The sequence below is a fragment of the Mesoplodon mirus genome (genome assembly GCF_964341445.2).
Source record: "Mesoplodon mirus genome assembly, chromosome: 9".
Lineage (NCBI taxonomy): Eukaryota > Metazoa > Chordata > Mammalia > Artiodactyla > Ziphiidae > Mesoplodon > Mesoplodon mirus.
In genome coordinates, this window is record NC_138985.1 from 66,458,460 (window position 1) to 66,594,699 (window position 136,240).

A 136,240-nucleotide genomic window follows, 5' to 3' on the forward strand; every position below is an offset into this window, starting at 1 on the left:
GAGGGAGAGAGAGAGAGAGAGTTTTAGGTAAATGAGTAAGTTGTGGAGAAAATTAAGAAATTTGGACCAGAACAATTCAGGAGGATATGCTGTGCCACAAAACAAACAAGCACCAAAAAAACAAAACAAAACAAAACAAAAAACCAAACGATTCAGGGCTAAGACACCCCCTGTCAAGTGGCTGATACCACTTGACAGTTTAAGGGAGGTTGTTGAACTTGGGTACAGGCAACTCCTCTTTCATTTGTTCTTCTCTAGTCTAGGTTTAGAAACAACAACAACAAATATACCTATGTTGAATATTGCCTGCTCGCTCTATCTCTATTTTTATATTTTTAGACATATGTCTTTAACAGCAAGTAGCCCAACATTTTGTTGTTCAAACAAGATGGCAGAAACATTCCATCTGCCATACTGGGAGATTGTTTCAAAGATTCAGTAATCCTGATGGCCTCAATATCAAAGACTTGACTGCGTGTGTGGCTAGTAAGCCAAAAGTAGAAAAATCTAAACAATATCCAGCCTGAAACTAATCATATTGAATAAATGGGAAGGAACAATATAAAATCAGGAATTTAGAATTCAGTGCACTGGCCTCAGGTGCTAAGCCACTCTGGTTTTTATTTAGGAAATAAGAGTATTGATATTATGTGCTCTGTGTCAAATCAATCCACCTCTGGGTGCCTTATCTCTCTGACTCATAAAATTAGAGTTCGGGTAGATGGATTTCTATCCATTCTGGTCACCTAAGCACAAGAAGTCCTAAGACAGAACTTCCGTGTGGTCTCAGAAATGCAGGAAAAAGTAGATTATCTTCAGCAGAGGGTCACCAAAGCTAGCCATCTAGTGAGTAGCTCATCTGATAGGGGCATGATGTTCTTGTGTGTGTTGAAAAAGCCATAGCATTTCCGAGAGAGGTATTTTACAGTCCCAACCAATGTTAAGAAAGATGCTGTTCACGCACCGTTTTCAAAATTTTAAAACAGAAGATTGCCTGTCATTCAAAATAGTAAATTAAAGACTCAGACTCCTAGAGCTTCTACTGCAAGGATGATTATTCTTCAGGAAGAAACACAAACAGCAGTGACCGTTTTTTCCACAGACGTGCTCAGCCATCAGAAAAGCTTAATAAGTCCCTATTTAGTATGCATGTATGCAGTGATTATATGAACTTTGACCTCTGAAGAGCTGTAGCAATTAGCTTCAGGGTCCAGCATCTTCTCCCACCATTCCCCATTGGCTTCCTTCGGTCTTCCTTTCATCTCAGCAGTTCGTATGCTCGGAGGGCATAAAATTTTAAAGTTGACTTTCCACCTGAGGTATTTGCTTCTGCACAAGTCACTTCCCCCTCCACTCCCCCCATCTGATGTCTAAACAGCCATCTCAGATGGATATTGGGGCTCTGATTGTCGATATTACTCAAACGCAAATGGATTTCAATTCAATCTTGCCCTGTTCTTTCGCAAAGAAGATGCACTGTAATGGCCCAAAGAGCTTCATTTCATAGTTCGTGGCATCTGAAATAAATCGGATCTCTTCTGTCAGGCTAATTGAATGTTTCTTAAATATTCAGTGTAATTTATTTTAAGTCAAATGAAACCTAGTGGCTTGGCAGAAAGCTAGAGGAGACAGGAGAAGGGCAGCTGGAAAGTCCCTCTCCACCCCCCCCCCAAAAAAAAGCCAGGAAGGGAGAGGAAAGTGTTTTAAGTTTCTAGTAAACACTGTTTAGCAAAAGAATAATAAGCAGGTTAACCCTTTCCCAAAGAGGGATGGAACTATAATTGTTGCCTTTAGCAGAGAGCTCAGATAAACCACTGGGACTCATTCTAAAGTGACCCATCACTGCATTCATCTCTTCTTGAACTTTCAGTGAACCTGAGATTAAACAGGGGTGAGCAGCTAAGCAGTTTGTTGTTAGCAGGCTTTTCAACAACCCTTTCAGACTGAGTAAATATTGATCGGTTTGAATCTGATTGCCCCAGAGGAAAACACCAGGGTATCTGAATAGCCTCCAAAAGTAAACTTTCAAAGGTGAAGCCGAGAGCAGACTTCAGAGTCACAGCACAATTTCAACTCAGCCTCAGTTGGGGACACCCTGAATTTCTGGAGTACTTTGAATGAAGGTGAGAGAAGTGAGGAAAAAGCATTGGAAAACTGGAATTTTATATTGTGATTATCCCAAGTCCCTAATTGAGACTCTTGATCCTTTTTAAATTTATCAATAAAATGTTATTTTCTGTTTTCCGTCTTCTGTCGTTTCAGTTACCATGGCTGTCATTTTTCAAGGAGCTAACTGTGCTCCTCAGAGACCAAAACAGAAAAAGAGAGACCTTGAAATAGGATGTGTTAAGCGCCTTTGATTTAATCGATTGGGACAACTAAAACGATACAAATGTTTTCCTTGTTGAAAGGTATATTAATGTTTCCTAAATGCATTGCTTGTTAATTGATTTATTCCACGACCTAGAGAAGGCTTGGGATGTTTAGCCATAATTCATCATTCTCCTCTCTCTCAGCTACGTTAAAACCATCACCTAGAAGATTGGAATCTCCGGGATTCCAGCGGGTTGGCCCTGCTTTTAGATATTGAAATCTCGGCAGTGGCATGCAAATGACACTTTAACACATTAAAGTATTTGGAAACCAGCCATCTGTTTCACTGTGTGGCTTTACACTAATAAACAAAAGATACTGTATACGGCCAGGCGGGAAATGAAAGAAAGAGTTGGCTGACTTTGAAGTTCTCCTCCATCCACTTGAGTCTTTTAGAAGCAACCCCAGAACCCAGGAGCTGAAGGGAGGGCACCGGGTGCCCTTGATATGGCCGCAGCAACTGCGCCTGCAGAGTCCAGGCTCACTCTCTTTGACAGGGAACTACAGGAAATCTCAAGGATGCTCTAGGAGGCCTGCAAATTACAAGTTTTTGTAGGATTTCTCACTACCCACCCACCCTGAACCCCAGCCCATCCTTTGTAAAACACCCTTTGGAGCGGAAGTCATGTCTGTATTTGTTTGTGATGCTGTAAAATTTCTGCTCTACTCTTGGGGTTAAATTGAAGCCTCCAAAAATGTGTGAAAGTAAAGGGAACGTGGTAACAGGTCTAGGAGAAGAGTCACTTTGAACTTTTTGATTTGCTGGCTTCTTCTGTTTGAGACCAGCAGACACATGCATTGGTCAGAAGCAACTTGAATATTGACAGACTTCAGGGAGGCTTCCGCAAGTTCACCTGGAAGAACCTATTGAGCCCAGAGAAAATTAAAATGTTTTTCTGGGTTATGTGGCATGGAAATTGAGCGGTAGACCCATTACAGCCATGGTGGCTGTGAAATCAAAGCTGAATCTGATGGGAATGAGATCTGTAACCCAGAAGGAACTGGGAGTAGGGGTTTAAAAAGTGGAAGGAAGGAGTGGATATTAACAGGAGGAACTGGAGGAGGGATGCAAGGGTTTACTCAGTACAGACCACACTCAATTTAAAGAGTGGAATATTTTGGCACACTGTCCAACAATCCAGAAAGAAGGAAGAGGGGTGGGGTGGGGGCCCCCATCCTCAAACAGCTTTATACTGGAGCTAATTAAATGTGAATCTCTTAGCTCTTGGTTCATTGATGTGAGGAAAGACTGACTGAAGAGTTTCAGCTTTTGAAGGGGATTCTGTTTATATATATGTCAACATTGAGTTGGAGGTGAAAAGGTTAGCACTTGACCCAGGAAGTATCCATGTTTGTTTCAAAAAATAGATCTGCTTCATAAATTTCTTCACCATTCATTTTTTTCCATAATGAACTTTGATTATAATAAAGCAGCCGCTGCTATTTTAAAGAAAATCAGCCTATTACATAGACAACGTTAGGTGCAATTACACTCATAGGGGAAGCTTCAGCTACATAATGAAAAGCCTTTCCTTTTTTTTTTTTCAAGAAAAGCCCCACCTCTTTGAAAATACACACCACACTTCTCTCCTTCCCCATGTGAAAGGAGCCACCTTTGTAGGAACCAGCAAATTGTGGCCAAGCCAAATACACAGATGCGTAAGCATATCTGAAACCTGAATATATTTATTACAGACATCTTAAGACCCGTAAATTCTGCTCTGGATCACATCACTCCGGGATCTCTGAGCTGTTCATGATTGTACAGGAAATGGGGAATATCACAAAGGATAACTGATAGAACTCAGTGTGGTACTTCAGGGACATCAAAACATTGTGCGACATGCAAAAGACTATTCACGAATCACACAAAATATACATTCATTGTGCCATCCATCACATTAACAATTGAGCTGAAAATATATCATATCCAGCTAAGATAACTGTGGAAGGAAGAAGCTGGTTTGAATAATACATTTAGATCCTGAATAATCCAGCACAAATTTTAAATAGAGTGTGTCCAGAGAAACAAGAAAGGAGTGGGGATGGGGAGAGACTTAGCACAGGAAGCAAGGTTTCTGACCCTTGTATTCTGCAGGCCTTCTTAACTCACTGAAAGAACAAATTGAGGCTACCATCTGAGGCATCTGATTGATTTTAAATGAGAGCTTTTAATTCTTTAACCTATAATCACATATAAAGTTATACCAGCTTTAAGAGTTTGCCCACTGTGTTTTAGTCACTTAATCAAAACATTTCTAGAAAATCTGTATAAAGATAAATCTTTCAGGACAAAGCATTTACAACCAGCAAACTCACACACATGAAACTGAATTAAATTAAGGGATGAATTAATTGTGTAAACACTCTCATAGTGTATCTGTTCTTCATGAGCTCCTGGACCCTCTTCTCTCTCTCTAGCCTACTTTAAGGGCAAAGTAGGGGAGAACTGTAAATATACAGATAGATAAAAGATGAGAGGCCTTGCTCTGACATGTTTCGGCTGGCAGAGGAAACTATTTTCCAAAGGGCATCTGAAAGGAACAGTAGGTTCTGTCGAAATCTCCTAAAAGTAGGGGTGTTAGGTGCCATCAGAAAATTGATGCTGGCACTCAATCTGCGCTATGGAGCTGACACCCCCCCCCCATCAAGTTTCTAATCCAGAATTCTCTGGAAACACATTATCCTGGCCAGGAGTTCCCCAGATAGGATCAGAAAGGAAGAGAAAGATTGTAAATGGAAAGGAAGATAAGCTAAGAATGTGCTTTGGGTAAGAAGTCCCAGCCGGAGGAGTAGCCTGGGCTGCAGAGTGGGGCCGGGGCGGCCTCAGTGGGAGGTAGGTAGAGTGTCTGAGGTAGAAGACCCCGGGGAAGGAACGCAGGGTGAGGAGCTGGACTTCTCTGAGGATTCCTCGGCCTTCTCCTCGCTTCCCGTCGGAGTGGCTGGAGAGATGGGCAAGAGGCCCTCCTTCTCTCGTTTCTTCTGCTTCATTCGGCGGTTCTGGAACCAGATCTTCACCTGGGTCTCATTGAGCTGCAGGGATGCGGCAATCTCCACCCTGCGGGCGCGTGTCAAGTACTTGTTGAAGTGAAACTCCTTCTCCAGCTCCGTGAGCTGTTTAGTAGTGAAGTTGGTACGCACTGCATTGGGTTGACCCACGTAGCCATACTCTCCGACTTTCCCTGGGGGCAAGGTGGGAAGCGATGAGAGGAAAAGGTAAAAATTTTTATAATCGATATGAGATTCCGTACACGCTTCAGAGCAACCTTCGGGTAAAGAGGAATCAAGAATTTCTGAACATAAACCGGGCTTGGGAGGGTGAGTGATGAGGTGTAAAATGTTAATCTGAAATCAACCATTAGCATGGTCAGACCGTGATTAATGGAGCCTGGAGATATTAACAGGACACCCCTCACACACACACACACACCTACCCACTTCCCACTTCCTACTTCCAAAACCTCTAAAACCAACAGCCCCTTTGGAAATACAGCAGTCTCAGACGCTCCTTTGCCCCAACGCACCTGGGTAAACCTCCCCACACCCTACAACACAGGTGGGAAGCAAGAACTTTAAAAAAAAAACAACAACAAAAACATGATTAATTTTCCTTAGAAACTAAGCATACCAGCTCCTTCCAAAATCATCAAGGAGCTTTCATGAAATGGCAAGACTGACCTGTTTTGGGAGGGTTTCTTTTGACTTTCATCCAGTCAAAGGTCTGTGCTGGAGAAGATGTCTCTGATGCAGGGGAGCGACAGGCTTCTTGGTGGCTGGCGTGGAGAGGGGACAAGGAGTTATTATACGTGGCCAGGGCCAGGCTCTGGTGCTCTTGTCCATATGAGTGGTGAATGTACTGAGGCGAGCCCACCGCGCCCCCGGCATAACCCTGGTGGTGGTGGTGATGCTGGACCATGGGAGATGAGAGATTTCCAGAGTAAACAGCGGGAGCGCACGAGGGGTACCCACCACTTACTTCTGCTTCCTGATTTAACGCGTAGGGGCTGTAAGGCGCGCCGAAGTTCTGCGCGCCGTAGCTTGGACCACAACTCGAGTGGGAGTAGGATACCCCCAGGTTCCCAGGAGTCTGGTAGGTGGCCGGCTGGGGGTGGTGATGGTGGTGGTGGTGGGGCGGGCTGATCTGCACCCCCCTGCCCACTAGGAAGCGGTCGTCGCCGCCACAGCTGTTGGCACTGACCGCGCACGACTGGAAAGTTGTAATTCCATGGTCGGAGGGGTAGGCTCGCGCTGAGCAGGTCCCCGAGTCGCCACCGCTGAGGATGGGGTATTCCAGGAAGGAGCTCATTCTTGCATTGTCCATCTGTCACTGAGTGACCGGGTCCTGCGAAGCCCTGGGTGACCGTGCCAACTTTCTCACTTCCTCCATGGGGCCGGAGAAGAAAAATGATATGAATGTACAGTGCGCAAGAGGGGGGGCGGGAGGGCGGAGGGCGCTAGGGGAGGGGCACGTGACTATATCAGCCAATGGCGGAGCTTGCTGCGAAAGTTTGCTGGCTCCTGCGGTGATGGATCACCATTTCAGTGGCATTTAAATCCCCGGCGCTCCTCAGTCTAGGTGACGCGCAGTCGCCCCCCCAGGCAGCCCGGGCGGCAGCAGCAGCTGCGGCAGCTGCCGGGGCAGATTCGGAGCGCTGGGGCGAAGGGGAGCAGAGGCTGCTTTCTGCGCGCGCTGACTCCGATCGCCCCCCCCCTCCGGGAAGTGGGGGCTGGAAGGCATCCCCCGTCACCGCCCCCTCCCCACCGCGCACAGAAAGATGAATTGGCAAGAGGTGAGAAGCGAGGAGGGCTCCTCGATCTCTCGGGTCGGGAATCAGTGGGCGGGAGCTCGCTGGGCCGCCACTAGCACACTGGCGGAGCCCGGAACGCAAGGAATTGGAGGGGTTGCTCCCCGGGCGCTTTCCCTTCAGTCCCTTCTGCGGTGCCTCGAGGAGTGCCAAGAACGGTGGCGTAGGACGAGGCTGGGCCACCAGCTCTCTAAGCTCGGGATGGAGAGGGAAGTACGCAGAGAGCTGGCTGGGAGGAACCCGAGTGGGCGTGGAGGGGACGAGGGCAAAAAAGGAAACTTCCCTTCTCCAAGGAGGGTCTTGAAGCCTCCTTTCCTCCCACCCCCCTTCCTCCTCCCCCCCTTCCTCCTCCCCCTCCCTCCCCCCCCGTCGGCTATTAGCGTGGCAACGTGGAGCTTTTGTATGTAATTCGACGCCTGGGAGTGGGTGAGCCTTGGGAGCTAGCCTTGCTGGCCAAGGCCAGGGGTGGCCCAGCTCTTCGCCCTCCCTCTCTCCTCGCTCTCCGCCCCTTTCTCCTCCCCACTCAGCTTGCTCTGGGAGCCCTACGGGATCCGTAGCAACTCCGCCGGTAGATTTTGAGGGGTAGGAGGCGGGGGAGAGAGATGACGCTAGCGGACGTGGCAAGCCTGGGGGCCGGGCCCTGTGCTGCAGGCCATCTGCCGGCTCCCTAGGACCCAGGAGCCTGCGTGCTCCGACCGCGGCCTCAAAGGGCGAGACCACGGCTCCCGCAAAGTACGATGGACTCTCCCCCCCAACCCCCCGCAACGTTTCTCGTTTTCTGAAGGGAGATGTTAGGAGTGGAAGAGCTTCCTTTATCCACTCCCCCCATTCTACTGCACAGCTGAAGTGGGGGTGGGGGGCTGGCAGGTGGGAGGGGCGGGGGACAGATGGCTGATGGGGGACGGGACATTTCCTCCTTCCCCAACAACTGACTGCCTAGTTCCTTGTGTGAACCTTCAAGTCTTTCCCTAGAGAGACACGTGCAAATCTGAGCGTCATCCCAGGACAGGGGTCCTGTTCTCCATCACCCTCGTCCTACCCCGATGCCGACAGGGTCGTTAATTGCTGTTTACTATTAGGTTTCGTGTGAACCCTTAGCTTGTAGAGAGAAAAGGCCAAACAGAGGCCAAGAACTGATGCATTCTTGGGTAAAAGAAATCCAGACATCATCCAGAAGCTTTGCAGCCAATGCTGTATAGCTTTATTCTGACCACGTTCACCACATCGGTATCCAACAGATCAAATTTATCTGAGGATTGTATGTGGATTTGGGGTTCCCACTCCTCTTTAGCTTTCCCTCCCCAGTTAAAAGAAGGAAGTTTTTCTTGAGGCAGGCACATTTCAAATGTGTTAGTCAGCCTTTCAAGTTTCTGTGTTCTGTTCTTCACGTATAGAAGTTCTCTCCTAACCTGTCTCCCCAAGAGGGAAAACTGGCAGACATTTGACTGTAGATTCCCTCAGTAGCAAAGGAACATTTTTTTCCTAAACATTTCCTTTTGAAAGGGTATTTTCCTGTGACCCATCCCCAATCATGGTTAAGAGGGAACCAGGAAAGGTCACTCCTGCCCCAGTTTCAGCACCTGGGGAACCTCATCCGGGAGAAGGGAAAAGGCAAGGAGGCCCTCCTGGAGGTGGCTTCCTTGGGAGCGCCAGGCCTCCAGCCAGGGGGGGGAGAGAAGGGGCTCCTGTGCGGGAGAAGGCAGGACCTTAGGGGGTCTGGCCTGGTATTGAGGACGATCTGCTCTCACAGCCGAAGCTCGTCGGTACGTTCTTCCCCTTGCCTCATTCCTGTCCCTTTGTTGGCCTCCTCGGCTCGGGTCTGCAAGACCCCCTCGGCAGCAGGGCTCGCGCCACAAAGCCACCCCAGTCTGCAACCGCTCTCCTTCCTCTGCTAGTAGTTCTCCGCCTCTGGGCTCCTCTCCCTCCACCTCTCTTCCTCCCTCCGGGCCTTTTTCCCAGCCATCGTGGGTGGGGTGTTTTTCTTGGGATCACAAGCTTGCGCTAGCACACAGGGCCGCTGCACACGGGCCGCGTCCGACCCGCCTCCGCGCACCGCTCCGGGCTGGCCGGGCTCTCGAGGTCGAGCCGACTCCGCCCCGGCTGGTCGCCCAGAGCGCCGCTCTCCCGGTGCGGCTCACAAAGGCAGCCTCCTCTGGCCACGATCCCGCAGGCTTCCGTAGCTTGGTTCCTTCACCACCACGAAATCCTAGGGCTCATTTCGCCGGGTGGGAGACCCTAGGTCCTCGGGGCAAGTAGGCCAGCGCCCCACGACGCGAGCTAAAGTCTCTTTAAACGCCCGGGGAGAGTGCGTGAAAGGCGAGCTCGGTCACTATTTAAATGATCGCTTACAAGCGGCTTGTTGAGCTCAAAGCGCCTCTTTCAGGGCTCTTCTAGTAGTAGAAAGGGAAGGAGCGAGGAGGAGACAAAACGCCGCCGAGGCCCCGAGCTGTTCATGGCATCCGCGGCTCAGCCAAGCTGTTGTTTTAAAAGAGCAATAAAAATGAATTATGACTAAACGCCTTCTAACTTAATGCTTTCGGACGGGGATTCCCGGCAAATACGTAAGAGGATTTTTATTTGTGCATGTGTTCCTGCAATTGATCTCTTTGATGACATTCTCATTCATAGAAAGCGTTTGATTTATGAGCGTAGGATGAATCGCAAACAGCAGCGGCTAAACCCTGGCCTCGGCCGGGCTGCCTGCTCCGCTCCGCGCCTGGGGCAGGAGACCTGCCCGGGTCCCCACTCTCCTCCGCCGCTGCCGGGATTTAGGGGGCAAAAGGGTGGGGGAAGGTAGGCAGCAAACCCGGGGAGAAGGATCGCGATTTCCTCATTAACTTCCAAGCCTTTGCTATTAAGAGCCGGGTTCTTAAATCAACCCACCCCCCACACATGTTGCTTACTCGCTGCCCTTTCTCACGGTAAGTAAGTAGCCATCGGAACAGAGCTCAGTAAGGGAAAAATAAACATGGGGAGACATAAGAAGGGAGAAAAAAACAGAACAACCCAGTAACATCCCTAGTTCACATTTTATTGATATTTCATTTAAAGTGCTTTTTCTCTTTCTCTCTCTAGAAACTGGGTTAATTTATAACCTGGGTGGGGGTAGAAACACTCCACTTTAAATCTCATCTTGCTAACCTGACTTCAAAGCTTTAATGATCCATTATTTGCCATGTAAACAGATTTAAGAATGAAATATTGATTTTTCTGACCCTGAAAAAAAAGAAAAGAATCCTAGAATGACTGAACCAGAGGATTGCAAAAAAAAAAAAAAAAAAAAAAAAAAACCCACCCTTTCTGAAGTGCATTTTCCAGCTAGTAACCATTGTTTTGTTTTATTTTTGTTTTTCTGTTTTAGGTCTGTTTGCTTGGACCCATCAACAGCTGGGAGACTAATCAACCACACTGAAAATGTTTGGGGATTTGTGGGGGAGGGGTTTGGAATGTAAATGTTTGAAACAAATGTGTATAAATAAATGAATTCTTGATAACTTAGTTATTGACCTGGAGACTGGTAGCTTGTTAAAGAAACTCCATGTTCCTCCTTCCTGGAGTTGGAGGTTTCTGTAGGCACTTTATTTCTCCACTTTCAAAAGCTTGGGCTTGGCCCAACTCTGAGGCTGCCCAATCCTGTTTCTATTACCAATTTAAATCTATGGCTTGAACCTCTACATTGAAAAACCTAATCCATTCCCTTAAAAAACAAAAAACCACACTTCTCAGAAGCCCTAACCATTTTCTGCCTTTCTTTTTTTGTTGCTGTCTATTGAATACTTTGAACATGCCCATTTAATAAATATATTAAAATTGAAAAAGAAAATGGATTGTGACCAGAATTTTATTTACCAAGTTAGACTAAAAGAGGAAAAAGAAACTGTTATGAGCCTTGAGAAAGAGGGGGAGGAAAAAAATAAGAAAGCTACTTATAGCAAAGGAGAATTTATTCTACCAAAAATACGCATGACAATGCATCCTAGTGTAATACAAAAATAAAAAGAAAGTGAAGATACAATTATATGATCACTTTCTTGCAGGCCTCATATATTGCTTTCAGGAAATCACATAGAGGGTTGTTGGATTAGATTTTAAACAACTAAAACTCCAAAATAATCTGAAAAAGATGGCTCTGTAACTGGGTTAAGGGAATCACTAAACAGAAAAATCTTCAACATTTAAAGGAGGGAGAGGGTAAGTCAAGAAGAAAATAAAAATTAGCTCTCAGAATAAAGGAAGGCAAAACCACCCGGTCAAAGGGGTTTTTGTTTTGTGATGCTTTGTTTTGCTTTAATGTTTTTAGTAATTCAGATGCTGCAAGTCGATTGTGGTGAGTGTGTCTGTAAAAAAGTCAAAGCTGTCAGCTGAAATATCTACAGGACTGTCGAGGGAACCCGGCAAACTGGGCGAGACTGCGTCTGAAAGCTGCAGGCAGGAATCTGTGGAAAAAACGTTAAAGTCCTGCAAAGAGGGGACCTCGAGGGCCTCGGGACTGTCATTGTTTAGGCCAGAGCCACAGTTCTGGCCCATTGTTGACAAGCAGTTAGGAACAGTGGGTGACTGGTGCTGAAAATGTTTCAGATTTTTTTCATTGCTGGTTAAAGGCGACACTGGGAAACTTTGGGAGTCACCATTGTGTCCATTGGGAGCCTGCTGCTGAGAGAGGGCATTTTGCTGAAAAGTGTAACCTTCCCTCTCCAGAAGGGCCCCGGAGACGCTGAGGGCTTGCTCAAAGAGCGACTTCTCTTCCTCGTCCTCCTCCACTTTCTCAGAGTCTTCGAGGCTTTTAAATTTTCCTTCGCTGTTTTGGTTCTCCTTGCACTGGGTCTGCCTCTTGTGCTTCATCCTCCGGTTCTGAAACCACACTTTCACTTGTCTCTCAGTCAAATCCAGCAGCGCTGCAATTTCCACCCTTCGGGGTCTGCAAAGGTACTTGTTGAAATGAAATTCTTTTTCCAGCTCTAAAAGCTGCGTGTTGGTGTAAGCAGTTCTCAGGCGCCGGGAGCCCCCGCCGCTGCCATCGGCGATTTCCAGGGATTCTGCGGAAAGGGAAACCAACAAGAGACACACGCACAGTTGGAGGTGGAGGGGTCCGAGCGGGGTTATTCCACTGGAGAATAAATATAGCAGAAAAGATCAACTGCAACAAAATGGCCGCCCCTAGATGCAGTAAAGCTATTGTGCTGCCTTTCCTGGGAGCCCAGCCCGGGGAGACCCCATCTCTTCCACCTCCATCAAATTCTTGCCTGTAGCTCCCCCCAACCTCTCCATCCGGGAGCAAACTTTATATTAGCCACACCACAATTTATAATTAATGCATCAGCTGCTTAGCTGAGCAAGAGCGATCTATCACTCTTCATTACTGTCAAAAAGCCAAACTCTAGGACAACTAGACAAGAGGAGGTCAGTTCCAACTCAAATAAATCATCCCACATTACACAAGTTAGGGAAAGTTCCCCCACCCCCTTCTTAAAATATATATATATATATATATATATATATATATATATATATATATATATAGTCATTGCGGAACGCAGGATCCCTTTTCTCAACATCAAACCCACTCCTGAGCCCACAGGGGAAGGGAAAGCAGCCAAGCATCTCTCTCTCTCTCCCCCTTCTCTCCCAGCCCACGCTCCCCTCCCCCCATAACCGCTCTCGGGGCAGCCCAGAAGGGGAAGAGGGTCCGGGGACCTGGGGCCAAGTCTTTGGACTGACCTTTGTGGCTGAGGCAGGCAGGGCCGGTGGCGGCAGCGGCCGAGGCGGGAGGCAGCGCGGTTTTCTTGGCCGCCTTCTTCTCCTTCATCCAGGGGTACTCGGGCGGCTGCAGGGCGCCGGCGGGCACTGGGCTGCCGCGGCTGCCCGCGGGGCTCGGCTTGGGGCGGCCGCCAGCGCCGTGGAGAGGGTGACTGCCCGGGTTCAGGCTGGGAATGGTCTGCTCAAAAGGAGGAGGAATCAGTGTCGAGTGTGAAAGCGTCGAGGTCTTGATTGATGAACTTTGAAATGTATCAGCGACAGGGGGAAAAGATGTCAGGCACTCAGCGAGCGACGGCTGGCTATTGATAAAACCAATCTCTCGCTCAAATTCGTAATTCATGGCCTTCTCCTTGGAGCCCCCTCGGAGAAAAAGTTCCCTCTTCTGGAGGGGCTTTGGGGGGGCAAGGCCCAGGAAAAAGGCGAGCGCGGAGGGAAAAAAAAATCTATCATAGAAGATCGCTGCTGGGGTGTTTTTTTTCTAATTCACTGATTACAGCCGTATGGGGACCGCGCTACTATTAAACTATTGAATTCATGGAGACAAGGTTGAAATTGGACCGAATTGGCTGTCACATGATTGCTTCTGCCCAATGACAATTTGGGCTTTAATCAAAAGAAGCCACTGTCTGTTTGATTGATCCAAAAAAGTCGGGAAGGAACGCCTCATTGGGGGCCAGCGAGGCTTTATTTACACTTTTTTCAGGGCAAAAATACCTATATGTGGGTGTGGGTTAGGGATGCCTGGGAGTGCGTGGGGGCGAGGGTGCCTGCCTGCCTCCTGATCAGCACGGATCTGGTGTGTGCGCCTGGCAGTGTGTGTGAGTGTGTGAGTGCGTGCGAGTGGTGAGCCCTGCAGCCGGTCCCGGCGGCGGCTGCCCTCTGCCTCCCCCGCACACTCCGCGCATTGTTTGGGACTGTCGGGAAGACGCCTCGCACCTCACAAATCATTTAAGCACCTCAGTCTGACGCCTGCAGTCATTAACAAAGTAATCCATTAATCTTAAAGTTTTGACACCCGAGGGCCCCGCATCCCAACCACATAAGTTCTGCTGAGGCAGGAGGAAGAAGCAGAGGGAGAGGGGAGATGAGACAGAGAGAGGAAAGGGCGGGGGCGGGGTGGGGGACAGAAAGAGAGAGAAGGATTCTTTTGGGGGGTTCCTCCCTTTTATTTCCCTTTTCCTCCTCCGCCATAAACCAGTTCCTGGACCTCAGAACTGGTGTGTCTCTGTTTTCCTTCCCGTCTGTCTGTCTTTCCCTCTTTTCCTCTTTTTTCCCCTCTTCTCCCCTCTCCTCCTCCCTGTCTCTCCTCTGTCCACCTCTCCTCCCCCCACTTCCCTCAGGCCCTCGCCCCCCTCCCAAAGCCCAGCTCGGAGTCCGCGCCCACGGACCCCGGACCCCGGCCCATTGTTAGCCGGCTTTTCCACGACAACTATGCATCTGGCTCCAGCGGGAAGCGGAAAACGGGAGGCGGCTCTCCAGGCTTCCCGACCCTCCTGCGCCATCAACTTCTCAGGAGTGGCTCGAGAAAGATAGATGCATGTGCCAAGCGAGACAACAACCCCAGATCCATGTGTCCAAATCCCTGTAGCCAGGGCGGCGGCCAGCCAAAGAAATGCCGCCCCGAGCAGGCGCGTGCGGCTCCTGGCATTCTGGGTTTCATACCCGTAGGGCTCGGGTGCGGTAAGTATTTCTGATTTCTAGGAAGTCTGTTGGAAGTTAGCAGCACGGAAGGAGAAGGCGCTTGCTTGTTCTCTCTTGTTTTCTTTTTCTTTTCCTCCCCTTCTTCTCATCCTTGTCGCTCTGGTGGGGGCTTCTTGGTTCAGATGCAGTGAGTGCTCCCTGGCAGCCTGAACTGTCTCCTGCACTGTCCCGCTTCTTGGCCACCAGGGATGTTTGCACTCGGGTTCTGTTGTGAGAAACAGCACCGCGGGTGACAGAGGGCAACCCAAGGAGGAATTATAAAGGTTCTGTTTCTCTCTTCACTTTATTTTTTCCAACTTGGAGACTTGAGACTGAGCGAATCTTGGACTGTGCTGGAGGGTTCAAAAGATAACACCTTTAGATACCAAACAATAACTTTGAAAAAATCCACCAAGCCAGAAAAAGGGAAGGAGGCTGAGAGAGAAATCTGAAGGTATCTCTTTTCCCCCAAACCCTGAGGATGATGATTCGCTTTTGCTTCCTTTGAAATGGACCAAGTGATCAGACTCCCCCTGGCCGGCAGGCATCGGTGGCAGGAAAATAAATCATTCTGATGGCCAGGGAGAGAAAGATTGTCGGAGGAGAAAAATCTACGTAGAAAACAAGAAAGGCTGACCAAGCCACAAGGATAGGACTCCATCTCTGAGGCTGGCATCAAAGGGGGCTTGGGTTGGAAATTAGATATAAAGTGGACTTCGTCATTGACTAGCCCAGAGCATTGCCTTACAGATAGAGATGCTATTTTGGAAAATGTGGGGTTTTTTCAGTTTTCTTGCTTTTATTCCAAACAAAGCTCTGAAGGAAGTCTGAGTGCGATCAATCTTGCTCACCAAAAGCCTTGACAGCTTCTGGCCCTTAAGAACACATTTCAGCTTCGAGCTCTTTCCAAGATCAAATGTGGCCGAGTAAAGAGGAGAGCAGGAAACGCAAGTAAACAAGGAAAACTAGTCGTTTTAAAGATTTTTTTTTTTTTTTGGCAGCAGAAAGAGTTATAAGGCTGCTTTCAGGAAAGGTGCTTTGTGGACTCTGGGATGGTGGCTTTTGGCATTTGCTTTTACCAGAAAATATTGAGGGGTTAAGGGGAGGGGGAACGTGGAGAGGAAGCAGCGCTGCCCCCATATCGTTGAGGCTTTGTCAGGGGCTGCGTGGGTGAGAGCTTTCTGCTCGCCTCAGCGGCCTTAATTCAAATACCATCTGGAAGAAAACCCTTTTTTTGGACCATTCAACACTGAAATCTTCCCCAGACCTATTACTTTAACTCAGGAGATATTTTAATAAGGATTTCTTTTTAATATCTAGGAAACTGGGGTTGAGAATGATATTTTTTCTTTGATAGTCAAAATGAATGACTTGACTGGCAAGATACGGGAAATCATATTGGAATCTCCTTTTTAAAATCTCTGCCCTGAGGGAAGAAGGACTCCTCCAAACCAGTTCTCCCTCAGCTAAAGAGTAGATTTTAGAGGTTTTAGAAACGGATTCAAACAGTGGGATCTCTGAAAGATTTCCCTCTCTGGATGGGTAGCTTTCGCTCTCTCTCTCTCTCTCCCCCCGCTCCGCCACTGTTTCGTATTCTCCCAGGTAATTTTACACACTTCTCTAAAATTATTCCTTAAAAGAAGACTCCCTTGTCTCAGCCTACTGTGTTCAGGTCTGAACAACCAAAAGGGTGGAAGCTCCAGTCCTCACAAAGACTGGTTTTCCAGCCTCTACATTTCTGAGGTGCGCCATATGTCAGCAGGGAGGTTGGGGGGTGGGGGATGGTAGGGAGCAAATCTACTTCTTCCACGGCCCAAACTCTTTAAAAAGAAAAAAATACATAGCAGGAGCCCCAGGACAGATTTGGGGGAAGCACCTCTAGCAGTGAGAGAAACACCCAGGTCTCTACAGCTGCCTGGCTTTGCATCTGCCCAGTCTTTTTCTTTCTTTTTTTTTTTTTAAACTTCAGGAGTTTCTCTAAAAGCAGCTCCTTCACGCCCAGTAGGTACCCCCAAAATGGCTCCACTGCCTGTTTTTAAAGCTCATCTTCAGGAGCTTCTCAGGGGAAAGATAGAGGCCATGATGATGTATATTTTGGATTGCAAACAAAATGGCGACATTTCCCATCCCTGCCTCTGATACAATCCAGGGAGATGGGGGATTTATTTCTCACATCAGATGCTCCTGATCCCCAGACACAGGTGGTTCCTCACTTCCAGCTTTGAGAGGGGGGCTGCTGATGGGGATGTAGTTCTGAGGTTTGCACTTTCAGATTTTGATTTCTTCTCCGAGCAATTCTTTAATCTGAAGATGAAAATATTTCCCTTTCCTGTGCCTGCCTTTGCCTCTGCCAGCCAGTCAGTAGGCAGCTCTACCTTAAATCCAGCAGTAGGAATGTAATGTTTAGCTCCTGTAGCATCAAATAAAAGAAGTACTTGTAAAACTGCATTTTTATTAGAAAGATACCAATCTCCTTTCTCTCTCCCCCTCCCCCTGGGGCCATAAAAGGAAAGCAGGGAGGGAAGAAGGAGAGGAAATAAATCCAGAGTATGCCAAATCCTATTTTCCGGGAAGAAGCCAATGCTGGGACTCAAGCAGTCCATGGAAGGACTCGGGGAGGCTCCTTGGAGCTCAGCCCTTCTTTTGCTGGAGACCTGGGTGAGCCTCAGTCTCTTCCGAGCCGCCCCGCTCCCAGTGGCGATTTTAGGAGTGATTCTTTCCTCCGGGCGCGATAAGGGACAGCGAAGCATCCGCGGAGAGGCCAGTTGCTCCTAGAAAGTGCTCGGCATCCTCCGCGCGGCCGGCGATTCCCCGGGTTAAGACGTTGGCTGGTCCGCTTTGACCGGAGGAAGATAGTGGAGCAGAAGACAGCCCTACCTTATCCCCCGGCGGGGCTGCCCGGGCACCTGTGCGCCCCGCGCCGCGCCTCAGCCAGGCTGCCTTTGTTCCTCCCGCACTCAGCACTCCGCAGCCCCTGCGCCCGCGGCCGGCCTCGGTGGCAGCTGGGAACCGGGCAGCCCAGCGGGCAGGCAGCTCAGCGTTTCCAGAACTGCCGCCGCGAGAAGCTCCGACTGCCTTCCCGAGGATTCGCCGCGCTCCCGGGCGAGCCGCCTGGCCAGGCCTCAAGCCCTGCTCCGCCAGTTCGCCTCTGCCTGGACTCCACGCAGACCCTTATCTTCGGCCAAAGAATCCCTTCTGAACACGGATATTATTCAGAATAGAAACTTTATTTTATTTTTTTGTTTTGTTTCTCAGAATGTGAGCAGCAAGGAATGTAGAACTCTCAAAACAAACCTAGCGTTTTTCGCGTTTACAGATTTTTTTTTTCAGTTTCGCTTAATGTTACAAACCTAAATCACTGTTTTCAGAAGCTGGATCCTCTCTGGTATTATTGCATCGTTACTGTTTTTATAAAGGAATTCTATTTCCCTTTCGAATAAAATTTTTTTCTATGTACGCCAATACACCATTGAACAAAAGGCCAAGAAACCTTCTGAACAATCAGGGTACAGAATTTCTTTAATATAAATACGAACGGATGGGGATAAATAATATTTAAAACTTATTCAATGCTTGCAAAAAAAATATAAATAAATCTGACTGTTCACCAGCATACACACACGGAAAGACGTACACTTAGTCATCCTTGCACAGGGAGCCCCTGTTTCAAAGCGCCTTTGATTTTTTTCTCGCTCTTTACAAGAAGTGCAATTAAAAAAAATACTAAAAACTAAAAAAAAAAAAGTAATCGCTTCCCCTCGGGAGCCATAATGTACGAACAAATTCACATCAAAGAACTTGGCTAGAAAATTTGTTCATATACCCTGTTTCTGATCAAAGAGTAGAGAAGGTAAAGGTGCAGGGCCAGCGGCCGAGCAAGGGGCGGGAGGAGATAAATATCGCTACTGATACTGACAGCCATTCCAGCAACCAAGATTGCTACGTCACATAAACTATAAAAACGTGTTACCAAAGAAAACAAAACGGGGGGTGGGGAGAATGGGGGGCGGAGGAGAGAGAAAAGGGAGGGGCGGGAAAAACCTTAAACAAACAAAACAAAAAAAGCAAACGAAGAAAGGTAGGTAGCGGGGGTGGGGTGGGGACTCTCCTGGCGCGCAGCCCCGAGCCCACCATCACAGATGGGTGAGCTTGGGGGCTTCCTGAATTCTTCCCTGAGAACGATGGTGGGCGGTAAGGTCCGTGTAGGTGGGGTGCGGCTCCCCTGGCCCGGGCCCATGATGGTGGCCACTGCCCAGCGGCCCAGCGCCCCCGTAGTCCATGGCAGCCGAGGCGGCGTGGGGGAGGTGAGTTAGGCCAAAGAGGGGCGGGCCAGAGTTGCTCATGGGCTCCACATAGCTGCCCCCAACGAAGACGGGGCTTCCCTGTAAGTGTGGAGTCCCATAGCTGCCGTTGCCCTGCAGGCCATGCGCGTGCGGATCATAGTTGGGTGTGCCCCCCGCGCTCGCCCCGGTCGCGGTGTAGCGCTTCTGCGGGGGCGGCGGGGGCGCGCAGCTGGGCAGGGGTGCGGGATAGGAGGCGGGGGGCAGCCCGTAGGCGCCCTGGGGGGGCTTGGAAAAAGGCGGGGGCGACTGGGGCTCGTACGGGACGCTGTTAACCAGCGAATGCATAGAGTTAAGATAACCGCCAGCGCCGGGCGGCACGGGACTGCGACTTGGGGACTGGCCCCCTGATGATGTCAGCATGCCTTTGCCCTTCTGATCCTTCTTGTACTTCATGCGGCGATTCTGGAACCAGATCTTGATCTGGCGCTCCGTGAGGTTCAGCAGGTTGGCCATCTCCACGCGGCGCGGCCGGCACAGGTAGCGGTTGAAGTGAAATTCCTTCTCTAGCTCCACCAGCTGAGCGCTCGTGTAGGCCGTGCGCGCCCTCTTGGACGACGCCTGCCCAGGTGGGCTCTTGTCACCTGCGCAGCTCTCCCCTGCGAGATCAGAGGAGAGAGGAAGAGTGGCATCAGGGGCTGCCCGCAGCCCCTCCCAGCCCCTGACCCAGCCAGGCCCCTCCTTCCTCCAGGCCTCAAAGATCCCTCCGTTTGTCAGGGCCCAGAAAGGGGAAGAAGGAACTACGGATTGTCCTCTGTCCTGGTGGGGAAACAGCGCCTGTAGCCCGTCACTGAGTAAAGCTGCAAATCATAGGCCTCTCCAAGCGGGGGGGAAGGAACGGAAAAGCAGAACCCCCTGTTTGCCTTCCTGGTCTGTATTTCCCTTCTGGAGCTATTCACTTTCTGACTCATTTACTGATCCTTCAGCCCTATCTGACTACAAACTCCGTGTGGGCAGGTGTCACCATGTTCATTCCCTTCACAGTAACTGGAATGTGGGGCACCTAATATACACTCAATAAACCTTTCCCTCCATCACTATCTGACTGAAGGATTGGACAGTTGCCTCAACTGGCCACTTATTTGATCTGTCCAGTATAAACGAGTGGAGTAGAAGCTCCAATCTGGAAGGCCTTCTCTGCCCGAAAGAAGAGACCCCATTGAAAAGAGATCCCATTTCTGCTGGGGAGGCCCAGCCCCCTGATGCTGGATGCTATTAATTAGGGTTCTCCATGTCATCAAGCAGCCTGCCCCAGCTTTGCCCACTAATCTTGACCATCCTTTCCTCCCTGGCCCCCCAAATCCTGGCTCTGGATGGTCCCAGATGCTCAGGTTCTGGACAGAGCACTAGCAACTGGAGAAGGCAGCGGCAAAGGAAACCAAGAGGCTGGGAAGCCCAAGACCCAGCGCCTGTCCTCTATTGGAATCTGGTTCCAGGAGGCCCATGTGGTTCCCATTAGCATCCCCTCCCCCAGGAAATCCCTGGCTGCCTTCATTGTACTAAGTCTGAGTAGGGCCTTCCCAGAGATAAGGCAGCCACTCCATCTACTGGAGCAAAAATTAAAAATAGGCTCTGATTATAGGCAGAGCATTGATTCTGACTTGGAGGGCTGCTTTTATTCTGCCACATTTCATTGTGGGGTGGGAGCCACTGTTTCATTAGAAGTGAGGAGCTGTGCTAAAAAGAGACAATGCTGCTCAGGTTTGCTCTGCCCAAAGGTCCTAACGCCCCAGGGAGGGACTCCAAAGTCACTAGGCCCCACTTGCCAATAAGAGAGGTCCGGAAAGACTCCCATCAGGTCTCTCTCTGGGGTTTCCTGCGCAGAGTCCAATCACTTCCCTAGTTGCAAAGCCCCTGGAAACCTTTGAGGGCTGGGGGGAGGAGGAGTGGTGAATTCTGGAGATATTCCAGCGCTCCCAAACCTTGCTGGCTGTGGCTGGAAGTGGCCTGGGGGGCTGGGAGCCAGGTCAGAGTACCCTCTTCCGGAAGGCGGCCCTTTACCTGAGCTGGAGCCGCTGGTTTTCTGCTTTGTGTTTTGCCGAGACTCTTTCATCCAGGGGAAGATTTGTTTGGCCACGGTGGGCGAGTTGAGTAGGGGGCTCTTGGCTGCGCTGGCGGGGGTGGGGTTGCTGCTGCCATTCTGAGGGGGGGAGACTGACGAGGGGGGCGGGGGCGCGGCAGGGGCAGGCGCAGGGGGTTGCGGCGGGGGTTGCGGCTGCGGTGGGGCAGGGGGCGCGGCCTGGGGCGGCGGCGGGGCCAGGGGCGGCTCGCCCAGGCCCGGGGGCTGGCTGGGCGGACCGCTCAGGGTGCGCAGACACGCCTCGCTCAGCTCGTGCGCCTTGGGGTGGCCCCCAGCATTTGCGGGCGACTGGAGCGAACAGGCGGGTCTGTGGTACTCGCCGTCGGCGCCCAGTGCTGCGGACGCCGGGTACGGCTGCTGACTGGCATTATAACCGAACCCATTGGCTGCCTGGTAAGGGTAGCCACCGTAGATCGCCGAGCTGTCGTAGTAGGTCGCTTTTTGCATCGCGTTGTTTCACGATCTTGATCGCACACTCTGACAGGGGCTTGACACCCGTGAGGGCGCACATTGGCACGCCCCCGCGGTCACGTGACGCTCCGCCGCCAATGGCCGCCCAGCGCAGACCTGGGGGGCGAGAATCGCAGCGCCGTGAGGGCTCCGCGCAAATCCATCTTACTCTCAATAGCTAAGTGACATGAAAGCCATAAAAGAAAAAGTGGTCAGCAATATTTAGCAGCACGATTTGGCCCCGGGCGCAGAGAGCCGCGCTATAAAAAGCCGCTGGAATTTACTGGCAGCTACAAATATTTGCTTAACTTGCATCTGGAGTTGGGGTGTTTTCCGGGGAGAGGGGAGGAGAGTGAGAGGTCCGGAAGCCGGGTCTGGGGAGCTGGAATCCAAAAGGAGAAAGGCCTGATGGGCTAGAAAGGAACAGGCTCTGGATCCCTTCTTTTCCAGGGAAGAAGAAAATTAGGGTGTCCCTTCCTCTCCACAACTTGGATTCCTCCCCTCTGGAGATCATAGGGAAGGGGCAAGGGGGCAAAGGGGAGCTTGGGTCACCAACTTTTTCTCCAATCCTCTCTTTAGGACTAATATTTGCCAAAAGAACCATGATGCAGGGTGACTTCCCGTCCAGGCCCTTCTTGGACCTTCCAGCACCCAAGAGAGGTATGCACAATTTTTTTTCAGGCAATAGCCCTACTGGACCCTTGTCGATTTCAGAAGCTGAGCCTGTTAGACAGTTAATCTACCCTTGTGCAGGGATATGACCCACCTCCTCCAAATGAGACCCTGGTGGTCAAGGAGGGGAGAGAAAACTTTGGATGGAACATTCTGCGCGGGGATGGACCAACAACGACACCCTCTCCAGGAAGTCAAACTCAAATCTTGGACAGTTCTTTACTCCTTCCCTCTCCCTATTTCTCAGGCAGGTCCCAGCAGGCCACTCCCACCTCTTTGCCCCTGTTACAGAAGGTCTCCAGACCCTTCTGCCTTGGACTTTCTGAGGTCCTGTTATTCAGGGCAACTATCAAATTCTACCTGTTAAAACATGATGGATTAGAGAAAAAAAAACCCCATCAGGAACCTGAAAAACCAGCGTCATCTCCATGACCACGGCTTGAACTCTCCTTCCAACTTAACGATAATAGGTTCTGTCTTAGAAACTGCTATGTAATGTGATGTATGGGGGTCACTTGGCTCCGGACGAGGGATGCAAGCACAAAAGCCATAAAATCCTGCCAGAGTCCCCTGATCTTTGTGTGCTGTTGTTGTTGATATTTGTTACTTGGCCTATTTACCTGCTTCAGAAACACCAAGTAAAGGACAAACCTGGAAATCTAAAAAGCAATTGAAAGCCTTCTCAACCCTTTTTATTTAGAAAGCATATTGTATAAGAGAAATCTATGTTTTATTTTTGTTTTCGCCTTTGCATGGTCAACCTCCGGTTCTCACTCAGCTCAGAAAACTTTCACATGAGTTCAGATAGTCGCTCCGCACACACAATCAGAATGTTAGTCTCTCTGACCATTTAAGAAAATTACAATGACAAATTCATTGTAATTGAATTTGAAAAGGGCTTACACTTCATGCCTCAACTATGTGTATTTGAGTCCTGAAGTTATTCAAGATTCCAGGAATAGCAGACACTTTGTTAACTAGAAAAAAACTAATGTAATAAGCATATAGCAGTGGATGATTATAATTTTGTTTTTAATAATGGACTCCTTTGGATTTCATTATTAAACCAACAATCTGACCAACATCTGGAAAACAGGCACAATTAATTTTCCAGAACCTCAATTAAAAATTACAGCAGCCCTTATCCGGAGTTATTGTATGTGATCTTGAGCCCTGGAGTATTGTTTCTCTTTTGGAAATAGATAGGAAGCTACAGATACCATGATCAAAAAGTAAATAAAGGATAAAATAAAATTTAAAACAGAATAGCAATTTAATGTCTCCGTTTCCTGTTCTTTCACTGAAAATAACTCCAATTACATTTGGCAGTGTTAATGTCTGCCATTATAAATTTTTAAGATACTGGGCTTGTGTAAAATAAAACGTCAGGTTAAGAAAATTACTCCAGACACTTGAACAGCAAGATATTAGATAAAACAAAATTAAGTTGATTTTGAACATGCAATATTTCAAGTGACTTGCTAATTCATTATCGCAGGCTACGGCCTGCGGCTTACGGTCTTTTCGTCAAGTTATGCATTGTCTTATAAAATAATAAAAACTACCGTTGAAACTCTAAGAGCGAACAACAACCTCCATAAACTTAAAATGTGAATTCACCCACCAAAGTCTTTCCTATTGTTTGAGGCCAACGGATAACCACCTTGGGGCCCACATAATCCACCACCCCACCCCACCCCAGCCCCCAAAGTTTGCAACCTAGTAAAGAAGTTGGAGATTTGCCAGCCAGGAAACTTTGCTTTGCATCCCCTGGCAAGGGCTGGGGATGGGGAGGAGATTCCATTGAAAAGATCCGTTTCTGGACAGTAACCCCCAGGTGCAAGAACTGAAAGCGTTGAGGAGGCTAAACTGACTGCAGGAAGCAAGCCCTATTGTCTCTCTGGAAGATCTGCCCAAATTCAACCTCCTTCCTTCAGACCCTGCTCCCTTTTTCCACTCCCGCCACTTCCTCGGCCTGCCCTCACCCCGAGTTTAAGCGGGAACAGCGGGTAAGAGCTCCCGCGTCCCCTCGCCCACTGCTTCCCCTCCTCCCCAACCCCGAAAAGTTGAGGCTGGGCTAGCGAGAGGGAAGAGGTGGGGGCGGGGATGGGAGAGCAGCCTGAACTCGAAGTGTAAGGGTATCAGTCACTGCCGGGAAGGAAGCTCCGGCTTGTGAACTCTTCTTGAACCGAGATTTAAGTCTGCAGCCATAAATCACCGAGACGTAAACTCCACCATTCAGCGCCGAGAGCGGCCGGTTGTGGCCCCGCTTACCTTAACTTCTGATGAGCGCCGTGAGCGCAGGCTCGGGCTCCGGCCCCCGGCCCGGCTCGGCTCGGTAGCCCGGCCGGGTCCCCTCGGCGCGGGCTGGGCACCGACCCTCAGCATCAGACGAGACGGCGGGCGGGAGGGAGACCCCGAGGCCCGGACGCCGCGGTGCAGAGCGTAGCCGCCTAGCTGCTCCGGCACGGCTCGCCCAGGGCGGACTGGGGCGGCTCGGACCCCCCCTCCCACCCACCCCACCCACCCACCCTCCCTCCCCTCCCCCACACCCCCGCCCCCTGCCCTTCCCGAGGGCAGCAGCCGCGGCCCGGAGATAAGCGCTAGCGCGGCGCAGGGCTCTGCCTGGGCTAGTGGCACCGACGTGGGTATGTTTCTTATGAATATTACACGCGGAGCAGCGTCTGGTCGGCGGGTGCGGTGGGGGGCGCTGGGGGCGGGCGGCAGGGGAGGCCGAGGCGGCTAGGGGGGAACGTGGGCCGGCGTGGGGGATGGGGCTGAGGCGAGGGGAGGGATGGGAGCGAGCGGGGGAGCTCGGCGGCGGCGGGAGGAGGGCAGCCTCCCCCCAACCCTCACCGCCCTCCCACTCCCCGCTCCTAGGCGTCACTGAAGTCCAGGAAAATTATGCTAATGAGGACAAACGGCTCTCACAAAGGGGCTCTCTTGCCGGGCTCTATTTCTTAGGAATCCGTTTAGGAAACCACCTTACCCTGTGCCCTGGACATTTCCAGTTGCGGGGCGAAGGGAAGAAGGAACCAGGAGACGAGTTCCCCAGACTTTGGGCAGTTTACCTCACCTCACCTGCCACCCCCAATCCAAGAACCTCAAAGCCAATCTCTGGGGAGCTGGGATAGGGCCTCCTTTCTCGGGAGACCGCCCCAAGAGCCAACTGGGGTGTCTTTGGTTATATTTTTTAAGTAGAAACCCTTGAAATCCTGGCGGCTGGGAGGGAAGTAGCCTGGGGGAGATGCAGGTTGTCCAGGCAGTGAAATGGGACACTCTGGGCTCAGGTACACACAAAGGTGCTAGAATCCTGGGTCTCCAGCTCTTCTGTGCCCATTTCACAGTTCAAACACGCAGCTCACTCTCAGGCAAAGAAAGATAAAGTTCTGACCCCCCGCAGGAACGGACACCTATATTTTCTCCCCTAATTAGTGGTAGATAGGGACGCTGAGCAGAGGAAAGGCCCGATGCGCCTGGTAACATTGCCAAAACTTTAAAGAGAATGGATGGTCTTTCTCCTCCTTAACGCCTCCCTCAACTCCCCAGATTCAGAAGTGAACTCTGCAAGGATATGTGTGTGGCAAAAAGAGAGAAATGGAGCTTTCGTGCAATTCCAAGGTGTCAGCGGCCGGTCCTTCTCAAAGGAAGGTGTTAAAAATATAAGTAGTATGTTTAAACTGTCAGGGAGCCAAAGTGTCACCTTAGAGCAAAAACAAAGCCAAGGGAAAAGGGAGAAATCAAAAAGCACTCCGGGCCAGGGTGGCCTCATGCATACCAATGGTTTTTGTCATTTATGGCTGGGCAAGATTTATGACTCGGCGCCCCAAAGCTGTAAACAGAGCACAAAACAGCAAACACTTGCTCCTTATGGCATATTGCTCCAGCGCGACTTGAAAGGGGTAGCCAGGCAGCGTAGGAGGCGAGAGCCGGCCGCAAAAATCCGCTGGGCGGCATTTTCTCTTCAAACCGGCCGGGTTGGATGTGGCATTTGAAGAAAGAAGGCGTGGGTCAATAATCAACCCGCACTTTCTCCTCCAAACTGCTGACGCGACTCGCCGCTTTCTCAGCTAAGCCAGCTGCAGGGAAGGCCAGCTCTTCGTGAGAACCTGACGGGGGAGGGGATGGCCCAGGGCGCCGAGGTGAGGGATGGGGCACCCCGGGCGCATACCTTTCCGCCGGCGCCAGGGCTGTGCCGGCAAAACGCGGGGACTGGACCCGCCGAGCTGCCGGAGCCCTGGGAAAGCCGGGGCGGGAGCTCGGTCCACCCGCCCCCGACTAGGTGGCCTCTGGGCGGCGGGCTGAGGCGGGCCGAAGTAGGGCTTGGACCTCAGGACTAGGGTCTGGCGGCCTGGCACGCAGACTGCCCGGGTCCAGGCCTCTCTGCTGACATCCAACGGACTGGCTTTTGGAGCTAGGCACGCGAGGTGATTAAAAATAATAATGTATAATAGCTGAAGGATTTTTGTTTGTTACTGCTTTTTAAAAGAAAAATATCGCCAGTCGATTTCCACCGCCGCTGCCGCCGCGCCCTTTCTAGGTAAATCCCGCAGCCATGCACCCGGCTCTGCCAAAACCGCTGAGGTTTTCTTTGGGGAGAGGACCCCCTGGCTGCCCCAATACCCCTAAGTCCCATGCCCCCGCCCCCCATCCCTCGCCCATGTGGACTAGAAGAAAACATTTTCTCAGCACTAGAAGAGTCTCTGGAACAGCGGAGATGCGCTGGTGCCTTTCTACCCTTCACAGGGGCCTCCTTGTGAACTTATCTGCGAGGGCCTGTGGGTGGCTCCACGGCTGGCTATGCAGCCAGGGAGGAAGGTGAGGAATAACTGTTGCCAAGAAGAAGCATAGAAATCCCAGATTGGGGAGGAAAATCAATGAGGAAATAAGCTTGCCTGTGAGGGTGAAGTTGGCATCTTGAGGGTAAAAGGGGACTAGCCTTTTAAAAAAAAGTATAGCTGTTGTTTAGCTATGATGGAGTGGCTTTAGCTCTTTCCGTGGAGGAAAAACCAACCGGTTCTCTATAAACGCCACTACTGCCTTCTCTCTGTGCGCACTTTTATACAGAATCAGCTCAAGAGTCCATCCTTAGATACTTATTCCGCGTGCTGGCACTGAAGCAACAATAAAAAGATGCCTTTAACAAACCTCTTCTATTCCCTCTCTCATTCTTTCTAGCGAAACTATATTATTTATGAGTCTTTAACTGGGTCAAAAATGTACAAGAACTGGGTCATAAATCATATGAAATGCTGACAAGTAATTGAACAGCAATTAAAGCTTACATTTTATTTCCAAGGGGTGTTTTAGAGCACTTGAAATGGCCTCAGTTAAACACGGTTAGCGCCTGGGCCAGTAGCGGGGGAGGGCTGAAGCAGCCCTTCCGTCTGGGGAAGTAAATCCCACTCAAGTAGGGGAAACCTGATTTGATTTTTTTTCCAGTGCAGAACGAAATAAGATTTTTTTTTCAAGTCAGGAGACAAATACGATTCCCGACTCCTTGTAGGCATCTGTTTTCTCTGCTCCAAGAGCTTCAAGAGCAAAGGAAAGCGAAGTTTCCATCACCTTTTTAGGGAGTTTCCATCTTTTCCGGGAGTGCTGGGTCCCTAAAGCCCAGTTAGCTCAAGCTTTCCCAGTAATTTGGAAGCACACTGTTTAACTCTCTGCCCCCATTCTGGCTACAGCACTGTTTCTGGGGCTCTGAAACCGTTGAGATGTCTGCCTCTGCTTTCTGCAGACTCTGCCTTCAGACTTCCCTCCAGCCCAGGGCACACCGGCCAGTCCTCCAGCCCTCCTAGCTGGCTGAGGGCGTACAAGAGGGCGCCCAAGCCTTGTGCATTATGAAGCCCAAACGCAGCTCCAGCTCCCTGCTTTCTCTGTCTCCTGAATGTTAGAATAACAGAGCTTCTGGGCATTCAGCACGCTTGCCCCCACCCCAAGCCTCTCCGAGATTTGAGCTGTGCTTCTCCACCCCTACTCGGGCAGAGGGTGCTCAGGGAAACAATGGCTAGTTCTCAGGGTCTGGCTCCTTCAGTCTGGCAAGTGGGAAAGCGCTTCCTGCAACCCAGCACTGAACAAAGTGGCCCGAAGCATCATCAATAAAATGGCAGCGCATCTGGACGCTCATTGATTTCCCTCTCCCAGCTGCTCTGGCTGTCCAGGTCAGCCCTCACCCTCCATCCTGGCCGGCAAACACAGCTAAATGGGGCGCGATCCCCCTTCTCCTTCACTCAGCCCCCACCCCCCTCCAGGCAGTCATGTCCAGCGAGCACAGCGTGGGCCACCTTGGCCCGAGCTGGCGCTTTGGGACCCTCCCTCTGCCTGGGGCTCAGCTTCTGGGACTCAAGCCCCGCTGCAGTGGACAAAGCCACTGGAGCGTCGGAGGCCACCAGGCCCACCTAGTAGCCCCCGAGTGCCCCTTCCTTTACACCTCCCCCCCAATACTTTCCAAGGAATTAAATTCAATCTGAGGCGCTACTGGGGATCTTTCAAATGCTTTCGGTTCTAAGGGAGAAACAAAGGAAGAGAGAGGCTGAGGGTCCTGTCCCTGAACCAGGGTCTCCTCACCTGACCTTTGTCTCTCACAGCCATAACTCACTCTAGATATGAACAATCAACGGAAATACCTTAAAATAAATTCCATCCTCCTGGTGTGGCCTGGAGTCCCATCGCTAGCTCGCCCAGAACTGCTCCATGAGCGCTGAAAACTGCAACCCGCTAGGAGAGCGCTTTCCGGAGAAGGGGCAGGAGAAGGAGGAGGTGGGTGCGAGGGGGTGGGGGGAAAAGCTCTCGCTCTGTAGAGAATCTAGAAAACGTAATCACAGGCAAAGCCCGCCCGGGTCTCCGCTCCAAATGCCACAATAATGTGCTGTATTACGTGCTCACGTGGTCATACGTCAACTTAAATCCTTCTATTTGAAATAGGGAATCACTGAAGGAACTAGGTTTCCAAGCAGAACATTTAGCTTTTGGGGAGGTGAAGCGGGGGACCTTGACCAGCAATGGGGAAGGGAAGCACTGTCTAGGGCAGTAGGACAGGACGCTGGGGGCATCTCCTCCCACCCCAACACATGCCACACAAAGCCACTTATCTCCACTTATATTTCTTTACACACGATCCAGACACAAGGGAACAGCAGTTCCGTCTCCATTCTTATAGTCCACGGAACTTTCCTTACAGTCTTCCACTCACACATAAACTGAACCCAGAACACCCAAGCACTCTAGTCTCCCTTGGCCCACTGGCCAGTATGTCAAAAGCCCTGTTTCCAGAAGAAAACCCAATAAGGACTGGGCTAGCCAGTGGACTCCCTAATGGCCTGCCATTGTATGGAGTTTGCTAACACCCACACCATACACCACAGCCACTGGAGAAACCCAAAAGGCCCATAATTACCTGACAAAAGGCTGAAGCACCTCCTTCAAGTCCAGTCGGTTTTTTTCGACGTGAACCCCCTAGAAGAGAGATGCTTGGCTCTAGAGTGGTGGGTCAGGGTTTGCTAAATCTGAAGGGACCAAGCGCCCTGGCCAAATCTGTACTTACGCATTTCCTTAGTGCATAACTCAGTGATACATGAAATTATAAGCTTCTGATGATGAAAAATGTAAGGAGAAATGATCTAATTGTCTCTGCAAGAGAGGAAAGAAAAAAGAACCAACCTTTGCTGGCATCCTTTGAATTAACCTACAAGACAATCTAGGACCCTCTCTGCAGACAAGTCTGCCCACCCTCCCCCAAGACAACTCTGTGTCCACCATCAGAAACTCAACTGGACCAACTCAGCTCAGGAAGAACCTGGCATTACCCCTCCCCATCCCACTCCAACTCCTACCTCTGCTTGGTGACACCATCCACTGACTTTAACACTTCACCCTCTCAGGAGCCATCTAAAAAGTTCCTCTTTCCAGGTCTTAGTTTCTGAACTAGGGGCGTGCTCTGAGGTGGTAAGATCCTCAGGCCATATTCTTTTGTTCCTCGAGAGTAGGTCTTCAGCTGGCTAGGCCTCTCTTAAGTGTGAGGACTCACTTGTAGCAGCTGCAGGAAGCTGTGCGTGATTCCTTCCCTCCTCTCCTCCCCCATAGAGGAACAGAAGAGGCCTGGTGAGACTGTAAGGCCCTCAGCAAAGGGGCCTGGTCATGGGGATGTCCAAATCACAAGGGCAATAAAAGAGGAGGAGACCGAATCCCTTGGAAGTAAGCCCTGGCCTAAGCTAGAGGTAGTGTTCCAATAAGGTTCTGTCTGTGGGATAGCTGGGAGAGAACCTCTTTGTGAACTCTCCCAGCTCTGAACGAAGCCACAAGCTAGAAAGTGAGAACCCAAAGTGAAAACCTGCTTCTCTCAGGTTTTGGGGGGAGAGGACAGGACCAAAGGCTGGTTTCAAAAAGCACTGTCCAGTTCCCCGAGGACCCAGACAACTAATACACTGTCCTCTGCTCCCCTTACCCCTCCACCCACACAATTTCACCCTGAGCTCTCCAGATAGCCTGGCAAACCCCCTTGCCTGCTCCCAACCAAAGTTTCTGCACAGGCTTCGACTCAAAGATGAGAAGGGGCCCCCTTCAGAACTCTCAGAGCAATCTGGAGCAAACCAAAACTCCCGAGGTCATAAATCAATGGGAGAAGTCTTTGGTACTGCTTCAGAGAAATGCCTTAACGCCAGCAAGGCCCAGCAGCATCTCAGCTCCAGCCAGGAGCCACTATACTGCTATTAACAGCCCAGTTAATGCTCCAACTGCTGTTTAACAATTAACATTAACGACTTGGGGTGGGATGGGGTGATTGGGTGGGATGTGAAGGGAAAAATCTGAGCAGGTCAAAGGAAATTTAACTTCTGAGGTGAAAACAGCTTCGCTATGAGAGACCTTGGTCTGGGCAAGCCCCCGGGGAACCAGCAGCTGAGAGTCCTCCTTCACCACTCTGAAACCCACTTTCCTGGAGCAAGGCTGTGGGTCTTTTATGGTTCAGTTCCAGAGAACAAGAATAGAGATGCTCAAGTATCTAAGCCCAGGTTGGGAAACCCAGCTGCCAATCCCCCCTCTACTGACTCCCCCACCCAACCTGGCCAGGGCTGGGGACACATACCCTGGATCCATGCACCAGAGCCAAAATAGCCATGAAGTTGTCTTGGAAGGAGCAGGTGACCAAGGATACAGAGCTTTAGTCAATATTTGCAAGGCTGTTGGCAGATTAGCTATATCTGTATTCAAACACTGCAATCTGATTTCTCTGTCAAAAATACACTTAACATTTTTCTCCCTTTACTTAACTCTAGTGGTTTTTCTACTCAGCGTCAGGTAGGGCCTTCTTTGCTCACTGTGTGTGTGTGTGTGTGTGTGTGTGTGTGAGAGAGAGAGAGAGAGAAAGAGAGAGAGAGAGAGAGAAAGAGAGAGAGAGTGAGAGAGAGTAGATTATAGATCATTATTTAACACGAGATATTTCCTGTGGGTGCAACTACAGTACAAATGAGCTCCAAGTTCTCTGGACACACATGGATGTGTATATCATTTTATACACATGGCCGCAGACTTCTGCAACTATTTACACATGCAGTGGTTCTGTTGTGTGCAGAGATGCAAATCATAAGTACACACTGAGTTGCAAATTCCTGAAATGCTCCATCTATACTTGGTATAAACAGACATACAGTAGCTGAGAACGTAACCAGCTTTACAATTACTCTGTTTACTTCCTATCTGATAAAGTAATAATTGTATCTGGAAGACCATATCAGTCTTAAAGCAACACTGAATAGCATGTTTCGATTAATTAACAACCTGATATCTATTGTAGGAGCAGATTTCAGGGAAGACTGAGGCCTAGGGAATAGAAGATAAAAATCTCAGAAAACTTTTTAAAATAAGTAATTCCTGAAAGCACAAAGCAAATCCATTCTTTCAACCCAAGCTTTTGAAAGCTATTCCAGCACCCCTCCCCCAAATAGGCACGAAATTTATGGATCTTTTACAAGGTAATAAACCACAGTAATTACCTCCCTGCATCCCAAACTAAGAGAACAAATTAAGCCAGAACTTGAAAAGAATTTTAAAGGGTTTTCCCTTGTTCCAAATAGGAAAAGAAAACGCCGAGACATACAAAACTCGTGCTTTTCCTATAGGAGGATCAGCGGATCAGCCCGGTTAAAGAAACCGAGAAGCCCAGCTGCCTGCGACGATCTACACATTTGAAATACAGCAACTTCCTTCGTGCCAAGGAAAGGCAAAACGATAGGAGAAACTGCAAGGCGGCGACACAAGTTTCCTCCACGCAGAGCTGGGACTGACCACAACTGCCGAGCTCACAGTCTCCGCAGGCGCCGCAAACAGTCCACAAGGAGAGCAGCCCACGCAACGGCCGCCGCGCCAGTGGCCTCTACTTGCTTTTGCCCTGCCGTTCCGTGTAGCGGTTTGGTCTGTCTGGGGCATGCCGGAGGGGACAAACACAGCCTTCTGAGCGCCCTGCCCCACACACAGACACACATCTTTGGTCTATGCAACCGCCCGTCCGCACGAAGCCGGCTTTGGGGCAGAGCTTTGTCCGCTGAAGCCCCGCATTGGCTGGGCGTGCAGCTGAGGGGAACCAGACCCCAAACTCCTCTGAAGTTAAATATTGACCAGCACCTCTTTCAAAGGGCAAGGGGTTGCAGCTGCCAGGGAAAGTAAACTCCTGCCCAAAGGCCCGGTGCGAAGCCACCGGGGCAGTGAAGAGTTTTGACGCAGCGCTTACCTCGAAAGATGTCGAAGACTGAACTCGAGAGTGTCTCCAGCTCCGGGCGCTCAGGGAACCGCCGTTTCCGGTGTCTGGGCGCTCTGCGGACAAACAAACAGCAGAGGGTGAACAGCGGCTGCGGAGGAAGGGAGTTGGAAGGCCGGAGGCCGAGGCGCAGGCGGCGCGGGCACCAGGGTGGCCCCCGGGGTGACGCGGACACTGAGGAGTCGCCAGGGCACTCGTCCATGCAGCGCACTCATTGCTTGAAAGGTTCCGGTCTACAAATAGCCTGAAGATGATGATTTATTTTTGTAAAATAAATACATACTCCATCTCCGCACCCACACTCTTTTTTTTTTCTTTTTATGGGGGTGGGAGGGGAAGCGGGAAGAAAATGGACCAGACGGAGGAAGACAAGAAGGTGGAAGAGGCTTTCTGTTGGTGTCCGCTCTGCTGCGAGAGCTCCTCTCGCACCTCAACTTGGGGATGTGAATGCACGCTTTATTTTCTTTTCCTAACAAAGGGAAGCCTTGTCTGGGAGCATTCAATCACGGACTCTCCTGAAACCTCACTAATAGTGTTCATTTCTGTTTGGCGCGAAATCAGATTCCAGCTCAGCCCATGGGCTGGGGCAGTCTTGTGAGGTTTTGTCTTCTGGTTCATTAAAGCCCTGGGGCATCCTTTCTCGGTCCCAGTGGGCTGGTGGGACCACCACAGTGCCCAGTCCCTCAGAGGAGGCCAGTTATGGTTGCTGGAAGTGGGGGAAACGGGGAAGGATGCGGGCATCAGACAATAACCGATCCGGGGGCCCTACCCAGCCTCCCTATGCACAGCAGCCACGAGCCGCTCCAGGCCCTAATTCCGCGGCCGCCTCATTCCTTAAGATATTTGCAACCCTCTCTTGCTCTCTAACTAGCAAATGGTCAGCCAACTTTCGGGGGAGGGGGGAAGACACTGAGGCGGGACAAAGAATCCTCCTGGGCGCTGGGTTCAGGCTTGGAGAAGTTCTTTGCTGGGCTGGGACTCTGAGGGCCGGTTGCTTCCACAGCTCTCTCCCTGCCCCACTATCCCTTCCCCCAGGCCTGGGTGGCCTCCCCACTCTCCAGCCTGCCTAAATCAGCCCCAGTGGCTGTCCCGCGTCCATGCAATCCTGCTGATAGTGCCAAGAGAGGCTACCAAATAGCCGGCAGGTCCCCTGACCCTCAGGCTTCAGGGCCCTCTAGCACACTGAACAAGTGGCCGCACACCAGCAGCTAGCTGCCCTCTGCCACCACCTCGACCTGCAGGCCCCATTGTCCATCAGGCACTTGGGACTCAGAGTCCATGCTGGGTCCTTTCTCTTGTTCAAACTTGCCCTCTATGTCCCCAAAGGGAGTGCCCCCTGGCCTTGGGGATCCTGGCCTGACCCTGAGCAAGGTGGGGCTTAGCTACCCTGCACATTACCACTCAACTTAGCCCCAGAAGGACCTGCTGCACCACCATCCACCACAACACACATCCCCACCCCTTCACGCTTAGGAGTATTGTCATTATTATGGTGATTATTGCTGTTGCTATTTCCTTATCCCCAAGTCAAATATTCATGGCTGCTGATCCACCATAAATCGTTCAGACTAATGAGTCTCAAAGAGATGCTGCCCAGGTCTCTCCCTCTGCAATGGCCGCCGCCACCGCGGCCTCTCTCTCCGCGTTTTTGGCGCTCGCCCGGCACGGGTGATTTATGAACACCGGGAAAATTGGACAAAGCCGCGCGTCCGTTCTGTGGTATCTCTGCAGCCTTCCCCAGTGTGAATCAGAACATTACCAACTGCCTGCGCATCCGTCCCACTTCATCACCAAAGCCAAGATGTGACCGCAGACATCCCGAGCCCGAACTCACGTTTGCCCGGACGCGGCGCACTCCACAGACTCGCAGAACCCCTGCAGGAAAAGCCCAAGACCCAGCGTGGGCTCGCCAGCTCCGGTCCTGGCCGCTGACGGCCTCTCTCCACCACTCCTGAAGGAGTTAAAACGCCTTTGGATACAAATCTGAGTATGTGTGCTTTTAAAAATCAAATAGGAAGTTGGGGGACTCACTTCTGAGAGATTCATTCCTAGTGAGGCCCTGACGACTCCGATCCATTCCTGACGATCCGCATTAATTATTTAATGAGTCACGTGACCACAAAGATTACAATTTCAGTATCTCCCTCGAACAGGCGCTACACCTTTATCTGCTGCAACCAGGGTCCTTGTTTGACTTTTTTAGTTCCCAGGCCTGCGAAACGCAGATGCCCTTGCCCGGCTCCCAGGCAAGCCACCGCCATGTAAATCCCAGGGCCAGCCATGGTAGAATTAGTCATTCCAGGACTAGGAGAATTGTGGACAGTCAGATGCCCTGATGTCGGTCCCCTCCTGAGCCCAGAGGTCAGCCCACCTGTCTCAGCGCACTGGCTAAAGCAGTTTGGTTACGTGATTTCCCCAGCTGCTTTGGTGGCTCATCAGGCAAGAAACCACCCTTCTTCCCTGGACTCTGGACACCTGTGGCCCTCTGTTTCAAGTGTAAGCTCAGATGCATATGTCCATTCCAGGCTTCTGCAGAGAAAAGATGTCTGTACACCTACCCCTACCCAAGGTGAGACCAAAGACTCTGTTCAAACTATACACTCATTAACATAAAGAATGTGAAAGGGAAGCATTCAGCTGCCTCAGTTTCCTCATTGGTAAACTGAGAAGACTGAACCAAAACGGCCTCCAGATCTCTTTTGCCTTGGACATCCTTTCAATCAGGGGATCTCTTTTAGCCCCAGGAATCAATCCCAGAGAGGGTGGGACTGGCCTGAAAGCAGGGGTGGGGGAGAGGGGGCCCCCATGAGTTTGGGGCCTTGAGAGGAAGAGATGCCAGAGTTCCAAGACTGAAGTTTCAGACTAGAATGTTTCACAACAGCGCCAGCAGCCTCCCTGATGCTATCAAGGAGTTAGAACACACTCTCTTCCTCCTCCTTCCCAGCCCCTACTCTTTGAGAGAGGAAGCAGTTATTCTTGGGCCAGTGTATAATATAGACAAGGGGCAACGGGAGCAGCTGTTGGGAAAGGTGAGCCTGTGTTCTTCAATACCAGCCCGCAGCTAGGGACGCAGAGACCAAGAGAGTACAAAGAACAGCCTATTGCCTGCACAGAACCAACTTATTTACACAGAAGTCCCAGGTTTCTGTTTGCTACAGTGATTCTTGGGGGTTTTTCTTTCTTTCCATTCCAAAGAGCCGTGGATATGTTTCTATGCTGAAAGGGCTGTAGAAGAGGCAGTGGCGAGAAAAGCAGCACAGATTGGAAGCTCAGGGAAGCAGGGGGACAGAGGAGAGATGGTGATACCCATCCCATGAGGAGGAGGCTGAGAAGCGGGGGGAATGTGGGCACCCTGGGACAGGTGAATATAAAGTCAGAGATGCTGTGTGGAGGGCCCACTCTCCATATATCTAGGTAATCTTCCCAGGAGGTCCATCCTGGGTATTAAGTACTCTACTATGCCTGTCACAGTTGAATTCCTGCTGTAATAAAACACCGGGTATATCGTAGATTTCAGCAAACCTAGGAAAGAGAGCCTGAAAAGTGCCATCTCTCTTCATGGGGGAGAGTGTTAAGTACTTAATTCAAACTGTGACCATTAAAGTGTCTCCTATCCGATTAGGTTGATTTCAGATGTTGACAAAACTTTTATCTCCGGAGTCATGCACAGTGTGGCTCTGTGCCTAAAGCAGATGAGTGTGTGTTAGAGGGAAGGAGGGGAAAAGAGAGAAAGAAGAGGGGAGCATGCATAAGGGTCATTTTTGTAGGAGGCTTATAGAGGTTACGCAAAATACTGTCTTTAAAGGCCAAGGGTTTGAGGGGCCAGTAGGGTCCGCTTTAAAAAAAAAATTAATGAGATAGAAAATTTGTCCTCTGGGTGAACTCTTATGGTTGCCCTAGCAAGGGGCAGACAATGAACGATTTTGAAGCACAAAGTGGGATTTTCTAAGCTGTTATAACAAACTCCCTTAAAGACCAAACCTGAAGCAGGCAAAACACTTGAAGAAATGACATAATCATTTGGATCATTGTGGATAATTTTGGCTTTGTAAAACTTACCAATACCTTAATAATCAAGACAGCTTGGGCAAAAACTGCCATTTTGTTCTGGAATATTAGAAAAACAATCTCGATCCTCTCTCTTTTTTTCCTGGGTAGATTTAGAGTAAGTGAAAGAAAGTTACCCCTTCCACCCCTATACAAGTGCCCCCAGTATGAAGCTAATGAATACCCCGGTACCCCTCCTTCCCCACCAAGGAGAAATATAAGAATTTACCTTAAATGATGATAATCTGCCATTCGAGGTTTTGCAGCTCGACACTCAATTTCCACCAAGAGTCTAGGCATTTTTTGAGCAGACAGCCAAGATGCTGAGTCTTTGCCCAAGACCACATTATTTTCAAGAAGATCCCTCGCTTCTCCACAGACTTTTCCCAGAGAATGCCTTTCAGAATTGCTGTTGAATTACAAAGAAGTATTTATTGTATGAGGTGATTAATGATTCCTGGGGAAATTGCTATTTTCAGCGTGATTTAATTTCGTTTTACAAGTGAGTGTAGTAGGGGGAGGGTTAATAAGTTTTAGCAGCAGTTGCAGGGCCTCCAGAAATCCCTGGCACCCGTTGGCACCTTATAAAATGCACTTTATGCCGGGTTTGGCCTGACTTGGGAAGGAGTGTATTTGTTTGCCCCTGAATTTTCTTGGGGAGAGGAGGTGGCCCCTCAGAGACTGGTGTCCACTTTCCTCTCAGATCTGGTTTGCTCCCAGGTAGAGAACTATCACCCTTGCCTGTTATCACACACAGAGCAGCAGCCGAGGCGAAAGGGGTAAGAGCACTGACTACTGGCTAAGGGTGGTTAGCCTCTGATGGGAAAATGTGTTTAAAAATCCTCTGATACTGCAGAGGTAGGTGGGTTCCCCTCTCCCATCTCTGCTAAAATTGTTACATGAACTAAAAACTACACTCATTCAAAGCCAGGTGGCAGTTCTAATATTCTGGAGCCAGTGGCTGTTGGTTTTCTGAATCTTGTTGCAGAGTACTCCCTTCAGTGACAACCAAGTCTAAATCCTCTTTACTAATTTGTAAATCAGTAAACAAATACTAGGGCTATGAAGACTGAGAATGCGGGTTTGATTTCAACCTTTTGAATCTAGATCTCTAGGTTGGGCAGAAAGATCCAGGAGCATTTGAGGAAGGTGACCCTAGTTCAGAGACTGGCTTTCTTCCAGCACTTAATACTCCCAGGTCTACCTTGCTTAAGGTGTCATTATGCTTTTTCTTTCCTCAGAAGAAACTCTGGAGGGTGTACTGGGGAAATTCAGTTTATTTTGAAAGCTCCTGCTTCCAAAAAAGAAAAGAAAAGAAAAGAAAAGAAACAAACAAACACAAACCCCAAGCTGTAGTTAGTGAAGAAGAGAACCTTATAAACAGCCAAGAAACAAAAAGCAATCTCAACTCTTTGCACAAACTAGTTTTTATCTCCAGGGAAACAGACAGATTAAGCGTGAAGGTGCAATAAATACCAAAGAGACCACTTCTTTCCAAGTGTGCTCAGAGTTCAGCATGTAGAACAGCTGCAGAAACTCCTGGGCCCACAGCACCGCGCAGTTTCACCTTTCATTGCAGAGAAGGACACGTTTCTATGCCTTACAGAGACTTGAAGCCTGAAAGCCTGGCCAAGTTTGGGAAGAGGAGCCCTCTCAGAGCTCAAGAGCCTTCCTGCTCTTTGGAACTTTTCCCACAGTGGGTCAAACTTGACAAGAGTTCAGCTCAAGTTGAACAAATTATGTGAGCAGTCAGTCCAAGTGAATGCACCTCAAGCCATCTACAGGAATTTTACATGCAAGGTCAACCATTTCAATTGAGAGAATTTTTTTTTAATTAACAGTAGGAAACACACAAATATGTCTCAGAACTTTGTTTTTTAAACGGAGTTTATTCTTAGCACATGTCTTTCTATAGAGCCACGCCACAATTTGTAGAGTTGCACATGGGTTTAAATGCACTCCCCCTCCCCCAAGATTGTGCCTCAGAATAAGACAACAATATCTCCACAACAATATTTTAAATAAATGAAAGGAAAGGAAACTAACATGTGTCACATCTACCATCAAGGTCTGTACATTTTGAGAAATAAATAATCTTGTGAGGTCCACAATGTCTACTCATTTATTCAGTTCGGTACCAGCTTGTATGAGCTGCCCTAATGAGGGAAGGGGAAATAAGGAAGATAGGAAAAGGGTCCGATTTCTTCTGCTTGCAACAAATATACATGTACATGTCCCCAGTCAGCACGGGTTGTGCGACTGACTTTAGCCATCCCAAAAGTATTTGATGCCAAGTGGTTCTTCTCAGGTACCCAAACCTGGCAGCCTTGTTCAGGCCAGCAGTTTGTCCCACCAGTCAGCATCTTGGCCATTGTCCTCTCTTGGGCGGCAACCAGCTCACACTCTTACCCGGAAAATGTCTTCTTTTTATTATCCTTTTCACCTTTTATTATCCTTTTCACCAAGCTGAGTTTTGTTTTGGGGTCTGTTGTAGTCCAGATGGGGAGGGGTGGATGGGAAAGGGGCAGAAGAGGGGAGAAAAGCATGTGAGGGCAAGAACTGGTCTAGAGCTCTGGAAGATTATATGGAGGAGGGAATGGGTGTGGAGGCACCCTGGTGGGGGTGAGGATGGGGGTGCGGGTGTGGGCTCTGAGTTTGTGGTTTCCCCGGTGGGCCTGCTGAGGCCGAGGCCGAGTTGGAGGATCGCATCTTAGTGTTGGGCAGTTTGTGATCTTTCTTCCACTTCATCCTTCGGTTTTGAAACCAGATCTTGACCTGGCGCTCGGACAAGCAGAGCGTGTGGGCAATCTCGATGCGGCGACGCCGGGTCAGGTAGCGGTTAAAGTGGAACTCCTTCTCCAGCTCCAAGACCTGCTGCCGGGTGTAGGCGGTTCGGGAGCGCTTGGGCTCCCCTCCGTTATAACTGGGGTTGACTGAAAGCCCATAACCCCGAAGGAGAAAGCCAAGGAGGAGGGAGTGGAAGAGAGGGAAAAGAGGAGGAGAGAGAAGGTGGGGTGGGGGAAGAGCAATTGGACATCATCATTATATAATAACCTGACACCAAGTTCACGCAAGATACATAAAACGGCAAAGAAAATGTTTCACAGGCTATTGACAACGGGAAACACCCGAGAGCCATAAAGAATAGTGCTGGGCATTGGGGCTGAAGAAAAGCTTCAAAGACACATGGCCTGAAGCCTCTGCCAGGGCAATTAAATTTATGGGGGCTATAATTACTGCCCTAACAGTTTGGCGTCTCGTAAATCTCCCGATAAAGGGACCCCGGGTACAAAAGGATTCTCACGTTGGGATCAGGCGGCTGGCTGGTGCGCACACACCCACATCCCACTGTAGCTAGAGCCAGCTGGGGGCTCCCCTCCCGAGGCCCCCTACCCCTCGGCCTCTCCCCACGACCCCCGCCCCGACCCTGGAACCCGGGCTCGGTCCCAGCCCACCCTCCCGCGCCTCCCCAGCGGCGCCACGTACCGGCGCTGATATGGATCTTCTTCATCCAGGGGTACACCACGGGCTCCTTGCCCTTCAGGCCCAGCGGGCTCTTGTCGCCCAGGAGCAGCGGGCACGCGGGGGCGCTGCCCCCTGCCGGGACGCCCGGGGTGGCGGGAGCCGCCTCGCAGCGCCGCGGGGGCGCGGAGGCAGCCGCACGATGCTGCGGGGAAGGCGGCGGCGGGGGCTGCCGCCCGGGCGGCATGACATGGCTCGCGTGCAAGCCGTGCGCGGGACCCTTGGCGTGCGCCGGGGTCTGCTCGGGCTGCGGCGGCCGCCCGGGGCTGGCGCCGCCGCGGTAGCCATAAGGGTAGGCGGTGTCGTTGGCACCGTGCGCGGGGTAGAGCGCGGCTGCGGGATAGGAGGCCTCGCGGGCGGCCCGCGGCGCGTAGTAGGAGGCTGGGGGCTCTCGGCTGCCGCCCGCGTGGGGGAGCTGGGGCTGCTGCTGCGGCAGGTGCTGGGCCGCGGGCACTGGGGGCTGCTGGTAGCCCGGGCCCCCGCCAGGGCCGCCGTCTCTGCCGCCTGGGCCGCTGTGCTGCGCGTACTCCTCGAAGGGAGGGAACTTGGGCTCGATGTAGTTGGAGTTTATCAAAAACGAGCTCATGGTCATTAATTTGTGAAGTGCAAAAATACTAATTTTTCTCGCGTTGTCGTTTTTCTGGGCTCGCCGAGGCCCCTCCCCCTCCTGCCTCGCTTCCCATCCCCCCTTTACTCCGCTCCCTTCCCCTCCCCCGCTGTCAAGCGCCCACCCCTCCCCCTCCCCCCGCCGCCGACGCCACCAAAGTTCGCGCAGCTCCTCCCCCGCGGCTCGCCCGCGCGCGCGCGTCCCCGGTCTCGGCCCCGCGCGCGCCCCGCCCAGTACCGCCACGTGACCCGCCCCCGCCAATGTGCGCGCCGCGCGCGCGGACCCGGATCAGGAAGCGCGCGGGCGGGTGATGGATGCTGCTGTCCGGCTCCAGGAGGCGGGAGGGAACTGGAGCTTTGGGCGTCCAACCCCCAACTTTGAGTTCCGCTGGGAATTCAGGGCCCGCAGTCTTCTGGTCCTCTCGGATGCCCAGACCGAGCCCTCTGCGTGCCCTACTCTGGCCTAGGCCTCGGGGCAGACAGGCGGCCGCGGCCGAGCGCTGACCTCGGGGCCCAGCCTAGCCTGGCCTGGCGTCTCAAGGGTTCGAGGCCGCCTGGGGGAGGGAATGGCGTCGGGACCAAGGGGGTATTCCGGTTTTTATCCTGGCTGGGGAATAAAACGAATGAGGCTAACAGACCGGTTTTCTCACCAGCTGATTCCCTTCCGCACATCATGCTCGCCGCGTCCGCGCCCAACGTCCCCAGTTTGAGAAGCCAGGCAGGAGCCGAAAAGGGTGGGTGGGTGAGCAGCTGAGAGAAATCGGCCCCTGGATGTAAAGCAAGGCTATTCCAATACAACCGGATGAGCACTTTTCCTTTTTTCTTTCTTTTAGAAGCAGAAGATATTTGGTTTTTTACCTAAAAAAAGGCAAACAGAACCTTCCTAATAGCATCTCATTTGATGGAGGTGTTGATTCAGAATGAAACATGCTCGAATGTAATAGGTGCGATTGTAAGAAAGTGGCCCAAGGGTGGGGATGGATAAGAGCGATGATGCCGCCACAAAATCGAGCGTTGAGACCAACAACTTCCTACTTCAGAAAAATCCCCAAACAAAAACAAGCTAAGGATAGCATAGGCACTGTGCCGACGGGTCTTTTCCCGCTAAGAATTTTGTTTTGTCTTTTAGCTGTTGCTTTTCCAGGCTCTATCTGAGGCTAAAGTTATATTTAAGGACGGTCTATAATTTCTGGATTGCTGAAAATTAGCATATTAATGATGTCAGTAGCTCTGGAAAGTGGGGAGAGAGGACTGTTGTCTGCCATTTGGTAATTGAAATTTGATGGGTAAACTAATTATGCCATTATTAACAAATAACTTATTAATTCCACCTAATGTTGATCTTTGAAGTAAATACTGATGCCTTACTCGTTGTGTGTACTTTCCCTTTCCTTTTCTGAGTGACAGACACACCTAGATCCTCTACTTTTCAGCCTAGATTAAAGCAGTGCGTTTAACTAGCATAGTCACCATTCTAAAAACACTTTCATATTGGCATGTAAAACAAGGATTTTTCAGCTGGTGCACTTTAGTTGATTTTTCAAAGAGCAATATAAACTGCCTTCTCACAACTGAGTCTGAAACGCAGGCAAGGAAAGTCATAGCCTAAGCCTGGAGACACTTCAAAAGGAATGTGAATTCTATCTTCATTTATATCGGTTACTCATATGAGTTACTAAATGCTGGAATATATCCATTTGATGGATAGTCATTTAATGCTTAGCCACATAAAGCCCATTATATGGGACTAATCTTTAAACTAATTTAGGAAAAGAGGTTAAAAAAGGGATCATGTTAGCTTTCTAACTGCAATCACCCTGAAGTGGTACAAAGAGGCTTTCCACATTGGATGTGTGTCTGTGAAGAGTGCTGTCCATTGACATGGCACACCCTGAAAAATTTTAAAAATGAAATCTAAGCCACAGATGGAAATCAACGCTGAGTGTAAATCTTTAGACATCCTCTCTAGACTCTCTAGCCTGTGATATAGCTGCCTAAACCAATATCTCTCTACAGCAAGAAAAAATAATATATACATATGTGTACTATATAACATGAATAATATGTACATACATAAAGTAATTAGCAAAACTGGGCTCTCTAAGCTTCTGGGAAGAAAAAACATGACAAGGAAATTTTGCCTCCCTCCTCGTGTCATCAGACTAAGGTCTTAACCATGTCTGTTCAATATTATTTACAGACACTAAAACACAAAATTCATGTTGTTTAGCCTCAGAACCTTCTACCAAGTTTCTATTTTAAAGTATTAACGAGGCTCGGGCACTGTTTTGTATATGGTTAACCTAAACGAGTTAACTGAGCCTGTGTTTCATGTGGTTCTATTACTTTAGGAAGATGGGCTTACACAGAATCCCCCCAAGGCCTGTAACTTGTCTTTGTGGTTCGTATCATAAACACAAACGAAGCCAGGACCACCAAGTGTTATCTCACACACAGACATTTTGACATTTTACTGCAAGATTTATGGCTGTAATAAACAATCTCAGTACCTTTTCTGATCCTTCCACAATCTCTCTTTGCAAGCCATAGCATCATTCCATTGAATCAAATAATCTTTTGAAAAACAAAACAAAGAAAACTCTTGCCTTCATAAGCGATCCAAGACACCAAAGTAAAGCCAGGAAGAAACTAACTCAATTAATAAATAAACTGAGGTTTACCAGCAGCGTCTTGCCCGAAAAAAGATGGGATGCCCTGAAATCGAGCAGAGAGGGAGTGTGCTAATCTTCGCACGCCAACTGGCTCCAGTCCCAAGCAGGGTGAAAGCGTTATCCTTTTCTTGGGAAACTGGTAAGCACATTTGCTCATTTCCACGTGCAGGGATAACATATATTCCCAACAAAAGCTTTCTTAAAGTCCCATTAAGTGAAATAACTTTTCATCGTGTCCTCGAGTCCCAGATGGAGAAGGAGAGTGAAGGGAGTCCAAGGGAGAGGGAAGGCGAAAGGGGGGCAGTGTTTTGCAGCCTAGTTTGAATCTGATTTGAATCATTTTGAATATATTTGGAACAGCCTTCCCTCTTGAATGCAGCCCTGTCCCAAGTTTCAAAGTGACCGAACAGTGACACCGTGTGCATTTTGTTTCTTATTAATCTTACACATTGACAGTCTTTGTTAAATCACAAGGCGCGCCCTTCACCAGCCGACATTTTCATATTTGTTAGACGCGCTGACCTGAAGTTCACCTCGGCCTTGGACTTTGCGCTTCTAAAAGGTCTATACAGTGTCTTTTAGAGAGCGGGTGCTTTGCCCAGGTCACTCCTTCTCAGGGAAAACCAAGGCGGGGCGGGGGGAGCAAAGGAAATGTAAACGTTATGGAATGTATTGACTGTATTTGTCCTTTGTTCTCTAGAGTGAGTCCCCCAGACTGACTGTTCGCTGTCTGAAGCACGTCTCTGGAGGGCACAGGAGAAGGACTGAATTTCAAAATGCCTGATGGTGGCATCTGAGGGCTTCCCCCACCTACAGTTGGCATAGGATTTTAGAGAAGCAATACTGTATCAGCCATTTGACCAATTAATTGTTTGGGGGTAATTTCCTTATAGTAGTTTATACTAATGAACACAACCCAGGCATAAGGCATACGAAATTCATATCCGGATTAGACATGAATTTTAACCAGGATTGTGTGAGAGGCCTAAAGATTAAAATCCTCCAAATAAAGAAAGTAAGCACTCTAAAAGCAATAACTTCTGCAGGTACCTTTTCTTTGAGTTGAAAAACTAGCTAAGAGGTGTCTGTGATTATTGAAGCTGACATGTTCCTAAGGTGTGGCGCGTTTTTAACCAATAACACAATAACAGGGTTTTCTCAAAGAGACACATAACTGTCTTGGTGACTAATGGGGGTTTTTTCCGTTTTCTTCATTTCACTGGCCCAGATGTGGTGAAGTGTTCGCTGCTGTAACAGCAGTCACCACGGTTGTTCCTTTTCCTCTGTTCTCATCTGGCACACCCCCATTTGGCTTCAAGTTCTTGGCCAGAGTGAAAACTTTACACATTGCACAGTGAGAGCACCCTGACTACTTCCACAAAGGCAGTGTTCGGGAAATATTTGCATTTACCCCTGAACATACCTGGCACCAGCAAATCTAATCAAGCAGACTATAGTGGGATGATCTTAAATGTCCCTGCAAGGGTCTACATTTTGAGTAGTTGAATTAGCTTATCTCTAAAATTAAAAGAAAAACCTAGAAAAAATGTCATCTTTCTCTTCTCTGTTTCCCTACACGAATTACGTGAAGATCAATACACAGAAAAGGAAAATATGTCCCGCAGAAAATAGATGCTAACGGCACCAACACTTAACGTTAATATAGGTGCATGAAAAATAAAATATTGTTTAGCTCTCCATTTGCAGCGCACACACAAGGCATGGTTCCAGTAGGCTTCCCTCACACACTATTCCCTTTCTTTTCTACTCTCCCGCCCTCCCTCCTTAGCTTGCTTCCCTTCTCCTTGGCTTTCATTCCAAATGTATTTTTAAAGAGTATTTTCTGGAGAATAGAAGTCTGTCACGGTGGTCTTGAGAAGAGGTCTGGCATTTGTGGATTCTACCTTCCTGCTCAAATGGCGTATTCTTTACAGTTTATTCACCCATAGATTGTAGCATTTCTCTTACATTCAGTGTAGGGTTCACAATAAACATAATGAAAAACTTTCAACAACAGGAATATTTTCCTGGTACCAATAAGCATTTTCTCACTGGTGGAGGGGGTGGAGGAATCATGCCCCTTTCTGGAGGTTTCCACTTCCTTTCTCCCCTTCTCAGCTCTTTGCATTTAGTGGGTGGCAGTTTCAGAAAAAGCATTCTGTCCTTGAAAATTGCAAAGGATACATTTTGCAAGAAGTGCCTGTGTTTGCCCTTGTTCTCACACACTTTAGGGATCATTATAGGTACTAAAAAGGAAAAAAACTGGCCAATCAAAATCACAGTTTTCAAATAAAGGAAGTTTCCTGCCGGATCTCTTTCCTTTGAAGGTATGATGGAACATTGGCAACTTGCTACATTATTTCTTAAAGGTCCACTGATGAGTTTTGAGCTTTTTTATTTTGTGACAAACCCACAAACAGACTCCTGGTTCTCCAGCAGCTAGGGTGTTGGTGTTTCAATAATCTATGCCTATTTACCTGCTGTTATTCCCTTAGAATGGGAGCGATAATTCAAGATGAAATACAGCATGTATTAGTCTTGAAAAGAGGAATTTTCTATCCTTTCCTTCGTAATTGAGGTCATTCAACCACTAGGGTTCACCTGGAGTCCATACCGTGATACACGCGTCACTCTGAGCCATTTTATCTTTTGTGCTGATAGTCAAGATCGCAACTCTAACATTGACATCAAACTCTGTCTGGGCAGATGACGAAGAGCGCTGCACAACGTAAACTTTTGACCCTCAACTTTTTGACCTGCAGTTACAACCACAAAGATACACAAAGCTGCGCCTCTTCTTTCAAGGGGAAGCCCCCACCCCAGGAGCTCAGGGATGCCCTGCTTCTGCCACTGCCTTTTGGAGTCAGAGGGTGAATTGGATATTTTTTTGTGTTTGTGACTGTATTTCCTGTCAAATCAGCCTCCTACCTCCTTTTGTCATCACTTAAATAGGAATGAGATTATTTTAAATTCACTCATCATTACGTTTACAAGGAAAATTTGGAGTAGGAGGCTTTTGCGGGGGGAACCTCGTAAAAAGCGAAAGAAAAAAAAAAGACGAGGAGAAAGCAGGCAATGGAAGCGGGAGACTTTTCCTTTATTTAAAAATAAAGACGCAGCCCTAATTGTTGGGAAAGCTGGCCCAGGCAGGAGAGTTGACTGTGAACTTGTACTAAAGCGTGCTCTGCTGGCGATTCCTAGGGTGTGCAGATTTATCTTCTCTGCATTTACTTAACCCGGCAGTGAACTGCACGGGCGTCATTTGTTAGGCGATGACAGACTTCACCTCCAGCAAGGGCTGCTTCACAAAATCGCAATAATTACCCAATAACCTTCATAACAAATATTATTATTGAAAAGACCGGTTTGTGGGGAAGAGAACTGGTGGGAGAAAAGCAGCTTTCTTTGCAAAAAAAAAAAAAAAAAACACCAAATAAAACAGTCCTAGGCAGATCTTTCGGTTCTAGGGTTTAGAGTGGCTAGGACTGTGGCTCCCCTCTCCTATGTGGGTGGGAGCCTAGGCAGACCCCCTCAGCCCTGTCTGGAAGCCCCGATTATAGTTTTGTCATTGTCTAGAAAGAAATTCTGCCTTAGAAGCCAAAGGGATGGCGCCCACAACATTCTGCACTCTCCATGGTGGGCAAACCTCGGACAGACTCCAGAGCGAAGGTGGGGGAGAGCCTTTGCAGGGCATCTTTCAAGCTAAAAGGATTGTTTTCCTCTTTAATAGCCTATCTTTCAGGATGTAATTTGCTCTCCCCTCACTAGTTGTTTGGATATAATACTCTTCACATCTCAACAAATGAACATGACTCCGTTTCTGGTAGAAAATTCTGTCTTGCTCTCCCAGAGCTGCCAACAATGAAGTGGGGGGAAAGAACAGGGGGGAAAAAAGGAATCTTGGCATAACGTTGTGAAATTAGAGCATGGAAACCCTAACAAACCCCTAAGTAAGTGTGACCAGAAGCTTCCTATTATATTTATAGTTCAGGAAATATTGTCTCTTCAGCTTGTAGAAACAAACGGGGCCTGGCACATTTCGGATGCCTTCTCCTTTTACAAAGCTAGGAGCACAGACAAACACTTCTGCCACCAGCTGAGGCTAGATGTCTTCATAAAGCCCTTAGTGACAGAGATTTTTTTTCCTAAGTAAGTTCCTCTGCAAAAGCAACCCAAAAGAACGCACGCGAAAAAAATAACTTATCTACAAAATGAGCAGATAACCAGCCATCCTCCTTTCTATGCTTCCTATGAAAATAGGAAGAAAGAAAAAAATTCCTCCAATAACACTCACATAGGTCTGACTGGATGCTGTATTTTTTTAAAGTCAGTTAACCGCATGTGAGTTGGCCTGCCATCTTAAACTCTAAAGTTTTATGATGATTACAACAGACAGAAATAAGCAAGCTGACAATATTTATAGCCTGTAATTTTTTTAATGCTTGGGAAAGATTCCCCCATATTGTGTGATGCTAATCCAAGAAACTTTCTGCCCATTCCCATACCCAGAGGGAGACGTGGCCACAGAGGTGGTGTGGACACTTCTTCCAGGCATGTTACTCAAATGAACCTGCCAGCAGCTCTATCACTCTTTTTTTCTGCCACTAATTTTAGTCACCAAGAAATCACTCAATCAAGATCACCAAATGAATAACTAAAATAAAACCTTAACCCAGTATTTTCCAGTAAAGAATCTGAAACTCAGAGCAGCAGAAGAAAGACTCCAGAATTCTCACAGACATATAAAATAATAAAAGAGAACCTAAATAAAGTTTATATTCTGGTTCCCACTAAGATGCAGACACATCTTCCTGAGTGCTGAACTGCTCTCAGGAAATGCTCACTTTAACAGGTTTCACAAAACGATCTCAGGGATTCGCCTTGCCACTATTCAAGAGGAGTGGGACTTGTGGGAGGGTTTCGATTTTTCAAAAAACTTCCCAGGTTTTGCTTTCTGAACCTCCGACTTTGGGGACATCTGTTGAACTTATGTTGAGGGTATGGCCTCTGCACAATAAAGTTTGTGGAAATTCCAACTCTACACTTTAAATGTTTTCACTTTAAGGACTTACTAAATATCTTTACCAATTAGCACTTGCAGAAAACCACCTAGCTAGCTCCTAAGGAGAAAAGCATTTGGAGACAGAAGATCCCATTTTTTGTTTCATTTCTGAGTTGGAGGATTTGGCTTAGTTCTCCATACAGGATGGGGGAAAGCTGCTAGATCCCTTGTGGGTACCCATTCAGAGAAAAACCCCAGGGCAGGCCACAGTGTCCCCAGTCATGGCTTTGCCACTGAAGAATGTAGAGGGTTGGGGCCAGAAAGGGTGGCTGAGACCAAGCTGGAATTGTACCTAGGAAATATCTATCTCACCCATTGGTGCAATATTGGGGACTGTTTTGGAAATCATAGATTATGTAAATTTCCTGGGATCAAACAGAAAGAGCAACTAACAAAAGAAAGGCGGAAATCTCCTACTGACAAACGACCAATTTCTTCTCTAAACTACCCTTTATGATGTGTGTGGAAAAACAACCTAATGGTTCTGGGGACTTTTAAGTTGGACATTGAAGACAACTCGATTTCCCCCCAAACTTTAGGGCACAGTTTGGAAGACAGAGTTTGCCTGTATATTGAGGGGGGATAAATTAATCTTTAGTGCTATTTAGGGAGATGCCTAAGTTGCCTTTTGAGGGTCCTGTGCATAGATTTTAAATTCTACAAAAGGAGAGAGGAAGAGGAAAGAAGAAGAAAGGCAAGGCAGAAGAAAAGAAAGCGCTGTAACGCCTTTCATTTAGCTTGGGGATTCAAAGACTAAAGTTAAATCCGGCCATAAAGTTTATTGCTTCAGACTCACAGGCTGGTGAGAACAGTCCCACCGAAATAAAAAGAACGTGCAGGCAAACAAGGTTCAGGGCCTGGTCCCTGGTGCGGGGGAGGGGGTGCTGAGCCCTCCCCCGCAAGGTGGGGACCCGCGGTCCCCAGCGTCCCGCGGGCGCCAGCGGCCGGGGCTCGGCCTGGCGACCCAGGGGCCCAGCCTAGGGGTGCCGCCCGCACCCGGCCGGCCTCTGCACCCTCGGGCTCTCCCGATCCAGCCTGCGACCCGGCCCCGAAGTCCGTCACCTCGGTTCAGTGCTGCCAAATGACCCCGGCCCGCGGAGACGTATTGCTACAGCCCCGTCAGAAATCCCGCCAGCGTCCGCCTCGGCCCTGCCTGGGCCTTTCTTTCAAGCTCCCCAGCGCGCCCCAGCGCAGCGCGGCCTCGGCGCCCCCGCGGCCGGCGCTCCCCCGGCTCCCAGCCCCCACCCAGGGCTCCGCAAACCCAGCAGAGACCGGCCCTCCAGCCCCGGGATGGGGGCCGGCCCTGCCCGGTCTCCGCACGCAGGCCCACTCGCACACAAAAATCATCTTTTTGCACTCCGGCGAGAGCAGCGGAAGTCATTAACATCCGCGCTGGTGCAGCAATTAAAGTTAGGCCCAGGGATGCGGCGCGGCCACAGGCGCTCTGCACCGTGGTGCCACCGAAAGCTGGCTCTTGGCGCTCCTAATTTGGGCAGAGGGAAAGTTTGCTCTCCCCTTTGGAATTCGGAGGCAACCTCATAGAGTTATTGAACCAGAGAGAGAGAGAGAGAAAGATCCAGAAAGAAAGTTTTCAGAGTACAAATAAACTTGAAAGCGCTCAGGGGGCGAGCTTACCTTAACTCGGAGGGAGCCATTTTTTCAGAGAGTTTTGAGAAACTTGTGGTCTGAACACTTCTGGACCTAAAATTGACAATTTGAATGACCAGGTGGCACACGTAGCCTGCAAAAGAGTCAAATGGAGTCCAGCGTCAGTGAGATTATATGTTATGTGGTATATAATGTTGGATGTCAACTCCCCAAAACCATAAAACTTACTTTAATGGCCCCACGTGACGTTTTATAGCCAGTGAGCCGATCTGTCTGTGCTATGGATGATTTTACGATCTAATTCATAGACAAAACCCTATTCATTTGGCACCCAAATGTCATATAGCCGGAACTGGGGCTTATAAAGTTTACTGTTTTATAACTTTTAAAAGGAAAGACGGCATCAGTGTAAGCAGTCGGTAAATGTGCAAATCTCTAGTTGCGCTTTAGCTGCTCTGAGGAGTTTCCCAATCGAGCTAGGATGGGGTAAGTACCTTCCATTTGTAGCAAATTAATTGTAGCAGAAGAAGCCAACTGGGTTCAGGAGGGCAAGGAGTGGGAAAGGGTGCCTGGCTGGGTTAGGGGCAGAGGGTCTGCGGGCCACAACTTGACATAGCAGCCTCTTCAGCAAGTGGAGGCCTAGGATGGCCTTAGGAGAGAGGCGGCATCTGTGTGGGCCCCCGAGGGCTGCTAACAAAGCCCTGGGCTTTTTCTCCTTTCTCTCTCTTCCTCTCTTTTTCGTACCCAGCAAGTTAACCTGGTTTCCTCAGAGATGGGCAGGTTGGACTCAGCCTTTGCAACCACCTAAAGCTTTTCCACCTTCTGCCCTGAACTCTCTGATGGGTCAGTTAGGGAGGCCACGGGTCAGGATGTTGGTCTGAGGTCCCCTTGCACAGGCAGACTGCTCAGGTAGCCTCAGACTCACTGCCTCCCAGCACTGGACAGACAGACAGAAGAGCAAAAAGAGCCACTTGCTATTTGGCACAAACCAGACCAAGAGAACTTACAATAGAAAGTTTATTTTTTGTTTCCAGTCAGTATTTTTTCCTTAAAAACAAATACAAAAAAAAAAAAGCTGATCACAGTTTGCTTAAACAGCCAGACTTGGACAATATTTGTAACTTTGTTCACAAAAACATACATCACTGAAGCTGCGCTTATAAGAGCCACTTCCAGAGTTCGTGCAAAGGGTCCTACAAAGGCACGCAGGGACACACCGCTCAGTCACAGTTTTCATCACAGAGTCACTAGTCACTACACGTCGAACAAGTTAAGTTGTGTCTCATCAAGTCACCTCTACAACAGCATTAATTACACAAGGAATATAGGTAGTTTGAATAAAAATATCTTTAACAGCTTGGAGCTATTGAGACAGGAACACTTCCACTCACATGCACAGTTAAACAACTGGAGTGCAACACACAACATTGGCACTAAACGAGGTCGAAGGGGGACTTTTTTGTGTTTTTTTTCTCTTTTCTTTTTTTGTTATAGTTACTTCAAGTAACACAGCTTGCTTCATATAAATAAGTTAAAACATCTATTTTTTTTCAAGACAAAGCCATTCAGGACAAAGAAATGAAGAGAAAGCAGATCTACTTATACAGGCGCTATAATGGCAATAAACAGGCTCATGATTAAAAGATGAATTAGGGCAACGAGAACAGGGCTTCTTCACAGAAGGAACACAAGGGAGTTTCAGAAAGTCACCTTAGTACTGACACTACTCGGGATCCGGCTAATACTGCTCAGTACTTTAAACGCTCAAATACTCAGGGGCGGAAGGCCCCTCCCGCCGCCGCCATGCTCATGCTTTTCAGCTTATTATCTTTTTTCCACTTCATTCTCCGGTTTTGGAACCAGATTTTAATTTGTCTCTCGGAGAGGCAAAGAGCATGTGCTATTTCAATCCTTCTTCGGCGGGTCAGGTAGCGGTTGAAGTGGAACTCCTTCTCCAGCTCCAGGGTCTGGTAGCGCGTGTAGGCCGTTCGGGCCCTTTTGCCTTCCGGGCCGCCTATGTTGTCTGCAACAGAAAAGTCAGCGGTTTAGCCACCCACTCCTCAGCTTCTGGCTACCAAAGTCCGCCAGCTGGACCAGCCAGGGTCCTGAACAGGGGAGAAAAGCTCAACAAGTCTCCCTCCTCACTCGCCCGCCCACCCCTCCCGAATTTCCTTCCCTCTTCCTTTCTAGAGAGAAAACAATACGATTTGGACTCTGGGAACAATCGGCCCATCCGAGGCTGGAGCCGCGTCCCGGACGATCGCCCGGCTTTCCCTCGCCCCTCTCTTGCCCTCTGGCCCTGCCCCTGGCGCCCTGAGGCGGGGCACAGCCCTCTCAGGCTGCCCACCACTCAGAAACCCACCAAAGCAAGGCCCTTTTCTGTGCGCCCAAGTGGCCTCCAGATCACCCTCCCTTAAAGTTCCAGCCCCGCGAGCCGCCTCCTGTTCCAGCCTGCACGCTTGGGGCGCCTGCTTTCTTTTTCTTCCCTTTCCTTTCCTTTCCTGCTCTCCCTCCTGCCCCCAAACTTCAGAATCCCGCCGGCTCTCGCCTCGATTATTCCCCCCACCAAGCCCCTTTTCGGGGACTCTAATTAGTAACGCTGTTTCCCCAGCGTAGCCCTCCTCATAAATTATCAGTCCTGACAAGCCCGATTCACGGCCCCTACTGCCATCCTCTACCTCTCTGCGCCCTGCTCGGCTGGCCTGACCCATGAGCGCGTTCCGAGGCGCTGGGCTTGGATATGTTTTTTTTTTCCTTTCCCCCCTTTCAACGTCTAAACTTGGCTGGCCAGCGGCCCCTTTCCCCGCATTTGTGAGCGCTGGGCGCTGCAGAAAAGAGGAGGAAGAAGGAAGGCAGGGGAAGGAGAACGGCGGGGAGAGGCTCCACAGAGCTGGGAGAGGCGAAACCAGGACAGAGACGGGGAGAGAGAGGGGCGGTAAAGGAGAGAGGGGGGACCGAGAGCCGCGCCCCCGCAGCCGCGTGGATTTAGGAAAAGACTGGCTTTACCATGACTTATGTGCAGCTTGCGCATCCAGGGGTAGATCTGGGGTTGGGCGGGCGGCGCCGGGCTCGGCTCGCTCTGAGCGCTCGCCTGCTCGCTGCTGGCGGGGGCGTCCTCCTCGGCTCCGGACGCCGTGCCAACCCCCTCTCTGCTGCTGATGTGGGTGCTGCCGGCGTTGGCCGAGGCGCCGCTGGAGTTGCCCAGGGAGTTTTTCCCGCCGTGGTGGCTGTCGCTGCCGGGCGAGGGGGCCACGGCGGAGCAGGGCAGCGGGTCGGGCGGAGGCGAGTGCGTGGACGTGGCAGGCTGGCTGTACCTGGGCTCGGCGGGCGCCGCGCTGGCGCTGGCCGCGTAGCTGCGGGCGCGCTCCCCGGAGCCAAAGTGGCCGGAGCCCGAGCGGCCGACGCTGAGATCCATGCCATTGTAGCCGTAGCCGTACCTGCCGGAGTGCATGCTCGCCGAGTCCCTGAATTGCTCGCTCACGGAACTATGATCTCCATAATTATGCAACTGGTAGTCCGGGCCATTTGGATAGCGACCGCAAAATGAGTTTACAAAATAAGAGCTCATTTGTTTTTTGATATGTGTGCTTGATTTGTGGCTCGCGGTCGTTTGTGCGTCTATAGCACCCTTGCACAATTTATGATGAATTATGGAAATGACTGGGACATGTACTTGGTTCCCTCCTACGTAGGCACCCAAATATGGGGTACGACTTCGAATCACGTGCTTTTGTTGTCCAGTCGTAAATCCTGCCTGATGACCTCTAGAGGTAAACTCGGGCACTAATGGGGGAGTTGGGTGGAGGCGAGAGGAGTGGCGCGCGCGCCCCAGGCGCGTGCCCGCCACTCGCCGCCGTCGTTCAGTCGGACTCGAGCGCCACCCGCTGGAGGCAGGGCGCATCCCTCCGCTTCCGACCCGGGGCTACAAGGGCCGGGGTCGAATTGAGGTTACAGCCCATTATGGCAAAATTATTGCATTTCCCTCGCAGTTCCATTAGGATGTACCAATTGTGAGGCCGTCAGCTGCCGATCGCGTGCCCGGCGAGGATGCAGAGGACTGAGGGGAGATGGTGACTTGGATTTTATTTACAACAACTTTATTTCCCTGCTGTGCAGCCCCTCTTATTTTTGTGTCGAGGTTGAGGTCGGTTCTGACCGTCGTGCCGGCAGCTCTGAAATTTGAAAATACAGATATCACCTTCGGGGAAGCGGGGGAGGCCATTTAGCCAATTGGAGAAATAAATCCTACCCGCAGCAGCAGCTACAATTACGGCTCTGTTTTTGCGAGCGCATGAGGGACAGTGTCCCTGCCGCTCTTAAATGACAGGCGTCTATTAAAGATAGCTTTTGTGTAGCGTTTCTCCGAGGCGAGGTCAAATTCCATACACTTCTATAGCCGGAGTCGATTTTTCTTTCGTGTAAATATGGTTGTCGTGTCATTAGTTTGCTATTTGATTTGCTATAAGTATCCAGCCTGGAGAGTCTTCACCACCGGGTCACTCTCCTCGAGCCAACCGGGCCCCAAGTCGGAGGGTTCTCGGTGAACCCAGCGAGTGGGCCCAGGCTCCCCGCAACCACAGAAGCTGCTTGGAGCCTGGGGATTCGTGGGCCGAGTTATTAGGGTCTTGCTTAGACCTCCAGAAGTAAAATGAGGACGCTAATGAAAGCATTTTGTGGCAGTGCCTAGTACCTCCGTAGTTATCTTCCTGGGTTCTGAAAGACGAAGGTAAATCACAAATATAGCCTAAAGTTGGGTGTGGGGGGAGGTGTCCCCGCTGGAGAGGCCAGGCGTCTCAGGCGCCCCTGGCACATTTGGAAACCAGGACTCTTGATGCTCCCATAGCCCTGGGCCGCCTCCTTAGGTCCTGAAAGCTGTTGTGGTGGTAGCGCCGGCCCTGTTGGAGGCGGGGAGCCGGAATCCGGAGCTCGGGGAGCCCAGTCGTTCCCAGGGCTGTAAGATTCCACCCGTGCCCAGGTTGGCTCGGCTGGGCTGAGGCTGCTTCTCTTCCAAGGACGGTTGCGCACTGGGCCGAGAGACAAGGCTCTCTCGGGCCCCCTTTGTTCCTCACGCTTCTTCCTTTCTGGGGGCAGCATGGGAGGCCTCGGCAGAGCTGGGGCCCCAGACTTTAGGCTTCCTCTTCCCAGTGGCCGGAGTTGATTTGGTGATGCCCTCCGGGACTTGGTGGCGAGGAACCGAGGCGGAAACGCCCAGACACCAAAGGGGGCTCGGCCCCGGGTTCTTTCCTCTCCAGCAACCCCGGGACCCGAGCTCAGGGGCGTGCAGAGGCGCTAACACAAGAGCCGGGGACCGATTGGGGCGCGCCCTGAGACCCGGAGCGGGCTTGGGCAGGCTTGGAGAGCGGGATTGCGTGTGCAGTGCGCCTCGCTCTACCGCTGGGATTGGCTGTGTGTGAGGTTTTTTTTTTTTCTTTCTTCCTTGTAAGAAATAAATGCTCAGACGTTTGCAAAGTGCCGGGCTCCCCTGAAGCTGCGAAAGCCCCCCGATGGGAGCAGGCGGGAAGAAAAGTTGGGGAGTAGGCGAAGGCAAGGGGGCAAAGCCGAGGGAGGTTGCGGCGCGGGCCTGGTCCCTGCCCAGGCGTCTACTCGCCCGCTTTTGCCTCAGCGTCCTCCCCGCTGGGTTGTGTGGAATTGATGAGTTTATTTTCCTTTTTCCACTTCATGCGGCGGTTCTGGAACCAGATCTTGATCTGGCGCTCGGTGAGGCAGAGAGCGTTGGCGATCTCGATGCGGCGGCGCCGCGTCAGGTAGCGGTTGAAGTGGAACTCCTTCTCCAGCTCCAGCGTCTGGTAGCGCGTGTAGGTCTGGCGGCCTCGGCGCCCGTGACTCCCGTACACAGCACCTGCGGGCAGAAATGGCCGGGCGCCGGTAAGCCAGGATCCGGGCAGCCTGACCAGTCAGCCCCGCGCCCCACGCCCCGGCCTCGGGGCTGGAAACCACCCGCCTCTCCCACTACGTCTGGGGCCGAAAGTGGGCTGGATGGGAGAAGATTATTTCATACCAAGCGAGGTGTGTTCCACCTAAAACGACTTGGGGTGGGAAATTATTGTTTTTGAAAAATCTGCTGTGTAAAAAAAAATTACAAGCAAAAGAATAGAACAGCATTCTTAAATCGGGGTACCTAAGCCTGTTTTGTGGGAGTACAGTGTGTGTGTCTGGGAATGGTGGGTATGGAACCCTGTGAGTACGGTAGACACTCCGAATTCACACACGGACCTCTGTGAAGATGTTACTTTGGCCAGCCATGTCAGGACACAATATGCTTTTTAAAAATTTTTTAAATGGTGAGCCCTCTCAAGTCTTTGCAAATGCCTTCCAATTGTATGGCCCTTCTGAGAAACGCAGAGCTCTTGAAAACACAAGTGGAATTTAAAGCAAAAGACTAAGTTTAAAAATCCGCATTAGCCTCTGTCCTTCTCCAAGGAGTCCCTGTAGATTTTTTGGAAACCAGGAGCAAAGAGATGCAGCTATGGGCCATCTGGGGTTTCTGGAATGAAGGACTGTGATGGGCTATCTGTTCTGGTGCCAAAGGAACCCATGGGTGGGGGGCTCCCCCAGAGCTGGGTGTATGAGACACAGGCAGGGCCTCAGAAGGAGGCAGAAGTTGGCTGTGGGTGAACAGTTGAGTGGAAGGGGGAGGGGAGGGAGGAGAGAGAGGAAAAATCCTGAGGCTGGGGATGTGGCCCTCCAAGGCTTTGGGGAGACACTGCAAGGGGCCAAATGAGGGCCTTTATCTAGATGGGTTTCTGAAGGGCAGAAAGGTGAGGGGGTTGGGAGGGAAAGGGGAGTTCTCAGGATGGGTGCAGAAGGCCATCACGGCTTGGGGATCTGAGCAGGGTGTTACCAGCGTGCAGTGTGGGCAGGTGCTCTCTCCCATCCAGCCTTGCTCTCTCTTCAGGTTGCCCCTGTCTTCAGGTTGCCCCTGTCACTGGGTCTCACATAGCATGGCAGTGAGCCCCACACACACGCTCCCTAAGTTGTCGCCTTACATGGACACTAGTGCCCTGCCTTCATGCTGCCACAGCTTGATTGCCCCATTGGGAATGAGTTGATTTTTTTATTTTTTTAATCTCTTTTTAAAAACCCAAAGAAACTTTGTTCATTCTTTCCTCCTTTCTTTCTATTTCCTCTTTCTACTCTCACTGTCTCCTCCTTCCTTCCTTCTTTCCCTGCCTCCTTCCCCCTCTCCCTCCACTCTCTTGAGGGGCTGCAGGGAAACATCTTACCCGCGCAGGAGTTCATCCGCTGCATCCAGGGGTAAACAGGACTCGTGTACTTCCGGTCGGTGCCTTCGTCATGGAGGGCTTTGCCCGGCACGCTGCTGCTGTCGGGTTTGTACTGCTGCTCGGGAGAAAAGTGCAGGTAGTCCCCGGGGCCCCTTTGCTTGACACTGCCCGAGGGCGAGGCGCCACTGAGGTCCTTATCAGAATAGAAACATGAGGCCCCGTACTCGTAGGACGCCCGGTTGCAGGCCAGGACCGAGTTGGACTGTTGGTAGAAACAAGGTGAGGTGTACGTCTTGTCCGGGAGGCTCGACGCCCCGTACGAGGCCGGGAAGGGCCTCAGCGCGTCATAGCCGGCCGGGTAGAGGGGCAGCTGGCCCAAGAAGGAGTCCTGGCCGCTGGGCAGGCTCCCGGGGAAAGTGGGATTCACAAAATAGGAACTCATTTGCGCGCCCCTCTGCAGGACTGTGATTTGTTGTGTATTAGTACATCTGGCTATAACTATTAGTAGTCATCGAACTGGTTTGTTTCTGGATGGCCGAACGCCAAAAGCGACAGCAGCAAATCGCACCAGCTGACGCGGCGGCGGCCAATGGGAGCGAGCGCCGGAGCCCGCTCCCCGGGGACCGCGGCGACCGAGGCAGCAAAGTTACAAACAGCCCCCAGCCCGCCCGCCCGCCGCCCGCCCGCCGCCCGCCCGGCAGATTAATGGGAGCGCACAGCCAGCCGGCCCGGCTCTCTTCCCGAAAGCCGGTGGCGGGCGAGGCCTGGGCAGGGGCGTGCGGCTCGGGCCGGGGTAGGGGCACCCGCGTCCGGGCTGATGCAAAGACCTGGCCAGGCCCGCTCTTTCCTCCCCACCCCGCACCCCCCTTTTGCCTTGTTGGATTTTGCTGGGTTTTCTCTCCAAACAGGAAACCTGACAGCCCCGCGCAGGGAGGGGCGGTGACGAGGATGTCTTTGCTCCGGGCCGGCCTACCCTCCCGGCAGGGCCCTGAGTTTGCCCCTCCCCCTGCACTCCCCTACCCGTGGGTGCGGGTTCCGGAGCTGGAGAAGGGCTGTGAGAAACCAGGCGTTCACCCCTGCTCCTCCCTCCTGCGCCTTAGGAATCGGTGCATCACCTCCTCCTCTCCTTCCCCACTCCCACCAAGGGCCTGGGCCCCGCCGCCAAGGGGAAAGGCTCACCTCGAGCTGACCAGGACCAGGACGAGGCTAGTCTCTTCCCCCGCAGGCCCCCTACTCCCACATACAACACGTCTCCTTTGAGTCTCCAGGGGCCTCCTTCCAATGGCCAACGATTGCCTGGCCTCAAAGCACCCCTCACAAGCTGTGAGCCCCGCTCCTGCTGCTTCTGAACCCAGGAACAAAGAGGGCAGAAACCACTGGTTTCAACAAGAAAGGACCTACAGAGGAGTGGTTGTGACACTGAGCTCCGAAGCCAGCCCTGGGACCTGCTCCCCTTGCCCAAGCCCAACTCGCCAGACTCTCCCTCCGCCCGCCACCCTGATAGCTCAGAGATGAGATAGATCCAGATGTGGAATCTCTGTCCTCATTTCAGAGATGCTGGTGACCCAGGGTCCCTGGCCCAGCCGGGCATAGCGGGCAGCTCCGCGGGCCCAAGGCCACGGGAATGATGGATGTGCTTGGTTTCTGGGTCACCTGTCCATGGGCACTGTCCTGGGATGTCCCCTTTCCTGCCCTTTCTGGGACATTTTGGGGGGACCTGCCACCCACAGCTGCTCCAGAACCAGAAACAGTTTGTCTCACCAGCTCCAGAAATTCTCTGAATTGCTTTTCCTGCAGCCCCAGGCCTGGCCTTCCCCAAACAGGACAGGAAAATCCTGTCCTGGGCTGCGCTCTTTTGCCTGAGAGGTGTTCCTTTGAGATAGTTGACTTTTATAGCACATGGATCAATCTCATTTTGTAAATGGGATATCTTTCCAATGGCATTTTTACAACTGTATTTGTTAAGCTTGTAAAACCCCTTGAATTAGCTTTAAAATCCTCAGTTCTGTGGAGCCTGAAGAACGATTTATTTATATGATTTGGTTGAATTTCCAGAGGGTGTTTATAAGATCTGTAAAACTGGCGAATGCAGGCTGATGGGGTTCAGGACTTGGGGTGTGTGGCAAGGCCCCCCTAGGAATCTGGCAACGACTTCCTTAATCTCTTCCTTGCTTTCCGATTTCTCCCTTCACTTCCCCCAAGGAGAAAACATTAGGAAAGGACTGGGCTATGATGGGCCTCCCCAGAGACTGTGGTGCATCCTCGAAATCGGCTGCTGCCCACCCAATGGGGGCTGCACCCAGAAGCCTTCTGACTGTGCCCCAATCAGTCGAAGCTGGGAAAGTTTCTTCTTTGCATATATAAATAAGGGCCTGGCAGGAAAGGATATAATTTTAAATTGTCCTCGAATTTCTTTAGGGAAAGGATCTGATAGGTGAAAATGAAAACTCAAGAGTCAAAAATTAAAAAGGGATTTTAAAAAAGTTGTGTTAGAAGAAAATCATGTTTGAGTTGTTGTTTCTTTAACAAGACCATCAGATATGGTGATTTCCAGCAAGTTATTATCATGTAAGATGAAAATAATCATTTGGAGATGTTGATAAATGTTTACATTCATTATTTCTGCTTCATTCCTCCAGGTCCCACATAGTGTTGGGGCTGGTGGCAGTTTACTACTGTTATTAATATTTGTTATGGTTTGACCCGGATTCTCGATTTAATCATTGTCCCAGTCAACGAAAGAATTTGGTTTCTCAGCTAAGAGTCAAAAAACAGTATATTTCTAGCTTCTATAGAAACAACGATGGAAAAAATATATTAAACTGAAATCTCTACGTGTTAGCCAAGGCTGGTACATATCACGTTGACAGCCGCCCAATTTATTTCTCCAACCAGCATTAGGTGCATATATATATATGTATATATATGTATGAATATATATATACATATATATATGTGTGTATATATATATATATATCAAGAGAGAGAGAGCGCCATTCACGAAAGAATAGAAGCCCCAGACTCTGGAGGGAGCCTCTCCTGGGATGGTGAGAATGGCCACCAGGGCTCTTTTCTAGGTCAAAGCCACATAGAAAGTCCACTCACCTTTCAGCTGCTCTTCGAGGGGGTCGGGATGGCGAACAGAGCCTCACAATTCACCCTTTCCCGGGGCTGCCCACTGAGCTCCTCGACCTCCGCCGGTCTGGAGAGAGGCCTGCTGGGGGGTTCCTTGAAGGCCACTGCGTCCGCCGGGATCGCTAGCCCAGGCCAGAGCCCATAGCACACAGGTGCGGCCTCTGCCTGTCACAGGCCTTCGCTTGGAGCCAAAGCCCGCCTTCCTTGCCATAGCCGATCCTCCTCAGGGCCAGCCAGGCCTGCAGGCCTCAGGACTACGAGTGCTATCTCCGATTTCAAAATCCCACAGCGGGCGCGTTTCCCGAACCAGTGTGCGCCCCCGGGGCGCCTTGGGACGCGCAGTTTGGAGAGAAGCAGCCATGACGTGCCAGGCGGCCTGTGCAACCAGTCTCCATGGTGCTGGGGTGGCGGCAGGACTCGAGTCTAGTCGGGCGTCCAGCTCCGGTCAGGGGTGGCCAAGGCGGGGGAGGTTCCCGGCCAGTCAGACCCTGGGAGGCCGCCCCTGAGGTCCTCCCTCGCCCCCCTCTCCTCGGGCTGCTTGGGAACCTCTGAGGGGCCCGCGCAGCAGTCGCGCCAGGCTGCACGACGCGGGGCTGCGGCTGGCGTCGGTTCCGGCGACGGCCACAGCGTGGCAGCAGCGAGCGCCCGGCGCGGTCGCAATAAATAATCTGCTCGCGGCAGCCGCAGTCAGGCAGCCCAAGGCCCCGCGATGCAAATGCGCCGCTTTATCCGCCCCAGCGTACCCCCCAGCGCGGGTGGACATCCCCGACGTCCACAGGCCCTTCTTAATTGTAGAGTGCATACCAAGGCATCATCTTAAGGTGGGGAAACAACAACAACCAAAACCAAAAAGCAAACAAAAAGAACTCCCAGAACCTCAGGATCATTTCTGGTCGCTGTCCCAGGAAGCTCCTGGGACAAATCTGATCGAGGTACACCCAGGTCAAGTTGGGTCTGTGCCACCGCGCTTCGTCAAGCCCACGCCCGCGGCACCCTCCGTGCCTCCTCCCGGTCGGCTGCACAGTCCTCCCCCGGCTCTCGGAGATGGGCAGCGCGCGGTTGCCAGCCAGCCCGCTGCGCCGAGGTGGTTGTGACTGGGAGGAGGTCCCCTATCGCCCAGACTCGGTTTGCGTCCTTTCTTCAACCTTGGCTGCGGGCCCCTGCCACTCGCAATAACACCACCACATCCTCTGCACCGAAACTTCCCGCCAAGCAACACCCAGCCAATTAACCCCATCCTCTCCTCCAACACAGAATTCCACCCACGAACCTATTCCCTCTCCCCGCGCTTCAGACACCTCTCTCATCGGAAAACCGCGTGAAGGGACGCAGGCACTCAGCAGAGGACCCTGGCTGAATTAGTAAGTTTTTGTTTGTTTTTTTCCCTCAGTCTACTTTTCTCTCCAGAAACCAGTTCCCACGGAATAGAAGGTGCTGTGTTGATGCTGATAAAACCCCTGTCGATGAATTCACTTTGCCCTCCCCTCTTACCACCTTCCCAGGTCGGGAACTGTCTCCAGTTATTGGGGGATTCAATCCTGCCAATTGGGTCATAAAAAAAAATCCAAACCCGGGAGGCTGGCAGGGAACGCAGGGTGCAGGGCCACTTCCTTTTGGGCTCTGTGAGGTCGCCGAGGAATGGGAGAAAGACCTCAGTGTTCCTGCCCCGTGCCAGGGCGCTGTGCCACAGAAGGAAAGCAGGCATTCACTGCCACGGTGAGCCCGAAAGAGGAGAGAGAGGCACGGTGTGTGTGTGTGTGTGTGTGTGTGTGTGTGTGTGTTGGCGAGTGCGGGCTGTAGTGTGTGATGGAGGCGCGTGTGTGAACGGGTGAGTGGGTGGGTGAGGGTGAGTATGCCCCTCTTCAGAGCCGCCCTGGGTGCCCTCTCCCACTGCCGCCGGTGCCGGCGACCGTCTCACAACCTTTGCTCCTGTCTCCCCACATGTCTCACCTTTCAGATGGCGGTTCCCAGAAGCTCCTGCCCCTTTGACAGCTGTCGCTTGGGCAGCCCGGGGAGACGAATTGTCCTCCTTCCTGGTGCTAGAGGACGCAGGAAATTAGCCAGGTTGCGAGTTGCAAAGCGGCCGCGGCGGCGCCGGGAACTGGACGAGCCCCACCTCCAGCGGGAGCGGCTGGGCCGGGCCGGGCCGGGGCCTCGTCTCGCTCGCCATAGCCGGACAAAGCACAGCCGAGCCGGGCTGGAAGGCAGAGCGCCGAAGCAGGCAGGACGGAGCGGAGCAGAAGAATGCGGCTCTATTCTCGCAAGGGAAATTATAAAAAAGTTCATGTTCACGGTTCCCATCCACATGACCGACAACGGCCAATGGAAGGGCCGAACAACTCATAAAGTTGTATTGCAAAGTTGTAAATTTTCATAAACAACAACGGATTTATGACCCTTTCCCCATCACTAAGAGGAGGCAGCTCTTACACCGGCGCCATCTTACCACCGAGGCCGCCCCGACTTGGGGCTGCAGGTTTTACAGACCCAGTTGGGCCGGGGTTTATTAAGAGTAATAAGAAGTGGGCCCAACCCAAGCAGGAGACAGGAGTCGAGGTCTTCGCCCGCCGAGCTCACCCTGTTCTGCGCTGTCCCCACCACCCCTCGCCCCTTCCCCAGCCCCTCAATCCTTCTCATCCAGACGCCCGCGCCAAAGTTTCAAAGCCGGGTTTGCGGTCCCTGCCCCTTCCCATACCCCTCAGCTTCAGTGCTGGGTCCTGGAGCACCCTCGCTTTGCCTGAATGTGGGGTTGGGGTCTGCATCAGAGGCCCTGAATCCTGCGTCCTATCCTGGGGTCGGGTTCAGGGCTCGTGGAAAATTCGGAATCAATTGTAGGGTAATACCCCTTTCCAAGCCCACCCTATATAGCCTTATAGGAAAGGATGCATTTGGGATTCTCTCATGGAGTTTATGGAGCTTTTTGGGGAGGTTCATAGAATATAATGTATCAATCGAAGATTCCGTTTTCAAGGGATCTGGAAGATGTTTGCACACACATGCAAACCGGACAAAAATCTCCACACAGAGAAATGCACCTATACAATTATGGACACACAGAAACGCATGCACACAATTATGGACGAAGAAATACCTGCAATTGTTTACACACAAAAACACCTGCACTCAATTATGGACAAAGAAATACATACAATTATGGACTCAAAAATACACAGAAATACACATACAAAAAGAGGTACACACACCTATATGAATCTACACATAAAGAGTCCACATGAAAAGGGATTCGACGTGTATACACCAATACGTGACACCCAGCACATGGACCCTATTGTTTCTTCCATTTTTGCTGTCCCAAAGCCCCTTTGGCCACACAGACACAGTCAGGGCTTGCTCTCCACTCATTCTGACTCTCTCTTCCCCAGGCCCCCTCCCCCCTAGATAAAGCGGTCCACATTTCTTTGTCATCGAGCATCTTTATTTTTTCTGTTACATAAAACACTGTTAACTGGGCAAGACAGGAAGTGTACCTTCCTGTTCCTGGAAGCCCAGGCTAGAGCCAAGAGGGATGAGGGGGACACAGGACAACACAGGAGATGGAGGGCACTGGGGAGGGCTGCCCTCCCCACACGCTATAGAGTTAGCTCAAGACAACACACCATGCTACAAAGTCACCCCATTAACACATCCTTCCCAAGTCAGGACATTGCCTTACAAATGAGCTCCAAGACTATATAAATGACAAAAAAATCTTGTTCAAATATACAATATTTGCCATTGTAGGAAAAGTCAGGGTGTACATATTCAACATGTCTGGACAGCAGGACACAGAGGCCAGGGGAGGGGCAGGGAGGCTGGGAGCATCTCTGTGAACCCAGAGGCCTTCAGCTAGCTTGGGAATGCTCCCTTCCAGAAATAGGGGGTGATGGGCCTGAACATGGGTTGCCCAGGTCAAAGAAGGAGGGATTCTAGATTGCAGCACTCAGAATGCTTTGGAATAAATATATTATTTTTCCATTTAAATAGAAGCCAATGCCCTGGTCCCCGGACACCAGTGCCTTCTCAGCACAGCCTCAGAGACCCTAAAGACTGCTAGCCCGAAGCAGCAGCGGCCTGGCTGTGGAGGGGGCAGGGTTCAGCACTAGGTAGCAGGCGAGCCAGCCAGCACAAAATAGGTAGTTTGGGGCAAGTAGGTAGTACTGAGAGTCAGGTTCTTGCGGGTATGGGGGAGGTGTTGGGTGTCTGACAGTGTTGGGACATGTCTGGGCTTCCTGGGAGTGGAGGCCCTCTGGGGCTGGGCCCATAGGTAGTTTGGGGGTGCCTCTCCCCGAGGCCTGTGCTAGGTAGTATTTTAACCGTGCCAGAGCAAAGCTGGCGGGACTGGGATTGGGGGTGTCTGTTGGGGGGTGGTCCTCGAAGGCAGAGGGGATCCCCAAGGGGCCCCAGTCTAGGTGGCTGCTCAGTCCAAATAAGTTGGGAGCTGGAGCGGGTAATGGGGTAGATTGGGTGCAAGTTGGGGACTAGGATTTTTTTTTAACATTTTCTTTATATTTTTTTCCATTTTTGTAAATAAAATCAGTCTCTAAAGACGCTTTCCCGACTGTCTGGTGCAGCCAGAGCCCTGGCTCCAGCCCTCATTCCTCCTCCTCCTCCTCCTCCTCCTCCTCATCATCATCATCCTCCTCGTCGTCCTCGTCGTCGGCCTTGTCGGCGGTGGCGGCTGCAGCGGCGGCGGGCACGGCACCCTCGGTGGCGGCGGAAGCGGCCGGAGCCTCATCCTTATGCTCCTTCTTCCACTTCATGCGGCGGTTCTGGAACCAGATCTTGATCTGGCGCTCGGTGAGGCAGAGCGCGTGGGCGATCTCGATGCGGCGGCGCCGCGTCAGGTAGCGGTTGAAGTGGAACTCCTTCTCCAGCTCCAGCGTCTGGTAGCGCGTGTAGGTCTGGCGGCCCCGCTTTCGGTCCGGCCCTGCGAGCAGACATACACACACATGGACACACGGACAGACAAGCGACAGGGACACAAACAGGACAGTGCATTAGCCAGGCCGCCATCCCAGAGCCCGCACCTTCCTCCCGGCCCTGACCTAGGGTGGAGTCCCCCTCCGCCCCGCGCCCCCAAACTGAGCTGGGGGAGGAGCGGGAGTATTAGCTGAAGACCCCGACTGCGGTGCCAGACGCGCAGGCAGCTCTGTGAGGAGGGAAGGCGCAGAATCCCAACTTTACAACCGCCCTTTCCAGCCGGCTAGGCTTCCACAATGTCCTGCTTCCCCCTGACAAAGGGAAATTGTAAATATAGAGTGTGCCCAAGTGGGAGATGCTGCGCTTTTGCCATTCAAAGGCGAGCCGGGCCGCTTCCCCGCCTAGCTAGGCAAAAGGGAGACCTTCTCCAGCGGCCAGTACTCCAGGGGCGCCTTCCCTCCCCAGCAGCCCGCGCCCCCAACCCCGGACCTTCCTAGGGCACTCCGGCTCTCTGTCTCCACTCCCACACACCCATCCCCGCCTTTAAATGGCCCCTGGCACTGGGGCGTGTGAGGGGCCCTAAAGGGTTTGGCTCTCCCTGCTTTTGAGAAAAAAAAAAAAAAAAAAAGCCTGGCTGAAAGGAAAAGGAGGAGGGAGGGAGAGAGAAGAAAGGGAGGGAGAAAGAGAGAGAGAAGAGAATAGCGAACAAACTTAGTGTTGAAATTCCAAGGCAAATGGAGTTAAATAAATTTACGAGGATCGAACCCATTAATTGGGCAATAAAAAGTTTTATGAGCCTCATTTACATACAATGCTATGAGCTCTCCACGCTATGGCGCCTTGGCTCTAATTAAAACCAGAAAGGCAGAGCCGCCAAGAGTCACGGGGCAGCCGGCTTGCAGCCGCCTTGTTCCGCGCTCCGCGCTCCCAGCCCCGTGCTCCGCGCTCCCAGCCCCACGCTCCCAGCCCTGTGCTCCCAGCTCCCAGCCCGCGCGCCCACCCGGCCCGCCTAGCGGCTGCGCCTACCTGAAGACCGCATCCAAGGATAGATGCGGAAATTGGCCTCGGCCGGGCCGTGCAGCGCGCCTTCGTCTGCCTTGTCGCAGGCGCCTTTGGCAAGGTCACTGCAGAGCCCCGGGATGTTTTGGTCGTAGGAGGCGCAGGGCAGGTTGCCGTAGGCGTCGGCACCCAGGCCGTAGCCGGACGCGAAGGGGCTCTGATAGAGGGGGCTGTTGACATTGTACAAGCCCGGTACGGTCGAAGGGAAGGCGCCAGCGCCCGCCCCGTAGCCGCTTCTCTGCGAGCTGGGCGCAAAGGAGCAAGAAGTCGGCTCGGCATTTTGGAATAGAGAAGCCCCCGCAGTATATTTGCTAAAAAGCGCGTTCACATAATACGAAGAACTCATAATTTTGACCTGTGATTTGTTGTCCGGCAGCTTTCAGTGTCGGTTTTACGAGGTAGCGTGATATATGATAACATTACACCCCCAGATTTACACCAAACCCCATTTTCTTTTGGACGGAGGTCGCCACAGCACGTGACCGCCCACATGATCGCCTCCACCAATCTCAGCAGCCCTCACAGGTGGTCTCGCTTCGCGGGGCCCGCGGCAGCCTAGAATGGAAGGGGAAGAGGCTCAAATATGTGGCCAACGAATCTGCCCGCGCCCGGCCGGCCTGGCGCGTCCTGCTGGAAAAGGACTCTTGAGGCTCCGCGCGGGCGCTCAGCCCGCCGCCAACGTGGACCCCTGGCCTGCAGAGGTCGCGCGGAGCCGGCCGGGCGCAGTCCCCTCTTGCTTATTACCGAACGCTGGACCAAGCCTGCGGGTCCTCCCTGCCCCTCTTTCTGCCCATTGACGCAGCCCACGGAGGGTCTCTGCACTCCGAGTATCCGCCCGCCCCACGGTGGCCGGGTGGGCAAGTCTCGGCTCTGGGCAAGTCGACTCTGCCTGTGTCTCCCCCCTCCCAGGTCCAGTGGGCTGGAGGCCGACTTAGACTCTGATCCAGATGGGGCAGGCGCAGCGTTGCTTTCAGCTACAGGGAGAAAGCCACCGCAGACTGGAACCATGTGGTTGGAATAAAGTCAAGGTCTTTCAGCTTCCTTTCCTTAATCGGCAGCGCACTGTTTATCTGCCCTAAAGGAAACAGTGAAATATTTATCTATTAATGAGCCTCATTTGCCAGCAGATTTATTAACATGAGGTTCCCCCCCTCCTCCTGGACACCTCTGGCCGGGCAGGCTCTGTGCGTTCGCTCCTGGGCACCTGGCTGGCCTCTGGAAGCCTAAGAAATGGCCGGACACTCTTTTGTCCTCCCTGCAAACCTTGGTTCCCCTCGCTCAAGGGAGACCAAGTCTCTCTCCCCCAGCTTGTTGGAAGCTCAGGCCAACACTTTCTAGGTGCCAGCGGTGCTGTAAGGTTTCTGGTAGCTTTCACTGGGGCCACCCCTGGGCCTCAACTAGCTCCTCATGGGCCTGGATGCCTGCGAGCAATACATGCTTTAGAGCCAATTTGGAAAAGAGAGTGGGCCCGGGCACCTGGGGACTGCAGCCCACTATAGATCTCCATTTCTTTTGGAGACCCCCAAAACAAATAGGGGAACCTTTCCCAAAAGGCCACCCAGCTCTGGCAGCTTCACCTTTCCAAGGACTGGCTTTACCTTTCCAAGACTGAAGCTCAAAGTAGTCACTCACTCCCACCCAGGGCCCCAACTCTCGGAGCTTACCTTCCCAAGCCTCCAACCTCTGCGCAGGGTCGGAGCAGCAGAATGCCCTGCTGCCCACCACTCCCTAGAGGGTGGTGGGGTGAACCCTTCCCCTAAACGCCTCATAAACTGCCCAGGCTTCGATGGAAGCCCAGCAGTCAGGTCAGTATGCATTTTACTGCTCAGCTCTATTGCACACCATAAACCCGACCTCACAATGGAATTGCCCCGGAAATTCTCTGAATTATAGAGTTTGATTCCTTGTATACAAAACGCTTCCCATCACTTTCAGAGGGTCCAGGCCGCCCCTGTTCAGCACACGCTCTCAGGGGGTCCCAGAAGCACAAAAGGTGTCAGAAGGGTTCATGCTTGGATGCAACGGAGGCCGAGCTCTGGCCTAGTGGACTGCCTGAGGCGTGGGTGGGGAGGCGGGGGCTGTCTGGGCAGGTGGGTGCCTGGTGGTTTCCCCTGGGGGCACAGGGGCCATAGTGTGGCAATATTCAGGGATGCCCTTTATGGAGGACCAGGATGATGGTGTGTCTCCGCTGGGGAATGGTGGGGTAAGACTGGAAGAGAAGAAAATACCAAATATTCCAAATAGCATTACTTTGTGGCAGGAAATAAAAGCCTAAGAAAGTTAAATGAAGACCAAACAAACAAGAAGAAGGCTAGGAGATCAAAGAGGCGGAATTAGACAGCTTTAGACCAATAAATTGTTCCTCGGGTGACACAGAGCAAGACGCAAAGAGAAAGAACGGGCCCCGCCGCCGCCGTCTGTCTAGACTCCGGTGGCTGGAGCAGCCGACAGCGATGGCGTTTAAAGTAGAACCTGCCCTCGTGGGGCGACCCGACAGACCGAGGGGGAGCGATTTCTGGGAGAGCAGGAAAGAACGCGTTCCCAGCCAAGAGGGCTGGGAGCCTGTACCATAGGCTCACCACTGCCCGGGTTTTGTCCGGCGCAGGTCCAAGCCGTCCTGGCAGGACGCGCTGAACCTTCTCCTGGGCCAAAGAGGATCCAGATACTGCCGGCAAGGCCTCGGCCTTTCTGGGCCCAAGGCAGCCAACTGGGCCGAGTCCCGCGGGTGCTGAAACCTCCCTTTCGTTTCTGAGCTTCTCTCTCCCCTCTTGCCTTCTGCAGCGGGGTTTTAAAACGAAAAGGCCAGACAAAACCAGGCTTTCAATATGGCCTCTTGAATCGCGTGTTCTGGAGCCTCTGGTTTTCTAATTATTTGGCTGAACAGAGACACCTGCACTTGGTTATATGTGATAATATTCACAGAAATACTCGTTGACGCTCGACCTGAGGCAGGCACGAGAAGGCGAGTTTCTAAGCAGCCGAGCTGTCTTTATTAAAGACATTTTCTCAGCGCTCTCCTGGAGCCGGGGTCCTACCTACCAAGCAGAGTGTGTTTCCCCTGCTTCTCGTTATGAAACAGTCCTCAATATTTAAATCCAGCTAAGAAGGTTAACCCAGCTCTGGGTCAGCGAATGGAGCCTGTCGGGAGTCGGGCGGCTGGCGATTTGCTTCTGTAAACTTTTCCACCCGCACCCGTCTCGCGGGCTGCTCGTCTCTTCTCCACCGAGTGCACAGTCTTCCGTCGCGGCACGGGGGCGGATTCATCCCTGACAAGTGCAAAGGAGCTCCGCCTGGCTCGGGGTCCCGTCTGCGCGACTCAGAGGGAATCGGTTCCCTGGCAGCCGAGCGGGGAGAGCCGCCTCCCAGCCACCGGCAGGCCAAGGGCAAGAGAGGCCCCGCATGGCAGTCCACGAAGCAGAGTTCCCGACCGGCCTGCACTTACCTGGAGCCTCCGTGATCGGTGGTGAGAAGCGGTCGCCACCGATCTGCTCCTCCGCCATTTATTTGTAGTTACATAAATCGAGCTTTGTATCTGCGGCTTGGATACACGGCCACGGGCGGCTCTTGGGGAAGCTATAAAAACCCCTTTCATCAGAGGCTGTGAAATTTTATGTATTATATAAGGAAATATAATGAAGGCGTGTGTCTGTAATACCAACGTGTGTATATAAACAGAGAAGGGCGGAGAGAGAGAGAGATAGGAGAGATGGCAGCCAAAAACCCAGTCCCCGGTTTTACAGCGTGTACAGCGCGGAGATGCAGGTTGTAAACATTTGGTGGGCTTGGCGGAGATTATTACAACCCAAATAAATGCACCGCGTGGTGTGTTCACAGGGCTCGGGAGTGCTTCGAAGTGTTCCCTGTTTGCTTTTGCGTTTTCCCTCTGAAACCATTCTGCACCGGGCGGGGGTGGGGGCTGATCCTCGCACCCGCGCTCCGTACCGCCTCCTGGAAGGCTCGGAGGCGTGTTCCCCCGCCCAGGGTCGAGAATAGACTGGGCCTGGATTGGGGTTCCCTCCCCACCAGAGTAACTTCAGTGCTTCCACTGCTCAGGAAATTCGGCGGCGAGAGAAAGCAAGGGAGGCTTTCACCACGTGAGCTCCTATCCTGGAGCTGGGATGTTAATATAATTATTTTAAATACCACATTTATTTTAGAATAACTAAAGCAGTTCCTGGTCTGTCCCCCGGGATTTCCCATACTGCCATACCCACACCAGACAATTACCAAGAATGCCTCTACGCCCAATTTTCAGCTGCCTAATTTTATTGTCACGTTTTTAAGGCGGCCTAGTCCCGGGATCCTGGCTCGCCTGCGGGTGCTGGCTCTCCCGACCCTGTACCGGGGCGCAGACTTCGGGGCTCACTCTCGGGCCGCCGTAGGACCCTTGGCCACCGTGTATGCCCTCTGCACACCCTCTGGGGGGTCACCAGGTCCACGGGCTGTAGGCCTTAGACCTTGTGTCTGTCCGCCGGTCAGTCGCGTTCTCCGAGCGTCGTCGTGATGCCCCGAGGCCTGTCCTGGGCTGGGAACGGTGACCCTAGATCGGGCCCCGCGCCTGGATCTACTGCCCCATAGCAGCCGGACAGCTGCAGCCCCGCAGCGCTAGGCCCCCGGGATGGGGGAGAAGGGGGCGGGAGCGGTGCAGGTCAGGCGAGCCCCCGCCGCTTGCCTTTTTGTTTCCCAGCGAGGCTTCTGTCCAGGCGTGAGCAGCACCGAAAATATACGACCACTGTTCGCTCAAATCTGGGTCTCCCATTCCAGAAAAGCTTGCATCAAGTCGACATCTTAGGAACTTCCCAGAGTCAAGGCGGCGGGAGATGGCGGCGCGGGCGCCTTTTGCGTGGAGCCATACTGCCATCTGCTGGCCTCACCTTGACACTGCAGCCCAGCAGCCCGGCCTGACGAAGTTCACTTCGTCAGCAGCCGCCGCGGGTCGGGCGTCCCACTCCAAAAGCTGGGCAAGGGCCTATCCCCGGGGGGTCTGCACGGAGCCCGGAATCTACGCTGCCGAGAGGGCAGTGCCCATAAAAGTGAGCTGTTTCCGCAGCCGCTTTATCGGCGGCAGACAGAGCAAACAAATGAAAGGGCTTTGGTGGAAAATCTTAATTGGGGCTGGACAGTTGTAAACTCATTAAGGGCCGAATTCCAGACAGTTCGCAGACCCGGCCTTTATGGCACACCCTTACTGCCCATTCTTTGAAGTTCCTTCTGTCTGCAACAACAGAGGGCGTCCCAACCTGGCGGCAGGGTTGGGTTGGGAGAGAGGGGACGCCCCATCCCCCGGCGCCCAGGCTCCCCTTTTCCGAGCCCAAACACAGATAACTTCGCAGAAATCGCGGTGGGTCGGGGTGGGGGGATGGCGAGAAAAGAAAAAGGGGGAGATGAGGCTGAACCTTCCTCCACATCTAGAAGGCGCTCAGGCCTCCGAAGTTGTAGCCGTTCCACCCGCAGCCCTTTACACCCCATAAACGGTAACAGCCCTCATTTTCTTTTATGGCTCTTGGGGCTGGTCAGTTGCTTGGGCTCTGCCTCTGTCAGGACTTGTGCTTGGGAGCGGTGCGCGGGGCGGGGCCCCGAAGGGGCCCCCGGCAGGCCTGGCAGGGTGCGGGGGCGCAGGCCTTCAGTCCCCTGAGAGCCCCCGACTGTCCGTGCCCGCGGCCACGTTGGGGCGGCCGGGCTCCAGTTTCCCTCCTGGCAGATTCTTTAGGAGCCAGGTCCTCAGCTCTCGGTCCTGCTGTCGCCCCCCTCCCAGCTCCCACCCCCCTCCCCCCGCCAGGGAAGAAGGCCCCCCGGAGTCGCCCTGGATCCGGTTTGGGAAACTCTTGGGGCTCCAAGATGAAAGCGTGGCCGGCCGTTCCCAGCCACTGGCCACCCGTACGCGACACCCCAGCCCGACTTCTCTGAGGCCTCCCCGCAGTCCCGCAAATGGACACAAAGCCGAGAGCAGGGCTTCGCTGACCCTTGTCATCCAGCGTTCCTCCGCTGCCTGCATCGCCAGACAGCCGGCCTGGTAGGCAGAGCTGAGGCCCGTCCGAGCCTGGCTGCTGCCAGGCAGCAGTCTCGAAGGCCCGCTAGAGACTAAACTGAGGTTATGTCCTCCTCCATTTCAGCCCGTCCCCCACCCCAGACTCTACCCAGGCTCCCCTGTCCCGGAGAAGAAGGTGCAAAGAGCTGACCCGCAAAAATTAGAAAAGAATCAATATTTTATTTGGCAAAAAGTTAAATATTTCAACACAATTTGGTCAGTAGGCCTTGAGGTAACTATTGCAAAATATACAGTGTACGTTCAGCCTGATGGAAACCCCAGATTCATCAAGGATACAAATCTACAGTAGCCCAATGGCGGTTTCATAGTGTATAATTTATTATCAATAAAATTAACTCCATTACAATAAGCATTCATTTTCCCCCAATTAAAATTAAACGTAAACCATAGGTAGTAACCTTCTGCACATACGTATAGCTCCAAGTTTCCTCACTGTTTGGTGCAAAAACAATATTCAAACTTGTTTGATTACTTTTTCTTTAATATGTGGATTATATATATACAATGGACAAGACAGGTCTATAGAGCATGTAGAGACTAAAATGTCCGCATTTCAAAAATGGAGAAAACCATGAATCTATGCGTCCAGGAGAAACCTTTCTTTTCTTTTTTAAAAAATTTTATTTCACTGGGAAATCCTTACAGCTAGTTTACAATCAAAGGTTAACAGCCTAGTTATACAGAAGACATATTCCACTACAGAGCTATACCCCTATGCAACTGCTTTCTCCCCTCATAAACAACCTGAGTTCAAATCGAATTCTAGCTTTCACAATCACAACGGGTGCATCACCCATCACAGAAGTTTGAGTCACAAAACATAATTACCACAATAAAACACAGTGTTCAAGTATCTGGGCAGATCGCTCTGCTGCACAAAGAGCAAATTAAATTAACTACACAGACTAAACACTATACAGCCCGCCGTCAACATTTGTGCATTATAAAAAGGTAGTTTTTTTTGTTTGTTTATTTGTTTTAAGTCAGGAACAGGTAGATTTTTAAAATATATATACAAGCTAGCACATACAGCCATCAGCACTAATGCCCCCCCTTTTTTTCTGTCTTATAGAAAATGGAAAGCTTACAATACCTCCTCCATCAAAGCGGCAGGCCAAGGAACCAGCCTAAGCAGGGTTTGCCAGGGGGAGATGAGGCCTGGAGTTTAGAGCCGCTTTCTGCAGGGTGATGGAGGCCAGGGTGGGGTGGGGGCAGGAGAAGGGGACGGGCAGTTCTCTCTCTCTAGCTCGCTCTCTTTTCAAATTAACTTGAGTCACACATCACTCGTCTTTTGCTCGGTCCTTGTTGATTTTCTTCATTTTCATCCTGCGGTTCTGGAACCAGATCTTGACCTGCCTCTCGGTGAGGTTGAGCAGTCGGGCCACCTCGTACCTGCGGTCCCTGGTGAGGTACATGTTGAACAGAAATTCTTTCTCCAGTTCCAGCGTTTGGTGTTTTGTATAGGGGCAGCGCTTCTTCCGCGTGGAGCGAGCGTGGAGCCAGTTGGCAGCCGGGTTACCTGCGTGGGAGCGAGAGATAGGAGGGATTTAGGAGGAGAAGAAGCACACCCACCCCTCTCCGCTGGGGGCTAGGAAAACTCCTGGTGTCTTCAGCCAAAGTTCAGGACGCTGCTGAATTGGTTAGGGAAGGCAGGCGAGCCTCCAACACAATGGAACCCTGGCCCAGAGACGCAGGGACGATCACTTACAATTGCACGCCGTAAAACCTCGGCTCCCTCCACCCCTCTGAGGCCCTCCTTTCTCTTCCTCTGTCCTCCGGTCCCCTCCTCTCCTTCCTCCCGCTCTCCGCACATTGTGTAAGAAGTGAAATTTGAAAACAGATCTTTCTCGCCACACAGGGGGAAACCACTCTGCCCTGTATTCCTTAGCGAGATTAATATTCTATTCTCCCTCTCACTGACTCTCTATCTTCCCTTCCCACCTTTCCTTCTACTACTCTCCCCATTCCTTATTTTGACCTCCCTGGAAGGCCGTGGGAGCTGGGCAGGCTGGCACAGCGCCCCTAGGCACCCCAAGACCGTTGATCACTTCTCGGGTTTATTTGAATAATCTAGCATGGGGACCCTCGTGTCCCGGTCGCCTGCAGCCACATCTTGGGCAGGATTTACACCGCCACTGGGTAGAGCAAGAAGTGGAGAGAATCAGCAGTCTTCCCCAGCGTCCCGGGTCAGGCTGCCCCGGCTGGCTGCAGTTGCTGCCGCCGCTCCCAGATAATCTAGCCGCACAAAAGACTTTCTCTGCAGCGGTGCTTTCGAAGAATCTCCCAAAGTATCTCTGCCTTGGTCCCGGGCAGCCAAGGAAAGGGGCGGTGGGTCTTGGCTCGTACCGCAGCGCCTGCCCCGCCCCCTCTCTCGGCAGCAGCCGCCTCCCCTCCCCCGGAGCCCGGCGCGCCCGCTTGTCACGCTTCCAGGACTTGGGGCCCCATCCGAGGCCTCCCAAACGGCAACTTCTGACTCCCGGCCTTTGCTCAGGAGGCTCCCAGCGCAGGCGAAGGCTGGTTCCGGAGAAAGCTGGCGGGCCGGCAGATCCGGGTGGCCGGCGTGGAGGCGGTGGCTGGTCTGGAGGGAGGAGACACTTACTGGGATCGATGGGGGGCTTGTCTCCGCCGCTCTCATTCTCAGGATTGTTTTCGGAGAAGGCGCCTTCGCTGGGCTGTTTTTCTCTATCAACTGGAGGAGAACCACAAGCATAGTCAGTCAGGGACAAAGTGTGAGTGTCAAGCGTGGGACAGTCACCCCTTCTGGCCGACAGCGGTTCAGGTTTAATGCCGTAAGGCCGGCTGGAGGGCAAGCCCGCGAAGGACAGCGCGCCGGGCGTGGGCTCCAGCCAGGAGCGCATGTACCTGCCGTCCGGCGCCGCCGCCGCCACGGGCGCCTGGGGGTGCACGTAGGGGTGGTGGTGATGGTGGTGATACACTGCCGCGGGCACCGCATTGGCGCCCGCCGCGTGCACCGGGTTCCACGAGGCGCCAAACACCGCCGCCTTGGACTGGAAGCTGCACGGGCTGAAATCGGGGTGCTCCGCCAGCGCCGCGGCCTGCCGGGGGGGCTGGCCCAGGGCTCCCGGCGCGTAGCGGCCCGCGCCCAGCTCATCCGCGGCATCGGCGCCCAGCAGGAATGAGTCCACGTAGTAGTTGCCTAGGGCCCCGGTGGTGGCCATCGCCGTGCCCCGCGCCCGGCCGGCCTGGCCCGACCCGCGGAAATTATGAAACTGCAGATTTCATGTAACAACTTGGTAGCACCAGGGGGAAGTACAGTCACCTAATAAGTTGCCGGCGCCCGCGCCCCCATTGGCCGCGCGCGTCACGTGCCCGCCCGGCAGAACAATAACGCGTAAATCACTCCGCACGCTATTAATGGCCCAGTGTTTTGCAGTCATAATTTTTATAGCAAAAGCCATATGTTTTTATGCAAAGGGATCGCAGCGCTCCACGATCGGGTTTGTTTTAATTGTGGCCAACGAAGATTAAAAGATCAAATCTGGCCTTGCCGCTGAACTCCCTTCCCCTCCCACCGCCACCACCAGACACACACTTCTTAAGCGGACTATTTTATATCACAATTAATCACGCCATCAGCAAGGCGCGGGTCCCGCGTGCGAGTGCGGCCGGCGGAGCCCCTCACATAAAATTAGACAATAATTGAAGCCATAAAAAGGCAGCCAAATCGCATTCTCGCTCTACTGTATTTAAATCTGTATTTATGATATTTCATAAGGAGTTATTGTTTCAGAAGCCACACAGGCTGGTGGAAAGTTGGGAACGACCAACAGATCCGTTTGACTCGTCGTGGCTCCCAGCTGTAAAAATTTACGAGGACTTGGAAAGGTTAAATTAGACTGTTGTGTTTGGTTGGCGAGCTCCCTGTAAATAATTCTTGTGGTCCCAGGAGATGTGAGTTTACCCGGGGCCGGTCAAGAAAAGTCAAATTCAACGCAGTATCCGTCCCAAACTGAGCCACCACCGCCCCTGTCGGAGGGCGCTGGTCAGGGACGGGCCGCCGAGAGGGCAGCACCTATCGTGGGCCCCCGGAATCTGCCCGACTGGAGCGCAGGGCGCCCGGACAGCTACCAAATTCGCCGCTGAGCCTCCAGCGAGGGCCCGACCGAGGAGCGGCCAGAAAGGGAGTGGCCAGCCGTCCCTGAGACGATGGGCTTGAGGACCTGGTTGTGACGCGCACTCGGCCCCAACTCCGCGCACACGCGAGCCCAGCGCGCCCTGCTCGTGGTCAGCCCGGAATCACTATCCCCCACCCCCGGCGGACGCAGCAGGCGGCCCAGCCCCGTGCTCCAACCTCGAAGGCCCTAACGCTGAGCTCTGCAGGCCTCGTCGCATTCCCTGAATCTGAGCTGCGAAAAAACACAAGGCAGTATCAATGAAAGGCGAGCCCGCTAGCAAAAAGGCAGACCCGCCTAAGAGATCCCGCGGCTCCAGTAGCTGGGAGGCCCGCACTGGAGCGGTTGGCCTCCGGGCTCCCGTATGAGTCCTTCAGGGCTCCTTCCTTCCTGGCTCCTATCCCGGGCCCACCTCGGTTACCCACCCGACCCGAGGCTCGGCAGAGGGCCGAGCGAGGGGCCGCAGCTCAAGTCCAGGGCTAGAGATTAAAACGGGGAGGGGCACAGGGCATTGACTTTTAATCCCATTCCTTAGTTTGGCCAAATTGAGGAAGGTATTTCTCACCCCTTAGAGTCTTTCAGAGGTAAATTAAAAGGCCTCGGCCTGGATGTTAATTGAAAAACAAAAACAAAAAGCTACTCCAAACCCGAACAGAAAGAGGCGACTCCTAAAATCGGGGTAATTAAATTCACGTGTGAACACTGCTTGCAAGAGTGTGTTTCTCATTAGTCCACTTCCCTGGCGGCGAGGGCGGGCGGGCGGCATCGGTCGCTTCCATCTTCTTTTTTGCCTTCATCCTCCCCAACTGTTCCAGTAATCCCCCAAACCCTGATACACCCCTATCCCAGGCGGGGACCCTCAAATGCCAGGCTCTCCCCGAGAATGAGGCTGCGAAGCCGCGCAGAGACCAACCGGGTGCCCCTTCCTCGGCCCGCGCCGGAAGAGGGAAGTGGCAAACACAATGAACTCCGACGTGGCCGGTCCTGGCCGCCTCGGCCCCCTCCTCCCTAATATTTTCCTTTCCCTGTAAATTCCTCCGCCTTATCCGCACCCTCACCGCAGCCCAGGGTGTCCCAAATATCGACCTCTTAGATTTTCATTAAGAAAAATTAACCCTGGAGGAAACCTTCACTCCTAATTGTAATTGTCTGCCAACGGGCTGGATACGCCTGCTTGCCGTTTCCATTTTTTTTTTTTTTTTTTGTAGCCAGAGAAGACACCAGTGATTATTAGTATTTTTTTAAATGAAAAGGCTGGGTTTCTTTAAGTAGCCTTAGCGCCCCAAATAGGATGCTTACTAAATAATTAGCAGGCTTTGAGAATTAAGCAGTCTTTACTGATGCCTAGAAAGGAGAGAAATCACAAAACTAAATGTTATCCCTATTTAGCCCACAGGTTTGGGGAGAGAATATGCAGGCTTTTGTGTCTGCCTTTATTTTGTAAGTGTAAAGGATTGTGTGTGCATACAGAAACAATAAATGGGTGTGATTACAAACTGCCTCTTCTAGCCTGAGAGTTCAAAAACCTTGGCCTCCAAAACAAATCCAATACTCAGGTCCTGAAAATGGCAGGGAGGAATTGAGGTGAATGCCCTATGCCGGCCTTTCAGATAACAGGAGGGCAGGCTGAGCAGTGAAAATAGTTCCTGGGCTGCTGGAGCTGGGAAGGGAAGCGCCGCTCCGTGGGCTTTAGCCTGAAGGCCCGCACGTGAGTTGGGGGATATGGAGGGGTAGAAGTTGTTTTCAGTTCCCTGTAGCGAGAATGGTCCCTCTGGCTTCAAACCATGGCCTACAACTTGGAACACGGACTCAAGTTTGTATTCCAATGGTTCTGGAATTTAGGATTCCTTTCCCCTATTATTTGAAACAGACTGGCACTGGAAGGGTTCCCTTCTCTAGCATCTGTCCCCACAAGGATGCCATATCTAACATACTCTAAACCTGACAGAAGTTACTGGCAAGCAAGCAGCCAATCTTTGCCCTAGTGGGGCTCCCTTATCGCGGTTAAAGCCGGAGCCTGGACTCACAGGCCGGGAAAGCCGAGGAAGCTTCCCGTCAGAGTTCCCTGCGTGACGCTCCACCGAGCCTGGCTAGGCCTCAGCCCAGGTCTCAGCCTCAGCTCCCCAGTGAAGTTGGCGACAGGCCTCCTTGCCCTCTGAGTGGGCACACAGAAACGCCGCGAATGCCCCTAATCAGATCTCCTAGGCTGCCGCGGAGTAGAAACGCCAGGCCGCCGCCATCCGGTCGTGATCGTAACCGAGGCCTTGTCTGCGCCGTGGCATACGAGGCCCAGATCCACAGCCCTCGACCGCCGCGCCCCTCGAGCCCTTCCTCTGCAGATTCCGACCTCTACTTGAACGCGCATAGAAAAATAAGACACCCCCCTCCACCGCTCTCCCCAGGCAAGCCCTGGATCTCTCCCGGTTCCCTCCCAAAGGAATAGTTGGGGAGGAGAGGAAGTGGAGATAGAAAACTGGACATAGACCGAAGGTGAAAGAAAAACAAAGAAAAGAAAAGAAAAAAGGTAAGGAGTAAAGAAGAGAGAGAAAAAAGAGGAAGGAAGGAGGGAAGGAAAGAAGGAAGAGTCAAAGGCAGCTCTTGGGAGTAGAGGGCGGTTTACAGAGAGAAGGGTAAGTGACAAATCCAGGATCCCAGCTCCTGTTAGCCCTGTCCCTCATAATTTAGACTGAGTCTCCACTGGCAAAGGGATCTTTCCTGACCTCGTACCCTGGATTGGGGCTGGAGGTGTCCCAGCCTTGCAGGAATATGGCAGAGTCCTAGCCAGGCGCAGGCCTGGAGCGGGGGAGGCCCAGGATGGAAGCGTGCGCCCCTGACCTTGAATGGCCCGAGGCCCAGAATTCCTACCACGCCCCTGGCGTCCGCGAAGGAGCAGCTAACCTGACCGTACCTGCTCCGGGCCAGGTGGGGGCGGGGGGGGGTGCGCTGAGGCCAGCAGCCTGGCAGAGCGCTGAGGAGGCAGCGTCGAGGCTCCTGCGCGGGATAAGCCGAGGTTGCCACCGCAGGCCTGGCACGACCAGGGCCCGGATGCCCCGCCCGGCCTGGCCCCCGCGCGCACAGGTACCTGAGACGATTTCAACTGAAGTAATGAAGGCAGTGTCGTGCTGTCGAGAGAAAGGTGGATCCCAACAACAGGAAACTACCTAAATCACCGACCAGTTCTGGTGCTGCCCGCGCGGAGCTGCCTCGCCCGCCGCCGCCGTTACTGCCGCCACCGCCGCCAAAGGAGAACCCTGTGATCGCGCCCGGCCCCTCGCCAACCTGCGCCCGCCGCTGTCACTGTGTGATCCGGGCTGCCGCTAAGGTATCACGGAGGGAGAAGCCACCGGCCCCGGTAAGGTAAACCTGGGAGAAGAAGGGAAGGAAGGTAAAGGAGAGAGAGGAAAATGGAAGGAGGGGAGAAAGCGAGAAGAGAGGAGGGAACGAGCAGTGTGCGGGCTAGTTTCCCAAATCTTGCAGCTCAGCGACCCGGCGAGGCGCCGAGCGGCGGCAGCCCCGGGCGATTCGAAAGCGCAAAGGACAGCAAGGAGTCCGGCTCCCTGTCTGGCCTCGGCCTCCCGCGCTCGCTCCCTGCCACTTGCTCTCCCCCTCTCTCCCTCCCCGCCAGCCAGCCAGCCAGCCGGGGCGCGCGCTCCTGCGCCCCCTCCCCCCTGCTGTCGCTCCCCTCCCCACCTCCCGCGAGCAGGAAACGCGTGGCCCCGCCGAGGGCGACCAGGTCGCGGAGGCCTGCTGGGGGAGGGAAGACCCATGCAGCCCCGCCGCGATCTACCTAACCGCTGCTGCGGACGCTAGTGACGCGCTGTGGGCCCAGCCTGCTCCCCGGAGTCCTAGGCTGGGGGTCATTTAGGACCTGGAGACCCACGGAATAAGCAGCCTCTGCGAACCTCCGGGGGGCTCCCGAAAGAAATCCTGTTTGGCTTCCTCTGTCTATGCAGCTCCCCTCTCAACTGAAACCACTGGTCCAAGACAGCCACAATCCAGATATACTAGCAAGTCATAAAACTGAACAAAAGCCGACAAACCTTACGGCACCAGGGCTATAGGGCCCAGACAAATTACGACCGTCTAGGTAATATTTAAATAGATGCCTAAAGTAATTGCAGGGGGCGCGGGCTAGTCCTCCTGTTGTAAAAGTGGTGGATGGGATAAAGTGGAAGGTGAAGATAAGAAGTCAAAAAAAAAAAGAGGTAAAATTAAAAAGCTTCATTCCACAGCTTTTATTCTTCTATAAGAACATAAACATCGTCTTTTTCCACGCACAGCAGCATTACAATATTAATTTATTCTGATTTAAGATTAGAAGTAAATAGAGCTAGAACTAACATTTATAATAACGATAGAATGCATTTGCATAAAACAAGATTGGCAATTTTTCATAATAATAGACATTTATACAGATTTGTATTTTATAGTTTTTTCTTTTTCTGCACCTACAGGTTTGACCCTTTTATGCATGTAACTTCACAGTATAAAGGAAACCCAACAGTGTCTCCCTTCACTAGTCTATTCCGCTTGCCCCAGCCCTCCTTGGCTTCCGTGAATTTTAGAAAGAAAAAAAAAGAAAAGAAAAGAAGAAAGGGGAAAACGAGGAAAAAAACCTCCACAAGATAGGGAGAATTATGGTGTGCTTGTTGTGTGTTACCAGTGGTAACAATTACTTAATGACAAAAAAATCCACTAAATCTGCAGGTATAAACAAAACAACATATGATTATTTATCTACAGCCAGAAGGGCATGGAAATTCAGAGTGATTGAAGTAATTTAGTCCCACAATGCGAGACCTTACACAAACTGGAAGAGAAGTTTCCTTCTCCTGGTCATTCTTTTCTTCTTTTAAAGCTGGGATATCTTACAGAGGAAGGAAAAATTAATCTTTCTGACTTTCTCAGTTTTGCCAATCGGCCAAAGTCAAGCCCTTTTGCCAACCTGCGTGTCCATGCCTGCAAGCCCTTCTCTTTGCCAAGGAAGAAAGGAAGAAAGAAAAAAGAAACCCAGGGGCCTGTATCCCCTGATTAAACACAGCCCAGCACTCCAGGCAGGCAAGCCCGGTGGCGGCTCCTTGCACCATTGACCTCAGGCCAGACACCTCAGCTGCCTACAATGCGACCTCCGCCTTCTGGCTAGGTTTGCCGGCCCTGCAGGAAACCAGCTCCACCAGGAGGACAGAGGCCATTTCAAGCAGTGGAACCCCGAGACAGCAAACCATCCCTGTCACCGCTTTACATTTAGGACAATATCTCTCTATATAGAATTTTAGCGCTATATGGCTTTTTCCCCCAGAAAACAACAAATAAACCAGCACCAAGCAAACAGAAAAAGAAACAAAAAGTCAGAACAAACCAGCCCTGCACAGATGTAACGGCCAGCAAGATGGTGAGTGTGGGAGGGAGGAATGGGGCTCCGGCACAGGTGCGAGTTCCTGGGCAGAGCCGAAGACAGAGGGAGCAGAACGGCTCTCTGGAAGCGAAAAGAGCCGCATTGCCTGGAGCTTCATCAGGAAAAATTAAAGTTGGCTGTGAGCTCCCGGATCCGGTTTTCTCGGTTCATTTTCTTCAGTTTCATCCTGCGGTTCTGAAACCAGATTTTAACTTGTCTGTCCGTGAGGTGGACGCTGCGGCTGATCTCTAGGCGCCGCTCTCGAGTAAGGTACATGTTGAACAGAAACTCCTTTTCCAGCTCCAGCGTCTGGTGCTTGGTGTAGGGGCAGCGTTTCTTCCGGCCGCTCTTTGCAGTGAGCCAGTTGGCTGCGTTTTCGCCTTTGGAATTGCCTGGCATTTAAGAGAATAAAGAGGGGAAGGTTAAATCGAGGCCACGCGGGCTGCACGCAGGGGTGAATTCGGATCGTGCCTACCGTAAGAGGGATGCCCTGAGTCACACGAAGAGAGTTATGCCCCCCTTTAGCTTGCCCAGGGAGAGCAATTCCTCCAAAAGTCATGTGCAAAACCGAGTGGGCCTCCAATCTACACCTACTCTCCCAATTTACATTTTCCTCCGCTTTTTTCCAAACACCTGTTTTAGCACAAAACTGCCAGGCGCTAGCAGAAGGAACGGCCTGGGAGGGCAGGCTGTATATCTTGAACTTAACGCCTTTCTGTGCTTCTCGCCCCGAGACAGACTAGCATTTCCTGCAGCCCCCAGGCTGGGGGCGCAGAGTGGTTACTTGGAAGGGGGGGGCGGGCCACGTGGCTGTGTCTCACTCCAGTTCCCTGGTTGCCCAAGGCCTGATGAGGAGAGGAAGAAGGACATAGATGGGACATGGGGAAGGCACGAAAAACTGATTGGGGTCAAGGGCCCTGCCTCACGTCTCTCCAGGAGCCAGGGACGTGCAATCTGGGCGATTTCGAGTTCCAGGGGAAGCGAAATGGCCCCTTTCTGACTCTCAGATCAGGGCCCAGGCATCCGGGCTGCATATGCCTTTTCTTCTCCCCGCAACGAGGATTGCCGTCCCTCCAGCAACTTTGAAAAAAGCAAGGGGGATCGTAAACTCGAACTTCGCCGGTTAATGGGCTTATTTATTGGTGCTGGCGGCTGCTTATTTTGGATGCCTTACAAACATCCGCGCTATCTGCATGCGAGACACTTTCCCTCCCTCCTCCTCCCCCCCGCGTGGGCCGCGCCTGGCAGGCTGGGCCCAGACCACCGCTTAGGGTGCTCCGGGGCTCGGAGAAGGGCACGCACAAGAGGGGAGCTGCTTGCCGGTGTCCTCGCCCCCAGCCGGAGGATGTCTTGGTGTGGGGCGCTAAGCCTGACATGAATTTTTACTGCGTCCCCACGCCCAAATATTAAAAAGCAAGTTCACAAGGTCAGCCTGCCTGCAGTTCGGGCCAAGGCCGACCGGCTGCCGTGCGGACTCCTGGCTCTCTGCTCCTTCCCTTCTCTGGGTCTGCCTGTCTGCCTGCCCGCCTCACTGCGGCCCTTCAGCGCGTCCTGCTTACCCAGGGAGTCCTTCTCGGGCGAGGCTTTGCTGCTCTCGGAAGGGGCGGGGGAGAGCTCCTCCGCAGCCGAAGACGACGCGTGCGCCTCCTCGTCGCCCTGCGAGCCCCCGCCGCCGCCACCGCAGGCCAGCGTGGGGGGCGGCGGCGAATCGAGGGCTCGCTCCTTCCGGGCTGCATCCGCAGAGCCGGAGGCGAGCGCGGGTGGCGGGTCGAAGCCGCGCCCCGGGGGCTGAGCAGGGAACGGGCCGGCGCCGAGCTGCTGAGCGCCGCCGCCGCTGCCGTAGCCCTTAGCGGTGCCATAGGCCTGAGAGAGGCGGAAGTAGCCAGGCACTGGCACCCCGCTGGAGGTGCCCAGGGCGCAGCCGTCAGGCGGCGGGCCCCGCGGGAAGGGGCCCATCTCGGCAGCGGCGGACGAGCCTTTGGGGCATTTGTCAGCCGAGTCGTAGAGGCAGTAGGAGCTCTCCTCTTTGATGTTCTGCGCGAAAGAGCACGAGGTGGCCTGCGGCGGGGGCTGGGGTGGTTGCGGCGGGGGCGGCGGCTGCTGCTGGGGCTGCGGCGGCGGCGGCCCTTCGGGTGGCTCCATCCGGCATGACCGGGGCGCTTCCAGCCACAGATCTATAGGCGCGGGCGCGTAGCCGTGAGCCCCGGGACCCAGGCCCCCGCTGCCACCACCGCCGCCCGGCGACGCCGCCTCATTGCGCTTGCCTCCCAGAGCCGGGAAGAGCCCGCAGCTCTGCAGCCCGTAGGGCAGGTCAGCGGCCGATGGCAGGTAGACCCCGCCGTGGGCATAGTAGCCGCCGCCGCCGCCGCCGCCGCCCCCCGCGCCGCTGCCACCACCGCCAGCCTCGCTTCTGCCGGAGCTGATGAGCGAGTCGACCAAAAAAGAGTTCGCGGCGGGGCTCTCCGAGCATGACATTGTTGTGGGATAATTTGGCGAAGGAAGCAGATAGCCCTTTCTGGCTGACATTTCTTGTGCAAAACATGCTGAATACGATTAGCAATCCCCCCGCACCGCGGCGAGCGCCCGCAGCCAATCCTGAGCCAGAGTTTCCGCGCGACCACTCCCAGTTTGGTTTCGTAGGCGCGGGGCCGCTCTCCGAGGGCGCCCTCCGAGCCCGCGATTGATATAAATATGTAATCTGTATTGATGGGCCGCGAGATGCACACCCAATACCTCAGCCCAAAGGCCAGGAGCTGCGGGGGCAACCCCAGCGTGGCTGGCGGGGGCCCTGGCCCCTGGGCTCGCTCCGCCCATGCCCAGACGCGCGCCCTCCTTTGGGGCCTGTTTGAAGGGCCCCTGGGCCCCGCGCAGTTAACAAGTGGGGTGTTTACGGTGCGCACCCCGGCCCGCCTTGGGTGCTCCCCATTTTAATTTCGGAATCAGCCACCAGACCTCGGTGCACTCTAGACACTAAGGGGGGGCCGTCAGGGCCTCAAGCTCTTCCCATTCAGCCCTGGACCTGGAGCTGTCTCCCCAAGGTGGTGGACCTATTCCTAAGGTCACCAGGATCCTCAGAGTGTCCGAAATCCAGAGCAGACTGGAAGCCGGCAGTTGCCGCTTCTTTCTTGCATCCCTCACAGAACTCTCCCCAAAATGCAACGCACTGGCCTCTCAACCCCGTAGGTGCTCCGCCTCTCCTCCGCCCGTGGGTTGGTCCAGTTAGGATGTTTACCTATGGCGTGCTCACCTGGCTTGCCGTCTCTGCAGCTCCTGTCGGTGAACCTTGGTGGGCTGCCACGAGTGGGGGGGTCGAGGCGACTGACCACTTTGGCTGAGAGACTTCCCCACCCTTTTACTCCAAGGCCAGAGCGAGGTCCAGCCACCCCGCAGCACATGGCCCCGGCAGCCTCCAAGCTCATACGCCTTTGGGGGAAGTGAAAGAAACATTGATCTTCAGGGTTTTTGGCTTACCAGGAGGCGAAGACCTGGAGGGGGAAACTTGGAGGGGGGTTGGCAAACGGACACCTCTGCCACACAGTTCTCCTGGAAATCTCCCTTTAGCCTTGGCATTCGCACGCTGCCGGAGGCTACGATAAGAACGAGTGTCACCACACTCCTGCCTCTCGGTCCCCTCCCCTCTTCCTCCCTCCCCTCCAAACCCACGGCTGGGGCATCCCTCACTCCCGCAGTGTGCGCATTTTAACGAGGCCCGCGGTGAGGAAATCCGTTCTCTGTGAGGCCTGGCTGGGCTCGTGGCCCAGTTATAGGCGCGTTCGGAGGCCAGGCCCTTTGCTCCACAGACACCGGGGCCTCCTTCTTCCCTGGCCGTAGGGACCGCGCTCTTAGTCAACTGGAAACGGCAGGCCCAGGGCGCTAGCCCCCAAGTGTGGGCCTCATACATGTCTCAGGAAATGCGACCTTTTCCGGCCGGATCCAGGGAGCCCAGGAGGTCGCTGCCTTGCCCCTGGCCTACGGGCTAGAGCTCTCCAGGATGCCCCAGGCCTGCCCACTCCGCCAGCTCTGGTCCCTGCAGAGGGCTTGACTGGAGCTGCTGAACGCCGGGATCCCGCTACGGCCGGCGGCGGGGAAAGACCCTTGCCTTCCGGGTGATTTGCCAGGCACTTGGCCTTGTTCCTCCCAATATGGACTCAGTCGGAGGAGGAAGCCGAGCCTGAGAGGACCCAGAGAGAGCGTATGGGAGAGCTGGCGGCAGAGCCCTGGTGCTGGCTTCTGAGATGCACGTAAGCAGTTGCGGTCTCTGCCGGCAGCGGCTGCTCGGCGCGCAGCACCCGGAGGCCGTGCCACCGCTTGCGCTGCGCTCCAGCCAGTTACACCTCTGCGCCCCGCGGTGACCGGCTCTGCGGACTGGACGTCTGGGGTGGAGAAGAGAGGGATAGAGAGAGAAAGAGAGGAACAGAAGGAAAGAAGAACAGAGGGAGAGAAAAGAGAGGGAGAAAAGGGGAGAGAGAGCATGAGAGAGTCAGCTCTCTCCAATCCGACAGGGTCTTGAGGCTGCAGTAGCGGCGCAGCCGAATCAAGTGAGGGGTCTGTGCCGAGCGATCAGGATCTGTCCTTCACTCTCCATATCGCTCAAACGCCCAAGGCCAAGGCAGATTTCAATCGGACTAGGCCCACGAGGTCAACGAACTTGAGTACCAAAAGCTTCAGACCACGCAGCCCAGGATCCTTCCCCAGATGGACTTGGTCCCTACCCACCTTCTAAGGACAGTGAAACTGACTGGAACTCTTGGCGCTCAGCAGCGCTACTGGGAAATGCCACAAAGCTGAGAACTGCCTGAGAAGGGGGTTTTGCCCCTCAGCACTGTCCATACCTCTCAGGAAATCTGCCCAGTGGGAAGTAGGTTCCAAGTACAGGAGAGGGTCCCTTGAGGAGAATGAGCCCCAGCAGGCCAGTGAGCCAGGACTTGGTGCCTTTTCAGACAAAATGCAGAAAGCAACTTCCCAGCCCACAGGTTAGGAAGGACCAGTGGCCACAGGAGAGAATGCTTGAGATGGCGGAGGCTAAAAAATAAAGTGAAAGACAACGCTCTAAAGGATCTAACCCTGTCTTTCTTAACCTTTTTGGTAGTTAAGGCCCCCTTTGGTAAATGTAAGGCCACGTTCTGACTCTTATCCTGTGAAAAATGCACATCTGTGCATTCCCACAATTGGACCCATTATTTTTAGGGAGTTCACAGACCCCTCAAAGCCTTTTTCTTGGGGTCTCCAGAATGTTCCAGGACTCTCCGGGAAATCAGCAGCCCTGCCAGTTTGACTAGTAAGACAAGCTGGGTACCCGGCTGTAGGCCGCTCAGGCCCAATCTAGTTAGAGCTCTGTAGGGTGGCCAAATGGGCTTCTAGGCTGAATGGGATCCAAGAGCATGCACGCTCCAACCAAGGTTACAAATATCAGTTTGGTACCGCATCTGCTATGAGAAAGCCACCTCAGCTGTGGAGTAGAGGTGGAAGGCCCGCTGAGGGCTCAGACACCATGGCATTGGCACTTGGGTCTTCACGGACCTTTGGGGAAAGCTAGATGTTTCTCTCCAGTGTCTTTTCCCCCCTCTAATAAACCAAACGGGATGTTGAGTTTGTGCCGTTTCTTGCTTGGAAAAAAAAAAAAAAGAATATGTAAGCCTATGTGGGATCCCCTCTCCGGCCCAGACTGCCACTCCACCTCCACTGCTGAGCCGAGAGTATGTGGAGAGCCTGCAGATGCGCCTGGGAAGCAGACTGGCCTGCCCGGCTGGCTGGTTCGAACAAGAAGATATCTACACAGCAGAAGCTCAAGTAAAATGCCTGCTGCCTTCTCAGTCAGTCTCAGAGCTCCCAGCATCCCTGACCGCCCCCAAGCCTCCACATGCCCCAGACTGTAACACCGAGGTGTTAGCTTCCTCAATAAGATATTCCATTTATCGATCATCTCAGCTTTCCGGGGGTTCCCCAACCCCAAGAGATTAAGAAAAACAATTCAATTGCAGCATGGGTTGGCTTCTGGACACTCTCTCTCCCTCTCGCCCATTTACCTTCTTTTTTTCTTTCACCCTCTTTCCCAGCTGCCGAATTTCTATCTTGTTGGTCAGGATGCCTTTGACCTAAAACTCTCTGGCGTCTACTTGCTTCAACCAGGCCTGTGCAGCTGCCAGGGCCCACATTTTATTTAGGAGTAAATATTGCTCATTTCTACCTGGTTAATTACATGTCCCTTCAGCTATGGAGCCGAAGTAAATGCCAGGCTGGTGAGATAAGCCCTTTGGCAAGGATTACCATGCAGTTCACCAGATAGCGGATTGCTTCTCCTGAGTAGGCCCTTGCAAACCACGAGAAATAATAAACTGTTATTACCAAAAAATATTCTTATAAAAAATACCAGGTACTGAGATTGAGATAGCCAGTAAACAATTTGTATCTGGAGGTCACTCTTGATGCTTTCTGGGCTCAGAATTATCTGATCAGCTGTGGAGTTGAGATGCAGCCCCAGAGAGGAAAAATAAATGCTACTTCCACAAATCCAGCTTTAACAAAAATTGTGGACTTTTTTGATTCACGCATTTACTGCATATTTAAAATTTTGGGGGGTGAGCAGTAAACTTCTTCTCCTGTTCATCTTTAAGAATGTCAACCTTTTCAGGGATACAGTATTTGATGTGTCTGCTTAGAATCAATCAGGTGCAATGTGTCCCTAAATTTTTTTCTATATCCAACCACTGAACTGGCCCTTCTCTCCTGATGGGGGGAGTGTTGGGGCCTTTTCATTCACCCCTCACATACACCCCTCAATTGCAATATCCTTAGTTTTGTCCATCATAAACTGCCTCTGGTCTTGAAACTAGAGGCAGCTTTGGGATTTTAGGGAAGGCTCAGGCTGCAGAGAGCAACGTGTGGGCGCCCACTCCTTGCTTTATTCTGGCAGAGTTTGGGAGACCCTGCTCAACAAAGACTAGTGACTGTGATCGGCAAAATTATACATGCACACACAGGCGGCACCTACTTTCTCTGAGATTCCCCCCCCCCACGCACCCATGCACAGTATATTTGGGAAAAGAAAAGAACTATTTTGAGAAACAAATGAAAACATACTGGAATAAAAAATTTAAAACTAGGAAAAAAGGAAATTTGAATCTGGCCTCTGAAATGTAAGTGATATGATTATTTTAAACTTGTTTTATGACAACTCTGATGGAGAAATTGTTTGATCAGAGTTTATCCCCAGTGCCAGCCTTGGAAAATGTATAGGTATTTACCAATACATTTTTCACGCATTTGCAAAATGTACAAAAGATCTCATTTTTGCATCTAAGAAATTGCTGCAAAACTCCAGCCAGGTTTATAGCGGTACATTCCAAATAAGCAACACAGACTTCCCTGGCAGCCTGAAAAATACAATGCTACTTTTCTGAACTGGCCTTTTTTGGAACAAATGTTACCCCCAATCTGCTGGGCAAACCTAGAGATCGCACAAAGTAGGAAATCAGCTACCTCCCTGACTTCTGCCCCAGGGAATAAGCCTGCCCCAGCGGCTACGGTCGCTGACCACCTCATTGTTTCGAGTAGAAACTTTCAGTTTTCCCCAGTCCCGCCATCTCCCCCCACCTTTTTTTTTTTTTTTTTTTTTTTTTTTACACCACCACAATCCCGTATCCCAGCACAGCTGGGACCCTTTTGCTTGGATGCTCCCCATCCCAGGTTCATCGCATTCTGAATATTTCTACAAAATCTAAAGATCGCCTTAGGGGAAATGCTGGCGCATAGCGTTAAAATCGTCAGTTTTTCCACTGAGGCCTCCCCCTGCTTTCCAACCTTAGGGGGCGACGAGAGGGGGGGGTCGAGTGGGCTGAGCGCCTATAGCGTCACCCCCCAGCTCACAAACCCAGCCACTTTCCGAGCCCTGCTCAGACACCGGCCCCACTCCCGCCCCAGCCAGATTGAAATTGCTAAACTTGTGGCCTCTTACCTTGACACATTTCCGAAATCACTGCCAAGGGAAAGCTGGCTTCTCCGCGCCGCGACGCCTGCGAGGCCTAGAGAAGGCGCGTTGCTTTAAATTACAACACCAACCACTTCTTGAAGGTGAACCCCCCTTTTTTTGATACGAAGGAGAGCGGGACAAGTGAAATAATGTAACGTGCCGCTCTTAGTATCAGAAGCGAACAAAGGCCAAGAAATGCGCTGGGGTTCCCGGCTCCCCGGCGGCTTTGACATTGATCGAAAGTGCGCCATCTCGTGGCGGCTGAGCGCCTAGGCCGGGCCCGAACTCCAGCCCGGAGCCGGGAAAGGAGAGCAGGCTCAAGGCAGAGACAGAGGGAGAGAGTGCGCCCAGCCCGCTGCTAAAGAGATCTCATTTTTACATCTAAGAAATTGCTGCAAAATCCCAGCCGGGTTTATAGCGGCGCATTCCAAATATGCAAATTGGCCGGGCCCGGACGGGTTTACGACCGCATTGTCACAGCCATCGGAGGATGGGCTTTTATAGGGCTCAGAAATCAAACCCGCGCCCGCTCGCCGCCCGCCCTCGAACAGTCCTCCTGGCTAGACTCTCTGTAGCAACTTGTGAGACTTGGTTAATCTTTAACCGTCCCAAAGGAAGTCTCCTTAAATCCTAGGCTTCCCTGCCCACTCCTTCCCTGCCCCCAGGAGAGTCCTTGTTCACCTCTGTGTGTCTATCAACCTAGGCATTCATCTCCGGGGTCCGTCCCATTCCCCTTTGAGCTTAATTTCCCCAGTCGCGCAAGTTAGACAAACACACAAACAAATAAACAGAGCGGGGCTATGGGGTCTGGGGCCTCTCTCCAAATTCCATCCTCTCTGCTGCTCTTATCCTGCCTGAGTGGCTAGGGAGAGAGTGGGGATGGGGGTGGGGGTGGGCAACAAAAGGCTCTGGCCTTTCGCCCTGCCCCTCAAGGTTATGGGTGATGTCCAAATTTAAGGCAGAAGTTCAAAGGCAGGAAACAAAGAGGAAACCAGTATCTTTCTTTCCCCAAAGGGAAAAGGCAGCCTCAACTGGGAGCTGGGGAGAAAAGAAAGTGCTCTTAGAGACTCCTAAGACTGCTCTGTCTTTGTACCCAGACCAGTCTCCCTCTTGCTGCAGGGCTCCCCAGGGCACCCTAGAGTGTTTCCACTTCAGGCCTCCTAGTCTTGAGGTAAGTGAGTCCAGCCTGGGATCAGACCCACTGGCCACCTCAAGCCCCAAGGCTTTCTCCCAGGGCTGGGGTCAGTTTGAGAGGATGAAGCCCTGTATTCCAGGCCCTGAGATACCCCATTCCTGGGACCCCACTTCCCCATGTGAGGGAAGCCAAGGACCTGGCCATTCACCTTGGCTTCCTAAGTTTGGCTTCTAATGGAGTTAAATCCTAAGTCACCTCCCCACCCGCTCAGGGGCCTAGTAACTTGCCCCTTTCCTAAGGGGGGTGGTGGTGTTGGTGCTGGGTGGGGGGCAGACATTTGGCAGTAAAAGGCGAGCGGGGAGAGGAATGTCACACCAGGACCCAATACTCAAGTTTCCACAGCCTTTATTTTCCTTGTGCCCTGTCACCTGTATACATGCTGCGACATACGCAGTGGGTGAGAATGGAGGACAGGCCAATACTCCTGTTACAAACAGAGCCACCAGACGCTTCTTAACACAGGGGGGCAGAGGAGATTTAATGGAAGGGTGCCTGCCTTTCTCAGCTGAGGTCCCCAGACCCTGGAGGGCCGAACAACCTCAGAGCATCTCCCTAACACTTTTCAAATATTGCAAGAAATTAAAAAGACCATTCCCGACACACTTCCCATCCCCTCCAATACCCCAAAGGCAATCAACTAATGGCAATATATATATATATTCAAACAAAATAGGTTATAGTTCCTTTATTTACAAGTCTTTTGAACACCATCCCTGTATGAAGCGTACATTCAAATATTTTTAGCAGTGAGTGAGTTTAACCATGGAACACTGTAAACAGATAGAGCCTTTAAATATTTTCTTCATCTTTTTCCCCCCTCTACATTGCATCTTTTAAAATTTGCTTTGGTTCTTTCAGGGAAATATATATATATATAATATAATATTTATCTTTTAAAATAATTCCAAATCACTCTCGAGCTCTTGGAAGGTCGCTGGAAGCTTCCAAGCTCAGTTCTGGGGTGACGATGGGCAGAGTGTGGCGTGGGAACTGGGTGCTTGGGGGGCTCAGGCCCCTCATAGCCGGGGACCGCTGGCCAGGCCCGCTGCTCTGCTGCTCCGCCACTCCGCTGAGCAAATCCAAGCTCGATTTAAGTGTGCTGTAGACTTTGCCAAGCTGCCGCACTCCACAGGCATTTCCTGCAGGGATCTGGGGGCCAGCGGCCTGGGTGCAGCCTCTCGGCTTTTTGATGTCTTCCACCTTAGGGAATGGTCTGCTCTGTCACTAGGCTTTAGGCCAGAGTGGCAGGCCAGGACGAACACCCTAATCGGTAGGAAAAACTAGGTGAGCTGCAGAAGTCGACTGCTGGAAGCTCAGGCCTGGGACAGTGTGGTGAGTGGCTAGGAGCGGGTGGAGAGCCCCTAATACCACCTGGAATAGTAGATTATTTTCCCCTCAAGGATCAGCAGCCCTCTCCCACCTCACAGCGTCCTCTTAGCCCAGTCATCTTTCACATTGGCTTTGGAAAGGAGCCCCAATCAGGATGTCTAGGAATCCTCCCCTTTCCTTCTGCTCCTGTTCCCAAACTGAACTGGGTTTGGAGATCTTGACGCAGGGGTCCTGGAAGTGGACAGGCTCCATGTGGAGGGTCCCTGGTCGGGGTCATTCTCCAGGGGGCCTGGAGGGGGCCCAGTCCCTGATGGAGACCACACCCAACCCGAAGTTCTGCAGTCTCCAAGAGTGAACCACCAGCGGCCCCGAACCATTCATTCTCGTTGATGCACAACTCTCCAAATCCAATTATTGTTAGAAATCTTAACCACCGATGCCCAGGAACGTCCCGAGAGGCCTCCTTCCAGGCTGTCTCCGTGTAGCCTCCTCTCTCTTGCACATTGCCTTTCTTCAAAAGTCACCGCGTGCCTTGACCTTGTCAAGGTCAAAATCTGCATATAATCTCATGTGTATGAAGCCCCCCACCCAGTTCCAGTTGGCTGGAGCCTTAGAGGAGCGGGTTGGCCGAGTAGTACTGTAAACGGTCTCTGTTAATTTTTTTTTCCTTCATTCTCCTGTTCTGAAACCAGATTTTGACTTGACGGTCAGTGAGGTTGAGCATGCGAGACAGCTGCAGGCGCTTCTCTTTGTTGATGTACACACTGAAGAAGAACTCCCGCTCCAGCTCCCGGATCTGGTACTTGGTGTAGGGGCAGCGCTTTTTTCGGGTTCGTTGGCCACCTGTGAAGGGAGAAAGAGGCAGGGAGAGAGCCAGGTGTGACGGCTTTAATCCATCCCAGAGCCCCAAGTGGAGGAAAAGGGCTGGCCGCAGGGACTGGAGGCCCTGCCCAAGCCCCATCAAGGTCCCCCCAGGTCCCTGCCTTCAGGTTCCTACTGCCGGCTGGGGAGAGGCTGCCGGTGGAGGCTCAGCTCCAGATAAAAGCCAGCTCCCTAGATAGGCCCCCAGGGAAGCTGCTTACTCTGCCCCAGAGCAGAAAGGAGGGCTCCTCAATGCAACAGGCGAGTTTGCGCCGCTGAAACCGCTTTCAAAGCAGCGAGCGGGGGTCGCCGGCTGCCTACAGCCTGGCCAGACTAAACAAACAGCCGCCCGCCCGCGGACATTTCACCTTCCAGCACCTGGGCGGCCGGTTCCCGAGGCAGTAAAGGCGGCCCCAGCCCCAGTCTTTCCCGGCTGCGGCGGGACTCGGCCCTCGTTAACATCTGGGGCAGCTGCCGGGTCTCCGTCAGCCTGAGTCCTGGCCATCAGCTCCTGCCTCCCCGGCCAGCCTCCTGGCTTCCGCGAGGTGGGGAGGTGGCAGCGGAAGCCCCCTACCCTGGGCCTTTCCTGAACACCAAGGCCACACAGCCATCCTGGTCCCCCCGGCAGAGCAGGGGTGCTATTCCGATAGGGTGGAGGAACGAGGGGTTTCCCAGATCTGCGGGCAGGCTCGACTTGCTCCCCTTTCAATAAAACTCCACCAGAAGTAAAGAAAAAAACCCGCTTTTGACAGATTGAATAACAACTGTAACATGCAGTCGGACAGAAGGCAGCACGTAATTGCCACCGCGCCACAGGAAAATGGCTTCCTTTGGACAAAAAGGCCAACTTTGGGTTAGTTTGTTTCTTTTAATGTATTACTCGAGCAAAGCGGGCTATTTTATATGTTAAACACGCTCCTAGTGCCATCGTTAAACAGCGATGTCTTTGAATCCCGGCCGGGACTGGAATCCCGGCGCAACACATGGCTTTTATAAAAATCTCCGGATTACCTCGCTATCAAAGGCTCCGGAGCCCTTGCAAGGGGAATTTACAGGCGCCCACCTCCGGCTCCCCAGCCCCGACCTGGTCCCGAGAGGGGTCGAGCTGCTGGGCTTGGGAGCTGAGAAGGGGAAAAAGGGGAAAAGGCAGTTGTGTGGGGTTTTTTGTTTGTTTTGTTTGTTTTTTTTTTTTTTTTTGCAGGCATGCCTTGGCCGGTGGGTATTTCACGGCCAATTTCAGCACTCGCCACGTGATCCCGCCTTTTATAACAAAGTTTTGTTGGGGGAAACCTAAAGGCCCTTCATAAACCTTATATGCTTATAAAACAGCATATAAAAATTTAACAGCGGTGCTGCGCTAGATTTCCAACTCCCCTTTCATAAAGCGCAGGGCGCTGCCTTTATACGTACTGGAGCCGCCGGCCTTGTCCTCAGTGTGGCCGGAAGACGACTCGGGGCTGCTGCTGCTCTCGGGGCGCCGCCGCCGCTCCTTTTCCTCCGCCGCCGCCGCCGCCTCCCGGCAGCCGCCGGCGCCGCTGTCCGAACTTGAAGTTGCCGGCGTGCCCGTGGCCGCTGCCGCCGCCGCCGCCGCCGCCGCCGCCGCGGAGGTCGCCGCGGCTGCCGGGGGCCCCTTCTCGGCGCTCTTGTCCCCAGGGTAGTCGGAGGAGGCGAGGTTTTCCGGGGTGCCGTAGGCCGTCTCGAAAAACTGGTCGAAAGCCTGTGGCAGGACGCCGTTTCGGCCCACGGTGCTATAGAAATTGGACGAGACGGCGGGGGTGGGGTGGTGGTAGACGTTGGCCGAGCTCTTGGCCAGCACGTCGCCAGGCACGCCGGCCGCGCTGGGCGCCTGCAGGCAGTCTCTGTGCACGAGCTCCTCCGCGGAGTAGCAGTGGGCCAGATTGCCGCGGGGGTGCCATTTAGTGGCGGGCTCAATGGCGTATTCTCTGAAGGTCACTTCGCGCACGGGTTGGACCTGGGGCAGGTTGGAAGAGTAGGAGTATGTCATTGGGCGCGAAGACGGGGTCTGGGGCAGAAAAGAAGGGAGGCTGGAGAAATCTGGACCCGAGACGTAGTAAGTACAACTTGGCAAATACATGTTAGAGGAGCAGGGGCCACGCTCATCAAAATCCATCATTGGGCTACCTTGGGCTTTCCGCAGTAGCCGAGCTTAACATGATTCTCCACTGCAGCTGCCTCTTTGAAGCGGATCCGTGAAGTAGAAATTTGGAGACGTAAGCTGACGTGGAAATCTATCCCCATCCTTAGCAGGGAGGTGCTGGTCATGTGACCCGATGTTGAAATTGACAAGCTGCTAGCTAGTCCGGACCTTTCCCCCCCCCCTTTCCTTTCCTTTCTTCCACCGCCCCCCCCCCGCCCCCGGCTTCCTTTCTTTGTAGCCACCTCAGGGGAAGCAACAGATCGTCACTCGGTGTTCTCACCGAAAGCACGTAATCGCCGGTGTAACTCATGTTGGCTGGGGGGGGCCTCCCGGCGCGCGGCGAGGCTGGGTGCTACCCCGTGCCAATTGCTTGTGCTCAGCTGCACGGTCCTGGCCCTCGAGTGCGCCGAGGGCGGTGAGAGAGCTCAACTCCTGCCACCCACCACTCCCCGGGTGAGGGAAGCCACAGGCTGGGGGTGGCCGGGTGGGAGCTCGTCGCTGCGTGGCCCGTGCGTAGTCTTGGAATCTATTCGCCTGGAGGCTCGCGTTCGCACCTCCTTCTTCGCTGTCCCCCTCCCACAGGCTTGCTTTGGGAACCACCTCTGCCTCCGACTTTGGCCGGACCCCCTTCGGGCCAGGGTTTGCAGCCGTGGATGTGCCTGCCTCGTGGCTCGCCCGATTTGCACGGTGACTTGATTACACGCTCGCATTCATGGTCACTTCCGAAGCGCTTTAGTGCCTTCCGTCCCTAAACCGCCAACAACCTGGGCGGCTTCCCCCGCGGTTTGTCAGGGATCCGCAGGTCCCGGAAAGCCCTTCGTCTCACCCGGGATCCACCTCCCTTTCATTCTCCCTGCCGGCCTCCTCACCCCACGCCCTGCCCTTGGAGAAACCCGCTCCTCCTCGCTGTCTGCCGGGGTTCGGAGTGACACCGCAGAGCCAGAGGCATGGGAGCTGCGCCGCTGCGCACTGGTCCGCCCGCCCCCCTGCCGGGTCTTCTGGAGCTGAGGACTCGGGGAACCATGGAATTGAGGCGAGACTTGGGCTGCTTTAGAGGCGCTGACATCCAAGGAGACTTCTCCTGGGTATGCTGCACCTTCCGGGAGCCCACAGCTGAGCTCCAGAGCTGTAGGGAGAGTGGGGGCAGTGAGCAGGGGGCGAGGGCCAGGGAGCTGTGGCTGAGAAAGGGGTAACACGCCACCTTTCCTCTGCAAAGCTTGAGAGCCAGGGATGTGCAGGGCAGAAACTCAGAAGGCTCGGCGCCTTTCCGGCTACTCATCCCACAGAAGGGACACAATGCCAAAGAAAAGAGGCGTCTGTCTGAACCTCCCAGCACCTTGGGTGAAAAGAACGCTTTGAAAAGGCAAGGTTTGAGCTAAAGAGAGAGACAGAGGCCATAGCAGCTAGTATGAGTCTAGCTTTCTTGGGAAGAGGAAAGAAAAAAAAAATGAGATGGTGAAAAATGCTTGCCATCCTGCAGCACTGAATGAACAATGTTTGGGAGAAGCAGAAGAGGAGGGCATAGAGCAGCCAGGCAGGGCCAGGCGCTGGGAGGGGTTCAGCTCTGAGGCCTCCCCACACCTATCTTCTTGGAGGGAACTGGATGTCGCTGAAGGAGAGTTGAAAAATGAAAAAGAATAACCTTTTCCCTTTCCCCATCCAGGAAATAGCCGAAGGTATTTATATATCTTGGGGAGATTTAGAGTATAACCTCTAAGATCTTTGGTATTTAAGTGTCAACATCGATTTATTTATTTATTGCTGAGCTAACTGTAACTGACACAATAACAAAATCTAATCGTGTATTGCACTGGAAAAGAAATATTCTCATTATGTATTTTCTCTAAATGATGGCCCACCATTGCATTTGAATACTCGCTGTAAATATCAATAATATCGAGTAATTACTCTGTAGTGGAGTACACTAATTTATTAGCATTTATGTTTATGTGGCTCCAACCCCCCCCTCCTTTACAGGGTTGCGTATCACAAATCAAACTACTCCGACACATTGGTTTAATGAACGCTTTATTCAGGATTTGCTGCAAGAACTTCCATGCCCCTTGAATCCCTGAGAGCTGAACTTGAAATTATTTGTGCATCTCCAGCTTGACATATTTGGCCACTGTGGCTTGTGCAGAGGGCAGTATCGGGGTGAGTGAAAAGGTCTGGTGGGAAGGAAGGTCATTGGGAAGGGCAGCTTGAGACCTCCTAAAGCTGGGAATCACAGTTACAGGATTGCCCTGCAGCGAAAAAACTTCTATTTCCAGCGGTGACCAACAAGGCAAAATATTTATTTCTCCACAGCATCTCTTTCTTGAAGACTGAATATAAAAGGGAGAAGGAGAGGTTTGCGAACAGCAGTATTTAAGTCATTCCCTGGCTGATTTTGGCTCTCTCAAACTCTCTCCCAGCAGCCCACCCAGTCCCCGTCACCCCGACCCTCGGACAAAAGGAATGCTTGAGGGGTTTCAGTGACTTTGCCATAACAAAGGCGCCACCATTGTGGGGCTTGCCCTGCCCCTGGGTGAAGGCAAACAAATTCTTGCACTTGCATTAGGGCTTTTAAGACTATAATTGAACCCGGGGGCGTCTAGGAGAACCAAAACCTGTTCTAGACAGACCTGGGGTTTTATAGCAGTGTTGGCAGTCAACTTCAGCCTGTGCCTGAGCAGACCGGCTGCAGTGGCCTGCCAGCGGGGGACGCCAGGCTACCTACCCTAGCTGCACGCAGCCCCTCTCCCCATTAGATCGGTTTTCCCCTTGGTGCCAGGAAGAGGGGGGTCACCACAGAAGGGTTGGTATAGGGATATGTGCCGTTCCGTAGAACTCGTGCCTCCCATGTTCTTGAGAGCCAAGCCGAGAGGGTGCTGGTCAGTCTGGATCCCATGGGTGTCTGCAGGAGACAAAGGCGAATTCCCGAGGAAAGGCTGGGGCAGGGGAAGGCGCTCTAGGAGCGGCTGGAAGGGCAATTCGGCTGAACCAAAGCGGGGTGCCGGGAGGGTCTTGCAGCCTGGAAGGGGGTGAGTGGGGGCGTTGCTGTGAAGATGGATGAGGATAAAGGCTCTTGATGCTAGAAGGGAAACCGCCTGGAGCGGCGAATGCTTTTAGTTCCCCGTTAGGGACGGGAGGGGGATGCTCTGATCCCCAGTGCTGCGCACTGTTCCCAGCTTTGCCTGCTTCTGCGCCCCTTGCCTGGAATATACTGGCGGTGTGAATGGTTTTTGGGGGTGCTATTCGGAGGTAGGTGCAGCTCTGAGGATCAGACCAAATCTTAGGGAGGCAAGGGAGGCAGAGCTTCGGGTCCTTGGTTTTGACTTTGCTCTGAGCCTAATTGACTCTTCCGCTTTGCAGGAGGCCCAACAGCCAAGCTGAGCCCACCCGGCTCAAGAGAACACCCGACGGGGTGGGGGGGAGCTAAGGCTGTCCTGGAAGGCCAAGTGCGAGTTGCATTTTTTGAAGAGTCCAGGACGGGCATGGCTGTGACATTGGCCCTGGAGACTGGTTTCCCATGAGTTGTTCTTTCTCAGGAGCTCCACAGTGTGAGGCCATCTCCAGAAAACAGTCTTCAGTGTGTATTTCCTTTTATCGTCAACCCGGAGCCCCACAGCAGCTAATGCAAGAGGCCAAAAATGTTTGGGAGGAAGAAAAACAAAGGCAGGAAGTGGCGGCGGCTTGACGGTGCGTGTGTGTCTGCGGAGAAGGGAGGGAGCCATTTCAATCTCTTCTTGTTTTTCCAAACTTCAGGGTCCAGGCAGCCCTCGCAGGGCCGACCCGTTGCTCCCTGCGCAGCATTTGGAGATGGCCAGCCGGAGAGGAGAAGGCTGGCGCCGGAGCCAGCCTTGTCAGGCGGAAACGGCTAACGAGGCGATTTGCTCAGCAAAGCAGACCAAGCCTTTCCAAACTTCATTTGATTTGGCCCTAAAAGTGGGGGGTTGGGGGATTCTGCAACACCTCCCGGACCCTCCTTGGCGGGCGGGCTGAGTGCTCCGTGGCGGGGATTCGGGAGCCCTGCACTCCACGCGCCTTCCCAGGCGGAATATGGGAATAAAGTGTGTCCAGATGCCTCTGCCCAGCACTGCCGCCTCCCCTTCTTCTTGCAGCCGAGGGGTCTGGGCAGCAGCCGGAGGGTGCCTGCTGGCAGTGCCCAGGCTGGGTAGCCTTGGCACAGTTAGTGTGCACCGGTGTTGTCATGCTGGGGGCGTTTCCAGCAGAGTCATTCAAGGGATGTGAGCAGAAAGGACCATCACTTGATAGGCAGCCTAACACCCGCTCACTCTGAGGGAGGATAGAGCTGGGGGGCAGGGAGCGCCTCCACACTCCGGGGTTCCCAACCCCAACTGGCCATGCTGCTAGGCTGCCCTCCTCTCTCTTCGGGGCTGGCTTGGCCTCTGGCAGCGGCTCATTGTCCCGGAATCTGAGAACCTGAAGTCCCCGTGCCACTTGCAGCCCTGTGACTGCTCAGTGCACAACCCTTAGTGTGAATGCCAACATCAGGCTGTCCGCTCACTCTATTACCTCCCTAGCCATCCGTCTCCATCTCCCTGCGGCTCCTGCTTGCTGGTCTCCTGCCTCTTTCCAGCTGAGTCTCCCCTTCTGCGGCCTCCCGCCTCTTCCGATACCTCCCCTAAGCTGAGCAAGAGCTGAGGTGCCACTGGAGGGCACTCAGTTCGGAAAGCACAGAGAAAGGAGGCTGGTTAAGTTCCTGACTCTCCCCCAATTCAGGCCTCCACCAGGGGTCTGAACTGGACCTCTCACTTCCTTCTTCTGAATACTCCATTCCAGGTTCTTTTTCTCTCCCTCCCTCTCTGATCAACACTCTCTCCTTCTCTTCTTAGGACTCAGCTCCTGATTTTCTAGGCCTGGCAACCTTGGATGGCAGCCGGCCTGGGAGGGGTAAGGCCCACCTGCCAAACCAAAATTCACTCCCAAAGATCAACAGTTGTTTATCTGTGGATCACATAGGGCACCAAATTTTTTGCTTTTTCTTACTGGTCTGAGCCCCTACCTTCCTCTGTCCCTAAATGCCACACCTGTTTCTAGAAGGCTATACAAAAGACCATTTCAACCCCTGTGATCATACTGCACACAGGTGCAAGAGCCAGCTGGAGGACCCAGGGTGGAAATGGCTATCAAGCCCTTCACGGGGCTGGAGGCCAGGCCGCCATTTGGGGGCTTTCTCTTTCCAAGTGGGAGATATCCTGGAGGTACATCTGTCCTCCATGGTAAGCCTGGGAGATGGGTTGTCTGGGAAGCTCAGGAGATCTCCTAGAATTTGTTCTTAGGAAATGGTCTATTGGCAGATCGTGGCCAACTAATCACATTTCCAGGCACCGTCTAGAGGAGGCACTGAGGCTTCAATGAAATATCAGGAGACCCCCTTCTATCACTACTAGGTGGAGGCAGGGGTTAATTTATCTCCTTGGCTTGGAGAGGCACCTGTCCCACCCACAAGCTCCTCCTCCCTTCCCTAAAGCAGGGGAACAGGTAATGCCTTGAACTTGACCTTATGGTTGGTTCTTATCTGACTCACAGGCCCAATCTCCAAGGTCCCTAAAGATCTGAAGAAGTCCACGTCCTTCCACTGGCCACTGAGGGGTGGGGCATAGGGTTTAGCAGAGGGTCTCAGACACCCAAGCAAGCTGGTTATTATTTAGTGTCGTGTGTCCCAAAGTGATGGGAGAAAGAGGGTTACTTCCTTTGAGAAGAACTATTTTTATTTTTATCGTGGTGGACTCATTAAAGATTTTTTTCCCCTACTGAGTGGGAACAGATGGGGGTGGGGGTTGAAGGGCAAAGCCCTGGTTCCCAGTGTCTGCCTTCCATTCTCCCCGCAACTTCGGCCCAAACGGGGCTTGGGTTGCCCCAGCCAAGTGTATCCGTAAGAAAGAGGACAAAAGACGGCAGCCCAACCAGAAGGCCATTTCTGGTCCTCGGGGTCTTGGTCCGCATGGCTGTGGCTAACAGGAACCTCCCATACTCCAAGCTTCAGCTGCCACCTAGGGCAGTTCCCCAGGCTCCTCCGGTTCTACTCAGCCTCGATCCATGGCTCACACTCCAGGCTGGAGAAGAGCGAGCCCCTGCCTAGTCAAACCCTGCCCTAGGAGTCTCCCCTATGTGCCCTGATAGGCAGTTCTGCGATGGTACCTGTCCACGGACAATCCTTCTACCTACCTACTGTCCCCTCAAGATTCCACCCATGCAGCCCTAGGGATACAGCTCAGCTTTCCTGTATTGTTAAAAAAAAAAAGATGAAATCATTTGCAGGGCCTCTTTGATTCACCTGGAGCAATAAGCTCGGCGGCAGAGCAGGTTTAAGCGATTGACCACTAGGCCTGATGCGGTGACCTGCTGCAAGCAGGCTATGGGCAGAGGGAAGGGGCCCCGACCCCTCCACAGCACAGTGAGGGGGTTCTTGGGGTCTGGGAGTCAGGGATTTTTACCTTTGGCAGAATGCACCTCACTTCTTGGCCCATATTTTAGGCAGGAGAAGAAGAGCATCAAAGTTCTCACCAAAGGCCTGCCATGCACTGAGGGAGGGGACCTGGACTCAGAGACCTCAGTAGAGGCTCCCAGCAGGTTCCTTGCTTCCCTATTCTATTCCATGCCCAGCTGGCCCAGCTGCCCCGCCAGGTCCCTTGTTTCTACCGGAGCTCACGACTCGGATCCAGCCGCGTCCGCTCTCCTGAGTTTGAAGGCGTTGCCTCTCACCCGGGCTAAGCTTCCGCGGGCTCAGCTCTTCCAGGACTCGACGGGCACATAGCCTGGGCCACCCCTGGCTGCGGGAGCTCCTCTTCAATGCGGCTGGGGGCGAAGGAGTTGGTGACCAAGAAAGAACTGCCTCCAGTCCACGATCCCAGGGTATCAGAACCAGCTTGCAGCCGGCCAGTTGTGTGTCCTGCGCCTTCCCGCGGCGACCGGCCCTGACCATGGAGACAGCCATGGTGCGGAGGACTTGACCTTTACGGCGCGAGAGGAGGGCGCTCTCTGAGCTGCCGGGAGGGGGGTTCTGCTCTTTCCAACCTCTCCCACCCAATAGCAGCCCGGACAACGCATGCCGCTCACCCCCATTCCCCCCTCCCTTTTGTGCAGTGTCCGCAGACCCGCAGCCGGAACAAAGCTCCCAGCAGTGGTCTCACCGTCGCCTTTGCGAGCTCTTGTCCCTAACTCCCCTGGGCCAAAAGCCTCAGAGCTTAAGCCTAGCGATCTAAGTCACCCCGCCCCCCACCGCGCCCTCTTTTTTCACTTAACCCCAGCCGCCCTCAGCCAGGGCCAGGGTACTACCCTGGGTGCCAGCCGGGCCCCCGTCTGTGCCAACTTCCCGTGCGCCGGGTCCTGGCCTCGGGCTGCGGGCGGCGCCGGGCCTACAGCCGAGCCTAGCGTGGCCGAGGCGCGGGATGAAGCGAGGCCGAATCTGCCTTCCGGCCCGGGCGGAGACCCGGGACTGCGCGGGGCGCCCGGATGCGGCCGCACGGGTCCGCAACGTGGCCGTGCGTGCCCCGTTCGCTCTCCGCTCCCTCGGATCTCACCCCACCCGTCAGGCCGGGGCTCAGAAAGCGGAAGTATTTGGTAGAGGAAAACACGGTTTCTTTTCAGCCCTTTTCAGAACCCCCTTTAGAGAAAATGCTCCTGTCAAGTTTTATTTCCCGTTGCAAACCACCTTCCACGCTGCCAAGAATTAAGACCGGGAGAGATTAAATACCCGATTATTCTCATGGGGAGGGAGGGGCGGGGCGGAGAAGGGGCACCCGCACAAAACATTCGTTTGACTCGGCTTGTCCTCATCAAATAACGCCTAGAGAGACCCGCGAAGGCCCGCGCGGGCGGCGGTGACGTCAGCCTGCAGCGGCGGGACGAGGCGCGGCGCGGTGGCCGGCCCTCCGGAGTCCGCCCGGCGCGGGCCTAGGGCGTCGGGGCCTTGACCTCTGCCTAATGTCCTGCTGCACGCCCCCTCCGGCCCACAAGCCGTCCGAGCGAGGCCGGCTCTCTAAGGCTTTGAGCCTCCATTTTGAGGAGAGAGTTCATACCGACGCGCGGAGGATTTCGAGCCTCCTCGGCCCCCGAGGGGCGCGGCATCGGGTGGCTCCCCAGGTCCGCGGCGGTACTTCTCCCGCGCGTCCCCGTCCCTGCACCTGGAGGAGGCCCCGCGCCGCTGCGCGACCGCCCGCAAAGGTTCGCACATCTCCGAGGCCCCGTTGTGAAGATTGCTGCCGGGTGGATCCAGCTCTTCGGCGACGCGACGGAGCCAGGCAGAAATGAAATCAACTGTGGCGAGGCCTTGGCTGCTTCCACGGAGGACTTTTCTGTGCCAGCGTCCTTTTTCTTCCCTTGAAAATCAAATTAAAAATAGCAAACACCTTTCAGGCATTCGTCGGCGCTAGGCAGATGCGCTAGGATTGAAGCAGCCGATCAGAAAGTGGGTATTTTCATAAAGAATGAAGCCGGCTGTTATTGACCCGGCGGCCTGGCGGGTGAAAACTTAATTATTGTGTGCGTGTCCTAAAACTGAGGCATAAATCTCCCCAGGCCTCTTGGATAACGTTACATCTTTGCTTATGAAAAATGGGATGTGAGCAACTCGCTGCACATTTCTCTGATTCTCCAGGTCTTGGGCTGCTGACACGCATTCGATCAACTTTAAAGGAATGCGCATAAATCAGCAAGCCCCTAGCGTCTCCTCCATAGAGGTTCGCAAATCCGGAAGGGCGCCTCTGAACCCCCTGGGTCTGGAGCTTAGCAGTCCCGGGCAGGCTCCGTCTCCCCTCCGAAAGAAACTCGGGAATTCGCAGAGAGGAAGCGAGTAGGCGCATCTTCACCAAACCCTCCAAACACACTCAGCAGGGTGTAATCCGCACATGTATTATCATACGGTGAAATGTGTCATTAGCTACCCGCACACATATGTATCATCCTCAGCTGAATTTCGCTGCCTCGTGAATTTTAAGAAAATATCTCAATTAGGTTGAATTTTTAAAAAGAATAATTTTCTCCCCCTTTCTTTAAAAAGTTGTTTTCTGTTTTCAAAAAAAAAAAAAAACAACTTAAATGGATGGCTTAAGCTCTGTATCAGGCATAAATAGTTGTGAAATGCAAAGTGGCGTTTTACAATCATCCACTTAAAATACCTCAATAAATTTGACAGTATTAAGAGCAGATGGAAAAAGTAGATTTTTTAAGTCCCATATTTACAATTTTTTAAAAATGGTCACATGACAGGCCACTACAGGATTAAAAATCATTGCTAATTTAATAGACGGAAACGGTGTCTAGTTGTTTCCATATTACAATTTCTTATTCCGAAAGTGTGTCCCTTTTAGGAAAAAAAAATACTTGAATCAGCTATTCAACAACACTATCCCAGTGTTTGGCGTTATTATTCCTACATAGTGGCTGGCATCCTCCTGGATGTCTTTTTTCTAAAGGTTCAGATTAATTGCTATTTGGGTATTGGGGAGCCATCATAATCCATGCTTACTTCAGGTTATCTGGTAGATCCATGGGAATTTTAAGTAAGAGGTAAGATCAACATTATCAACATCTGTTTCAGAACAGGGAGAAAGAAGCTCTGAAATATCTTCTGTCATTAGTTTCAAAAGCTGAAGGGAGAAAAAAAAAGAAAACTACTACTTTACCCAGAGTTCCTGCAGTGGCGATGGCTTGTGAAAGGGGTGGTATTCCGGCTGTAGAGCTGCTGTTGGCCTCCTTCCTAGGCCTGAAGCTCAGAATATTTCTTACATCTAAAGAAAAATATCCCCCGTCAACAGAAGAGTCCCCTTTGGAGCTGTTCGTAAACACACAGTCTGATCCAGCTTTGAGGGGATTTTCCACCACTTTAAACACTTTGGGAGAAAGCTGTTATTTTGGCTTGATGGCAGCTCATTTAGAAACGGAGTGCTGCGGAACAAGATGTGGGGAGGTTGATCTGAAGCATAATTTTCATTTGCTCCCACAAGTGGAGTGAAAATCCTCGGGGCAGCAAAATTTGATTGCACTTCACAAGACCATTCCATGCGTACATTTCAAGACCATGCTGTTTTTGAGACAGTTTTAGAGATTCTTTCTATAATCCTCCATCAATAAAGGAGCTCTAAGTCTTCAGGTTGGAGAGGTTTCCGTCAGCCAGGTTTGTAACCAACCAATATTATTTTCCATAAAATGATGAATAAGTTTACTCAGTTCACAATTACTTTCCTCTAACATAAAGATAAAATTAACCTCATCTTGAAATTCTGCACCCTAAGGATCCTGGTTCCACCAACATTTCAATACATATATGCGTAGCATGTTTCTGACAAAACACATCACCTTATGTTTATATTAAACATATAAACATACATATGTATTAGTTATGACTCTAAACACATCTGATGTGTTGTTTGGGGTCAATAAGTAGTAGATATGATTGTTATTACCAGTATAGTTTTGATGGTGGTTGTTAATATTAAATGTATATATTTCTTCCATAAATCAAACGGCAGCTTAGAAAACATCAGTATAAGATTGCACACCACCCAGGCGCAGCACTCAACTCTAAGCTATCCAGGATAACTCTCCTTCTGCATCCATATTATGGTCATTTTGTAGATATGAGATCTTTAAGCTCTCCATACTGACCTCTTAAGAGGTGAGTTTCTCTGAATTTCTGAAATGTAACTCTAGAGCTCTAGAGTTAGAAAGGCATCTGAAACTTTTTATTTACCGTATAGATTCCCCTATAGCTCTAATTAGGATGGAAGACCACCTTGGAGGGTGAGGGCCAAGAAAGAATGGTTATTTAAGAACACCTCTTAGACTGTAACAAAAATGTAGAGCTTAAAAGCAGATCTGCAGAAATCTGATGCAGAGCAAGCCACTGTGAATACAAATCAAACTTAGCCATTAAAGAAAAGGAGCAAAACTTCATCAATGTAAGGTACATTTTGTACCTGAACTCTTGAAATCACCTTAAATTATATCATCCTGGGTCATCAGTAATTAATGATGCTATATCTGTACAGATTCTACAAATACATATACAACCACACACAAGCACTGATATGCAAATGCCTACATGTATACACATATGATATATATTCACATATATACAGGCACATGTATAACTTACATATATTCAAATTTGCTCCATCTGGAGCCAAAGAAATGAGTACTAAATCTCTAAAACAAGGAGTCAAGGAGGTAAGACTTTTGATTCCCTTGAAGCTGAAGAATTACAAGGAAGCTTGTCAACGCGAGGTGGCGCCCTTGATCTACTAATCCAGCCGAGGCCAATTCATGAGCTGTCAAAAGTCAAGGTCACAAATTGTCTTTTTTCATCAAGGTCAAGGTTTAAGGCCTTTCCTAGTCCTGTCATTTCAACAAATATCAAAACCTGCCCTCTCAGACACATGCAGACCCAACAGCAGACTTTAAAATACGACAGCCTGGGCATCGCTGATACTAAACAACTGGTTTTCATTTTCCACAGGGAGCCTGGGAATTTATATTATCTCTTCCTCCTTTCTTTTCTCTCCCTTTTAGAATACCTGACACTTTAACCTTCTTGAAGCACTTATCTAAATTTTTAGGATTTTAGTTGTGAGGGATTTCTCCTTTTGCTTGAAAAATTTGTAGCCAAAAAACAAAATAAAACAAAACAAAACTGAATAATAATAGAAAAGAATGGTCCTTGGTTTGTATAGGACAAACCTGCTCCTTTTCTTTCTGTGCAGTACATGTTTAGCATAGGAAAATAACGAGTATTTCCTTCAGATTTTAATGGCAGTGACTATTTTATTAACATAATTAATACCACTGTATCAACTATCTACAGGTCTAAGTTGGGTTTTTTTACTATTATTTTTAGTAGAAATATTTGAAAGCAGGTGCACAAATACATTTTCACAGTGTGCTGAATGTCTTTATTTACAAGATAGCATTTTATAGTGAATATGAACAAAATGAATGTGCTGGTTGAAATAACTGCTTGACTAAAGATGTGCTGTGAAGATGAATCCCTAAACTTTCTAATGCAGTCTCATAACACAACAAACAAGGAAAAAATACTAATCCCTTAATAGAGCAAAATATAGAAAGTAAACATCTAACTGTCTCAGGGGAATAGATTTCCATTCTGACTTTTCTAAAAAATAAAAAAGGAAAATTATTTCTCCAGCAATATGTTTAGTAAGTATTGGGAAATACCAATTTAAATGAAAAATTAATTGTGTTCAAACCAAAGGCCACCATGTTAGGGTAGGACCTCTCAGGAGATCTGACACAAAGTGAATTCTGTGAATTATCTGATGCTTTAAATATTTTTTAAAGCTATCACATCCTTTGAAAAGCAGATTATATTGGGGCGGAAAATATTGTCGAAATGCCACAAAAAATCTTGTCATAAGCAAGTAAAAATTATTATCAGAAGGACATTCCCAACCTGGGGTTCCCCTGTAGCCTCAAAGGCTCACTCAGCTGGTTGTGTTTACTACCAAGACAAATGATCCTCGGAAGAGCTTTCTCTCCCTTTGCCCCTTCATAGTAAATAGTCCAAGATCATTATTTCAGTACCTTCTTCCCCTTTCCTTTCTAAATCTATACATGACATGTTTTGCAGAATATACAACAATGGTAGGACTTTCACCAAGATTTACCTGAGCAGTCACTTAACATGCAAAGGGGATGGTGATGGTGATCCAAGGACAAGCATACGTTTACAACAGCCTCTTGCATTTGTAACCAAGTTTCGGATTATTATCATATAACATAGTGTCCTAAAATATAACGGTCACATAAATACTTACAAGATTTCAGTAAATGTGTAACTTATCTGAAATTGCGTATTTCGGGGTTGATGTTTGACTCTAGAGTTTGTCATTTAACGGTCTGGTGGGGTTGGCGGGAGAACTGGCAGTCTTTACCATTTCTTAAAGTTTTAAAAGAGTTGTAGATTCCACAGGAGAAAAAGATACCCCTTAGGAAAGCAAAATGCCAGTATCTCTCTTTCTCTTTCCCATTCTTCAATTATTATTAGCATTATAATCATTATCTGGACAAAGCAACGAGTTCTGAAGCATTTCTTCAAGTTGCCCTCTAGCTCCACTTTTAATCCATTAACTAGTGGTCTTCAGTTTGTTGATAACTTTTTTCTCTTTGACCCTCCTGTTCTGGAACCAGATTGTAACCTGCCGCTCGGAGAGATTCGTGGTGGCTGATATCCGCCTCCGTTTGTCCTTGGTAATGAATTTGTTTGTAGCGTATTCCCGTTCGAGTTCTTTTAATTGCACCTTGGTGTAAGGGACGCGCTTCTTTCTCCCCCTCCTGTAGGAGCTGGCGTCTGAGGGATGAGAGACCACATCTGGAAAATAGGGAAGGCAAGTTACAGAAGGGTCAGATGCAGGCCAGGACACAGGCAACAGCTCTTTCTGAGACACCGCCTTGCAGTGCCCGGCTGCCCTTTGCCATGCTGTACAATCCAGCCTTTCTGCCAAAATCTGGAGGGCCAGTGGGGAAGGTGGTTAGTTCTGCACTGAAATGAAATCGCCCAGGGATCCAATGACCACCCCAGCCCAGGCCACTCTGCCCACACAGCAGCGGGCTTTGCTTGATCTCCTGGCCCAAACGTTAGCACCAAGCTCAGGGGACAACACTTCTATGCCCTGATTCCTCGCTGTATCCCCAAAGCCCCAACACTTGATGTTTCGACACTGAAGGATTTTTGAGAGAACGAATACGGGCAATTTGGTGAACCATTTCCAGGTCAATTTCCCATCCTTACTTAAGTCGATGTCAAGGGCTGGCGAGGGCGGGGCGCAGAGGGAGAAGGAAGCCAGCTAGGGTCCCCATAAGCTTCTTCTCAGCTATCCCTCACCCAGGGAGAGCCAGGACCAGCCCAACTCAAGAGCAGTGCGGGCAGCGCAGGCCAGCCGGGATCGGGCTCCCAGGGGTGCAGCACCACTAGGACAGGCCAGGGAGAGAGCAGATGGGCACGAGGGTGACCCAGGAGCGAGCGGAGGAGAAGCTGGAGCAGAACCGGAGGACCGGGACTGAGAAAGGGGCGCCATTTACCGGGCAGAGTGGACTTCCAGAGGTGGGGAGGCTGCGCCTGCTCTTTGGGGCAGTACATTTGGCCGTTCCAGCCATTGGGCAGCGCCCAGGGCTGGTAGCTTTCCATGGGAAGACCCAGGGGCTCGTGGCGCGACTCTCCGGGGCCCCCGAGGCCCGGCACCACCGGCATATCCAGGTAGCCAGGCACGGGCTGATGGTGGTGGTAAGGCCCGGGCGCATAGCCCTGGTGGTAGAAGGCGAACTCCTTAGCGCGTGAGCTGAACTCCTCGGCCGCGGGGCCGGCGGTGTCCATGTACTTGTCCGCGAAGGCAGCGGCGGCAGCCGAGGCTGGCTGCGCGCACGACTTGATGGCGTTGGGGTGCGGGCCCATGCGGGCGCAAGGGTAGTAGCCGCTGCCGAAATAGCCGTAGGGCAGCGCTGCGGGCCCCGACGAGCTCTGCGCCGCCGCCGAGCAGGGACTGCACTGCTTGGCGGCCTCGGCGCCCGCTGGGCCCGCGGGGCCCGGTCCTCCCGAGGACGACGCCGCCGCCGCCGCTGCTGCAGCTGCGGCGGCGGCGGCAGCGGCGGCGGCGGCCGACGGGGGCGCCTCCCCGGGCGCGCTGCTGTAGGCGGCCGCGGCGCCGGGCGCCAGGGGCGCCGGGTGCGCCATCAGGTTGCGGCACTGGTTGGCTGCGGCCGCCGCGGCCGCCGCAGCCGCCGCCGCCACCGAGAAGTTGCCCCCCGCGGCCGCGGCCGCAGCCGCCGGGTGGGGGAAGCCCCCGCCCCCGGCCCCGGCCGCAGCCGCCGCTGCCGCCGCCGCCGCCGCCGCCGCCGCCCCTTCCATGTTCTTGTTGAGCTCGTCGGCCACCAGGCCGCCGCCGTTGTCGTAGAGAAACATGACGGTGGGCTCGATCCAGCGGGGGTGGAGGAGCACGGAGGCTGTCATAGCACGAGCCGCATGGAGAAGACCCCAGTGGCGCTGTTTTAAAAAGCCCCCAAGAAGTGAAGAGCGCGCGGCGCGGGGCCGGGGCCAGGGCGAGGGGGGCGGATCGCGCCCCGCGGGGTCGCGCCAGGCGGCCGCCCATTGGCCCAGGCCCCCCCTTCCCCGCTCCGCCCATGGCGTATGCAAAGCGGGCGGCTCCAACCCCGGCTCTGCTCTGTACACCCGCCGTCCCTGCCGCCGCCCGCGAGGTCCCCAGCGCCAGCGCCCGCCGCGCGGCCGCGCACCATTCACCCAGGGGAGAGGCGGGGGGTGCGGAAGGATAGGGGCGGAGGACAGGGCGGGCGGGACCGGGAGGGAAGAGCGACCTCTTCGCAGCTCCCCTTCCCTTCCCCTCTCCCAGTGGGGCTCGGAGCGGGGAGGGGATGGGGCGAGATGTTGGGTTGCGACCTGAGGCGGTGGGAACGGGTCAGGTAAATCTGCGGACAGCTGGGGACGGTAAAGTAGCGAGGCGTAGACCAGGCTGGGTGTTTCTTGGGGCCTCCGGCGCTGTTTTCTTTCCAGGTATCCGCGTCTCTTTCTGCAGCGAGACACCAGCACGGACACTTGCGCTTTCGGCTTCGACAGCGTCGCGATTTGGCTCTCTTTCCGGGGGAACCGTGGCGGGCAGTTTGTGGATGCGCCTGGCTTATGGGTCCCAGGACATCCCACTGGAAAACTTGGACTACATATAGAAGCTTCCTCCCCTTCTTTGTCCACAGTGTTGGTGGGCAATCTCCTACACTCGCATTTAGGCCCATATGCTCAGAACGACCCATCACACCCACACGGACACACGCGCACACACACACCCAAGTGTACTCTGATCACACACTCACGCTTTTATATACAGACTGTTCCTCACTTTGTCCCAGTAACAACTCTTCCTCCTCCAGAGACTTTGAGATGGAGAGAGCGATCTTTGTGCACCGTTATTCAGTGCTCCCACATCTCCAGCCAGGCTGGCCTGTCTTGGAAGGTTAAGAGGAACAGGCCCCAGCTGGGTACTGAGCTGGGACTCGAGCCCCCCCTTCTGGGGCTTTAATGAGGCTTCACAGAGCCTGGGCCAGAGCTGACTGTCCAGGCACCTGGGCACTCTGTATTGCACTCCGTTTGGGGACAGGAGAAAGGGACTCTTTGGGGCCACTTCACACCTCTCCCCCCCCCCGCCAAGTAGGACTGGGGAGAGCACTGTCTCCAGCCTGCAGCGGGTGCCCGGTCCTCCTCTGGCCATGAAGCAGCTCGAGAAGCTTTTTTTCCTCTGTGCCTGGGAAATGCGACCCTTTCCTGAGAGCACAGTGGGGTGTTGGTGCTGGAAGAGGCAAGCAGCTGCCATATTTTGGAGAGGGATTCTGGGGGTCCTGTCGCTTTTGGTCACATACTTTCACCTCCGATTGTGGATGCTGTGAGCTGGTCAGATGCCCAGAAAGGGAACATGCATTCAAAGTGAATGTGAGTGCATTCCACCAGAGCATCAGAGTTTGGAAGAGTGCTGGACTCCCTTCCATCCCGGGCAGACTGGTGAGCAGCCAGGCTTGGACCTGTCTCCTGTCTCAGCTTGCAGACCCAGCCCTCAGATCAGGGCACTGCGAATATCCCCACCCCTTACCCCCGCCCTGGTCTGCTCTCTAAGGTTCCTGGTCTTCCCAAAGTGTCTGGACCAACGAGGCTGGGCTCCGGCTTTTATCCGCCCTAATCCCAGGTTTGCCCAGACCAATGTAAGTGTTGCCCAATAAAACCTTCCATGACCCGCCCCCCCCCCCACGCCATACACATACCCAGTGTGCCCTTTTCCTCCTGCCTTTTTAGTAGCTCCGGGTAAATATTGATTTGCCCCCAGTTTACCTCCTCCCTGACTGGCCATTTGCAGACTAAAGAACCAGCCTCTGTAGGGACCTGATTTTTGTGTTACTTTCCGGCCCATTCGGCCCCCCTTCCTTCCTCCAAGTGGCATTGTAAAACTCATGATGACAAAGAGACAGGGTAGGGTTTGAGGCCCCAGTTCCTGAGGACTTAAGGGCTGTTTTACATACAGGTCAGACACGGCTGGAGGCCAAGGTCAAGTTGAAAGTTGCAGTCTAGCCATCTTGAGAACTGCCATGCAAGCCTGGAGACCCAGGCAGCTCCTAAAGGCCCACTGCCCACCTCCCCTCACTCTTGATTCCCTTTTCCTTTAGAATTCCTCCTGTTTCTGGCTCTGTTTGGTTACCCAGCAATTTTTGCTGCCTTTGTGGAGTTTTTGGGGCGGTGTTTACAGACTCTTCTTCTCTGCCTCCGCCCTGCTCTTGGCCCAGGCTTCGTTCCTCTTCTGTTTTCCAGCCAGACCCGGAAAAACGAAAACACAGCTCGGGGAGCCCCCACCAGCCAGCGCCTGTGCCAGCTCACCTCTGGCCATGGCGCAGCTGCCTCCCGGTGCACACCGCGGCCAAGGCCAGCTCCACATTCCTCCCTCACTCTCCCCACTTCACCGGAGACCGAGCCCTGCATGCAGAGGAAGGGCCCCAGCTCCACCGACTGCCAGAGCCAGCTAGGTCCCTCCTCACCAAAAATGGTGAGACAAGATTTCATCTTGTCTGCTGAGGAGCCCCAAGAAGGTTTGTCTGGGAGGGACGGCACTGGGGGGAAGGCTTTGGATTGCATCTCGAATTAAGCTTTGCTTCCTAAACTTGGTAACCCCGCAAGGGAAGGGCTTCAGGCCTGACTTATTTATTGAGCTTTGTGGTGGATCTCTCGTGATCAAGTTATTGCGATATTTTCTTAGTTCTGCATATCTCTCTATCAAATTTTTAAAACTCTCGAGATGTGATTACTTAGAGGGAGGCAGCCTGCCTGTTCCCTTCTTGTCTTGGATCTCAATATACACAAAGTGATTTTTCTACCAGGCAAGTTAGTGGTGTCCTGGTGTGCCTTCACTGTTTTTAAAAGTCTGCAGGTCCCTTTAGATACTGAGTTGTAGCCACCAGTGGGGATGGTTTATAGAATTTGAATGAACTCCATGAATAATTTTGGGTTTCTAGAATTTCTCCTTACTTTGAAGTAAACCTCTTTCTCTCCCCTTCTTGTCCATTGCTGAGAGACCTAAGAGATCCACTGTAGGTTCCCGATATTGTTTCTTAGCCTCTTAGCCCTCCAGGCAGCCACCAAACCTGCTTGCTGTGGAAAAAGAAAGGTTGGAAGGCAGTGAAGAACTGGAGAGTGCTGTGGGAAGCAAGCACAGACTCTCCCAGTGCTCTTCCTCTTTTCCCAACGGCAAGGTCAAGACTCACTTGCCTGCGCAGCTGGTTGGGTCTGATCCTCTGAGCTGTCCCTCTGCTTTTTTGTCTACCAGGCTCAGGAATTCCTATGGGATTGCAGGGAGATGCCTCAACTTGAATCCCGGCAATGACAATTTTATCCTCAGACCCTTTGTAGGCTTTGCTGGGAAGCCATGGCACTCACTGGGATCTGCGGATGGCAGTGGCCCCTTGAGCAAGAGGGTGGCAGGAATGGAGGTGGGCTTTGCCTGGCGCTCCCTGATTTCCTTTAGAGAAGCCCCGAGTGGGCAGCACGGCAAGATTGGAGGGCAGCAGCTTTTGTTCCAGGAGCTGCCAGATCCTCTCTCTTGCCAGTGCCTTGGCAGGCATAGCTTCCGACCTCCTAGGGCAGGCTGGGGTGCCCTGAGGGACTTCGGTTGCTCTGGAGCTGAAGAAAGATACTGTGGCTGGGTTTTTTTGGGAGGGGGGTGGGGACTCGCTGCCAGCCTGAGCTATGAGGCCCTGGGTTCCCAGGGTTGGAAGAGAGAAGGACAAAGGGAAACCGGGTTTTAATCGAGTTTGATTTTCACTAGCAAATGAAATTTACCTGCTCTCACTTTAACTTGGAGGAGGCTGTCAGCACTGCTCTCTGGCACTATTTCTCTGCATCCATCCAGCATTAGGATAAACATTCCTTGGTTGGTTTTAAAGACACTTTGTATTTCAGGATATTCATGTGTTTCTAATGTATCCAAGCAGCTTTACGAGCTGCATTTGCAGAACATCTTAACCCTCTCTCTCCCATTGCAGAAGGGGTAGGGGCTCAGAGATAATGGCAAAGGAAGAAAGATCCAGACGGGGAAATGGCTGAGGAGCTGAGGCTAGCTTAGAGAGAAAGAAAGGGAGAAAGGGGGCAACACCAGAACAGGATAGCACTTCCAAAACTGTAGTCAACCAGACTGTTTGGGACAGATGCAGTTGAGGGACAGCTTTGTTCATGGTGGGCTTTATGAGTTTCCCCACCGGGGTGGAAGCTGTACTCTTTCTTAAGGAGAAAGGGTAGGTTCTGAAGAAATTTGGGCAAGCGCTGGCCAGTAGGCAGAGAAATGGCACATCCTGAGTCACTTGCTGAAGCTTTTGTTCTAGATTTTTTTTTCTTTTCTTTCTTTCTTTTGTTTTTTTTTTTCTTTTCTTTTCTTTTCTTTTTCTTTTTTTTTTTTTGGCATTTGAAGGCAGCACAAGGCCCAGGGCTGTAGGGACAGTTTTGGACTGTGGGAAGTCACTTGGCACTGTGGTGACCGAACGCTAACATGGTGAAAATGGGAGGATGTGCAAGATGCAGGAAAATCCACGAAGACCCCCACTTTGCCTTGAAAGATGCCCTCATCCTGTGGATTTTGAGGACAGTGAGTTTTCGGAGGAGCAGCTCTCCCTCTGCCTGGTGTGTTCCTTCTGGTACCAGGCCTTCAAGGCCACCAGTGCACAGAGCCTCAGAAAGGACCCCACTTCCAGCCCTGCCTTGTGGTATTTCTCACAGAAAGTCCTTGAGCAGGAATAGGGGCGCCTCCCCTTTTAGAACTACCAGGCCCAGGTCCCAGGCTCCCTTGAGGAGCAAGCTCCTCTGCACAGTGCCAGCCAGCGGTGCCCAGACTCCGCAAGCTTGGCGCAAACTTGGAGTGAAGGGTGCGTTCCTGCCTCTGAGACCAGCGGCCCTCGGGCTCAGGGAGGCCTGGGTGATTCCGCCAGTGGCGGCGGAGGCAGTGATGGTGAGGGGAGTGCTGTCTGCCCCGACGGTGCTGCCGCTGCTCTGCTGTTAACAGGACCTGGAAACTCAGCCTCCACTTAAAGGACGGGAGCCTGCGTTAGAAGCAGAGGGAACTCAGAGAAGCGCTCCTCAGAGGCAGGAAGCGCCTTCTCGAAGTCCTCAGTGGGCCGGCCAGGGTACCGGTCCACAGGACTGCGGGGCCCACGCCACCCAGGGAGTGAGCTCCCCGTCACTCCGCTGGGGCGCCAGGAGAGCGCAGGAAGGCCGAGGAATTCTGGGAGGCTGCGGCGTGAAAAGGGCGAGAGATCTCTGTCCCGACGCTGTCTGTTTGTCCCTGCACAACCCAAGAGGAGTCCCAACTGCCGGCCTCCACCCCCATCCTAGCTTGATGCTCGGGCCCGCAACAAAACAGGAAACCAGCTCTGGGGGCTGTGGATTCATTATGTCAACAAATACACCGAAGACATTCGAACATTTGAAGGAAATAGAGGGCTTGGACGTAAGCCTGGCCCCGCGGAGCCCCCAGCTTTCTTGCCAAGAAACCTGTGCAGGCGGCCACGCGGCCTGGGCCTGGGCCCGCATGAGTCCGTCTCTCCCCAAAGACTCCCACGTCCCTGACCCGGGTGGCAGATTCTTAATGCATAGAGCAGCTAAGGGAAGAAAACTCACCAGCGCAGCCACGAGAAAGGGGAACTCGGAACAGAGAACCGAGAGGTGTGATCAGACTTTTACGTGCAGGTTATATGCCCTAATCGTAACGGTGCGTGTGCACACACAGATTCACGCATCAAATGAGCGCACACACCCAGTGAACGCGGACATCCAAAGTCCTGTGGGTGAAATACAGCCATCATACCAAGTCTTGAGGAAGAATAGTTCACCCTGTCGGACCAGTCTGGTGACATATTTCGGGGTGGCTGGCGTCTCCCTACCCTTGCTGATTTTTCCAACCACTCACCATTCCCTCCCCCGCGGTTTTGCAAATACACCTGTCCCCAGTGGAAGGCAAGCCCCCGATTGGCATTTACCTGGTTCGGGTGTTCTCCCCAGAAACTTTGGCTGCCTCTGGGGACCCGCGCTGAGCCGATCAGAAACGCCGACGTTGCTCGTGGCGCAGCTGCCGTTCCTTTGTCCCGCTGCTCTGGCCCCGCTCGCCCCAACGCTCAGGGAAACGAAGCAGCTCAATAAAAACTTTTGATATTAGTTTTTATGGGTATTTACACTCTGGTCAGAGGAGCTGAGTACGGAAGCTCCATTAATCAGCCCCCAACCTCGGGTTTGGATGCTCAGTTTATGGGTTGGGAAAGTGAGCTTGCCGGAAAGAAAGCATGGGGATGGCTGGCTGATTCCAGAGAAATGAAAAAGGGAGCAAGGTCGTTTACCGTTTTTGGAAAACGAAGATTAAAAGGGTAACTCCAGGTGCTACCCGACGGACTACGTTTTTATTTGACCCCCTGGCAGGGATAATTTTTCCACCTTTGCCTAACACAACATTTTTAAAAAAATCTTTTTATTATGGAACTTTCCAAACACACACAAAAGTACAACGGACCCCTATTACCCAACTCTTAGTTTCAACCATTATTATCATTTAGTCTTTCATGTTTCATCGTCCACTTCCACTCTTTTTTTTTCCCCTGGCGTATTTTAAAGTAAATCCCAGGCATCACATCATTCCACTTCCAACATAGGATTTTGAAGATAAATTTCAAGGTTAAGCAAAATTGCTCAATAAAAGGAATCCTTCCTATGTCTGAGAGTAAGAGGTCAGTGTGTTTGAACTTGAATTTTTCTGATTACAATCTAGAAAGAACTTGAGGGTCCACCCAAGAGAAATCTGGACAAAAAAAGAGAGTGGCGTGTTGGGCATCTCGCCTGAAATTTTATGTGTCTCTTTATCAAGAATACATATGTGTGAGTGAGACACATGTTACCCTTTACCACGAGTGTGTCGTCCTTTAACTGACGATTTCTACTGCTGCATCAGGATTTGGGAGGAGAGATGAAAACCATGCCTCAGTCCTTTCTATGTCCTAAATTGACATCTATTTCCCTCTTATTGGACAAATAATCATTTCCCATTTCAACACACCTCCTCCCCTTGTAGAAAGCACAGAGAGACTTCTAATGATTAATCTAGGAAGCGAAAGTTTGTTCTGGGTTGATATATCATTGCAGTAACCACAGTTTTCAAGAACAAATGCAATTCTATGTGTTTAAAAAAAACTCCTCAGCACTAAAATATTTTTTAAAAAGAATTACTAAAGGTGTTGTGGCTTGCTTTGTTTTAATTCAGTGGCCTAATTGACAATGAGTATGATCCTCCTCTGAAGCATGATTTAACTAAAGCCTTGGCAATTTTAGAAAGCGAAAAGGCAAAAATGGAAAATAGCAAACCGTTGAATCTGACAAATTCTACACCAGCCAGCTACTTAATAAATTCGAATCCTACTTGTCTGAGTGGATATTGGTCATCCTTTCTGTGGCAGAGTGTTGGGTTCTTTTGCATTTGGATTGTTTATGTCTCCTTAATTAATTTTTTTGAGGAGTTGTTAAATATCTGGGACACTTTGACCCGGGGATGCTTTTATGCTAATAATATATACTAAGATATATGCTAAAATAACTGCTCATCATAGTAGAAAAGAGCTATTTGGCTAAACTCATAAGAGATGTGTAAATTAAGCAAAAGGAGAAATTACATGCACAGATTTTATATAACTTTCTGACAACTCCAACTACACCCAGCAGAAGCCCCTGGAGACATTGGCCTCGAGTCCCTCCCCTGCAGCCTATGGAGCATCAGCAAGATCAGTCCCTACCAGGGATCTGGGCAGCTCCTTCAAGGGGTCCCTGGTCTCCTGATTCTAGGATGGAGTTCACCACGGGTATTACGGTTTGGGTCAGGATTTGGTCAGGGTCACGCGTGGAGACTGCAGAAGTGGGAAGATTCGGAGGAAGAGGGAGAAGGGACGAGAGGTACCGCAGCAAAGCTGGGAGACAAAGAGGAAAGGGGAGACGGGAGGGTGCAAAATAAAAAGGAAACCATAACTCCCATCAAAAAGTCAAGCCATGCAGCCCAAGTCAGGCCCGTGTTTTTAAAGCTCCACAGAAACCCATTCTCTGCGGAAGCCTGTTCTCGGAGGAAGACTTGCTGGGGGGGCCCCCACCGCTGGGGTGGAGGGGACGCTTAAGCTGCAGGTCTCCCTGCGATTTCTTTAACGGCACAAAAATAATCTGAAGTTTGAAAAACCGATTGGAGTCCAGAGTTAAATGTGAGCATGAACTTCTGCCCATAGAGAGCCGGAGCAAGGAATTCTGGCTGGTATCCGCTGCCCCGGCATAGGTCTTGAGCCATACTTGGGACAACCCCTCGAGCCTGCTAGCAATTACGTGCTCTCAGCCACTTTTAAAAAGGCCATATTTCTTTACATTTCTAGGACCTAATGTGGGGTTATGTCAGGTCATGGGACCCTTGGCTGGTGCAAAGTAATTTGATGTCACTGAGAGCAAACAGACTCGTTTGTCACCCAGAGGAATAGACATCCCCATGGGCCTGAGCTGGAAGCAGAGCACAGCGGGGCTGGCTGGGGCTGGGGGATCCAGCCGTGGGTCCAGTGCTGGCTTAGCCAGGTGGGCTGGGAGGGGGCTTTCTGGGTTGTTCATGTAGGTGCAGGGGAGTGAGGGGTCAGCTCTGTTTCAAGCACACGTATCAGCCCGTTGAGCTTGGGTGGGACCCGGATTGTTTCAGGCCCTTGTATCCCAAGTTCATTTTCAACAGGACCCACGTCTCAGTTTTTCATTCCCTGAAGTTAAAGCTGGTTAAACCAGGAGAAGTCCTTTCCCCCTCACCCCACTCCACTCACTGCTGCTCTCATGGTCTGTATCGGGCTCAATAAAACCGAAGGGAGTCTCTCTACCTGAGGAACGAGATTCACCCAGCTAAGAGGTATGAAGAGGAGAGGGCACAAGGGACCATACACCTTATACTCCTTTGGGGATGACTTCAGTGTTGACAGGGCTGGCTAACATCTTGGTGAAGGGCTTCAAATCGTTTGCCTGCAATTGTCTTATCCACTGTTTCCAGTTCCTTTCATTTCGGGGGGAGTAGGATAACACAACGCAAAAGAACAGGATTCCCTGAGCCCTCCTTTGAGAATCAGGGAATGTTTAAGCCCTGGAGTATGGGTAGGTGTGGAGAAGGCAACCTGATGGACAAAAGGAGGAGGGAGGAGGCCACTTCTGACAGCCCTGGACTGAGCATAAGATGGGAGTCCTCCTATGGAGGGCAACTCTCAGCAATCATCACTGTCCCCTGCAGGCCCCACCCCAGAGGGCCTGGAGGGTCTATCAGCGGGGCCGCAGGCCCACACTTGGGGGGCCCAGTCGTGGATCCATGAAGTCCTGGGACTCACACATTGAAATGTGGCACATACATATCCCTTGGCCTTCTGTATCATCAGAAGGCATCCCAGGGCTGCACCTCCTCCCTGATAATTCTTAGATGATGTAGTGCCACAATCAATGGAACAAGAGGGAAAAGTTAGATCCAGCCAAAGTGGTCAGCCATGAGGGCCCGAGGAGAAGACCCTGCTTTAAACAGGTGAAGCCAGCCAAGAGAGAAGCTGCAATTGGCATCTCTGAGGCAGATGGGGAGGCCTGCAACAGAATACACCTATCCTTCCGCCCACCTCCAGGTTAGGAAGAGGTGCTCGCGCAGCTGGGAGAGCTAATGTAAGAGACGGCATTCCATGGCGGGGCCCATTCTCCCAGGGTTGTGAAAGGTGCCCAGTCCTCCATAGAAATGAGACAGTCTAGGCAAGAGAAAGAAGACAGGGCAAGGTCCAATGGCTCTGCAACAGAGATGCAGTGAAAACACACCTGTGCGCCCTGGGAAGCTGGGCTCCTACAGCTTTGCAGTGTGCCTGGCCAACACCAGCCCGCAGGTGGCGAGGGCTCAAAGCAGACCACTGGTGGGTGGGATGGCCTTCAGGGCATTTGCCTCACCTGAATTCTGCAGCGATCTTTTGGTTCCCAGAGTCACTCGGTACCCTAGAGGAGAAACCACATATGTCGCTCCAGCACTCTACTGGCTCTGGGTTCAGGATTTCCAGGAAGAGTTGAACGGATATCTGAGGATCCTGGGCCCAAATGCCCTCCGTCGGCTGACCAGGACCCCAACCTGGAGAGAGGAAAGCCAATGAGAGCTAGACCTTTCCTCTCTGAGGTGGAAATAGTGCCTTGGTCCTGAGTGGGATCCCTGCCCTGGCCCGGGAACACCGAGGCAGCCGCATGCTTCGAAGGGGCGGCGGGGGAGAAAGGGTCTTCTCTTTTAGGCCCTCCCACCCCCGCACAGTTTAGGGGCAGTCACGGTCACGGCAGAAAGAGGCCGAGGATTCTCGCAAGGCGCCGCTGCAGTTGCGACCTCTTCCCACTAGATGTCTTCCCAGTTAATCGGAATTGAAGGGCGTTGTCTGTTCCCGGTGCCCGAGACTCGATTTCCCCCGTTGCTTTTTGAAGTCTGGAGTTCCGCTGGGAAAGCAAACCTTTTTCTTTCTTTCTTATGGCCCCTGCCCCGCCCCGTGCTCCAAATTCTGGCTCTGGAAATCTATCAGAATTAAGCGCCGGCTCCCTATGGGCCCGCTTCGGACCCGCTCACGACATTGGAATCTTTTTATGACCTTTGATGTGTTTAAATAACATGGCAAGGCTGAGTACACACCTCGGATTAAACTTTAATCGGCTGCAGTCAAGGTCGCCCAGGTGGTAAGCGCGTTTCCTCCGACATCTCCTGGCAGACACTGCGGGGTCCAAGGTCTGGGGCTGAGGCCCTCACTGTGCCTTACTGCCTCTACCCAGGCCTGGGTGGGGGGCCAGGGCCAGGGCCATCCCACTGTGCCCCAAGGAGGACTGAGGAAATAGGGTTCGGAGGCAGACACCCAGGGTGGGCTAATGACCTGAGCACAGTTTTTATAGCTACTAGACAGAAGAGTTAAAAATTCCAAGAGGCACTTCCAGTTTCCCCTGACTCCAGAGAATAGTTGTAAGTCCAAAGTCATGGTCAGTGCCTTGATTATTTCCCCCAGCATGGTTCTGGTCGCTCAAGGAGAGAGGGGTATTGCTGGTAATGAGGGATGGTGCAGCCAAGTTAGCTGATTGTTTTTAAGGTTGCCAAGCCCTTGAGAGGTACTTCTGGATCTAGAACCCAGGGCCTTCCCCCCATGCCAGGCTACACAAAGTTAGCTTGAATGGTCAGCTGGATTGAGTCACCAGGGCTGAATATAACTTTCTGAACGAATATCCGTGTCATGGAGAATTGTCTTGGACAGTTATTTAGGGAAAAAAATCCAAGGCCAGGGCAGAATGTATATTGAAGGCTACCAGTGGGGTTTAAAAAAGGGGGTGAGTAATAAGGGCTGGAAGGATAGTCAAGCCACCAGTAACAGTGGCTTCCTCTGGGGGGAACTGGGCGTCAGAGGGTCAGATGGAGAATTCACTTTTTTTTGTATTGTTTGTAATTTGCACAAATTTCATGTGCTAGCCAGTGGGGTAGCCCTTGTCAGGAAATAGGGTGCCCTGTTTATCTCATGGCCAAACATCATAGGAAATTTCCTCCACATATCAAACCAGATTTGGATTCAGAGGAGACATCGAAATAAGGCACCCCCAGACTTAGATCTCAGTCCTACAGGCATCCCCTCAGATTCCCATCCCCTGGGAGAAGTTCTCAGGCTTTTCTCTGCTGGGCTTGCCCTGACCTGGAAGTGAACATGCCAGCCCAGGATATAGAACCCCAGCTATTCACAACAGCAGGAGAACCTCACTGTCTCAAAACGAAGTAAAGCCTTATCTTCAATTCTCCCCCAACCCCTGAGTGCCTGAGGGTTTGTAGACAAAGCCCCTCTATGCTCCTTCAGTTTAGAATGCTTACAGCCCCTAACCATGGTGTGGATAGTAAATATCCTTTCCGTGTATATTTGGTTTGTCAATTTTTGTCTCTAAGGGTCAAGAAGCTCCACATACTTGACTGGGGTGTTGACTTCTTGAGTTAGAGACAATAATATTATCACTGACTAAAGTTAGTTTTAAAAGTGCTTCTTCGTGGAGCCTTTTGGGGGTTGGTAATGCTCTATATCTTGATCTGGGTAGTAGTTACACAAGTGTATACACATATAAAAATTCAGTGAGCTGGGTGCTTAAGATTTTTATGCTTTGCTATATATGTAAGTTATACGGCAATAAAAAAATTTTTAAGTGCTTCCTCATAACAACCTGCGAAGTAGGTCCTGAGGTTATTATAATCATCTCCATTTTACAGACACTGCAACTAAGACTCAAGGGAAGCTAGAGCGTCCCTGGCCTCCGTGGGAGAAAATAACCACTCCCAGCTTCCTCCTCCCAATCTGGCTGCTTCAATAGGGAACTCTTTCTTTTCCAGCAGATTTCTCAGGTAACAGGAACCAGCCCAGTCTAAAGACGCCCTTCTCAGGGTGGTTGTGAGGCAGGAATGTGATAGCCAGCTCCTTCTTCAAAATTTTTAGCCTTTGAGTAGGGAGAGGATGCGGAGGGCAGTGCCCAGAGGCTGTAAGGCCTAGAGGGCCCCAATTGCGCCCCTCTAACGAGGAAAGCGGCCTCTGGGGCTCGGAACCTATTTTCTTCTCCTTATTCCAGTCACCCCTGCCCAGGCACCCTGCACCCTGCAGCAGAGCCTGCGTCCTGGGAGAACCCTCGTCCCGGGAGACCCCTCCAGAAGGCTGCACCCTCCCGCCTGTACACCGCCCCCCCCCGCGCCTTTTCTCAAAAGCACTAGAGGGGGTGGTGTGGGGTGTTCTGAAATTACGGTGGCTGCAGCGAGATGGCCGAGGATAGAGAAAGCGGTTGTTGTTTATTCCAGGCACAGTCGCAAAAGGCTTCCAAAAATATCGAGCCGAGATATTTTATTGTTCAGCCTGTCTGCAGCCTGTAATTATGCGTTCAAGATGTTTAATGTGTGCAAATGCATTAGCCGCTTTCGCTGGTGAAAACCCTAGCTGGGGGCGGGGGAGAGGCAAGTCTGGAGATAATTATGTCGTACAGTCGCAAACAGTATTCTTCTCTTACTGTAAACGGCCCCGGCCACCTTTACGAGAAGCCAGGAAAACTTGGAGAGTGACTCGTCGCGTTTACGCGGGCAAACTGGTTTCTTCCTTTCGTTTTCTCCCGTATTGTTCGAAGTGTCTATTGGGCGGCGTCTGTGCCAGGTTCAGGGGCTCGCCAGAGAGAAGGCGCCGGCCGAGGAGAGCCCGGAGCGGCCGGCGCGGCCGTGCGGAGCCCGCGGCCCTCGGAGGCCGGGCCTGGCGCGCGGGCCTGGCAGCAGGAGGCGGCTGGGCTGGTGGCCCGGAGCCCTGACGGCCCCAGGCAGCCCCCGGCTTGGGCAGGAGCGAGCACTCCCGCTCTTCCCGGCCGTTCGGGTCTCTTCCCTCCGCACCTCCTCATCAGGCCGCGATCGGCACACCCGCAAGCCCACTGCGAGGCGGCTCCGGCTGCAAATGAGAACGCTGGGCCGAGGCCCTGGGCCCGCGAGCCCTTACTGGGGAGGGGTGCGGGGTCGGCTAGCATTGGGCTCACCCGGGGTGAACTGGCTCTTTTGGGTCCCGGTTGCTGAGGGGCCGAGAGAACAGCTGGGATGGGGGAACCCCGCCTCCACACCCCCGGGCCGGCCTGTCGGCGCACCCACTCCACCCGGCGGAGGCTTGGTGTGCGGCGCCAGGCGCTCCCCGGGAAACTTGTAAGGTCCTGTGCTGGCACCTCCCACCGCGCGACACGTACATCTCGGTCCCCATATTCAGGCAGCGGCTCCGCCAGCCGAGCGAGAGTGACCAGCGCAGGGAAAACAGCAGTCCAGGACGGGGACCAGCCCCCTGAGGGACCAAGGAGTACGTTTGCAAGCCAACGACAGCTCCCGACTCCCCAGATTTCTGTTTCAGCTCAGGCTTTTAGGACAAAAACAAGGCCGCGGTGTGGAGCGGAGGCGGCTCTGGCCCGAGTGCCAGGCGGGGCGCACCTCTGGCTCCGCGATCCCCGGACGCGAAACCCCTAGAGCGCGGGCCTTGGGAGGCGCGTCTGGGGTGGCTATGGGAGGCTCCTCTTTGCTGGAGGCCGGCAGACTCCCTACGGGAATCACCGGGTCCGGGGTCCCATTAGTGCAACCTTCCGCCGCGGACCTGTGTCCTCTCATTTCTCCTTAGGAAACGACCGGATTTTGAAACTCATTTTTGGCCTCTGATTTCAAACAAAACAAAACGTAAACATTGGGCGTTCATTCCATGTTGTGGGACACGTAAGAAAATCGGTATAGGATCCAGGGTGCATTTTCTGAGGCCTGGCAGCGCTGTTGCCCCTGCCAACCCCCTGGCCCCAGGGCATGGAGAATAGGCGGGTGTGGAAGGATCCGGGAGGATGACATAATCCCATAATCCCAGGAAGGGAAATACTCACACAGAGCAGGAAAACAAAACCCACCAGACATGATTTGTTTCTGCTTCAAATGCATCATCCAAAGAGAATCCCTTTGGGCTACCAGTGACTTGGGCTCGGGGGTCGGGGTCCTTAGATCTACCAGTGTTGAGGGAGGCTCCCTGAGATGGGAGCTCCCAGCCTCTCCCCTGCGGGTGCAGGCTCCAGCTAACGGGGATGAAGGAGAAGGAAAGCCTAGTGGGGGTCCTGGGTGGCTACAACCCCAAAGCAAACACCATGCCTTGGATGCCTCCACGAAATGAATTTGCCAGACTTGGAGGACGCAGTAGGTTAGTTATGCAGCAGCTAGAAATCTGGGGACAGCCAGACCTGGCAGGAGGTGCGGACTGAAGCTTTCAGACTCCCTCTCGTTCTTCCTCCTTCCCCTTGTGTCTCCCTTTCTCTCTCCTATCTTTACCCCACTCAAGGGGGTCAGGCCTCCAGGTGCAAGTGGCTTTGTTCCCAGGCTCTACTTGGATTGGATGGAGAGACTGGGAAGTTTGAGGAGGGGTCTCACTAGTGGTTCAGATTTCGGAGACTCCAGAAGTGGCCACATCCTACTCCCCCCCCCAAAAAAAACCTCTCACAAACTTAACCACTTTCAGTGTCCCACAGGCTTGTGCCTGGAGGGCCTAAAAGATGCCATCTTCTAACCCAGAAGTTCCTGGTTGCCTGAGCAGCTAAGCAGAATTTTGCAAGCAGAAGGGAACGGGGGTGGGGGTGGGAAGCCACTGTTTCTGTTGATTTCCTAACTTAGTTCAAAATCAGTGCTCACAGAAGAAGGGCATGTGTCCCGTTACTGCTCTCTTAAATGTAATTTTTCTGTCTCTCTTTCTCTCCCGTAGGGTTGAGGGTTTCTAAATGCCCTCACAGCATTTCAATATTTGATCCTCCCTCTGGGAAGTGAATCTGATCAGGGCCTTCCTTGTTCTCCTCCTCCTCTGTTCTCCAGCCCCTCAAAAGAGCCCACAGAAACACAGAATGTCCCAAGGGGAATTTCTTGCTCTTGGAAGTGACTCTGCCTGGGACCCAGAATCCAGAAATGGTGAGTGGTTTCTCTTCAAAGGCTGCCTGGGTCCTGGGGCTGGGGGAAGGCTGGGCTGGGCTGCCAGGGGGCCTCCCTTGCAGCTGCACCCAGCCAGGGAAAAGGGTGGGCTCTCAAGAAAATGGGTGAATATAGGCCACCTGGAAAACTTAGATTTCTCAGCTCTCTAGATTGCCCGGAGGAGGAATTCTCTGGCTGGGACTGATTGTTGCAAATTCCACTTTCCAGATTTGGTTTTCCGGCCCAGGAAAATTGGGGCCTTGTTTAAGTCTTTTCCTAGAAGTTGTATGCTCGTTCTTCGGCTTTCTGTTTTCTATTAGCCAAAGAGAGACTACATATAAGATAATCTTGGTTTCTCCCTGCGACCTCTGAAACATGTAATTTGGGGGAGATACTGTATTTAAAGTGCCAATCCCCGTAATGAGCCCAGTTTAGCAGTGTGAGCTCCTGCCCTCCCCTTAATGAAGGGAGCTGTCGAGAAATAATTTCACTTTGATCTAGTTTGTGACCTGATTTTTTGGCTTAAAGAAGACTAGGCAGCTAATTGGATTCTTCAGGTGCCTTTAATCTCCACCTCAACACTTGGAACCTGACCAAGCTGAATTAAAATGAGTCTGATAAACAAGATGTAGCTCCCAGGGTAACAGCAATAAGAAAATCCCCCATCACGGTGGGGTTTAATGATCACAGCGTGGCTGGCACCTCACAAAAAACATGAGGCTGTAAGCCCCCAGAACCTGCAGCACGGAAGTCTTCGGAATCCTTTCCCCTTCCCTCCCAACACCCTGGATGTGGTTTAATTAGAGAGAGAAGGCGGGGTAGAGGGAGGTGGGGAAGAAAAACTTACAGTTGGTGAAAGAGGCAGGGTTTGGGGTATCGTCTCAAAGGGAGGCAGGACGTCGAGGAGACTTTGTCTCTAGGAGAGGAAGCAGGCCGAGCCTTTGAGGGCTGGACAGTAAAGATTGCAATTTGAATTTCCAACTGTGCTGCAAGAGTGAGGGGTGCAAGAGGGAAATAGGAGATGAGGGGCAGGGTTATGCAGCCTGAGGGGCTGGGAATCATGGGTTTCATTTAATCTTTTCAGATGCCAGGATTCTGTGTTCTGGACGCAGAAGCAGGAGGAGGATGGAGTCTGCTGGGACCTCCCCATTCTTAGTGTTGGGCCTGAGAAAGGGTTCTCTTGGGCTCCCTCCCCCACCCCCAGCCCCATGCTCTGATTTGCTCTCTGCTTAACTTGCTGGGGGAGTTCTGAGGGATTACTTCCTCCAAGGCAGGGAGAGTTTGCTTTAGGTCCACATCTCTCAGTCTAGGCACTATTGACATTTTGGGCTGGAATATTCTTTGCTGTGGAGGGTGTCCTGTGCAATGTAGAATGTTTGGCAGCATCTCTGGCCTCTATCCGCTAGATGCCAGTAGCCCCTACCCCAGTTATGACCATCAAAAATATGTATAGCTGATTCACTTTGTTATAAAGCAGAAACTAACACACCATTGTAAAGCAATTATACTCCAATAAAGATGTTTAAAAAAATGTCTCCAGACTTTGCCAAATGTCCCCTAGGGCCATAATCACCCCCTGTGGAGAACTACCAGTTTAGGCCTCAGTGAAGCAGGCATTTCTGGGAAAAAGAGTGGAGTACTTTGCTTGAAATGATCTTTGTAGGGTTCTAGAGAGCCGGGGGAGCAGGATGGGGGACGCTCTCTTCTTTTTTGGCCTTCTGGCCAGCCGGGTCATGACCACCTTCTCAAGGCTGCCTTGAACCTCCATTGCAACACCTTCATGAAGCCTTTCGGTAACCATGTAGCTTCTAGAGCATATAATCCAAACCTTTAGACATACTGAATCTAGGATAAATGTGTGTGTGTGTGTTTAGACGCTGCAGGAAGGGGATCCAGGCCTCGCCTGTTCGGGCAGATCTGAGTGAATGAAAGCCCCTTGCCTTGGCACACCTGCCCTTGAAGTGGGACATGGCTGAGCTTTTGTGCAGCCTGTGCTGCTGATGCTGTCAGGGAGTGGAGGGCCTATTGCAAGTGTGGAGGTGAGAGTCGGTCTCTGTGATGCTGGTGGGGAGATACTTATGCAGTCAGGGGCCCTATAGCTCTGCAGCCATTGCTTCCCTCCAGCTCTGAGACCCAGCTGACCTGACTCTGAGCAACCTCTTCTGACCTAGGTTTTCAAGAAACTGTAAGGTCCAGGAAATTATGTTGGGCATAATTTATTGAACATTGGGCATTATTATTCTAATGCTGATGGAAAGTAATTTAAAAAATAAGAATTGGGCTTCCCTGGTGGCGCAGTGGTTGAGAGTCCGCCTGCCGATGCAGGAGACACGGGTTCATGCCCCAGTCCGGGAAGATCCCACAGGCCGCGGAGCGGCTGGGCCCGTGAGCCATGGCCGCTGAGCCTGCGCGTCCGGAGCCTGTGCTCCGCAACAGGAGAGGCCACAACAGTGAGAGGCCTGTGTACCGCAAAAAAAAAAAAAAAAAGGATTTTACCACAATCCAGCCATCTCAATCTGATCCTCCCTTCTTCCCCTCTCCCTCCCCTTCCTTTCTTCCTTCCTTCATTTCCTTCTTCCCTTCCTTCCTTCCCCCGTTTTCCTTCCAGAATGTGTCCACGTATAACACAAATGAAGGAATGTAAAGATTGAGAGAAGTTAGTTTATTCCTAGGGACAGTTCTTTCAGGCTTAAATATCAATAATAAGACCAGGGTTAAACTGGATAGTCCTTATGTATATTTTTACTACAGGCATCCTCAGCCTCTCCTCCAGAGCAGGTTATAACCATTTCGGGCTAGCTAGACACCTTTAGTAGTCAGGGTCTCTAGACGTATTAAGCTTTAGGTATTTGACAAAAATCACTGACCGAGTGCTTAGAGTGCTAATCGATGTACAAAGATGAACTCATTTAATCTGCTTAACTCTAGGAACTATTACTATCATCATCCTCATCTCACAGATGGAGAGACAGAGACACAGCCAGTTTCAGTAACTTGCCCAAGGTCATCCAGCTAGTAAGAAGCAATGCTAGGATTGAACCCAGGCCCTGGGTCCAGGGGCCATGTTTTCAACTGCTCATGTGCTGCCTCTTGTTAATGTGCTGTGTACAGACAGTGGCCCAGAGGACAGAAGTTGGGGAGGTGGGCATCTCTGTGCTAAGCAGGTAGCCACTGCTCTAGGAACCTTACTCTGAGCTTCAGAGCCAGATTCCTGGTCCACAGCAGGTCTAGTAACTGAAGCTTTTCTGACCATTGAAAGTAAGTTATGGGAAATGTAATGCATATCCCTGGTATTTACTACCTCAGGAACACAGGAGACGTAATGAAGGAGGGAAGGTTGTAATTGTAGAAAAACATCAATTCTAGTAACAGAAATCAGTGGCAGCCAGAGACATTCTCCCCAGGTTTCTGGCCCTGCTGGTGGCCCCTCCACCAGGCTCCATGCCCGGCAGGAACCCCCCAGAGGAGGAAAGGGGCCTGTTATAGGAGTCATCAACCTGTCACCATGGCTAGGGTGAATATGGCTTCTGAGTTGGGGGGAGGGGGTGGAGGCTTAGTCTTTAGCACCACCAGCTGCAGGGAAGGGGGCAGGGGGCTGTGGGCTGAGGTTTGGGAGGGGGAGGCTGGAGGTGGAGCAGGCCTCCTCTACCTACAGCCCCCGAACAGACATTTATTGAGTCAGCAAGGCTCTGTGCTAGGCACCACTTTGCATTTAACACTAGCAAGGTGGGACTTATCCTCAAGCAGCCTTAATAGTCCATAAGTGTGTGCACGTGTGGGTTTCTGAGAGAAAGATGGGGTGACTCAGCTACATAAATGATTGCACTGAAGGCTGAGATAAGGACCCAGGGACAGAGCAGTAGGAATAGTGCGCTGAGAAGGGCGGGGAGTGGGGGTCCGGTTGGGGCAGGCGGCCAGGTGTCCAGGGTGCTTGTTCTGGGCCTAGAGGGTGTCTCTGACCTGGGGTAGGCAGAGAGGGGGGTTGTTGGGAACAAGCATAGACAGCAGTTTGGCTAACGGTCGGGGAGGGTAAAGGAAGTTCTGCCCGGCGCCCACTGTGTTCTAAACGATATGCTTTGCAGGATTATCTTATTTAACTCTCAACACACCCCTATGGGTTGGGCAGGGTAATTATTCCCGTTTTACAGATGAGGAAACTGAGGCAGAGGGTCAGGGACTCGTGCCTGGTCCCAGGGCTGGGTGGCCAAGGCCAGGATCTGTGTGACTGGGGAGCCCCCTCTCTCAGCCACTCTGAGCCAGGTCCATAGGTGGGCTTGTGTAGCTAAGTCCAGGTCAAGGGGAGCCCAGGTGGGAGGTTTTCGTTTGCGGTTCGCATAGGAAAAAGCTGTGTTGTTCTTACACTTCTGTATTTCCCTCCTGCCGCCGTCACATCCTACGTTTGATATCCAGTAGTGCTGAGAAATTGGGTCTTTTTTTTTTTTTTTTTTTTTTTTTTTCCGGAGCGGGTCAGACGGCCCCGTCGCTCGGGTAAGGGGACCAGGGAACGGAGGCCGCGAAGGCTTCGGCGGACGGACCGGAGCGGCCGGGAGGATGGCAGGCCCGGCGAGCGACTTCGAGAACGCGAAGCCCGGGGGAGCGCGGGCCGCGGAGCCGGCGGAGACCCCGCGGGCGGAGACCGCGCCGGCCGGACCGAGCGCGGTGATGCCTCCTCCCGCCTGCCTCCGCCGCGTCCCCGGAGCTCGCTCGGGGCTGCGGGCTGGAGAGTCGCCTCCGGGCGCCCGGCTTCTTCCGGCCGCCTCGCCCGGGGCTGCAGCAGGACGCCCGGCGCGGCGGCGAAATCGAAATGGGGCAGTGATCCACCCTCTTCCGGCTGGGGGACAGGAACCGAGGCTCCCGGCTCTGCGGCTTAACCAACTGCGTGGCGGGGCAAAGTCCTGGAACGTCTTCTAACCTGTGAAGAAAGGTTAATAATGACAACAGTATCAACAGCACTCTACGCGTCTGCTTCTCCTACGTGATAGGATCAAACGCGGTCCTTTACTCCATGAACACATATGAGATGTCCACCTACTATATGACGGACACTATGCTCGGCTCTTTTCATTCCAAACTATTTTTCATTTGTGCCTTTTCGGATAAATCATATTGAAATACTATGTACCAAAAAGTGCGTAAGATCAACAAAATATCCCAAAGTACCTGTGTAACCAGCAAGAGATCAAGAAACAGAACATAGCACCTTACTAGTCCCCAACGGGAGCCACTATTCTGACATCTAACACCAAAAAATAGTTATTTTCATTCGACGAATAAATGATGTGAAAGGGCACTGCACACAGGCAATAAAATGCTATCATTATCAAAGTTAAGTGCTGTTTTGAGCCGGGGTGGCATTTATCTGAGCACCTGCTTCTCCTGGATCTTTCCAAGGGACTGGAAGATTTGGTTTCTCATCCCCAGAAGACCTAGGCACCTCCTGTGATCTCAGGGCTTCTTCCGTGGAATGAGGGGCTCGGCTTCCATTCTGAGGACCCTTCTTTCTGCAACGAATGAGGGTGGCTTGGGTGTATCTCAGAAATAATAGGACAGATTTGGAGCATGCCTTGTTGTTGTATTTATTATTAATAAAACAAATATTATTAATGCATTCATAATACTGACACGTTTGAAGGTGAATGTTGCCAGCCTGAGGCTCATCATGAAACCTCAAAGAGGTTTTACTATTGTACTTTAAACAACAACTGGAGTTTTCTTTAGAAATCTTTAGACAAGAGTGTTTCTGCCTGTGCCAGCAGAATCTTCCTACTAAACAGTTTTCTCAAGTACCACTGGGTGGTAGATGGATCTAAATGTTCTCAGAACAGGGCAGCATCAGGTATGGAGAATATGATGGAGTGAAAACTCCTTACATATGAGTGGGGATTTACAATTGACAAAGCCCTGGACATTTCTCCATCTCTTTCGTGGGGTTAATGTGAATGTTTCCTCGGATTTTGTTTTTGTGATGAAGGAAGGGTATGAAATTTCAAGATTTGTTAATTTTGAAGGTGACTCTGGCTTTAGTTCCTGTGTGAGACAGATTTAGATTTAAGTCCCCACTCTGCCACCTACTTGATTTGTGACCTCGGGTAAGTCTGCTCACAATTCTAAACTTGTTTCCTCAACTCAAAAATGGATATGATATCACCTAGATAAACCCATAAGACGGTTGTGAAGTTTAAGCTTCATGATGCAAATAAAGCAGTTAGCCCAGTGCCTACAATAATGTAGGTGTAATAATAGCTTTAACTATATAATGTCAATATTGTTATATAATGTAATTCTCACAGACATGGTAGAAATCATTCTAATTTTACAGGCAATAAAACAGGAAGTATTGAACCACTAACATATGCTACATTATGGATGAACCTTAAAAAATTATGCTAAGTGAAAGAAGACACAAAAGACTAGCTACTGTGTGATACCATCCATCTAAAATATCCAGAAAAGGTAAATTTTTAGAGACCAAAAGCAGATTAGTGGTTGCCTCAAGCTGTAGGTGGGAAGAAAGATTAACTGTAGGTCATGAGGGATCTTGGGGGGGAGGGAGAGGAATGAAAATATTCTAAAACTGACTTATTGTGATGGTTGCACCACTTGGTAAAGTTACTAAAAATCATGGAATCATACATCTGGAATGGGTGGTTTAATAATATATAAAATATATGTCAGCAAAGTTGTTTTAAAAACTCAGAGATTATCACAGAAGAGGAGGTAGAACAGAATCCAGGTTTCTAATTAGATGTTCTTTAGACTGTGGTATAGTCATTTGCCTCCCACTGGGTAGGAGAGAGAAGGCCGACCGCAGGGGAGAAGCTATTGTTAGAATCTCCGTTAAATCAGGGATGGAGCTAAAACTATTAGGAGAATGTGGAGTGGACAGTGTCTTAAGGAGGCGAGAATGGAGGAAAGCATAAGCTTTTTTAGGGGCTGTAAAAAAGTAATAGTTGTGGCTAACTTTTATTAAACTCAGTATTCTAGCAAGCTTTATATTCTAAAGCTATGTTCTTAGTATTCTAAAGAGCTTAGTATTCTGAAAGCTTCATGTACATCACCTTGTTTAAACTGCATAGCAGATTGTAAAACGTGCAGGAAAAATGTCAAGAACTGAGATTGTGAGGACAAACGGAATAATAACTAAATTCATAACTATCAAAATTGCCTCCAAAGAGGTTTTAAAGGTTTGCATGTTTGTTTTTACCTTTAACCAACAGCGTGAGGGTGAGTGTCCTTGTACGCTGTCGTCCGTCTTCAAAGTTCTTTTGCACAAACTGAACCATGTAGAAAATAGGCTTCCGTATTTGAACTGGCCAGAGCTCCACCTCCGTGGAGGGCAGGCCGGAATAGGTGAGGGGCCTGGAAAGGAACACCACGTCGGGGAGCACTGGGGTGTGTCCAGGAGAGGGGCGGGTCAGAGCAAGGGCCCCCGGGGGTCGGGGTGTCTGCAGGGCTCCTCACAACTCAGAGGGATGGGACCCCGCCGCCTGGAGCCCAAGGCTTTCTCGCAGGTGGAGAATCCATGTTGAAGCCGGCAGGAATGGTCTCGCCCAGCCCACTGTTCCTCCAGGGTCGAATTTCCTCCCGACAAATACGTGGCGTCGGTTTGGAGATTCCCTGGCTACGCGCCCCCCTTTCACCCCGCGCCCTCCAGCCCGCCCACCGCCGACAGTGCCCGCGGCCTCCAACGCCCGAGTCGCCCCACACCTGCCCGTGGCATTGTTGGCAACGAGCCCGCCCGTCTCCGCTCTGGCTGGACCCTGGAGGTCCGGTACCCGCAGGCGACGGGTCGGTTCCTGCCTGCTACATCCTCCTTTTTCCACCCCGGGGGTAGAGGTAAACAGGCCAGACTGATCTACACCACTGCAGGTGGGCCGGGGAAACTGAGGCTGGGGTAGACTGGGGTAGGAGCTCCGACCAGCCAGCCCAGCCTTGGCCAGCACAGCCCTATCCTCCACGTGGGGGACCCTGCATCCACCACCCCTCCCCACCAGGTCCCCACCTAGTTGGTCTCTTCCTTGGGTCAGTGGAATGCACAAGTCCCCAACTGGCCTAGCAGGGCACTTCTGACCTAGAGTCATTGGCCAATACAGAATTTTATAACAATTCAAATTAGTTGCCAACATGTAAAAACACTTGAAAATGAAACATCTGGCAACTCTATTAGCTGGTGCTGAGAATCTGCCATCCCAGTCTTCTCAATTTCCTAATATAACCAAGACATCTCTCTCATTGCTACTACAGGGCTACTCCTGTAGGCATCGGTGTGCGTCCCCTGCTGGGGTCACAGAATGCCGTGGTGGGGACACCCTGAAAAACAAATCCCTTTAGCTTCCTCTGATACTTGATGCTGTGAATTGGTCAAGGTCACCAGTGTGTGACAGAGTTGGGATTGGCACTTTGTTTATTGACAAGGGCCCAGAGGAGTGAAGTGACTTGTCCAAGGTCACCCAGCCAGGCAATGGCAGGGGCAGTACTAGAGTCCATTTCCCCGACCATTGGCCAATTCTCTTGGTTGCCCAGGGGCCTCAGTAAAATGCAGTCATTGGCCAAAGATGTTGCACATGACCCTGACCTGGGCTTTTGGGCTTTTGACCTAGTCACTGGTTAGACCAACCACGTTTCCCTTGCTTCCATCTACACCTATAGAATGGAGAAATCTGTAATGGCTGGCATGTGTCCAACTTTCAGCTTTCAGGGGCTGGATTCTTGTCTAAGAAACATCACAGGCCTGTGGCAGCTATTCCTCATCCTCATGCACAGTCTGAAAATAGACCTGGTTGGTACCATAGCAATTATACTTGAATGTGCTAATCTGATCCCATTGGAAATCCACCTTCTAGCCATCAGGGGAATTTCCCAAAACCTTCAAACTTGCCACCTACAGGGTGGATGAAGACAGCAAAAGTAAAAGCCATGTCATGTGACCAGCCCTGTCACAGTTCTGCATTCTGTCTCCTGTTTTTCACTGGGGAGCCAGGAAGAATTGGCTAGACTAGCAGAGGGCCCACAGTGGTGGAGACTCCCTATTATAAAACCAAAACAGGGAAACACGGTGGGTGAAAAGGGAGTTGTTAGAGATAATAACCGATGTAGAAAAGGAGGAAGACTTCTGAAATGGCTTCTTATTTTACTTTGGAGCTTTTCCCACCCAAGACTAAAGCACATAAAACAGGCCAGAGACCCTCATGTTTCTCCATCAAGGAAATAAAAATCTGAGGCATTTATGTTAGGTTAGCATATGGAATATCTATCTGTAACTGCATGAGCTCTTCAAACAGATCCCCTTACCTCCTTAGCAGAAAGTGAACAGCTTTTTCCAAAAGCTACATTTTTGTGTGTGAGAGAGGCTCAATTTGGATTTGAAATCACGAAGGTTTAACAATACCCACTCTACATGACATTACCACCCATTTTAATAAGGTCCAAGATGTTTAATAGCTCACTTAAGGTCTTACAGCAAATTGCGAACAGAAATAGAAATAGAAGAGTTGGCTGTTTTTCTCAGTTGGTCTCCTGAGAAAGTCTTGTTCATTTTCATTCTGTCTCCAGAGGAACTTCTCATATGCCCACTTCACAATCTTTCTACAGTATCTCACTTAGCTGTTATCACTGTGCAGGTAAAATGATTTTTTAAAGTGGCATGTTGTACATGTAAAAATAATTAGATGACTGCTTGTACTCTAGCAACTTTTTCTTCGGTTCAGCTGCCTGCCTGGAAAAAGGTTTAGTGTAGCCTGAAGTTCTATTAAGATGTTGTATAATTTGTCAGTGGAAAATATCACACACACACACACACACACACACACACACATGCGCGCGCACACCCC

General features: G+C 52.1%; 11 protein-coding genes and 3 long non-coding RNA genes across 21 annotated transcripts; 3 read left to right on the top strand and 11 right to left on the bottom strand.

Annotated features, from left to right (window-relative positions):
• Window positions 1-4,021: 4,021 nt before the first annotated feature.
• Window positions 4,022-6,804, bottom strand: HOXA1 (homeobox A1). 2 transcript variants are annotated; one of them, XM_082631674.1, is made up of 3 exons: window positions 6,350-6,804; window positions 6,052-6,146; window positions 5,476-5,555 (listed from the first exon to the last, which is right to left on the bottom strand). In XM_082631674.1, exons 1-2 carry the CDS (start codon window positions 6,692-6,694, stop codon window positions 6,087-6,089), a joined length of 405 nt encoding a protein of 134 aa, XP_082487800.1. In that variant the 5' UTR covers window positions 6,695-6,804; the 3' UTR covers window positions 5,476-5,555; window positions 6,052-6,086. The 2 variants fall into 2 exon arrangements, with proteins under 2 accessions (XP_082487799.1, XP_082487800.1); XM_082631673.1 differs by having other exon boundaries at window positions 4,022-5,555; window positions 6,052-6,804.
• A 141-nt stretch (window positions 6,805-6,945) lies between these two features.
• LOC309810011 lies at window positions 6,946-10,676 on the top strand. Its single transcript, XR_014294929.1, has 2 exons — window positions 6,946-7,163; window positions 10,540-10,676. It is a non-coding gene; the product is annotated as an uncharacterized lncRNA (long non-coding RNA).
• A 376-nt stretch (window positions 10,677-11,052) lies between these two features.
• Window positions 11,053-13,573, bottom strand: HOXA2 (homeobox A2). Its single transcript, XM_082632598.1, has 2 exons — window positions 12,897-13,573; window positions 11,053-12,214 (listed from the first exon to the last, which is right to left on the bottom strand). Exons 1-2 carry the CDS (start codon window positions 13,273-13,275, stop codon window positions 11,475-11,477), a joined length of 1,119 nt encoding a protein of 372 aa, XP_082488724.1. The 5' UTR covers window positions 13,276-13,573; the 3' UTR covers window positions 11,053-11,474.
• A 4,176-nt stretch (window positions 13,574-17,749) lies between these two features.
• Window positions 17,750-60,832, bottom strand: HOXA3 (homeobox A3). Its single transcript, XM_082632657.1, has 6 exons — window positions 60,774-60,832; window positions 50,452-50,557; window positions 37,184-37,363; window positions 32,881-32,963; window positions 20,957-21,602; window positions 17,750-19,554 (listed from the first exon to the last, which is right to left on the bottom strand). Exons 5-6 carry the CDS (start codon window positions 21,480-21,482, stop codon window positions 18,749-18,751), a joined length of 1,332 nt encoding a protein of 443 aa, XP_082488783.1. The 5' UTR covers window positions 21,483-21,602; window positions 32,881-32,963; window positions 37,184-37,363; window positions 50,452-50,557; window positions 60,774-60,832; the 3' UTR covers window positions 17,750-18,748.
• HOXA4 (homeobox A4) lies at window positions 38,824-41,121 on the bottom strand. The gene is made up of 2 exons (XM_082632510.1): window positions 40,441-41,121; window positions 38,824-39,887 (listed from the first exon to the last, which is right to left on the bottom strand). Exons 1-2 carry the CDS (start codon window positions 41,066-41,068, stop codon window positions 39,535-39,537), a joined length of 981 nt encoding a protein of 326 aa, XP_082488636.1. The 5' UTR covers window positions 41,069-41,121; the 3' UTR covers window positions 38,824-39,534.
• Window positions 51,424-56,016, bottom strand: HOXA5 (homeobox A5). The gene is made up of 2 exons (XM_082632658.1): window positions 53,431-56,016; window positions 51,424-52,447 (listed from the first exon to the last, which is right to left on the bottom strand). Exons 1-2 carry the CDS (start codon window positions 54,323-54,325, stop codon window positions 52,197-52,199), a joined length of 1,146 nt encoding a protein of 381 aa, XP_082488784.1. The 5' UTR covers window positions 54,326-56,016; the 3' UTR covers window positions 51,424-52,196.
• HOXA6 (homeobox A6) lies at window positions 56,025-60,539 on the bottom strand (the record flags this gene model as incomplete). Its single annotated transcript, XM_082632659.1, has 2 exons — window positions 57,669-60,539; window positions 56,025-56,284 (listed from the first exon to the last, which is right to left on the bottom strand). The coding sequence occupies exons 1-2, from the start codon at window positions 58,108-58,110 to the stop codon at window positions 56,025-56,027; spliced, it is 702 nt and encodes a 233-aa protein (XP_082488785.1). The 5' UTR covers window positions 58,111-60,539.
• Window positions 60,833-62,072: 1,240 nt separating the features above from the next.
• LOC309810565 lies at window positions 62,073-63,212 on the top strand. Its single transcript, XR_014295022.1, has 2 exons — window positions 62,073-62,164; window positions 62,761-63,212. It is a non-coding gene; the product is annotated as an uncharacterized lncRNA (long non-coding RNA).
• Window positions 63,213-64,204: 992 nt separating this feature from the next.
• Window positions 64,205-67,207, bottom strand: HOXA7 (homeobox A7). The gene is made up of 2 exons (XM_082632314.1): window positions 66,750-67,207; window positions 64,205-65,730 (listed from the first exon to the last, which is right to left on the bottom strand). The coding sequence occupies exons 1-2, from the start codon at window positions 67,126-67,128 to the stop codon at window positions 65,396-65,398; spliced, it is 714 nt and encodes a 237-aa protein (XP_082488440.1). The 5' UTR covers window positions 67,129-67,207; the 3' UTR covers window positions 64,205-65,395.
• A 5,763-nt stretch (window positions 67,208-72,970) lies between these two features.
• On the bottom strand, window positions 72,971-90,389 carry HOXA9 (homeobox A9). 3 transcript variants are annotated; one of them, XM_082632780.1, is made up of 3 exons: window positions 90,314-90,389; window positions 75,431-75,520; window positions 72,971-74,350 (listed from the first exon to the last, which is right to left on the bottom strand). In XM_082632780.1, the coding sequence occupies exons 1-3, from the start codon at window positions 90,321-90,323 to the stop codon at window positions 74,112-74,114; spliced, it is 339 nt and encodes a 112-aa protein (XP_082488906.1). In that variant the 5' UTR covers window positions 90,324-90,389; the 3' UTR covers window positions 72,971-74,111. The 3 variants fall into 3 exon arrangements, with proteins under 3 accessions (XP_082488906.1, XP_082488905.1, XP_082488904.1); XM_082632779.1 differs by lacking the exon at window positions 90,314-90,389 and adding an exon at window positions 75,694-76,359; XM_082632778.1 differs by lacking the exon at window positions 90,314-90,389 and having other exon boundaries at window positions 75,431-80,039.
• On the bottom strand, window positions 81,199-90,401 carry HOXA10 (homeobox A10). Of its 4 annotated transcripts, XM_082632774.1 has the most exons (3): window positions 85,607-86,731; window positions 83,919-84,533; window positions 82,472-82,751 (listed from the first exon to the last, which is right to left on the bottom strand). In XM_082632774.1, exons 1-3 carry the CDS (start codon window positions 85,776-85,778, stop codon window positions 82,477-82,479), a joined length of 1,062 nt encoding a protein of 353 aa, XP_082488900.1. In that variant the 5' UTR covers window positions 85,779-86,731; the 3' UTR covers window positions 82,472-82,476. The 4 variants fall into 4 exon arrangements, with proteins under 4 accessions (XP_082488901.1, XP_082488902.1, XP_082488900.1 ...); XM_082632775.1 differs by lacking the exon at window positions 83,919-84,533 and having other exon boundaries at window positions 81,199-82,751; window positions 85,607-88,057; XM_082632776.1 differs by lacking the exons at window positions 83,919-84,533; window positions 85,607-86,731 and adding an exon at window positions 90,314-90,401 and having other exon boundaries at window positions 81,294-82,751.
• A 1,488-nt stretch (window positions 90,402-91,889) lies between these two features.
• On the bottom strand, window positions 91,890-95,848 carry HOXA11 (homeobox A11). The gene is made up of 2 exons (XM_082632777.1): window positions 95,124-95,848; window positions 91,890-93,695 (listed from the first exon to the last, which is right to left on the bottom strand). Exons 1-2 carry the CDS (start codon window positions 95,845-95,847, stop codon window positions 93,463-93,465), a joined length of 957 nt encoding a protein of 318 aa, XP_082488903.1. The 5' UTR covers window position 95,848; the 3' UTR covers window positions 91,890-93,462.
• On the top strand, window positions 95,705-99,931 carry LOC309810622. Of its 2 annotated transcripts, XR_014295034.1 has the most exons (5): window positions 95,705-95,784; window positions 95,903-95,944; window positions 96,454-96,956; window positions 97,849-98,025; window positions 99,226-99,931. It is a non-coding gene; the product is annotated as an uncharacterized lncRNA (long non-coding RNA). The 2 variants fall into 2 exon arrangements; XR_014295033.1 differs by having other exon boundaries at window positions 95,903-96,956.
• Window positions 99,932-106,428: 6,497 nt separating this feature from the next.
• HOXA13 (homeobox A13) lies at window positions 106,429-110,978 on the bottom strand. Its single transcript, XM_082632393.1, has 2 exons — window positions 109,915-110,978; window positions 106,429-109,204 (listed from the first exon to the last, which is right to left on the bottom strand). The coding sequence occupies exons 1-2, from the start codon at window positions 110,837-110,839 to the stop codon at window positions 108,960-108,962; spliced, it is 1,170 nt and encodes a 389-aa protein (XP_082488519.1). The 5' UTR covers window positions 110,840-110,978; the 3' UTR covers window positions 106,429-108,959.
• Between the last annotated feature and the right edge of the window lie 25,262 nt (window positions 110,979-136,240).

Excerpts from the sequence above, each read along its gene's own strand:
- HOXA9 (XM_082632778.1), bottom strand. The coding sequence starts at position 76,010 with ATGGCCACCACCGGGGCCCTAGGCAACTACTACGTGGACTCATTCCTG. Across the intron at positions 74,351-75,430 it reads CAAGCCCCCCATCGATCCCA|GTAACCCGGCTGCCAACTGG; the intron begins GTAAGTGTCTCC and ends GCTCCCACGCAG.
- HOXA5 (XM_082632658.1), bottom strand. The coding sequence starts at position 54,325 with ATGCGCCCTGCCTCCAGCGGGTGGCGCTCGAGTCCGACTGAACGACGG. Across the intron at positions 52,448-53,430 it reads CAAGCTGCACATAAGTCATG|ACAACATAGGCGGCCCGGAA; the intron begins GTAAAGCCAGTC and ends TTTCTGTTGCAG.
- HOXA4 (XM_082632510.1), bottom strand. The coding sequence starts at position 41,068 with ATGACCATGAGCTCGTTTTTGATAAACTCCAACTACATCGAGCCCAAG. Across the intron at positions 39,888-40,440 it reads GAAGATCCATATCAGCGCCG|TCAACCCCAGTTATAACGGA; the intron begins GTACGTGGCGCC and ends ATGGGCTTTCAG.
- HOXA13 (XM_082632393.1), bottom strand. The coding sequence starts at position 110,839 with ATGACAGCCTCCGTGCTCCTCCACCCCCGCTGGATCGAGCCCACCGTC. Across the intron at positions 109,205-109,914 it reads CTGGAAGTCCACTCTGCCCG|ATGTGGTCTCTCATCCCTCA; the intron begins GTAAATGGCGCC and ends CCTATTTTCCAG.
- HOXA10 (XM_082632773.1), bottom strand. The coding sequence starts at position 84,885 with ATGTCAGCCAGAAAGGGCTATCTGCTTCCTTCGCCAAATTATCCCACA. Across the intron at positions 82,752-83,918 it reads GCCCGAGAAGGACTCCCTGG|GCAATTCCAAAGGCGAAAAC; the intron begins GTAAGCAGGACG and ends CTTAAATGCCAG.
- HOXA11 (XM_082632777.1), bottom strand. The coding sequence starts at position 95,847 with ATGATGGATTTTGATGAGCGTGGCCCCTGCTCCTCTAACATGTATTTG. Across the intron at positions 93,696-95,123 it reads GGACAAGGCCGGCGGCTCCA|GTGGCCAACGAACCCGAAAA; the intron begins GTACGTATAAAG and ends CTCCCTTCACAG.
- HOXA7 (XM_082632314.1), bottom strand. The coding sequence starts at position 67,128 with ATGAGTTCTTCGTATTATGTGAACGCGCTTTTTAGCAAATATACTGCG. Across the intron at positions 65,731-66,749 it reads TCCTTGGATGCGGTCTTCAG|GGCCGGACCGAAAGCGGGGC; the intron begins GTAGGCGCAGCC and ends GTCTGCTCGCAG.
- HOXA2 (XM_082632598.1), bottom strand. The coding sequence starts at position 13,275 with ATGAATTACGAATTTGAGCGAGAGATTGGTTTTATCAATAGCCAGCCG. Across the intron at positions 12,215-12,896 it reads TGCCTGCCTCAGCCACAAAG|AATCCCTGGAAATCGCCGAT; the intron begins GTCAGTCCAAAG and ends CCCTTTCCGCAG.
- HOXA1 (XM_082631673.1), bottom strand. The coding sequence starts at position 6,694 with ATGGACAATGCAAGAATGAGCTCCTTCCTGGAATACCCCATCCTCAGC. Across the intron at positions 5,556-6,051 it reads AAGAAACCCTCCCAAAACAG|GGAAAGTCGGAGAGTATGGC; the intron begins GTCAGTCTTGCC and ends CCTTGCCCCCAG.
- HOXA3 (XM_082632657.1), bottom strand. The coding sequence starts at position 21,482 with ATGCAAAAAGCGACCTACTACGACAGCTCGGCGATCTACGGTGGCTAC. Across the intron at positions 19,555-20,956 it reads AACCAGCGGCTCCAGCTCAG|GGGAGAGCTGCGCAGGTGAC; the intron begins GTAAAGGGCCGC and ends CTGATCTCGCAG.